The sequence below is a fragment of the Athene cunicularia genome (genome assembly GCF_003259725.1).
Source record: "Athene cunicularia isolate RWA chromosome 3 unlocalized genomic scaffold, athCun1 chr3_part1, whole genome shotgun sequence".
NCBI classification, from domain to species: Eukaryota; Metazoa; Chordata; class Aves; order Strigiformes; family Strigidae; genus Athene; species Athene cunicularia.
The window spans coordinates 15,395,773-15,497,416 of record NW_020799097.1 but is presented as its reverse complement, the minus strand read 5'-3'; the positions used below and the strand labels follow the sequence as shown (position 1 = coordinate 15,497,416).

The window sequence follows — 101,644 nt, the reverse complement described above, 5'->3', positions numbered from 1 at the left end:
GGGGGGGTGGGGTGGAAGGAAATGACACCTCAGACCCCACAGGAAGAACTATTATAAATGAAAAGCTACACAGATGTGGAGATCAGCTCAAAATGAGGTAGTTTCCCAGCCATGTGATGATAAATCATAATTACTTCCCTGCTAAGTCTTTTCAGGCTGGTTTATTCTATTCCCTTCCAGATTCTTCAATACTCGAGATTCATATTTATGTATGAAGCAACACATGAAATGTTGCCTTCATCAACAATAATGGTCTAAGGATGTCCCTATTTGCAATGGCAGGAAGCTGAAAAAAAAAAGCTTAAAATACAGGATGTTACTGAATTCTTGGTGTGTACTGAATTTAATTTGCTTAATTTTGAGCTAGAGCTCTCTAAGATACTTAAAGTTATCAGAATGATGGATCTTGATGTCAAATATGTGTCTGGGAGCCACGGTAAACATCACTGTAAGAACCTGCGAGCTCCATCACTTGTGCTGGATCCAGTTGCAAGACCCTGGCAGTCTGACCGACCTGAGTCCTCATGGACCTCGGGTGTTCCTGCCTGATGGCAAGACAGACATATAGACCTCTTCAAGTTAAAGATGTTAATTATTCCATTCTACCTTGGAAGTGGCTTGGGGCAAGTACCAGCTCTGTCTTGGAAAATAATCCAGTTTTTGGACCAGGGGTAAAATAAAGAGGTTTTTTACACTACATGATACTCTTGATGAAATTTAATTGGGGATACATAAAGCACAATTGAAATAATTTTGTTCATGCCCTGTTTTGTTTCATTATTTCAGCTTATAACTGTCTTAAATTGTCAGTGGCCTAAACAAGTACTTCTGTACAGTATGTGGTATTCTTGACTTATAGGAAGGGAGCTTTAAGAGGTCAAAACAAGACATCTTGTTTTATCTGTCGAAATACTCTGGAAACTAATTTAAATGACAGAACCTGCACCAGCCTAAAACGTGACAAGAAAAGTTAGCTAATAATGATTATAATTCAAACTGAATAGTAACATGATTCCATGCTGAAAATAAATCCTATTTGCCACCTTATTGTAATTGTGAATCAACTGTGTACATGCCTACTCTGGGATATAGAGTTTCTGCTTCTCAACTTGGAGGCTTTGGCCAGCAGCAGCAAGATGCTGACCTGTCTCATACAATATGAAAAGCATAAATGGAAGAACAGGCTTCCTGTGCCTTGGTGTCCCCTGTCACGTAAATCAGGAGTCTAAAGATGTACAAATTGAACTTGTGTAAAATGTAAAGTTACCCAATTAAAGAAATTCTTTCACCTTTGAGCAACTGATTTCATACATATTGCACTGAGCTGACTTCCAAGACAGTGACTTATCTTGAGTGATTTTGTGTTCCTTGAAATGCAGTCAGCATGACTTACAGTCCTCATGGTCTCTCTGAGCTGAAAGACATTTTCCTCTCAGTGCTGATGGTTATTTTATGCTTGCACATACGCCTTCCCAGTAATAAAACTACCATTGCTGTAGCTCTGAGCGGTGTATGAAGCATGTAGGGGAGATTCCTTACTGTATTTATCAAACCCTTCCATCGCTCCAGAGAAGACAAGTGGCTACACAGACCCCTACTGAATCTCAGTTGGCCCCCAGTATATGGGGATTGTAATATGCTGGACAACATCACGCAGGCATGTGAGGTCACGGGATCCAGCAAGCAGATGCAAGCCCTGAAGCTGCAGCCAGACCTGCCCATAGCTACAAGATCAGCTTAGAGAGCCTATTCAAAAAATGGAACACAGTTGAGGCAAGAGATGACACTAAGGCCAGGGAATGTGAAAAATGGTTCACAGTGGTGTTCCTGGCTCCTTCAGCCTTAAACCAGTTAAGGTATTAAATATTTTAGATGCCTCCAAAAAATTTTTCCACCAACTCACTCGTTAATAAGAAGTAGCACACATCCTAGATACATTGCTAACATGTCAATTCAGTGCTTAAAAGTCTGAAGAGTTGGCAAGTCAAAGGAAAAGAGGACAAGTGGAAGTCATCCCACAAGCCTAATGTACTTCTTGTTGAGTTGCCATGCTTACCAAGGGGTGCAACAGCACCCTGGGAAAAAGAAAAAAAAATCCCAAAGACCTAGCAAGGGCACTGACAAAAGACAAGAACTGGAGGACCCAAAAGGCACACTGGGACCTGGTAACAGAAGACTACACATACAAGTAGGCTCACATCTCTGAACAAATATTGAAGGCCTAGACCTCAGAATGGGGTGGCATCACTGAAGCATCACATGCAGTTGCCTTGGCTGTGAAAGCATTTCTACATAGCTCCTCCAAGCAACCTGAAAAGGGCTGCAGGGACATGCAATTGCTGCACACACTGCCCTTTCTTTTCAGGGTGAATGTGTCTTTCCAGATTTCTTTGAGGTATGCAGGACTATTACATACACTTATAACTTTGTAATTTTGACACCTTTCACTGTGACTTCCCTTTTTGATTTTAATCCTGATGCTTCTCCAAGATTACTGGAGCAAAAGCAGCTGTGGTCAAATCTAGCTTCACACTTACAATAGCAAGTATCAGGTAGTAACTTGACTTTCTTACCCTTGAAAACACTGCTTCCTGCCTACCGAGCCCCAATCTTCACAATGAGGCCTGGTAATTAGTATCTCAGTGCTAATAAATCACAGTTCCTCCGAGTCCCCACTTACTGGAGCTATGGTTTTACAATGAGCTCTTCCATTCACTGCAGTAGGTTTTGGGGAGAGTGTTCTTTTCTGCCACATACTTCTCAGTAGACTTGTGTAATTTCTCAGCTGAGCATGTCTGAGTACATCATTGTCCACTTCATAGGCAAGTTCAGCAAAGAACACCAATTAGTTTCAGAACCACTCCATCAACATCTTTTATGGAAATCCAAAATAATACTCCTTCCCACTCTCATGACAGATACTTCAAAGCAGTAGCAAAAACCCATAATCCCCTAAATGCTGTATTTTTTATTTTTTAAGATGATCCTATAATGTTTTCAATTTAAAGTGTAGTATATGCAGAGATGATAGTCCCTAAACTATTCTGAAGACCACTGACAAGGCACAAGCCTGTCAGAATTCAAGGAGCATCTGGATGATGATCTTAGTTGTATGGTTTACTTTTAGGCATTCCTTCAACAAGCAAGGTCTTGGACTTAATGATCCTTATGGGTCTCTTCCAACTCCAGATATTCTATGAAAAAATAAATGAATCATCATTTTAAACACAAATGCCAAGGAAAACTATCCAGGAATGTGGAGAAGACTGAAATACTCCAGTTCCCTGAACTGGGCCATGGACTGCTGTTTCTCCTGCCTTATAAATGGAATAAGGAGGTGGTAAATGTTTGTAAGAACAATGGAGGTAAGAAAGTTTTTTTCATACAAGTTTCCCCTTTTCACAGCAGCATCCCAAATACAACCTCACAAGCACAGGATGGGTGAGACCAAGATATATAAATCCTCTTCCGTGGATGATTCTCACAAAGCTAGGTGGGAAGCTAATACATGTAAGACTATACACATGAATGCTCAAATTGGTAGTGATCATCCGGCACTGCCTGAAAAACTAAAGAGAGAAAGCACTTAATTTCTAGCAGCAGCTTTCCTGGCCGTGGTGACTTCAGAGAGTCACTGAATGCCTGTCAAAAATACAGGGGGTTCAGTGTATTCAACAGAGGTAGTACGAGATTTAGACACTTGCAGTGAAAACTTCAGTGATGTTTTGGCCACTGTCACTGACTGCCAAGACACCTGTGCCTTTCGCACATTTCCAAGTCCTATGTGGTACTACTGTCCACATCACGTTTTGGTTACAGCATCAACCATGAAGCACAAGAACCACTATGACTCCTTCAGTTGGCAGACTTGGTGTTGGGTTGCTGGCAGCGCTGTGAGGAGTTGAGCTTTGGCAGGAACCCCTAGAAGCAGGAAACTGCATTACACAACTAGGACAGAAATGGAAATCTCCTTGCAGAAAGGCCTTTGTGACAACTGACAGGTTAACTCTGATGGGGTCTTCCTGTCCAGCCTCTGTGCTAGTGAGCTCTTGGATGGGAACCAAAGAGCAACTTCCCTACAAGTGTCTTGAGCTTCTGGCTCTAAGTTTGACCCTTGATTTTTTCCAGAAGGTTAATCTGCAGCTTGGTTATGCTATATGTTTACTCTTGTGATAAAAATGACTTGCAAAGTAAAAATTTCTATAGATAAAGTCATCCAGGCCATAAATATGTCCTGTTTGCTGGGACAGTCCCGTGACAAAAATAGTGTTTAAACATCATTGACTTTAAGACCAATATTCCTCAGTTCTTCTCTCAAAAATTTTAAAAGGTTACCATTGGACAATAAGGAAACAACACAATGTCCAGGAACTAATGTTTAAAAGTTCTTTGCATTCCACAGATCAGCAGTTGGAAGCTCTCTCAAGCAGGACAAGTGAGAAGAACAGAAGAGCAGCTTTGCCTTTTGTGTCCTGGGTACCAAACAAGCTTTGTGCACATCATTGTATTGGCCAAATGATCATCACAATGCAGCTCAACACAGCCCACAATGCTCCTTCGTTCTGCAACAAACTGCATGAAGGAGAACTGATGAGTGCTACGATACTTCCATCCCGAGGGGCACTGACACCTCAAAAGCCTTGAGGAACCTGTGCTGAGCCAGCCCTGCTGTGAGGACCTCCAGTGCTCCCTTATCAGCCCGTTTCATCCTACGATACCATCTCAATACAGCCTGCTGCATGTATGGCTAATAACTATTTGTACAAGTATAGAATGTATAAACTGTGGCTAGTAAATACTCTAATACAGTACATTTCCTAAAATGTCAGGCTTAACGGGGCCCCAGGGATTCACAGTAACTGAGGGCAAGCCAAGGAGAATAAGTGCAACAGATCCAGGCCCAGCACCTGATGGCCTGCCAAAAGAGGACTCTCGAAGCCCGTGCTTCCTCCACACACAGCCTTTGCTTGGCTTCCTTTCGAGTAACCCTTGCCTTTCCCATATCTGCCGCAGTAGTTGGCTATATATTTAAATATTTCAATTAATTATCAGCTTCTCAAGTTCAGGAACTACTTTACCTTACTCAAATAGTTTATTTAAAAATATATATATATAATATTCTCCAATTCAGAAAAGGATAGAACTTCCCACAATGTAACATTTTTTTTTATATATATATAAAATATTTATGCATTCAGTGAATGGAAACAGTTTTACTGTATACATTTTTAATGTTGTACTCTATGCAAATTTGCATTACCTAAAAATATACCGTACTTCTGTAAATTAAAACAAGCAGGGAAAAAAACCTGTAGCTGTGTGCTGGGTTATAATACCTAACAGCAATGATATGAAAGTTTTAGTTTTTAATTTAAGAACTCACAAACCACATTTTACTTTGCGAGTGCATAAATAGAAGACGGAATACATTCTGGCTCTGTTAAGCTGAACTGTAGAAGAGGTTACAAAATGTAAATATATTTATTAATTTTCAGTATTTCAGTGTTTCCAAGTCCACCTTTCATGATAGTGTTAAATAAATCATGGTCCTATCCTTCCAAACATTTCAACACTCTTTAAAAAACAAAAACAAACAAACAAAATTTTAAAGTGAAATGTCCTCCTTCATTGAAGTGTTAGATCATATTTTAAATTACTGCACTCCCACACAATATTTTATATATATATATTTTAAATATATATATATATTTATATATATAAAGAGACCAAATAGGAGACTACATTTTTTACTGTCAATATGTTTAACATCGCATACTGTAGTTGTATAAAACATGCATTTTCTGGGATAATTATGAACACATCATGAATGAGCCCACATAAATTATATTTTTTGTACAAGTCCAAGTTAAAAAAAAAAAGTCAGATTAAGTGCCTCTGAGGCGCTTTCTTCCCAGCTATCAGTTCTCAAAACACACTACTGAAATATTTATCTATGCCTACAGCTATGTGCTAGAGAACCAGATTTAAAATTTTAAAATACATCTACAGTATGGTTTACTTTTCTTAGATTGTGACAGTCCTTGGATATTGTTTTGTGAAATGTAAAAATTTTCACAGATTATTTTTTTTTTCCCCAGAAATAAAAAACACATCTAGGAGAGTATGCAAAATCAAGGCAAAATGAAGTTTCATAGCACTTAACAGAGGGTTAATATAAGTCAATAACTAATATTGAGGTTTGTAAAAAGGGCTGAATGAGCAGTTACATGTACAAGCAAATGGTCTAGTAATTCCAATGGTATCAGACATTGTTTCTGTAACCAACACTTCTCCACCCTTAAAACCAGTTGATATACATTCAAAATAGGCTGACATTGATATACTTACTAGGTGTAAAAATAGTGCACTATTTTTTCTGCCACAAAGCAAAATTGCATCTTAAGAGCTGGTAAACCTTCTTTTTTCCTTAAATAGAGAGAACGGGCAAAAAACTTGAAAAAAATTAAATTAAGGCAATTAGACAGATAAACCAGGACTGCCCATGATGACGTAGCTGAAACTAGCATATACTTCAAACTTATACTAGCTGCTGAACACTGACATGCAGCTTTTGATAGACGTGTATGAATGGTATAAACTTCAACATTATGGCTTTATACAAGTGCATAGTTGCAACTGCAATAAGTAACGGTATCTGATTAATAAGCATAAAAAAATAAAGTGGAAAGATTTTTAAAACCCTCTTGCAGTATTACAGTACAATATATATACACAGTATAATGGTCACTTCTTACAGATGCAGTCTATATCACTATGGTGGATCTTCCTCCTGTTTTTGCGGGCATGCTGGTGGCATCTTTATGAAAGCTGAAAAGTCAGTATCTTCCATTTTAATATTCATTCTTCTCGATCCTTTTATGAAATGTAGTGTATGTGTCTTGCCAAGAAAGCTTTTGTGGAACAGAGTTTAAAAGATTACCTAACATCCTTTTACTATTTACCAACCATTCCTCATTTGATCAGTCACTCAGGGGAATACAGGAAAACCCTCAGAGATTAGTAATTTATATTGCAGCAAAAATGTAAACCTCTGATATATATAGCACAATCTCTCAGGAAAATATATATTTTTAATATATTTTGGGATATGTTTCAGTCTTGCCGTAACGGGAAGAAAATTATCACCTTGAATTGTGTCTGCATTCACGGAAAGCAGTTAGCTGAAAAAGAAGCAGGAAGTTTGGTCAGTAAATGCAGCAAATGTAAATCCGACAATAATATACTTCCTCAAAGTCTTCATTTAAGATGGGCTCATCAGCATACTTAGAAGAAATGTCATTCCTTTGCATTCAACAGCATCATTACTTAAGTATAGTACATCCTTACACATGATGATCCCAAATCAAATAAACCCCCTTGTAATATATGAGGGTAAAAATCACACAACGTTAACAGTCACTTCTAAAAGATTAGTAAACTGTAAGCTTTTAATACATAAAGATGCAGTATATTTAATTAACATAATGCTTGTTACTGTAAACACTAAGCCAGTTAAATTCTACAAGAGGTGGCATCTCAGTTAATTGAGTACACAGCTGAGGGACAGCCCTAGTGCTGCTGTCATCGCCTGTTCCTTTCTAAGGCTGAGGCACACCTTACATACCATTTAAAGGAATTCTTAAGAGCTTAACATTTATGTGTTTTTTTCTGTGTAAAAATAACATTTCATCAACATGTATAATGATTAAACGTTGAGAACTATAAAAGTGTTATCACTATTTCCAGTACATTTGCACTGCATATTTAAGTGAGCCACAGGACAAATTAGATCAATATAATGGCCGTATTTTTTGTAAAGCAGTCAAGAAAACTGTGTCACAGAAGCTGCAAAGCCCATTTGTTTACGTGGTTTTCAAATGCATGGTTAGAAAAGCACAACACTGCAAAGGAAAGCCAAGTCAAATTCACTTCATAACACATGTAGAAAAGGCAAAATGCAGAACTCCGGTGATTTCATGTCTGCTAGCCATAGAACAGTCAGTTTATATTAAAAGCTCAAAAATGAAAAGTATTTGTAAATACCAATTCTATTTCAGCTAAACATCCAAGTACAACAATCTCCCTTTTAGCATTCAAAAATTATATGCAAAGGTTAGCAATATTAGCACTGTAGATGACCAACTACTCTGACAACAGCAGTATTTTTTTTTTTCAGGCAGGCAGACATGAATTTGAAAAAAGATCTAAAACTAGAATAACAAAAACACTGACAAAAGCAACAACTTCATTTTAATGAAAATGACTCCTCTAAAAATTCATCAACATCATGAACAGAATCTCATTTTTACTGTTTAAAATATTAAAATGAGATCTTGTATTTTCTTGGCTTTGAGAAACAAAATCCAACATAGCATGCTGTATTCAAAGGCAAACAAATCCATTCCTCTCTATTTAGATTTACCCCTTATACTTCTTCAGAAATCAAAAACATCGTCATCATCATCACCATCAATATCATCAACATCATCAAATGACCAATCCCAGTCCTTAAATGCCAGATCAAGTAATCTGCAACAGGAGGGTTTGATGTTTAATGTGTGTCACGCTTCTATAAAAGACTTCAATATTCCATTTGTTATCACTAAACCTTTCAAGTAAAGACTGTATTAAGGTGGGTTCATTCCTTTGCCTATCATGGAATATGAAGATTCAGTTAAGTGTTCATGCAAGCCAGGAATATTCAAAATTTATCTCACCAATCATTCAGTTGTATGAACACTTACCATATTGAGTTTTTCCCAAAAATATTTCAGTAGAAAAGACCAACATGTACATTTCATAAAATTAGCTGCTTTCTGTTTTGCTGCTGTTCTGGTTGACTGAGGTGCAGTTTTATGCTCTCCCGCTACCCCTTTCCAGACAGTAACACAAGGCTAACAATTTTTCCCATAAAGTAACTTTGCTGAACAGAACATCAAATAAAATAGCATCAACTGAATTTACAAACAAATACACAGTGGGATTTCACTATCCAGCTATCCTGTAGCTCACTATTTAAAGCTAAGCAATGCCAAAAAAGAGGACATATTAACTTGTTCTCTATGCATTGCTGTCTGCATTCCTTCTATGGTCGCTATAGAACAAAGAAAGCAGGCAAGGCAAATCTTGTCAGTAAATGAGTCATTTTGCCTCTTTTAGGTATTTATTTTGGGATGGGATGAATCATTGTCTAGAAGCATTCATCTCTTTCTGTTGTTATCAAAGGATCTTAGACAAATATCTTAAGTACTAACTCCTCAACTGTCATAGCTACAAGAAATGAAACCCAGTCTAGTCACCTCTCCAGTAAGCAAAATGGATTTTAAATCAGGATTACATGCCAACCATAGAGGCAGAGATAGAAATCTTATCCTAAAAAAGTTCAGTGTGTTTTAACTAAAGCATGCTACTGTGTTTAATGCAGTTCATCGCATGCTTTAAACAAAATAGGTTTCAGGGTTTTTAGTTTTTAAAAGTTTTTACACTTTTAAATCTGATATATCCTGAAAAGGCTCAATATTCACTTACTATATGAGCTATGGCTATTGAAATATGTTAAAGTTGATTTCTGAATGGATAAGCATAAATTGTATGCTCTGTATCAAAAACAGGTTTGCCCTGTCAAACCATCACAAAGAACAACAGCCATGAAAACCTTGGAGAAACAATCACTGTGTGAAATTCCTAGTAGGGACAGCATTTGCTGCCAGGGTTCCACTGCTGGCTTATCTCCAACTTGTCCCCAGCCACCCAGTTCCCAGATTTAACTGGCAACTGCATTTTCATTCTTAATCAAGTTCATAACAAAAAAATTAATTATTCCAAATGGTAAGACCTTGCACAAAAGCCTCATAGAAGCACAAGTCAGATATAAATTGGCCATAGCAATTACAGTAATTTATAAGTATGTGGTTTCTAATTAGAAGTATTTAAATCCATACAAACTTCCACTGGTTTGACAGAGCTGCATTAGTAAGGTGACAGGTGACATGACCTCACAGAACTACACTTTTCCATCTCTTAGGTGTATATGCAAAACTAACTTGGAAAGTTTAACTGCAAAAAATAAAACGGTTTACACACAAAAATATTCATCCTTCTCCTTTTCCCACCATTATAAAACATACAGATAGAAAAATACATACATAGAAAAAAAAATTCAAGACTGATTCACGGTGGAGGAGAACCACAACTTAAAAGAATGGTAAGAATAAATACTGCGTTATGAAAGCATTTTATAAAAAAGGTCATGAAGATTGAAAGAAAGGCATTAGAAGGAGAAAAATTATTTTCAGAACACCTAAGGATTGCTGTGGAATAAGAATCATAATTTATAATAGACCTGTTCTTTGTCAACAGTAAGAAAGAGAGTAACACTACTGAAGTAGACTGTAAACATTACACAGAAGAAAAGCATTCTAATTGTCCCCCATGAATGTTTCCTTAATTCCTGCTTCAATCCAATCATTAATATATTGGCTACTTTTGCAAAGAAACTCTTCAATAATCAGTCCCTAAAAAGCAGTGACTAAAAAACTTTTTACTTGCATGATTATGATTAAAAAAAAAATAATCTAGTAATTTAAAATTCAAATTTTAAATTCTGACTTTCTTTTAAATATGTAAAATAAATCACCAAAAATCAGACTGTATGGAGTTAGGAGCAAAGTGAAATTAAGTTACTTTGAGTCGTTTCACTATGCATTTCCACACATTAAAATACTAGCATTTTTTTAAGCTCTAACTCTTTGTAGCATGAGGCTGTTTTGTGGTAACTGCAGCATCACAGTAAGAGCACACTACGCTGCATTCCCCCCACTGTGGTGGCTCACCCAATACAGTTTTCAACCAGCCAGCTTAGATAGTGGTAGCAGTCTGGTCACAGAAACAAGGAGCTAAATACTGTCCAACCACTGCCAAATTATCTCTCCAGGGGAAAATGTTAAGCTTTTGCTGAACTGTCCATTGCTGCTGGAATACTGCAACAAACAAAACAACTCAGACCAAACTTTTCACAGGCTGTCAGCAACCCGGGACTGATATAACCAAGTATTAGCTAGTATTCTAGGTGATGAAAAAGGCAAAGTGAAAAACACCTAGAAATCCCATACTGTGCAATCACATAAGCACTACTTGCAGAATGTTTTCACTTACACAATGCAGTACACGATTTTGCTCCTTAAAACTGATCCAGTAATACATTACTGGTTTTCGTACGCTTTTTTTTTTTCCCAGATCAAAACAACTTATTAAAATTATTCTTTTAGGAATCGTGAGACATGTGCATGAGTCCTTCTAGGCTGAATAAGTAACTGAAGCAAATTCTCCCACCCTTTGGTAAGTGCTCAGCTACTTGACCAAATGGTGACACCACCCACCCCCCCCTCCCACCTTCCTGCTCTCTTTCAAAAAGCATGAGTGATGCTCAGACAGCTGCCTACCACTGCAGCAATGGGCTCCACGCTGTGGAACCCACATGGGCAGAGGTGCAAAAGTGAGAGTCATCTGAAGTAGCTCTTCACTGTAGATGTACAAGAACATGCTGTTCATACACTGGGAGGACTGAATACTGAAACTAACTCTTCCTAAACATCAACTGTAAATGGAGTCAGACAGAGATACATACATTTGGTCAGATGAAACACACGTTAACATACAAATCCACAATCAGGTGTCTAACCTTAGAGCAGGTCAGGAATTCAAACACATGCTTCAAAATCAAGCAAGAAGAAACAAAAAGACATGTAGTCTTTTACTACATATAAGGCCTTCTAGACTGCCTTTTGAAGGCACCTAATTCTCTCCAAGGTTCATTAGAACCACAAGCACTTCACTGCTCAATTTCAAATCAGGTACAGTAGTGGCCATCTTGAAAAATGTTAAACCTTTTTCTCTTTTCTTTTTTTAAATTTTCACACCCTTCTCACTGACTCTTTGCCTAATTAAACCCCATTTTCCCTACCAGCTGCCATTTTACAGGAACTATTAGGCTCAGATGATGCTATAGGTTCTACCTATTACACGTAAGAGCAATAGGATAGACTATCAGTATGGTAGGCTTAACTAACAGGTAACACAAGGTCCTTTAAACAAGGGAACAAATATAAGTGCTCTTCTTATAACTTAACTGAGGTTTATAAAAGACATGCTAGATCACATGTCAGTAGTTGACATTTGTGGTCAATTATCCTTATTAACATATACAACATTAATTGTAGTAAATTGTTTAAAGCAATAAATTAAATAGCAGCTCTTCTGTCACACCTTGGTTTGTTTGGAGGAAGCTGTCGACTTGGTCGTCTGATGGACTGGTTTGGCTGTACCTTCATGGAAGTTCTGGGAGAAGATCGAGCAAAGGGGTCTGGTGCTGGAGGCTTCTTGGGTATTTTTTTCACCAGTCGGCTCACCCATTTTTGCTGTTCTTCTGTAGAATTAGCTAACAGTAGTAGATTCTTTGCCGTTGAAATATCGTAGTAGACTGCAATAAGAATTTTTTAAATAAGAATATTGTATTATGCTAAACGTGTCCCCACATCAAAAATTAGTTGTCAGATTACCACACCCTCACAGTCAACACACAGAGAAATCAACAGAGAAATCAAAGGCAAAGTGAATGAGATTTTTCCAAACCAGGTTTCCAGGCTGCTGACAGTCCCTCCTCCTTAGATCTAGAGGGTAACAACTTAGTACTATGGAAGACACACACTCACATGGTGAAAATCAGGGAACGGTAACACAAAGAAGGGTGCCTGATCCCAAGAAACTATGTAATGTGAGTCACAACAAACAAAATTCACTATGTCATCTATTTCATAACATGCACTCACACTATCATTTTGCACAGCAATGCAGCACAACACACAGTGTGAGCAGCCTTACAACTACGATGCTTTACAACACAACATGTGTATGTACCTATACTGGCCATGTGCCATTAACTCACAGCAGGGAGCTGATCCTCATGTAGACACCCTTAGAAAGGTTCTGATGGCTACATACTAATTTAAGAAAAACCTACCTGTTTATGTTTAGCAGGTGTAAGACCATTACTAGAATCCTCTGAATCTATGAGACCACCTTGTGACTACGTGCATATTCAAATACTTGCTGTTTACCTTTGCAAGGTGCTATAATCTCTTCTTTTTTATCCATGTGATCTTTGTGACATTTGATATGGCAACGGCGACATTCTAGAGCAGGAGGAGGTTTAAACATATGCCACAGTGGCTTCATACAAGCTTCACAATTGGTTGGAAAGTGATAAAGAGTAGGTATAAACTCATGTCCTTTGTGACAAATGTAATTTGATTTCTCTCCCATGGGCTCCACAAGAAATTCCTGTTCCTTTTTGCTCTCTCCTTCATTAGCATATAGAATCTAGAACCAAAGTAAAACAATCTCAGTACTCCTAGATGACAAATGTAAATCTCTTAGTCAAAAGACTGAATAATTACACTGGAATCAATTTTTTCCCCAATAATTTTTTAGTAAGTATTTCATTAGACAAAGTTATGAAAATATTTTTGACAATGTGTGAAATACTACGTTTGTTACACTAGAAATATTAATTTATTACTGAATACCTGGAATATCCTAGGAATTTCCTTGGAATCTGCTCTGTACACATCAGTCTGAGTGACTGGGCGGACATGGAAGAGTTTGCTATAGGAAATTATTTCAATAAGAAAATTAATGTTACCAAAATGATGAATTTAAATTAACAGAGTAAGTTAGGATAAAATATACAACATTAAGACCTAGAGCCATTAAAGATTTGTCAGTACAAATTTCTCATCACTTGATTAAAGTCCTATCTTTCAATCCTACATATGAACTTCCAAAAACCCTAAATAAAAAGCAGGCACAAGCATGCAGCTGTATTTGTGAAAAAAATCATGTGACTTGAAGGATTGCCAGTAGCTTTCTAGCAGAATCCATGCTCTAACCTCTGAACATCCACATTCTGAATTCATTAAGAAAATACATTAACTATACCACCCACCTATAAAAGCATGTTCCAAGTGACAATGTACAAACACGAAAATTACAGCCACTCTGCTATAGTTTTCTTAACATTCTTTGCTACAACATGTATATGAGGTAAGTCTAGCTGAGCTAGTGGAAGCAGTTTAGTTACATCAGAGCTCAACAGAGCTCCCTGCGTCAGACTGAGCAGCACACTACTGCTGCACCCACTGCTTACAGTAAACACAATTCTTCATCACAACAGACACTGAAAGTCCCAGCTCTGTAGTTCAAATTAAAAAAGTACACCCCATTTGACACTGTGCTCCCAGACTGAACCTCAAAAGGCCTTTTATCAAAGTCTTTCCAAAGTTCACTGACAAATTGGAAGAAAGCATCTCACATGAGAATACTTACTCTATATCTAATACCATATAGGGATTAGATTGTTCTTTATCTTGCTCACTGTCATAGAACAGGATCTTCTTACTGCTTACAATTACATACTGTTAGGAGATAGAAAAGGATAAAAATATACATTTTAATCCAGCTCATTACAGATGTCAAAAATGTCACAGGAGTATTTTTCTACAATTTTATTAAGTGGTAGCTAAATGGACAACAGTAATACTGTACGCTAACTCCATGACTTGCCAATAAACAAAATTCTGATTACCTGAGAAATCAATTTATGTTATCAGATTAATTGGTATTTAAACAGATTTAAGTACCTAGCAAGAAATAAAAATGAAAGTCTAGAAAGTAAGATAAAAACTTTTCAATTCTATTTTACTGATTTAATTTTCCCTTGGACAGGTAGAGAGAGTAACTGTCATCTTATGATGTCTACTTTACACATGCAGTTCAGAACTAATAGGGATCATACTTACAAAGATCACTGTTATACTTACCAGCACTGCTAGCAATTTTCATAAAAAAACTTGTTACCTAGAAGACCTCCTACTTCCAGAATTTTGTCCAGAATGAACAGTTTGACTGAGCAGTAAGTGAACTGGTATGAAAACGTGTATGTTACTCTTTGGGCAAAGACCCATTGAAGAGGTTACTGAAAATCAGTAAATGAGTGAAGGCTGCACAAGGCAGAAGAGTATTAGTTTTATCTCTTAAATACAATAAAGAATCAGTAAGGGCAGCTGCTTCCAGGCTCTGCTGAATTCCAGCTACATAATACTGCTGGGAATGCTTATGGCTGAATATACAAACATTTGAAGATCCTGAAGACTGTTCTCACCTCTGGCTGGACAAAACGTCTTAACATATTACAACTGTCTTAACCTGATCCCCTCAGATGTAGCTATACCAGCTAACATATTTCATACATTTAAGTAATGAGAGAACACGTATCGAAAAAAAATTAAAGTATTGAAAACCTGCAGTAAGGTTAAAATCCAGACTACACATGAAACAAGATCATAAATCTGGTTTTCTTACCTTTTTAACCCATCCAAATTTTTTTGTGTTATTTCTAACAGGCAGTGATAGCCAGCCTTCCAATCTTGATTCTGAAAGAGATATATATTAAAGAACATATTCACAAAACTTTTTTATTCTTGAGATTAATGTGCACTTTTGAAGTTATCAAAGATCAATAATAAAACCACAGAGCAAACATGAGAACATGAACTATTTAAAACTACAAGGTCTTGCAAAACGTATCACAATAAATTATGTATTCCTGAATACATCCAATAACCAACAAGGCAATCATAAAAAAGTAGTAGACACGAGGAAGAAGGGGAAGAGTAAACTTGCAATTATAGCACACACATGCCCTTTAGTAATTTCTTCAAGACTTAAAATGCACAAGTCTATCAACCTTCACCTTGTCAAAGAGCATCTGAAGATATTAGTACAGACCATACAACATTCAGTTCAAGAGAAAAAAAGGTAAACTACCACCACAAATAACCTATATACTCTATATGCTGGGTAAAATTTCAGAAGTTTAGTAATCTTAACTCATATGTTTTCCTCCGTAAATGTTTCATTTTTTCTAATTTTGCCTATATCTCCTAGGCTTTCCCATCCAATAAAAGGTAATGTTTGGCTAATCCTCAATACTTGCTTAAATTCAACTGCTCTTTCACACACTTGTAATATTTTATATTACACTGGCACCTTAGTCAGATCAGATTTACCAACAGTATTAACAGCTCAGCTGTTGTTTGACACACATTTCAGTAGTAACCACAAGCTAAGCAGGATCACGCTTTTCCTAGTGCTTGGTAATATGTTTTATCACGTAGCCTTTGACCCTATTTTTAGGGCCTACACTTAATATAAGCACTTCTTTCCCCTATGTTTTACTAAGAATTACTACTCAATTGCAGTAATATTCTTCTAATGAGTTTCCCACCTTAGCAGATAACCTCTACTGCTGCTGAGAAACCTCCAAGTCACAAATACTGAAGCCTTACGTAGCGACAAACAAAACCATGAAAGAGCATAAGCATGCTCCAAAACTGCAAAAGATACTTCCCTTCTTACCAGAGAGTATCTGCAGGCTCCTGCCCGTGTTTAACACAGTGTAATAAATAGTTATTAGATGTTCATACAATTCTCATTTTGTCTAGAGAGACTTCTTGAAGCAAGGTATTTATTCAGATATGCACTGTCTTCAAAGCTTATTCTATGTAAGCACTGCTGTTGATGTCACATTTTTATGTACATACCAAGTACATGAAGCAGTTCTATAACATCTATTTTGCCTCACGCCCACCATTTTAAATTATTCCTTTCAACTACACCCAATACAATCATAATGCTGATGTAAAAAAAAAAAATATCCTTCCCAGATCCAGGAAGCATGTATTGCTAATGTTGTGGGGAAAAAAAAAAAAAGCATTAATATATTTCCTATTTTTCTCGGTGATCTCTAATACTATCACATGAAATTGGACAAAATTAGCGTCTTGGGTTACATTTCTTCATTTCTGGTGTCCATTCTATACTAACAGATCAGAGAAAGGGCAGAATATTCCAAAATATTCACAGTACATGCTTATAAGCAATAGGAGGGGAAAAGACAACACAACTCAATGACCATACCTCAAATCTGCTGTAATGTCAGCAAAAAGTCCTAGCTTAGATATGATTTCTATTTAGAAAAAAGCAAAACCATGCAGATACCACAACAGCAGCTAACAAGGAAAAAATTACATATGAATGATTCTTTTATTAGAAATCTCACAGCAAAACCCAGACGAAATGCATTATTCTTTACTCTAGTTTGATGAAGTAATGTCAATATCCCCAAACAAGTTTTGCCTTCAGTGAAAATGTATTCACACTTTAAAAGGAACCTCAAGTGAAATACAGAAATTTAAATGTAAGTAAAAAACCTGGCTCTGACGTTAACATTAAACGTAAAGTTTTGTTCAACACAGTGTATATGTAGTCATATAAAATGAATATAGAATTAGTAAAACAAAGCTCTGTTTTACCAGTCGTATCATTTCACGATATGCTTTATGTATCTGAAAAAATGAATTTTGCTTGTCTTACCATACAAAAATCAAATATAAGATTCAAATTAAGGCAAATGTAATACTTAGAAGACTGGATTTCTGGGAACAAATAATGTAAATTTAGATGGTGAGGAGTTATGATATCTCCACACTTCACTTAAACACAAGGATTTGACTTTTTGGTATCCAGTATCTTAGGGTCATATAAATAGCTGCAGATACTGGATAGAGGTTACCTTGAAAACAAGGCCACAAGGCTAATTTATTCAATGCTTAAATAAAAATGGTGGGTTTATAAGTGGCAGCAAGCATCTATAAACGTTTAGAGAAAACGGGCTAATTATTTGTTCATGTAAACTTTTTCATGTCTTTGATGGCAGTGCTTACTTCCACTGCAGTGTGTTTACTGCCAGATATGGTTGTGGTGGGTTTTTTGTTTGTTTGTTTGTTTGTTTTTTTAATAATATATTAATAGTGTTAGTTTTGAAACAGAGAAAAGGACACAGTAAGAACAAAACCAAACAGTTCTCAGGGATGTCACCTGTGCTATCAACTTCTGTAGGGCTGTGGGAACAAGACAAAGGTTCTTCCTCTGAGTCAGAATCAGAATCGAGAAGCATGCGAGAACTGGAAGGCTTAGTGGCAATACTGACAGAGGTAGAAGAGTGCTGGTAGGTAAAGGACATGGATTCCATAGTGTGGGATTGAGTGATATGGACTAAACATCAAGCATAAAGGAGGAAAAAGGTAGAAAATAAGTCAAAATAGAACCTCTAAGAAGAGAGTATTAGTTTTACATTTCATCACATAACAGTAATTGCAAAGTAACCACCACAATAAGGTGAAAAAACCCATTTAGTTTTAATGGGGTACAATAAAATTTTTTTAAGTAAGTTCTTAAAATAAATGTAAGGTGAAGTATGATTACAAACAGATTTAGTTAGTAGGTGGATAGTGATCATTACCAAAGTGCTGATAGTACTGTAGAAATACAGGAGGATGAAAAGCCACAGAATCATCAGAGTATTAATTTAGTACTTCAGCTTCTATGGTAAAACATGGATATAAACCCAATTAATACAGAAATATTAATAAAAATTAACATACCAGGGAATCCATCATCTGCCTCAGCATCTCCAGGTCCACTGCCTATGCTGCTGCTGTCCAGACCGATGTGCATTGACTGCAGCTGTGAACGAAGCTGTTCAATGTCACTGTCTTTGCTGTCCAGAGTCATCTGGAGTTCAATCCGTATCTGACTCTCTTCTGCTATTTGCTGTAAGGATAAATGACAAGATTTCCTATTATCCAAATACTCAGTTATTCAGAGAAAACATAAGTAGAAAATTACACAGACTTTGCAGTCAATCTGAATACATATACTGCATATTTCTTTTGGTCACGGGAAATTCAGGAATAGCAACTGTATATACTACCTTAAAGCTTGTATCAATTCAATGAGAATTACAGAAAATGCTATCAATGTTTCTATTTGCAAAAGGATCTTACTGCTTGCATTTCATTGATTTCCTTCTGATATTTGATCATCATTTGGGTTAATTTTTCTCGTTCAGACTTCAGTTCCATATGCAGTTTCCTATTTTCTTTTTCCTTCCGCCGCACGTCAGTGTCAGCTCCACGTTTGACTGGACCCTTTCGATTCATGATCTCAGCCAATTTATTCACAGCCTTCCCATGGAAAATTAAAAAAAAAAAGACAGACAAATCCACATCAAGAAATCCAGTTATATCATGAAGAAATAAAGTCTTCTCTCCTATCCATGACCAGACACTTTTAATCTAACTGTAAGTTAAGAGCTCTGCAATACAGTACTATAAAGTTGCTTTAATTCAATGTATTGCTCAAAATTGAAAAGAAGGTAATGATGTCATTTTCACTTTAAGTAAGCATTAGCTGTGAACACTTTACTCATTTAAATATTCCTTTCCATTTTCAGTATCTAGGCCCAAAATATATTTTTGGATTAAAATGCCACTTGGTGCTAAAAAAAAATCTAGAACAAAAGCAGAAATATACTGGTTTATGGAACTGACAGAGGAATATAAGCCAAGATGGAAACCAGTAAAACATTAATTCATTTGACTGAAGAGTTTTGCTGGACTGCATCTAGCTTAGGTTCCTCTATCTATCCTAATCATGAAGATGCAATTTTGCTAAACTGAAAGTCCACTCAGTAGAAATAAATAAATAAATAAATAAAATTAAAAAACACCCCAGTATGTTTTGTTTCAGAAGCAAAAAAGAATAAATCTTTAATGGTACATGTAAATAGATTACCATGGAAAGTCTTCTATGAAAAATTATTTGATTCATGAACACTATCTCTTCATTCCTTTAGACATTTGCTTACCTGGGTTTTCAATGTTCTTTCATTCAACAACTGTTTCTCAAATTGTGCTTTAATATTTCCTACATTTGCTTCTTCTTCTTTTAGTTTTGTAATTTCTGTAGCAAGATAATTAAAAAAATTTATGAAAGCTCATTACAGAAGAAAGCACTACTATTAAAGAACAAAACTGGTTTCATATTAAATTACATTTGGTTCAGAGAATACATACGCTCTTGTACTTCCTTCAGTTTATTGTTTAGTTCTTCTTTCTCATTAGCAAGATTAGCTACATCACTAGTTAGTGTCCTATTTGCTTCCTCCAACTACAAAACAAGAAGTACACATCACCATGTAACAAAACTCATTTGGCATATGAAAGCATTACAGGACAGAAGGAAATGATTCAGAGTGAAACCAGGATAAGGATAAGGGGACTAGTTGTAAGAGGGGCAGGAGCACAGAAGAAAGAATGATTAGAGAGATGTGTGAAAGAAACATAAGCTATTTAAAAAAAAAATAAAATCACAGGAAATAAATATTTTTAAACATCAGATATACTTGTATATCATTTACCTCTAATTATGCTAAATAACAATGGATAACTCAAACTGCAAATAAAACTCAAGCTCATGTAAACCTCCACCAAGATTACAATTCATATTACTCACAGAGGCTATGGTGGCATCTTTCTCAGTAAGTTCCTGTTTATGCCTAGCCATCATCTCTTTAATCTCCAGCTCTTTCATAATCTTCTCTTTTTCCAAATCAGAGTACTGTTCTTCAGCAATGGAACGTGCAAGTTGTTCTGAATCTGCTTTTGTCAAAGTAATCTCTAGCTGAGCAGCCAAGGAATCTCTGCAAATTGGCATATATTATTAACTTTAAAAATGGCAGGTTACAGGGGAAGGGGTGGGAAGAAGAACGGAACAAAATGACATCCTAATCTTTAATTTATTAGTAGTACAGCTAGTAAAACCTACCTCTCATCCTGTAACTCTTGTATCTTTTGCGGCATTTCTTTACAAAGTTTGGTCTTTTCCTCACATTCTTCTTTAAGTTCTCGAACTTGTGTCTTATACAGAGTCTAGAATTTAAAGTTGGAAAGAAAAGGATATGACTTGCATATTCTAGCTTGAAGCTACACAAAAAATTATACGATATGATACCGTATGCAATTCTTTAATCACACACTCCATTAGAGGAGTATAATTGTGCAATGCTTTCTATAAATTTAACTAGACATCATCATTTACAAGTATGTTTCAGTTATTTTACTTTGTTGGGGTTTTTTTAGCTTGTATATTTGTGAACAGATAGATACATGATATACATTTTAAATCTTTGTAAACATACTGTTAAAGAGACTCTAAATGTGAAAATCACTACTTGACAGAAAATCAAAAGTATCCAAAGCAAGGAAAATCATGAATTTATTTTTCTCTTCTATTTTAAACCTTTGTCTGATGTAGGTAAGTATGCAGAATTTAGACTTTAACCACACAAATCCATGAAACAAATGTGACAGTTAAAGAGCAAAAAGCATAGGAGGAAGGGAAAAACAGATTAGAAAAAGCACTTGAAATGCAATGTTTTGTGAAATCGATACAAATGTAGAGCTCTAAAGGAAATGAAAGAAAAATTATATTTCTCTATACACTCAAATGACTGAATACAGGTAACATGACAACTGCAAGTGGACTTACTGCAGGGATTTCAAAACAGACTGCCTCTGGATAATCCACAGCTGTCAACTGACTTCTACTCTCCCTTTCTCTCCTTTAATGTGTGCAGCTTCTTGATCTACTAAAACTTCAGATAGTCCTCACTGACCTAAAGACTACGGAAAAATCTTGTTTCCTTTAATTCTGAAATAAGCCTTTTAGCCTCTACCTGCAGTGCGACTCGACATGCACTGCTAATATAAATTAACCTCCATATACTAGTGATGATTTTTAACAACAGTAAATTTTTTTTTCTGTTGTACCTTATCACAATAAAGCAAAATTTCCAAACAGATCTCTATTAAGTTTAGCTGTAATGCAAGAATTTCCTTCCAAGCCTTATATGCCCATGTTTTGTCACACGGAACGATTCATGGAACACAGCTCTTCTCCATGAAGTGTGGGAGATGCTGAATGCAAAAGGCTTGAAACATGCAGAAAATTATTCACACTGTGGAAAAATGAACTGCTTGACTCCTCCCTCCCTCTGAACTGTGTTTGGGACTCCCTTCCAAAGCTGAGCCTTTTCTTAACATGAGCTCTTTCACACTGCTCTTTCACACTGATCAAGAACAAGAAGTGATGACAAGGTTGCAGACAACACTGCAGACAGACACAGGAAAAAGAATTAGCTTTAGGTTAGAGATGTGAAATGCCTGATGGCTGAGGAGGAAGAAGAAAAACTAACATTGTACTTAGTAAACAGATTAGTATAAAGGAGCATAAAACTCACCGAGAAATACTGTTCAGCTTCAAGTTGGTCTTGAAGCTCTTTCATTTGTCCATCTGCATCTTGACGTTCCCTAGAAAGGAATAAAATACTTTAAAAGATATTAAGATATTCCAAACCAGTAAATAGAAAAAATGCCATTCACACTCTTAATATCTTCAGTCATCTCCTGACCAAAATGCGGTTGGTGATTTCTCTGTGGCTTCCTCTGGGTACCAGGCTCTCTGTTTCACTCGTCAAGCTGAGAACACTGCACTAATAAGAAGTCAGTTTACACACTAACTACAACAGTGTCACATAGTTTAACCAGTCAGACACTGGTAAAGCAAACAGCCACTGACAGAATCTTATTTCCAAGTAAAATGTCATTGATCTGACAGACTGTTTTGGGTCTTTCATTTGTTACACTTCAGTCTGTGAAAATTCCTTGACATGTGTAATTCCTTGAATTTGTCTGATACTAAAACAACTCAGAAAATTAGTTATTCCCATAACAAAGAACAGTAATGAAGCAGAAAATACTTCTGCCAGTGAAACACATTACAGCAACCATGACATGTAGCCACCGTCTACATAACTGCATCTTGCTGACAGTAAAGATAAAGCACAAGGAGATAAACCATCAGAAGTCAGAAAGAACCTAAGAATGAGATTCATCCAATGTATGTGCTAACCTTGTGTTTTCATTCACAAGAATGTTGTTTATGTAAAAAAAAAAAAAAAAAAAAAAAATATTATCAGGTGCAAGTATTCTAAGACCTTAAAGAAATGCTAGGATTTAACACAATTCTGTTTGAAGGTCCAACAGATATGTTTTAACATCTTTAGTACTATACATTTCCAATGGTTATGCTTCACAGCTCCGTATTAGTATTCGTTTCCAACGCTAATAAGCTCTCCAGGACTAATAATGCCAGTAACTTTCCTCTTCAGTGAAGTCCCACATCATTTAAGTAAAAAAAAGTACCTGGACTTTTTGTTAAGGAAGGGTTTCTCTGAAGTCCTCACACTCTTGTGTTTAAGCTTGTTTTGTTAAGATTTTACGGATAACATCCACATTTTACTACAAATCTATACATTCCTGAATCACTAAGGCAAATCTCAATTAGAGTCACTGTAAAATATTGTAAACAACAATCAAGTTTTGCACTGTAGAATAGCATATTCTATGCAGCAAGTTTTAAAAATCAATAATGCTCTCAGCTTTTGCCCAAAACCAATTACAAATCAGTATCATTACTAAAAAATATAGAGCAACTCTGCATACTTGCGGAGCTCGTTGTTTTGTTTTTCCAGACTTAATTTGATTTCCTGAAGATGGTTATTCTCCTGCTTTAACTGCTTCTCTGACATTTTCAAGGTATTGACCTGCTGTGTTTGCATCTTGAGGTCATTTTGAGTGAGACAGCGCTTTTGTGTTTCTTGCTCTATTTTTAATGTCAGGTTTTTTACCTGAAAAATAAACAGAAAGCTGTGAATTTTACAGACCTACACAGGAAAGCAACATTTAAACAGTGTCTCTTATTGACTTCCTCTACATTTTTGTAGAGCATGCTCACATCTTTTGGTAAATCAAAGCTGTTTCCTGACTAAAGGCATTAGAACACGATAAATAAGCTGTTCTTTCCATGTCAGTCTCATGGAAAGCATTTTACATTCCAGAAGAAAAAATTTTGAGATCAGTAATACTGAAGTATTTCAGAAAAATGAAAATACACTCCGTAAATTGGACTTTTTAAAGCTCCAAATACGGAGAAGGAAAGAGTTGATGCCATTCTTATTCACAAACATTCCTAAATAAAGCTGTAACAGGGAAAATATTAGGACACTGAAAATCAGGTTTCACTCAAGACTCCTTTTGTCCGTGTTCCTTACATCTTCATTTAGTATATCCTTTTGCCTAAGGAGCTCATTGATTTTCTGTTGTGATTGTTTGAGATCACAGTCCAACATGGAGCGCTGCTTTTCAGCTTCTAACAACCGATTTTCTACTTTTTGCTTCAAAGCCCTCTCTTCCAAAAGTTTCTTCTCCATTTCTGTGAAGTAAGAGATTTAAGATGTCAATCAGTGTAAACCAGCAGATTTTGAAGGGCAAGGGGAGGAGGATGTCTATCTCATATTAACAGTAAGCAACATATTTATCCTTTTAACACTGAAGAAGAGGAAGACTGCTGAAAAGTGATTCATTAACATTTTCGGAGTAAACCCACACCCAGAGGATGCTTTTGCAAGCACTCCTGACTGATAGCAACTTCCTAGTTTTGAGTGTCAAGATAATTTCCAGTTTATCTGCAAAACACCTGAGATAGGATAAAAAGGGTGAATTTTTAAAAACAATCCATCTAAACCTACTGATGTTTTGCTTTGACTATGACTAATTTGAAAGAGTTGAAGCTGTTCAGGAACCTGATATGCCAAGTGATCCAGCTATTATTACATAATCTTTTTTGCTTCTTTTGAACATCTACATGCTCAAAATTTTTGTAAATGCTCTGCAGTTGGAATGAGTATCTGTAGGTAGCTTTTCACGTAGCTGCAATAAACATAAGCCATTTAATTCAACAGTGAGAAACCTCTTCTAGAATTGTTTGGTAATTACCCCTGTCTCCAAGAGATTTCAAATATCATGAGATGCACCAGAGTTTGCACAGTGACTATGGAAGTGTAGCAAAGGCTCTGGCATTTCTAAATCTGGTCTATGTATTTAAATCATTAAGTTGCTGCCCTATATTTTATTTAGGAAGGCACAAAGAGGTAGAACACAGATACGCTCTCAGCAAAAATGTTTCAAGCAGTTTCAGTAATATAAATTAAGAAAAATTAATTCAGAATACACTAGCACAGAAAGTGGTGTGTGCAATGGAGAACCTATTTTACTCTCAGACTAAACCAGTGTGTCTTTAACCTAACAAAGCAAGGACAAAGGGACTACAATTGATTTTTACAACACTGATTATATTTTAAAAGAACAAGGGAATCAAGGAAAAAAGCCTACACTTGGGCTTCCACTAGCACTGTAAGATTATATTATCTACTTTGAGTAATTTACACTTAAGTCCAACTGCCAAATAGATACCTTTCATGGCTTCAGATTTTGCTTCCTCTATAGATTCATAGATCTTATTTTTGTCTGCTAATCGTGCTTTTGTGGCTTTATGTTCAGCTTCTTCTTGTTCAAGATTTTGCTGCATAACTTTGAATTTATATGTCATATCTATTTCCATATTGCTCTTTTCCTGTTAAAGAAAAAATTACATTGAAATAAAACATTAAATACATCAGGGTAAAGACAAAATTTTAGACAACAGTAACATGCTAGTTGGAAGTATGCTAGGCACAGAAGGGAGAGCTCAGACTCTAAGGAGCTAACTGAGAACTCATTTCTACAAATGTTTTTTCTGTGCATGGCAAAGTAATGTCCCCAGTTCTAATTATAGAATTACTGCCTTAACAACCAACATTCTGTAACAAGAGCAGCTCAAATATTAAGTTTATTGAAAATTTTTTTAATTATTTTTGTTTTCAATGACAAATTTGTTGGAAAAAACGTTAGCAGAAGCTTTTTTATTTTTTACAATATTGACAGTTTAAAAAAACCCCAACAGATGAAATCTTACTACTGCATTGTTAAGCTACACACTGGAGTATATTATTATGTGCTTTAGAAGTGTAATGCATTATAATCATAAGGGAAATGATGTCTGTTCCCTCCCACTTCTCAAACTGCAAAAAAAATAAACACGAAAAGATTAAAGACTGAAAACAAGGCTTTTTTGGATAGCTTTTGTCTCCATGTCTCAATTAATAATAGCACAAATTTAAAAATTCCGTAAAATATAACACAAATGTACACTCAGAAGTGCTGTTACCTTTTCTAAATCTGTAAGTTTTTCCTGCAGTTGTCTCTTCTCTATTTCCAGTTTGGCTAATGCACTCTTTCCATTTTTTACTTCTTCTTCGAGGCTAGATATTCGACCTAAAATCAACCAAAACATCAATAAGGGTGGGCAGTGTGTGAAAAAAGAATGTACTCTATCTGCTTAGAGATTAAATTTTTCAAATCTAACAGCTTCTGACTATTAAGAACATCTCCCTTTGGAGTGATTTTAAGTTATCAATAACATCTGACAAATGTTATCATACATTTTCTCTTAAATGTATGTCCACACTTGCATAATATTGTATAGAACAGCACACTAATCTAGTCACAACCTGAAGCTCACGTAACGTCACCAAAATCTATTTTTATTTCTGAAATTATAAGCCAGTTTAACTTCAAAAGATACGCATGAATACCTTGTAAATCACTGATAATCTCAGATCCATGACTTCGATCTCTTCTTTCTGATTCTAGAGCTGACTGAAGATTAAGAAAGTCCTTCTCCAGTTTGAGTTTTGCATTCTCTAGCAGGCAGTTCTTATCTTGTAGCTCTCTATTATTAGCTTCCAGCTGCTGGATTTGCTTCGTGCTTTCTGTCTGGTTCTTCCTTAACCTGGCTGCAGTATCAGACTCTGACCGCAGCAAAGAATTGGCTTCATCCAACTGAAGATAGACAAAAACATACTTCAGAAACAACAATTAAAATATAACAACTACCATTTCTACTACAGAGTACTAGATTTTATGGATTAAAAAAATAAGTGTATTTTAAGATTACTTTTTAATACCAACACGACAACAAAGAACAGCTTTTTAAAACTCCATTACACATTTCAATCCCCTCCACTACTAACAAAATCTGTAATTCTTACTGCTATTATTTTAAAATACACATATATAAAGTTGGCATGCCTGTCTTTGTAGTTGATTGATTTTCTCATTGGATATTTGAGAGTTCTGATTCCTCTTTTTTAAATCTTCAAGCTGGTCTTTCAGACTGTTAACTATAATAAAAACAATTCAACATGGTTAATGACTCATGAAAAAGCTTCAATCTGAACTATAATTAATTTATCTTTTAAAAATCCGTATCAAAACGGAACCCTTCAAGCATGGTTCAACATACCCTCATTTTCCAAATTGCGTTTCTTATCTGCTTCATGTTCTGCTTTTCTCTGGTATTCTGTATTCTTATGCTGAAGAAGAGCCTTCTCTCTTTCTAACTGTCTGACTGCAGACTCTACATTCTTCCTTGAAGTTATCTGGATATATTTAAAAAAACCCACCACTAATTACATAAAGAAGAGTGGTATTATTTAAATGATAAAAAGACAGCGCACACACTCAGTTTAGTTTGTAATGGAGAAAGATACAATCTATTTGCCTGCTTCAAACACAGCATATCAAAACATGTTGTCAAATCCAGCCCAGGACTATTACAACCAGGAGCTTTTACAATTTCAAGACTGTTTGAACACTGGGATTTGATGAATGTGGTAAACCTGCATAGCAGCCACTCCAGAAGCACAGAAACATACATGTAATGTAAGATCTTGACATGCATCAAGATGAGCATGAAGTTGTACACATACACTAAAGATATGACAAATTAGTGGGAGCACTAAGATGCAAAGCTGTGCAACAAATAGGGTCCTTTTACTGACACTGTTTGAACAGTGCCAAGAATGGCCGCTTTCTTCTAGCAGCAGTACTCTCACATCTTAAATTTTTAGAATAATACATGGGATACTTATATCATGCTGTCCTCCAAATTAAAAACATGGTAAAAAACAAATTCTGGAAACAAATATGTAGTTGTAATATAGAATACATAATGAAAATATTTTAGCAGTGACAATTTCATGCTTGTGAACATCAAGAAATCAACTGGTATTGCTTGCTATAAATATGCAGCTACTCAAAAGTAATTTTGTGTTTCTTAAGGAAAAAAGCCACACACAAATGTTAAAGTTCTAATAGCAGTACAAAAAACTATGGACTTACCTCTTCATCTAGTTCTTTCACTATCTTCTCTAAACGAGTATTAGTAGACCTGAAGAAATTTTAAAACATATGTTTAAACCCTGCGGATTATACAGATACTAGAATGTTTGGATGTGTCTCTTTAATTTTATTTAAGATATTCTATCTTCAGCAATCACATGAAACTTTAAGGACTGGGGAAATCACTCAAACAATAGAGAGATTCTTATGAAGAGTTAAAGGAAGAAAAAAAGAAAAAGAAGAAATAAAACAGTAGTCACAGGAGTAACAGAATTAAGGCAGCAATTTATAGCAAATTCTGCTTGCAGGGTCAGGAACCCCCAGAGTGGATTAAAATGCCTTTAAGCATTCAAAACCCAAAGGTCTAATAAAACTTCTTTATAAACATAGTGAACATGTCAAAACAGTCTCACCTGTACTTCTGTTCTAGTTCATCTTTGGCTTGTAATTCATTACTGAGCTGTTCTTCCAGCTTGCTTAGTTTTTTCTGAAACTGTGTAAAATGTCAAAAAAGCAAGGCCCACATATAAAAATGGTATCACATGAACAAGTGCAATTCAATTAAATAATAAAAAAAGGGAAAGTGAGGAAAATTAATTCAATCTTCTACTACATTATTTTAAAAATCATCACTAGAAGGTTACGTCTTCACAAGGTATTAAATCCTGATGATTTTAAAGATACAGATCCATAGCAACAAAATCTGCTGCATGCTACGTTAAATCTAACCATCAGGGAATTATGTGACGCATATTGTGAGTCATAAAATTTCTACGAGCAAAGAATATTGTTACTGGCCCTTTGCTGTACTCTGTAGACAGATCTTCCGCTGCAGCAGGATTTTTGGGATAGTCTTTTCTAAATGAAGTTAAAAAATAAAAAGGGGGGCACATGACCAAATTGGACAATGTTCAGAGAATATTACTAAGCATGCTCAATGACCTCACATAAAGAATAATTTCTTAGTCTAACACACAGAAGTTAACAAACATTTTTCAGGTTTGGGAATGCTTTGTTCTGCTTACTAAAATATTAAAAAGAATTTGTAAGCCAAGTATCCAAATATTCATGCTATAAATTAAAGAACAGATTTTTGGATTTATCTCATGTCTTCAGGCTTTCAAATGCATTACTTTCCTCCCTTCCCTCTCCTCCTCTACCCACCAAACATGAAATGTTAAAATGTGGTTTTCTGAAACACTTTATAATTGTTACAATTAGAAGTTTCCCACACAGGGACACTGAAAAGGACATCAAAACTGGACATTCATTGCTTGAGAAAATATGAATAAAAAAGGTTGTCAGAAGTTAAATGCAAAATTTTACTAACTGCATCTACTATCACAACATAAAGCAAATATAATAAATGTGACACTGTATTTTAAACAGCAGCAGCATTTCTTTTTAAAAGAGAAACTCTAAAACTGTTAATCTATTCAGCAATGTCTAAAACTATTCTTTTATTCAGCAATCACAGGAAGGAATGAAGTGGAGTCTAATAAACATTTGCATTTAAAATTATGCAGGTCAATACATAATACATTTCCTTTACCCATTTCTTGAACTTTGAAAAGGACTTTGTTTTAAGAAATGTTAATAATATACTGTCTACACTTGAATAATACAAATGTTTCAGTAACATAATGAAGTACATGAAATTCTATAGCATTCCCCTGTCATCTGCAAACTTGAATTCAATTGTCAATCTTCAAAAGATGGATAAACATGTTCCATACACTCATTTCAACTGAGAACACAATTTAAACATTCCTTTATCACTGCAGGTGATAATTTACTTTTACAAACTCTGAATAAATCAGTTATGAATCACTCAGGCAACTGTGGAGCCAAAATTCACCACATTCCCAAGAGTGATACTGTTTGCTGATGCAAACAGAGCTTTACACATTTATTGTCCAAAAAAATTCTAGATACCAAAACAATTCAAGAAAAATCTGTATTAATTCATCTTTAAACTGCAATATCTGATGCTTGAGTACAACTGTTTCAAAACACAACTGGTTTACTGTTAGCAATTTGGTGAATAAACATTTAAGATATTTCACATTCATATAAATTATGTAGGAATTTTTCATTCCTTTCATAATTCAAACAATATACTCACCTCCTTGCTGTCCTGTAAACAGAAAATATTTCTATTGAGGATCATTAAAAGACAAAAAACCTCCTACAAAATTTCTTGAAAACTTATTTTAGACTTTGTCTTTTCTTAAGAGACTTAACAAAATTAGTTAATATTACCATTAATACTTAGGAAAAAAAGGCACTAACCTCATTTTTACTAGATTGCACAGACTCATTTTCTCTGCAAGACTGAGAGGAATCACTTAGCAACCTGTCAAAAACAAAAACAAATCCCTCCAGCTCCTATTCAAGTTTTCAACAACTCTGGCAACCTTGCCAATCAACTCATTTTAATCAATTCTCTCAAGTCTTAATTTGTCCTACACTATTCTGAAGCTTATTTTATTTCAGTGTGAGTGTATCTTTCTGATTTGAATCTTAAGTGAAATATATTTTCAAATCCATAGCATAGCATATATTTTAATTAATACAATTATTTCTTAACTATTCAAGTTGAGTCCTAGCAAGCTATTACCTTGTGTAAATTTTTTTCTAAAGCTACTCATAAAAATCCATTTTAGAACTAAATTACAAATCAGCATTTTAACCCTGAAAGTTTTAAGAGACTATGTAATTTTGTACCTATAAAAGTACTGTGTTTAATCAGAACTACCAAAATATCAAAAATAGTAGCAAATTATATATTCTACTTAAACTCTGCATTTTCTATATTCACAACTGGACTTTAATGAACATAATGAAATGAATAAATTCTGTATCCAGACTGAAAAAAATTGATAGGATATAAGAAAAATCTGCAGGTGTATTTCTAAAAATGCATATTGAAGTATCACATACAAATTGTCTCTATAGTAGGTAAATCCTATAAAAGGCAGCTGGTTTCCCACAAAGGCTTTGGGGATTGGAAAGGTTTCCACGTCTCCCTTGTCGTCCTCAATGTCATCAAAATTACTGCTGTCTATATCACTGCTAAGCTCAGGAACAACTGGAGCAGCAGCTGTAAGAAGGGGAGAAAATATCAACTTTACTCCAAGATTCAGCCACTTGCTATATAGTAGCATCTCTATAATGTTAAAAAGACTATAACGTAAGATGTCCTGCTAGTTAAATATGTATTAGTCATGCAGCAGATCTGTAAATATTACTGTGAACATTTTTTTCTAGAGAAAACCATTTTTACATTAGTTGCCTAATGCACAGAATATCTAAGGCACAATATGTATTTTCTAAGGTAATCACATTTGAAAACAGAACTCTAAGTACAATCATCATTTTAAGAGACTTCAGTACATACGTGACTTTAGAAGTTATGATCAAGCTCATTATCTGAACTGACATACTTTGGTTTTGGCTAAAGATATCAAGTTCAAAATGTCAGTTTTACCCCTTTTCATTTAAGACAAGACCACTGTCAAAGTGCTGTCTTAACTACAGAAGATAAAAAAGAAAAAGCACACCCCACAAAAACAACCACCCCAAAACAACAAAAACCTCAAAGAATCTAACATGCACTGTAGCTAGAATTCTGAAATATCTATTTCTGTTGTTCAAAACTGAAATCTATACATTAAAAGCATGATAAAGGTGAGAATTATACCAGTAGGAAAAAATGTGTATTTACTAACCCTTACTGATAGAATTTTTAGAATGCAAATGATAAAGATGGAATTTTGAGCAACATTCTTGATAGAAAATATTAATTTATACAGACTAGTTTTTAAATTTCTATTATTGCAAATACTGAATAAAAACAGAACTTTGAAGCTAATTTACTTACTCTCTCGAATGTTGTCCCAGTTCCACTGATCACTCTTGAAAAAAGGGTGATGCTTTATTTCTTCTACCCCATTTCTCCCAAGTCGCACATCCCTAAACACAGCAATTAAGCCAAATTCACACTTGTTTGCTATTTAACTTCTGACTTGCTCACAAGAAGCAAAGAAACTTTCAGTAAAGACTGTCTGTGTTAACCACATTAATGCTCAAATACATTAAAAAAAATTTAAAACCACCAACCACTGATCTGTAGTTTCTTTACATTTCTATAACATGTATTCTGTTTCTTAGCAGGGACTCTCCCTGGGACTGCTAAAATGTCCAGGATTTGGAGTCTGCCACATGGGGAGTAAATCAAGAAAGCAAGTACTGAGGCAAAAACTAAGAAAAAACTAAAAAAAGAAAAACAAACAAAACCCCAACACCCTCAGGGGGAAAAGAACTGCATAAGTTCCATGTCTGCCAAACCACATGACAAACCTTAAGACGCAAGCAAAGGAAGGTCTAACTTACTGCACAGAACAGTTATTCAAAACTGGATTGAAATAAATATTTTAAGAATTCCATCCTCTGCCCCATAACTAACCCTTACTCATCTTTTGCTGATATTTGCAGTGAAGTAAATCTTAAGAGCAACAAGAAACTTTGGGTTTGCCTGGAAGAGTCTCTCTTAAAACTATCGACAAAAACAGGACATAAAAATACTGTGTGTAGAAGAACTAATAAATCATAAGGTCATTGCTTATTCCGTAAGTGCTTCAGCAGTGATCACACATACAGAAAAAAAGGCATCTGTTTCAAATAAATTCCTCAAGCACTGTATTAAATATAAACAGGAAGACAGACACACATAGTGGAAGTACACCTCGCCACATTTACATTATTAAATTCTCCTCATATTTTCTCTCTACCCTTCAGCTACTAAGGGTAAAAAATGCTGTTAAAGCACATCCTTCCTGAGTAACCACGATCTTGCTCAACAGAGCAAACAATCTCTCTTGGAACGCAAAAACCTTTATAAGGCAGTGTTTTTTTCCCCTAATCCCTCATTCTGTAAAGGCTAAATGCTCTGCTGTAGCCAAGTTCAGGTGACCACAGGAAAGCAGAAGGCAACATCATCAATACAGAGTTAACTACGGACGTACAGTGTTCTTCTTTTAAATCAGAGAAATTAAAGATTATCTCTGCTTTCCTGAACTAAAGAAAATGTAAGTGTTCAGGTTAAAAACAAGTTTACACAGTTTAATAAACAGCTCCGTTCCACAAAGGGAGACTTCTAGAACCTACTTATAGCCAAAACAATATCCTTGCTGGTTTGTTAGCTGTACTTGTCAATTAATACAACGAAGGAAATGGGAAAAAAAGTACAAACATTCTAAGCAAGCTTAAACAAACTCAGTAAATACATGCTTATTTTCATAAAAGTATTTGCTTTCATTTTTTAAAGTAACACCCAATTAAGACGCTGAGCACAATCTGGTCCCTGCCTTAGAGCTTACAAATTACTTTCAACTTTACAGGTTTGTTACAGTATTATACACTGCAACTGGAAGGATTTGTTTGGCACAAATTGTGTTGTTAACAAGAGCTGACAGAACTGCTCATAGAAATAAAATACAATACCTGGAAAAAACACCCCAGAAGAAAAACTAGAGAGCAGGAGATTTTGCAGAAGATATTTGAACAGAGATTAGGAAAAGTAATGGAAGGAATTAATTTTATAATGTGCTAATACCATCCAAAATAAAAACAGTACTAGAATAATACATGCACTTACCTATCAGTTAAAAAGGCACAGATAAGGTTCTTTGCATGCTTAGAGATTTCCACATCATCCGGGAAATGTAATGAGTTCTTATGATCCATAATTTTACTGTATGTTCCTACTAATGAGTCTGCATAAAAAGGAGTATCGCCTGAAAATAAAATAGTAAAGTGACTGTGATTTTAAGTCATGTTCAAGTCATGTAAGTTAAAAAAGACAAAAGTTATAAAGAAAATTCTAGGAGCAGTTTTATGCAAAATGGTCTTTTATTTTAAAACACAGTAAAATTGGAATGCAGGGTACAAAATAACGTCTACTACTAAAAATATTCCTTCCCTAAAATGCCTGTGTTACTACCTAAACCATTTTCTATTCTGCATATCACTACCAAAATTTTGCCCAATGATTTACATCTTTTGTTCTACCTGAAGACAATCGCTGTGTTTTCTAATTTACATGATGGCCAACACCCACATAAATCCCCATCTTTAAGAGCTCTCATGGGTGTAATGGACCAAAACTCATTAAAGATTTGCTAATGCACGTTTGTTGGAAAGAATCCACCAAAGCCCTCCAAAGACTATTTCAAGGCACACAGGTTTACCCTACTTAACCCTGGAGCTGCCTAAGGCAAGTCAGCTCTGAGCAGGAGCCTTCACAGTGTGTTCCTGCACTGTTAAACTCACATGAATAAATCTTGTTGACTGATAAATTATATTAGCTTGGGTGCACATATTAACATGGACAGGTGGCTTTTAAAACCATAGACCTTTCTCACCCAAAGATTTGCAGCATAGGCTTCAGTTAAGTCTAGTTTCTTTGCAAATATCCTTAAGAAAGGTAAAACTGGGACAACTCAGAACAGTCAGCATCGGTAAAGATAACTGACATTCAAGTTAACTGACAACATTCTGAACATTTTGTATTGGTTTGCATCAGTAATCAAGAGGCTGCAATTTTTACATAAATCCTTTCTCACAACTAATCCATAGGTTTAATAGAGAAGGTGAACAATCACTGACAGGAGCTAGGCTCTTTCCTCTGTGCTGGTGTATTTTGTGCAGGTGGGGATCACCTGGCAGAGCAGTCAGCATGCTGACTGCATGCTTCCAACAAGGTACTGAAAATTGCAAAATCTAGGTACATGAAAAAGATTATCAACAGACCAATGGACAAAAACATTCAGCTTTCAAAAAGAACACAAATTCAACAAACCTACCTTTAGCTTCTGTCATTTTATGACAAAATAAGAAATTAGTACACACCAGCTTGAATTACACTTCTAGATTTTCAGTAAGTTGATTAAGGCTGCCATACCAGTATATTGGGGGGGGAAATCACTATTTGCTGCTGCATCCCTCTTTCCAAAATTTCCCCTTCTCAACTGCCTTCAGTCACAGAAACAGCTTTGATTTATGCCACACCTCAAAACCATCCCAAGTCACCAAATTAATGTTGGTCATGGGATGAATCCTAACATTTTAGCTTTCAGTTAAGCACACAATAAAAAGTAGTACTATTTTAGTTAGTACTGCATCTTTACTAAAACCAGAACAACACAACCCTTTCTGTGCTTTAAGGCATAAAGTTTTAGAAGACCATAGGCAGAACCTGATACACAAACAATGTATGGGATATGGAGAAACAAAGTAAGATTTTACTCCAAAAATATGTTTTCATTAGAAGGATAAAAAGGGGAGAATCCTCTCTCTCAGATACAAGAAAAAAAAAAAAAAAAAAAAAAAAAAAAAAAAAAAAAAAGAGGCTCTGAGAAAACATTCTGGACAGCCATGTCCAATTTTAGTAACTAAAGAACTTTATTGCTAAAATTGTTTATGAGTGTCTTAATTATAAAACACACTTTTTGAAAGTCAAAATGCCTCACTATTGAAAGACACAGAGATTGCAGTATCATCATATACTCTAATGTCTTTCCTGGCTCAGGATACCAGAAACATCCAATCTCCAATATTCCCAGAACATGCTGATTTGGATATTTAATAATTATATGCTCAATTCCATCCTTCTATAATCGGTATTTTGCTACCAGACTATAATACTGATCCTCACTGTATTTTAAGATGCAAATGACTCATCTCTTTAACAGATTATATTCTATATTCGTTGCCATAGCAGTCCAGTATATTTTACTGAAAAATCCTGACTTAAGCATAAAAGAAAGAATCAAGCCATACTTCCACAGATATTTTGACCTAACAGAAGCCATTTCTAGTATGGGGGTGGGGAAGGAAAAAAAAAGAAATTTAAAAAGGCAGTTCTGCCCTTCCGACTCCTTTCCCATCTGTGCATCCCTGAATACTCTATACTGCTCCTGATGTGGCACTAATGTTCATGAGATGGTGAGGTAGTTGATCTCCTTTAGAACTATTCTAAGGATTAGTTTTAAGCTGAATCGAGTCAGGGAACTAATCACTGAGCAAGCACGCAAACAGCTGTCACAGCATAAGAGCAACAGCAAAGAGAAGAGGAATGGCATAACAGCACCAGCCAAAAGTCAGAAGCTGTTAAGATAGTGAGGTACAACCAGCCCCTCACAGCAAAGTACAGCTAAAAGCACAGTAAAGACTGAACGATAATCTCATTAATAGAAGAAATCACCACTTACCAACTAGCATCTCAAAAAGGAAAACTCCTACAGACCACCAGTCACATTCCCGTCCATAATAACCATCACCCCCTTGTGATTTCAAAACTTCAGGCGATATGTAGTCAGGGGTACCCACAGCTGTATCGCAGCGCACCATACCTGTCTGTGCAAGAGCAATTCAAACAGCTTCATTAAAAATACTTTGAGTCTTTAAACGGTTTGTCTATTAGCAGACCAGAAAAACATAAAAAATATAGCCCAAAATATTTGGTTTGAGGAATGTATTTGAAAGACACTGGTTTTTATTCCAGAAGCAATATGGACTGAAATAGCAGTTCCTGGTAACGGGCTCTCCCCTGCCTACTCCCTAGCAGTTTTTCTTGATTACATCTTTCAAGAATTGACCGATTTTATTACTCTTACTATTGGTTTCAATATGAAGCTACACACTGTATCAGACTGCTTTTTATCTCACTAAATTCAAGGACAAACTTCAGAAAAGTTTTGATTGTACTTACTCCCTGTAAAACTCTTTACCTTCTGTCTCAGGAACAAATGTAAAAATGCATTCACAGAATCACTGAACAGCCCAGGTTGAAAGGGAACTTTAAAGATGATCTGGAACAATCTGCCATGGGAAAGGGAGCCCAGATGGTACTACCTAGCACCCTGTCTGATCACAGCTTGAAAAACCTCCAGCGATGGGGATACTAACACATCCTTGGGGAGGTTGGTCCATTATCATCTGAATATAATATTCCCAGATTTCTGTTCCTCTCATTTATATACTTGTTCTTTCAAAGAACTTAGGTGTTGCTCTGAATGCATTTTGAAGTACTGGATACTCTTAATACCACAGTCAGACTAGCTTCTATTAGGATCTCTGGGTCCTCTGTGCAGTACATGACATTTTGACAGTCCTTATGTTCTGCATGGTGGCTTCCGTCATCCGTACTTCAACATTTGAAGAGATAGATCTAAAGGGTGCTATTTTCTCTGGGCAAAGTGTTACTCCTGTGTTTCAAATACTAAAGCCTCTGTTTTATGCCTGAATAGTACACTTACTATAGTAGCTCTCATACAGAGCTTCTGTTCGAGAGTCTCAGGAAAGTGTTTTGCCTAAGACTTTTCTCACCACCTCAAATGATCAAGGTGGATCTTGGAATCCATCTCCTGCAGCTATGTGAGAAAGGTACAGTGTAGAATTTTTTAAAAGGCTGTCTAGGACAGACAGCATGTTCTCACAGCTTATGACAACTTGGCGGTGAGGCTGTAGTGTTTCCTATTATCGTTCAGAATTATATTACTGAATACAAAGCAGTTCAGTTTTCATCCTCAGGAGGATCTCCATCAGACCTGACTGACTTGCTGTCTTGAACCAAGGCTGAGAATCAGACTTGCACTGCTCCTCATGAAGTTCTTTTCAGTATACAAGAGCTGAAGAGCACTTGTATTGAAACATTATGATAGCTCAGATCAGGTGTTAACACTTCACCTGGGCTTGTGCAGCTTGCTGCAGACAGTGAACTGAAGAAAGAAGGATCCAGCAGAGTCTTGGATGAGCTTCAATGAGAAATAAATTGAGCTCTAAAAAGAGGAACATGTTCCTCTGAGATGATAATCCCAAATGGTAAACATCCCTTCTTTTGGTCACATCTTTTTTCAATAGATATCCTTTAAACCTGTGCTCTTCTAAAAGCTTAGCACAAGATAGCATTATGTACTGAACCTGGCCACAGCAGGAGTTCCTAGCTTTATGATAGCTAGCAAAGCCAACTACTGTCTATTTCCTTATAGAAAACCTGAAGATTACAGAGTCTGGTGAAATCCATATATACCCCAAAATGGAACCACAATTCCTACTAAGCCAATTCCATTCTTTATTCAAGTATAGAGGTACTCACCTTGTTGCAGGTTTTTAAAAAAAAAAAAAAATTACAAAAACCACCCCAAACCCCCAAACCATCGCAACTGAGTTACATGAACAGGCCAATTCCTTTTATGTTGGAAAAGATCACCAAAACACTTAGCAATTCTTTTCACATACTGGTAAGGAGGAATTCTGCTGCAAGTGTATGGACTGGCCTGGAAGACTTAGGAGGACACTGAATTCAATTCCACAGCAAAGGTCAAAAAAGGTCTCTCACCAAATTGCAGCAGAAATTTCCTGGGCTCTCAACAGCATAAGGAAGATGCTAATATGCACAACTGCTAAGAGAACTCCAAATCAGAAAAAATAAATAAGTATTGGGTAAGCATGTATTTTCTAGAAATCATCCTGCCAACACCAATATTGTATTTACACAGCTGGGATGTGTTCATGTTTTGTAAGAAGTAGCATGAGATTTGGAGACAATCCAGAACCTCTCAACTTCTAAAGCTTCCTGTATAAAAAAATTTTTGCCATTCCACTGAGTCTGAGAAACATGCAGAATTTAAAATGTAATCTGTTAAAAAGTTAACTTCTTTAGGACATCACTGGTTCACTGATGATGCCCAGTCCAAAATGAAGCTCACTATAACTCTTTACAAGAAATGTGCATATACTTCTCACGTTTATAATATGATCATCACATTTTAGTATTTCTTTAACAACCAACAACAAAAAAGGAAGAAAATCTTGGGCTCACCATTTCTGAGATCCCTAAAACAGCATAAAGGATCATCCCTTTTCTGTAAATTTGTATTATGAACTTTTTGATGCTTTCTTATTGTCTGTTCTGACGAACATCAGATTCTCTTAAGACCTACAGTCCACTGGCTCAAAACCAAGATTAATTTTTTTAAGGACTAAATTAAGAGATCACGAACTGCTTTTGATTTTTTCAACTAAAGTAAATCCTGTCCCCTAAAATATAGGTAAGTAAATAATCAAAGTGGAGGTAAACAATCTATCTGCCTTCAGAGTAACAACTGCAGCAGAACTAAACAGACTATTGAACCTCAGTAAACAGCTGTAGTTATTCACAGAAGTGAATATAGTCACAGTAAAGAAAACCTAACCAGACAGTACTTGTAGATACAGCTGAAGAGTCATTAACTTAATGATGCAAATGTAAATTAAGGAGATTGCAGAGATTATACCGAGCACTACCCAAACTATACAGGGGAAAAAAAAAAAAAAATCTAACACATTAAAGCAAATAAGCTTAAAAGGACCATCCTTGCCAACATTAATACAGAAACCTTCCAAAGGCCAGGCAAACCATAACACACGTTCATGTGGAGTTTTTTTAGCATCCATTATAATTTTTCACAGGAAGAATATATTGCGTAAATTGCAGCATAACACTGTTTGTCAGGGAAGACTTTAAAAGTGTGAAAACTACAAAGGGTACCTTTACTTTTAAGTCTCCTTTAATAATAAAGTATGACATCCTCTTAGAAATATTCTTATACAATCTCATTAGAAAACTGTATTTGGCTGCACATGGTAAAATCTCCGAAATTAAAATGTATGACATCTTGACAAACAGCTAAGAAATTTCAATCAATATATCACATACCACTGCTGCCTTACTGTGACCTCATTTTAATGACCACTAGAGGATGCTATGAGAACAGTTAGACACAGTAAAAAAAAAAAACAACAAAACACCAAAAAACAAGACTGTATCTTGCCTATAAAATAATTTAATTTACAGAAAAATGTCAGTTTATTAACTGTTCCAGGGTTAGTAACGTTGAAACTAGGAGTTGTCTCTTAAGCTTTTCCGACATTTGGGGAAAAAAAAAAAAGAAAAAAAGAACTTCTGAAATTCATAAACACACATGCTTTCAAAAACAACAAAAAGTAAGTTTACATCCTTCTTCCATGTTCCAGAACAGTTTATTATAGACAAGGTTACACTATTTAAAGTACATTTGTATTTAAAACTAGGAGACAAGGAACAGCTTCCCAACCACGTGGACCATTTGATGAATACTCCTTTGGGTATTATAATGCATAAGCAAATAACCTCAGAATAACAGTTTTAGAGATGACAAATTATTCAGTTGCATACTTACTTCATCCATTTTCATGCAAGTGCCAAAATCTGCCAGCTTCAGATGCCCATATTTATCAAGAAGCATATTGTCAGGCTTCACATCTCTGTGTATCAAGCCCATGGAGTGAATTGCATCAAGAGCAAGAACAACTTCAGCTGTATAGAACTTGGCCCATTTCTCAGGCACATCATAATTGCTCATAAGGTTTACAAGATCTCCACCTGGCATGTATTCCATTACCATGTACAAGTATTTGTCATCTTGAAAGGCACAAAATAGCTGCAACATTGAAAAAAAAAAGGAAAAGTGCAATTACTTTTCAGAGACAGCTAGGAAAAAGAATAAAGCACTCTGTCTTGAAGTTTCATTAAACCTGAGCATATGCTTCCAAGATTGATGTAAAGTAACTACATTTTTTATATTCAAACAATCTATATTTTCTATTAGTTATGACAGTACCTTGAAATTTTCTGAACTTCAAAACTTCCTCCAGCAAAAAAGATTTCTTGGTTATTTTAGTAGTATGAGCTTCTATATACCTGTGTTTCTTGACATTAAAAAGTATCACTGAGTCAAAATGCAAAACATCAAATCCAAGAAAGGGAGCATCGTATATTGATTTGAAGGTAGCTCAACAGTGAACTGCACCTGAGACTGTTTCTAAATTTTATTATAAATCTTGTTATCTCTGTACATATTTACAAAAATACTTGTCACTACTGATTTTGTCCTAAATCAACACATACACTGAAATAAGAAAGACTAAGATTAGTTTCTTTAGACTATTCGGACTCCCAAGTGCTGAAGTTTCAGAGATTTCACCCAGAGGTCACCAGGTCTGAAAATGGCCCAAACCAGCAAAAATCACTACTATCAATCGTTCAATGACTGGTGTGAAAAAGTCTCTGAAAGCCTCTTGCTTTATTTCTCAGGGAACACTGCTCCTTTACATTAAAACCTAAAATCATTCACATCTTTAAGTTACCCACACAAAATTCAAAGACAATTGGAAAAGAGGATGTGTGGAAAGGAGGAAGGCAAAAACATGGTTTGTGAAGATGAAGAACCATGAAAGCCAGGAATGTTAAGATTTGACCTTTATATTAAAACTTATTGTATATTAGCAACAGAAGACCTATATTATAAATACATATTTTATTACGTATATATTGCCCTGTATTTGTTTTCATAAATTGATAGCACAAACAATATATAATATGATAATGCATTTGGCAATTAAATCTAAAAATCAAAAATAGTGTCTGTATTCACATGTGAAGACATTAATATAACACAATTACAAGTAACAATGCTATGCCTTTATACAGCACTTTTGTTATTGCCCTCAAGAGATTTCCTTAAAAAAAAATATAAAATTATCTAGAGCTCTGGTTTCACTTTTCACTTAAAAGAAAGCACAGAGAAGCAGTGTGATCTGTCCCAGTTTCTAGCTCAGAACAGGACCTACATTTTCTTAAAACCAGCTCAATGTCCTATCCCACTGGACCACATCACCTAACTATAGCATACTAATACACTTCATCATAGAAGGCACAACTGCAACTTTAATTCATTTGCAATTTACAAATACACACACTTATATCTCACTTGCTATGCCTTCTTTTGAAAATCGAGTGTCATACAATTCTCATTACTTTCAACTGCATGTGAATAATGAAAATAATTCCACACAACTACTATCAAAAACAAAGGACTCAATAAAAATTCATCTATTTGCCTAAGTATTGCTACTGAATATAGGCAAGAACACAGAATATGCTCAGAAGGGCAAAACATCTAAATAAAAAAAAAACCTTGTAAAGCATTTCTTGCATACAGGAAGTGCTATGGACTTCATGGTCTATATGGAAAGCTTAAAGCCAGTCTTTACTTATTAAATACACAGAAGCACGGCAATATATGTGAGATCATTTGAATGTATTAATTATTTAACAAAATTAAATACTAACAATTTCTCTAAGCATATGCTTTCAGTACTTTTTTTATTAATTAGTGTAATTTCCCAGTTACAACAAATTGCAATATTCAGTATAAATTCTTCCCAAAGGCATAATTCATATTACAAACATGATGATGATACATGTCATGAGACAGATAGCTGCAAGAAACAGTGTTCAATACCAGCTGAAGTTGTCAGCTCTCTACTACCGGGATATCACCTCTGAGCTGAAATGCACTAACTGACCACTAAAGAGAGGATGGTTTAAGCAAACCATGCTACAACCTTCTGCCTTGCAGGAGACCAGGAGTATACACTTACCCATCTACCAAACTGCAGATGAAAAGACAGTAACTACTTCAAGCACTCTTAATACCAATCGCCTGTAATCAAACTGACTGTACCATGAGGAAAGACTGGAAATAATGCTGACATTTGTTTCTATAGATAATTTTTCTTAGTTGGAAAGGTAACCTCTCTATTCCAAACAATTATGTTGATATGTCACAAATCTGTTTAATGCTGTTTTATGGTGGATTTGTAGTGACTAAAATGTAAATTAATCTACTTTCTAACTCAGCCAAATACACAAAACTCAGTGAAACTGCTAAGTAAAATCTGAACCTAAACCATGATTTGAATTCAGATGTAAAATCAAAACCAGCTCAAGACTGGGAAAAATTTATGGCTTTATTATAATTATTATTGTTTTACTCTTACATTTCTTCCTTACCTGAACCACCCATGGACTGTTCGCAAAGGCCATAATATCTCTTTCTTCCCAGAAAAAGGCCGAATCTGATCTCTTGATCATTTCAAATTTACTAAGTAGCTTCATTGCATAAACCTTCTGTGTCATTTTATGGCGAACCTGTTGGTTGAGAAAGAAGAGAAACAACTTTTTTAAAATGCCTTGTAAAAAAAAACCTGAATACCAGTAGAGTATATTTCTCCAGTGTGTGAACTGCTTTCTGGGATGCAATGCCTCCAGGTCTTCATACACCCTATTTTCTATACAGTAAGGATTAGAGAACTTCCAAACCTGGAAAGAAAATCCTAACAGCTGCTCCAAAAAAACATAGCAGGGGTGGAACAAGAAGGATGCCAAACAAAGGAAAACACACCAGAGCCTGTCCAACTGCTGCAGCCGCTGCTGCAACCTCAGAAGAGGAACTGCAGGGCCTCGAGAAGAACATGCCGCAGGGCTGCAGGAGCTCTTAGGAGGTAGCTGTTTTAACTGAAGAAGCAGTGGTATGAGCATGTGTTATTCCTCCCTATGGCTATGAGCATAAAAATGAGAGCTAACTCCAAAAGTCTGCTTACTCAAATTAAAACTGGGGGGGAAAAACCCCCAACAAAATAAACCAAACCCAAAAAGAAACCCAACCCAAAACTCAGAATGAGAAAAGTACTATCTTTAAAGGACTGGATTGCTGCTCTTAATGTTTCTGAGTGAACATGCCTACTTCAAATCACCCAGAAATAAATTCCATTTACAGAAAAAGGAAATGCTTGTCTATTCCCCCTTGAAAAGTTCCATCATCTAAGAAGTAAAACGCAACTCTGCTTATATTTTTGTATTCTGAACACCATCTATATCCATTGCATTCATTCCTGTCCACTTCAGCCTCTTCCAATTTTTATTTTTCAAAAAAAGATTGCTCCTATTTATGTAGTTCTTAAATTCACTTTAAATGGTGTAAAATTAATAACATAAACTGAAATTAAAACCTTTTTTAAAACTTCATCTGAATATGGACATGAAAAAATATCTTTAAAAGTACAGACTGTAAAGTCATTACTCTGCTAATGAAACAATATTAGATTTATGTTAGTTTACAAAACAACTACTAAAGGACTAGCTTTATTTAACATTCTTGAGTGTTCCTTGCAGAAATCAAGGTGAGAAGCATTCAGCTGCAAGATGTCAGAGTCAGCAGAAAAAAAGAAATTAACTGCATCTTAAGTTTCTGCATATTTTATTCACATTAAAATAAAAAATTCAGTGGACTAATCTGTGAAATCAGAGCCAAACTGTTACAGTTTTCTGGTGCATTTAAAACCCTCACATTTAGTAAAATAAACCATATCCCTCAACCTCTCGGTTTTACACAATGTTCAAATTTAATTACGCTAAACGAAAGAGTGTCTAATAGGCTCTTCCTGAACAACTGTAAATGTTTCAGGTCCATTATGTCTGCAGTGCAAAGCTACAGAGAGGCATCTACGTGGTCTACAGATCTGGAAGCATCAGTCTCCTCCTGAGGAGCTGTAAACACTAGTGTTTCTGAAGCCAACAAGTACGATCTCTAGAAACAGGAGAAGCATTAGGGGTGGGGGGGAAATCCTGAAAAGAGTGAGAACATGAAGAGAAACATGATTATTTATGAACTTACCATTCTTGAAATAGGGGCTTTTTGCTCTCAAGATATAGGTACAAAAGTTTTAGGATTAGTATCTTGCATATTCTAACACTAACCAATAACCTTCTGTACAGCTAGATAGATCCAAAAGAACTCCAACCATACACGAATACAGAAACACTTTATCTACATGCATTAACAACTCTATAAGCATGTATATTTTAAGACATTAACAATTAACTGGCTAGCAAAGGTGTCCTAAAACAGGATTTTGAAAACTACCTCCTTCCCATTTACTAATCCTACATGGGATTGTTTACAAAGACTTGGTGGTATACCACATACTATACATAAAGTAGAGCTTTTGTAATCCTGCTCAAAAACAGAAGAAACACAAAGACCAGCGACCTCAAGAAGAGGTTTAATTGAAGATGCATTTTCTGTGAAAGTTCATGAAGCTCTGCAAGGTATTTAGTAGGTTACAATTCCTAAAAGCAGTGTATACTCTTGCCTGGATGTAGTTAGTATAGCTGTATGCATTTGTCTCCCATCACTTGGGAAAAAAGAATCTCAAAAAGTCAGCACAGCCTGAAGCAAGCTCGTGCAGAGGAGAAGTGAAGTAAACAGGGGTGGGGGGACCAGAAATCACAGTCTGTGCACCTATCTAAGGTAGTGCCAATAGGTTATTAGTTGGCTAAGTTATTTCTTGAGAAAGTGTCAAGATAGGTTCACTCTCTGTACAACAATCAAGGAACCGAAGCAACAACCAGCAGACCGGCACACCCAAAGAGTGAGTGTGTCTTGGCATGCCATACACGTGAACAGACCTATTACTGATATTACTCCTTATATCGCCACCATGACCTCTGGAGACAGCCTTTTTAGCTGTTAGCCACTGTTCTTTACCCAGAGCTATATTTGTACATACATATATTGGCTCATATAGCAGATTATTCATGTATTAAACTGTCATGATGTTTCAATTTCTTCCAACTGTTTAAATGAACTGCCAAATTTAAACTGCAGCTCACCACAGTAACTCTCAAAATAGGTAGGAAAATCCCTTCGTGCCATCAGCACTGAGTAACATGGCCTCATTTAACTTATGAAAATGCATTAAGAAGTAAGAATTTCCCCCTACTCTGCTTCATCAACGTAAGACTTTCAAGAAACAAGTACATACAAAACACATCCATAATTTCTACAGCATTCATGTCAGAAGACAATCCGTAGGTGAAGAAAATAACATATCCATTTGAAGTTCTCAGGTCAAGTACGTAGTATTGATAACAGTACTATCTCTTCCGTGATTAAAGAAAATTAAGATCCTAGAATGGAGTTGTGAAATTAACTCTAAGGTTTGAAATAATCACAGATATCCTCATACTTAAGACAGCCATAAGAAATTATTACCGATAGGCTACCAAAGTTCACGTCCTGACAGATTTTCAGGTACTAGACCATGACTGCTTTATTTGCATTACTAGAGAAGGTACATTAGCAGTGACTGGGGAACTAAACCTAATAAACAAAGCACTTAATGGAAAAAACTAAACCAGCACCTGTCTACATACGCCATGACAACCACTTGTTTGCAAAACTAAGAAATCACACAGTAAGGACTATCATAAAGACCATCCTTTACTAACCAAATACACAAAAGAGTTGGCTTTGCTTTGGTTTTCTATTCCAGTACATGATCAAGTCAGTCTGCTGTGTCACTGCAATGTTACAGCAGTTTGTGATTAGATCTGGGAGAAGGAACTAAGGCTACGTTTCAATTTCAAATCAAGAGGATTTTTCAAGTGAAAACAAACAAGAGGTACTCAGGATGAGCTTTCATAAATTACTATTTCTGCATAAACCACAAGTAACATATTAAGCACCATAATTCAATTTTTCTGTCTGCCCTAGACACCAGTCACGTTTATCCACAGCACTGTATAAGAGAAGAAGTGATCTGGCAGCTGACAATTATTTTCTTAGCTTTCCCCATCACTACAGACCCAGCAAAGCCAGAGGCCAGAGCTCAGGAAGAGAGTTTAATACTTTTGGAGCTATAAGAAAATTGTTTTTCGAAAGACAGATGCTCAGACCAGAGTCATCTGATCTGTCTTTACTGGATTGAATTTTTAAATTTTTCTGGGAGAGGAAGGGGGGAAAAGTGAGGCCTTTACCAAAAGGAAAAAAAAATTAAAAAATCTCACTGTAAGATAACAACAGTAGAGAATGTGTTTTGCTTTCGTGCTTGAATCTGGAAAACTGACATCTTCACACCACTTCTTTCACAAGAAAATGCTGTACTGGAACAGAAAGCTTGGGGGAAACAAAATTAAATGAAGGAGGTCATAGCTGGCTATTTTATGCTGTATATTAACAGCATTTTTTGACTTGTATTTAACTATTACAAACATTTAACAAATATTTCAGCTGCAAATATTTATGCACTACAGCACACAATAAATTCATGAATGTCATGTTATCAATTTATGTATTTAATCATGTTTTATTTATGGTTCTTTCTGTGTTTAGCCCCCACTGAAGCAAATTTCTATTTTGATCACAGAACATGTTGCAAAATACTTTGATTACTGCAAATCCATCACTGCAACCGTGGTGTTAACAATTTGAATGGAGTAGAAATAAATATAGCTTAGCTCAATAGTTTAAACTTGTATCATACCTTGTGAGGCAAAAAATTTAGGTATGTACGCCCTCATCACCAGCTAATATTAGTTCAGATCTACAGTTGCATTTATTAACCCACTGCTTTTTAGCTGTAAGACTGCACAGTATTATGATTTCTACTTATATTTTCACATTCCAGAAAAAACATGTTCTTTTAAGTTAGCATGAAGTACAGAAGAGCTCTGTATGAACACACAGAAGTTCCCTTCTAGTACCAAGCATTCTTAGCTTTTTTTATTTTGGGACTTGAAGGGCTTATTTAAAGAATTTTAAAAACCAGTAACAACAAAAAAACCCAAACCCCATCATTATATGACCAAGTTACTATGCATTCTACCATTACATTATAATGATGAGGCAAATGAGAGGTAGTTTTTTAGACCCCTCAAACTACCTATCTGCGGTACATACACTGTGAAAAAATCATTTCTACTTCAGAATTTAAATTGTTCATGACACAGCAAATCAAGAAAAAAAGTTTCCATTCTAAGCGAGAACAAATTAATGTTGGACTGTAAATGAAATATTAAAGAGAAAATGAAAAATCATTTAGAAAAACTCTTAAGTTCTTCAAAATATACATATGAAAATAATGTACTCTGGGTTTTGAAGCACATTAAAAATACAATTCTCTTGGATGCTTCCAACAAATAGATCAGTGTGACATTGAAAAAATGCCTATGACTTCTTTTATTAGGATCTTCTCTTTTTCAGAGGAACTCTGCTCCTTACAACTTGATTGTTCACTGACTTCCCATGCAAGTGCATGAAAAAGGAGCATCTCTATTAGATACTCTAAGTGGATATATATATATATAATGAAAAAAAAAAAAAAAAGCATTATGAAAGACTTTAAACCAAACCATTTGACATGACTGTCAGTGAAAAGACAAAGAGTAGACCACCTTCTTACAAAGCTCCCTGCAGCAGCCCCTTCTCAAATGAGTAAGGTTCTGCAGAAGGTTTTGGTATTGTTTTTAATCTCTTACCAGCGAGGATATAAAAGCATATAAAGACACACATTAATTCTTTGAAGTCTTGTTAAAAATGGGAATCTTTGGAAATACTCCTCTCCATACTTCATAAATTCTTCTGGATAAAAACAAAATGCAAATGACGCAGAAAGAAACAGGGGAGAGGGAGCTACACTCTCACATTGCCACACTTGGATGAAGTTGTCTTAAAAATACTACATAAATGAATAAAAATTGCTGATTAAATGTTAACTACCACCTAAATTACATCTAAATTTGCAAATTACCAATGAGTTGGGCAAATAGCGTTAGGCTAGTCGCAGGGGTTTTTTTTCCTCCAAGTTCCAACCAATTTCACCAGTACTAATAAGGAAAACACATATAATTTTATAAATTGATAATAAATGTATTGCTATTACATTCTGTGTACCTTCTATAAGCACTTCAGAGACAAGATCTTGACACATTCCTTAAAAAAAAAAAATCCATCTTTTGTATTTTGCAAAATTGCTTTACAAGACAGTATGATTTTCCCAGCTTCCTAGAGCAGAATTAGCACAGAACAGTAAAAGATCAGTTCTGTGTCAAAAGGAACAAGCAAAATGGTAATTTTTGTTACCTTATGGTAACAAGATAACTAGCCTCAATTACTGCAAATTAGTTGATCCCCTTTCCATTGACTTGCTTCACATCTCGCCCTCTAAAAATGCTTACACAGAAAATTATCATGGATCAGCTGATGGACAGTTATCTGTTAGCTCATAACCTGTCCCTGGTGTTTGTATTCTCAATTCTACTTGGTGCTTACACCCATAGCTTTTTTCAAAACGGACATACTAACCTATTTTACACATATGCTCACATTTTTGTGCTATTTATGACACAGTATGACTTGGAAGTCACACAATACAAATACAAAATTAAATTAAAAGCAGACTATGCATGATATACTAAGGGGTTTTTTTGTACTTTGATTGCTCTTTTTTAAAACAGAATTTTCTTGCAATATAAGTTTAAAAACTAATCCCATTCTTACATTAGATACTATATAGGACACAATGCTGAATGGACAATGCTAAGAAAAAGAGTCTTTAAAATTCTTACATCAGTCATATCAGTTAAATACAATGCAAGCACCTCAACTATAAGAGCAGCTTGCTCTTTCATAGGAAGGTTTCAGATTTTATTATACAGTGATGCTTGCAGGCAAAGAAATTGAGAATTGTCATGAAGTTGCTTCTTCCATTTTGATCAAAGGATAGCAAACTGTTTCCCAAGTCCTTCCCTTCCAATCCAATGTTTTAAACTCTAGCGTACTGTTTACTATGCACAGAAATGACCTCATGATACAATGAAAATAACGCTTACTCTTTATAAGAATGCACTTATAAAGCATGCGAAACTGGGAAGGTTTTGGTTAGAGCCGTAAATATGTCTAATCATCAAATCATTACACTCTTACCAGCTGCACTTCTCCAAAGGCCCCTCTTCCAATCACCTTAACAACATCATAGTCTTCAGCTTTCATTTGTAAAGCTCGGATTTTTTCCACAATCTTCTCATCTAAAACAAATCAAATAGAAGTTGTGATAAAGTGTGTATTAACAGAATACAAGAATTTTCACTAACATTTTTCATTTAGAGTCAAAACAAGCTATTTTTATTTAAATGTTTAGAGCCTTCTTGGCAATTCTTGAAATCTGCAGTCACTATTAATATCACCTTTCATTTTTGTTTTGAAACCATTAACCACCTACCTTTAGCTGTAACAACTGAAATATCTTTTGGATTTTGCTGACTCTCATTTCACACTTCTAATTATCATTCACAAGCTTACATGAAGACTCCAGTAATGGACAGAACTTGAGATGCCTATCTTGAATTTTCAGATAATTATTCGTTGCCACCCACTGTGCTGCCAGGATCCGCGACACTCCACTGATAATGCAGGAGTGTGAAAGTACCCAGTACACATAAAAGCACTTCAGGTGCAACCTGCTCCACACACTTGGGAGGGTTCAACAGCAGTCAAACAGCAACTAATAGAACTACGTAACCTTTGTGTACAACTTCAGATCATGCAAAGATATGACTTCAGATCCACTCCTTGCATACGAAATACTAATTCAGGTTTATGATGTCTGTGTAACTGCTAACCGTCTTCACTGCATGTGTAGTTATACACTTTTTAAAACTAGGTCTACAATGCTCTGATTCAAGTATCCACTGGTGCAATATTCTGCAGATAAGGTCTGCCTTTCAGTATTTTATATTGGCAGTTGTAAGAATCTGTAAGGGAAACTGGTGAAATTCAACCTCTGAAAAATTCTAAAAACACTGCAAGATCCTAGACTCTTTAATTTTGTAAATGTAGCATGCTAATGAATGCATTCCTGGCTAAATACATTTTTAAAATCTATTCTTTTTACAAGGACAAAAGATAATCAGAGCAATGAATGGAATCCATGACACTGGAGGTAATCTGTCTTAAGTGTGACAACCTTTGACACTGCCCCCTGCGCATGCTTAGAGAAAGAATAACACAAAACAAAACAGGTTGGTTCTAGCAAGACCTATACCCAGGAAAAAGCATGAAATTGTATGAAAAGCTGTCAATGCTTATATTCAGAGAGGAGTAGAGGTATATATTGCGAGACCCCTGTTTAGGGTCAAAGACCATGGAATTTGATCCCAGGAAAGGCATTAAAGGGATCTCTGCTGAGAATACAGGAAAAAAAGGATCAGAGATATAGTTAATTCTGTACAACATTAAAGATGACATTGTCAGCAGAGTTAATGATAACAAACAAATTGTAAATAGTTTAACCATTCCTACATATTCATGAAGAGCAATCTGGCAGGCTACAAGCAATACAGGAGATGCCTGACCATCAAGAACATTTCTTTTGACCCAAGTGAGCAACAGGTCCAGTCAGGAAGGCACTCCATTACCCACAAACAAAAAAGAACTGACCAGGGATAACAAAGTCTGTGGCAGTCTTGGCTGAAGCAACCATGAGATGGTGGAATTTAAGACCCTGAGAGAACTGAGGAAAGAAAATAGCAGACCTTGGACTTCAGGAAAACAGACTACGGCTTGTGCAGGGAACTTACAGGCAGGATCCTGTAGAAAGCTGCTGTGGATGGTAGAAGAGTGGGTTGATCTTCAAAGATGACATGTTCAACAGCACAAGAACAGTCTGTTCTAGTTAGTTAGAAATCAAGCAGGCATGGCAGAGAGCCACTTTGGCTGAATGGGCAACCACTGCCTCAACACAAGCACAAAAAGCAAAGGTTTGGAACATGGAAGCAGGGATGGGCTACCCAGCAGGAATCTCCCAAGCATCCAAGGATGGAATTGGGAAAGCCAAGCACAGCTGGAATTGAAACTAGCCAGGGTTATGAAAGGAAGCAAGAGCCTTTAGAAATACACTGGCAATGAAAGAAAGAATGAGGCAAATGTGGGCCCCCTGCTCTCAGTGGGGTTGGGGATCTAGCACCAAAGGACATGGAGAAGATCAAGATACTCATTGCCTTTTTTGCCTCAGACTTCGCTGGCAAGCTTGGCTCACAGCCCTCCCAGCTCCCTGAAGCTAAGAGCAGTATGGGGCAGTGAAGTATTGCAGTAGAGGAAGTCTGCATTAAGGACCTGTAACGTAAACTTGACATACACCAGACATTGAGATGACACAGGATGCATGTATGCTGAAGGAGCCAGTCAACAGTGTTACTATTCTCTATCACCTATGAAAAGTCCTGGCAATTTCAGGAGGCTCCTGATGACTGGTAAAGGGCAAATGTCATGTCCGTGTTCTAGAAGGTCAACAAGAAGGATCCAGAAATCTGGGACAGCAGCCTAACCTCACTGCTCATGATGATCATGGAGCAAATCCTTCTGGAATCCACTTCCAAGCACTTGATGGATGAGAAAGCATGGGAATAGCCAGAAAGGATCTAAAAAGGACAAACTATGTTTGATTAACCTGATTGCCTTCCATGATGATATGTCTATCTTGGTACACAAGGGGAAAGCAGTGCACATTTCCATTCCTTGACAGTAGCATGTCTTTCAACACAGCATCTCAAAGTATCATTGCAGCCAAACCAGGCTGTCACGGATTGCACAGAGAAATTACAAGGTGGGTGGAAAACTTGCTGGAGTCACAGTCAGTGATTCAAAGTTGATACACAGGAGGGCAGGGCTGCTCCTAAGAGGGACCCAGACAGCATGGGTAAATGAGCTGACAGGAACCTCACAAAGTTCAACAAAGGCAAATGCAGAGTCCTATAGCTGGGATGGAATGACACCACACAACAGTACAGGACAGCACTCACCAGCTAGAAGGCACCTTGAGAAAGAGGACTTCGAGAGCCCTGGTGGACAAGATGAACAAAACTGGAACAAGCAGCAAGCCTTTGGACTGACAGCATACAAGGCTGCATTGGTAAATACATAACCAGTAGGTTGAGGGAAGTGAATTTTCCCCTCCATTTGTCACTTAAGACCACATCTGGAATGGAATGGGTTCCTCAGTGCAAGAAAAATATCAAAACAATCCCTAGCTTAATAGAAGGTCACCGAGATGCTTAGAGGGTGGGGCCACATTATCCTCATAGAGAAGTTGAAAGAACTGGAATTGTTCAGCTTAGGGAAGTCTAAATTGTTGGCCTCAATAGAAGTTGAAAGGAGTTTTCACTTCTAAGGTGCAAAGTAAAGGACAAGAGGCAACACAAAAGTTGGAACATCAGAAATCCTACTCTATAGGAAAAAAATCTCTAAAATTGGGGAATGGAGCAGACTGTCCAGTGGAGCTGCAAAACCTCTGTCTCTGGAAATTTTCAGAAGTCAACTGCACAAGGACCTGAACAACCTGATCTAACATCAAAACTGGTTTGGTTTTGAGCAGAGAGTTGGACTAGTTGACATCCAGAGGTCTTTCCTAACCTGTGGAACACAAAAATGCAACTAAAAATTTCTTCTGAGGAAATGATTAGGGGGGAAGGGGAAGGGGAGAGATTAAAAAAAAAGTTAATACTGAGGGAAAAGACTCCGCTAGTAAGGTTGTAAGGACAGGGGCAACTAAAATCTCAAAAGGAGAAAGATGTACATTCAGTGTACCAATACGACTATGAAGTAATCTGGAGTGCGAACAGGAAAAGGAGTTGAGATAATTCTGAAGCTGTTTTTTACAGTGAATCATGAAAGCTTAGACAGGAAGCATAGGACAGCACAGTGCTTCACCCACACCAAGTTTATTATTTTGTTCATGATGTGAACTAATTTTGCAGTTTGAGAAGGGAAGAGTATGCTTGGAAGCTTACTTAATTGCAGATCGTAAACTCTGGCATAAGACAAGGAGGACAAATGCAAATTCACAGGACACAGCAGCAGAGAAGGAGTATCAGCAAATTTCACATCAGAGTGAATGTACAGTTACATGTTTGAACACAATGTTACATCTCATGAGGGAGGGGAATCATGAATTTATTTTCAAATGTTTCTGAGATGTTTCATATGTTTTCATATGTGAAATGAGACGGCAGGGATTTGAACATGTTTAAAGAGTAGGGTGTAGGTTTACATAGCTCCATTATTATTGGTCAGAAATTCACAGCAATACTGCTGTGTTCAAAATATAATACAGACGTTACAAACAATTACTAATACAGCTCCAGTGAAACTGTTTAAGCATTAAATACTGCAGCTAAGCAATGGAAAACCCAACAATACATGAAGTAAGGAAATGAGATACCAACTGCAGAGTTACCAGTTTTATCATCCCTGTAAAATGCTGAGGATGGAGAAATCCCACCTGCTCTACTAAAAGATGAATAGAATATAGTTCAGTTGGAAGGGACCAACAATGATCATCTAGTCCAAGTGTGGACCAGTTCATGTCCAAAAGTGAAAGCAATGTCCAAATGCTTCAAACTTAGGTCCAAAAGTTAAAGCATTGTCCAAATGCCTCAAATACAGACCAGCTTGGGGCATCAACCACCTCTCTAGGAAGCCTGTTCCAGTGTTTGACCACCCTCTTGGTAAAGAAATGCTTCCTAATGTCCAGTCTAAATGTCCCCAGCACAGCTCTGAACCATTCCCACATGTCCTGTCACTGGATATCAGAGAGAAGAGATCAGCACCTCCCTCTCAATGTCCTCTCTTGAGGAAGCTGTAGAAAGCAATGAAGTTGACCCTCCTAATTCCTTTAACAAAGATTTAATAATCTTAGTTAAAAATAATATCACCTAGGGATGCAGGTGTTGCAGAGGTATCAGTTATACAGATGGATTGTCTATTTTGTCCAGATATGGAACAGAAAATCCAAGCATGGAACTAACCTGCAGCAAAAAAACGGGCTGCAAGAAGGGAAGCTCAGAGAAACTCTAAAGCAATGTCGTAATTGCAACATGCTAGATCATATGAATTAATTCATGTATCACATAACAAGATCTAATTTAAGGTGCAGGAGACCCTTCCAACACTATCCTTTTAGTAGAGCACTGAATTTTCAAAAGATTTCACGCAGATGAGCTTGTACGTTTGTGGTACCTGTATCCACAGATACCACAGACTGTATCTTACAGCCTCAACTGCAACAGCACAAAACCCAGCAGAAGAAAAATGTTAAGTTTAAAAGAAGACATGAGATGGACTCCCCAGCCCTAGCATATAACAGAATCAAAAATATTGTGACATTTGGGTAAAAGTCCTAAAATGTGAGAATGTCATCACCTATGACTCAGGTTTCTTCTTTAACACAGGAAGGACCAGGAATGCTGGATAGCAGGAGTGTTTAAAGACAGCTTTTGATTTACTACTTGGAAATGGCACTATAACCTTTAAACAAATGAAGCTTCACTTTCCGAATGGGCAGAGTGTTTGGATCAGTCACTGACAGCTGGCAGCAAGAATGTGGCTGAAGGTTACAAGTGCTTGTGAAAATGGAATAAATACGTGACTAGAAGAGTAAAGGGGGGTGGGGAGGAAGAGAAAACCACGTTTTTCTGCTGTTTAAGGAAAAAAAAAAGTTCATATTCAAGTTATTTTCTTAAAAGTTAAAAAGAATGTGTATCAGGCAGTTCTGGGGTGTGTATATATGAGGAATAAAAATGCAAGGGAGTGCAATTTTATCCCCACAGACCAGACACAGTCAGTCAATGAGTGCTGCTATGGAGTACATTAAGTCAAAAGTTGCTGCCCTAGGCAAAAGTCTAGCCAGAAGTTAAACTGAAGTACAGCCAGGAAGTGCTGCAATCCCACACCCGCCCAAAACCAAACAAAAAAGCACAACAGGAAGACTGAAGTAATTAGGAGTGCATACATAATATCTGTTCAAAGGTGTGTGAGGAACAATAAGCTGTTGGAGACCCTGCAGAAGGAGCAGAAGCTAGAAGGCGTAGCTTCAGACAAGCTACTGTTTCCCCCTCCAGAAAAAATACAGGGGACACAAGAAGTATTTTGCGGAAAGGAGTGGAAGAACAGGGAAACGGAAAGCAGCAGTCCTCTGACTTGCAGAGGACACATCCCTGACTTAATGAAATAAGCCTCATGGCAAAACTGAATTGCTTTGTATCTACGAAGTACCCAAATGGAAAAGTGGTTAATAACACTGACATGTAACTTGTTTATACATCTAAGACATTATGTCTTAAACACTGTGGCTCTAATTCATGCTCTGCTTGGGACAAGTTGCTTATTTGATACCTCTTCCTACCTATCACTACTCTTACCAGAGCAGTATCATTAAGAATGGAACCAGAGCCCAGTCTGCTGAGGTGACTGCAAAGACCTGGCAAGGAGTAGTCTTAAAGAAGCCAAGAGAAAACCAGAGGGGCAATTAGCTCCTTAACATAAATTCTACAGTGCAATAAATTTCTAATATTTTTTTGGCATCTGACATTTTATCTGTGTCACAGGCAGGAAGTATGGAGCACAGAGAATTATATTAATGATAGGCATTAACACTACACCAGATAACACATTTCTGTTGGTAAACACATGGCTGGAATATGATTCAGCAACTTCAAGAGACATAACAAAATGTAAGGGAAGGAAGCAGAACTGTTACTCTTGCAAGAAATTAACCATAGCAGATATAACTTTAAAGTAAGCAGTGTCTGCATGGAGGGGAAAATGGTAAAAGTCACTTTCCAGAAAGTTTATTCAGGGGGGTCGCAAAGCTGCTGCATGAGTGACACACCTGTACTAAAAATTCCTCCTACACTAAATACATCTATTGCCATTACATTCTAGAAGTTCGCCAACCTCCCAAACATCAGCAAATCATTTTAAAAATAGAGGTTTCCAATTTTTCAGTGATGCTGGATAATGCATAGGAAGTCACGGATCCATTTTGAAAGTCAAGTATTTGGGATTGTACCAGGCCAGTTGATGGTAGCACTCCCTCTGCTGCTATTTGAACTTCCTCACAATCCGTTCTTCATGACCTTCTATTCTTGATGTAAGATTATACACGATTAAATATTTTTAACTGTTGTTTAAAACTGTTGCTTAATTATTTAACTTTCTGCTCCCCAAAGTTGAAGCAGCTAACAGGATAAGTAGTACATGCGTGGGAGACCACCGAAACAGGCACAAGTCACTAAGACATGATTCAACACTTGGCAAATCTCAGATGGCTGAAGAAGAAGTGACTTGGAAGAATTTATTCAACCTGTTGCCATAGCCTAGATGACTTAAGAGGAAAAGAAAAGATCAAGAAAGATTTGTTACACAAAGCCCATGCTGAAAAGCTTAAGCTTCTTTTCAGCCCCATGAAAACTCCAAAAAAGCAGCAATTTAACCAGACTCCTAACAGTTGATTAAAGCAATACAGAAGACTGAAAAGAAATGGTTGTATTATATGAGATACTTATGTGCCTCTGCTTTGAGTCAATGCCTTAGAGAAAGTGGTAAGAAATCAGAATAGTAAGGGAAAGCAGGAAATGAAAAAATTTCTTGCATATTAAACACATGAAGAGGCTGCTTCTGCAAAGTGGTCACAGAAACAGGATATAGAAAACTCCCATCTTACAGGCAATTAATAAATAATAGCTTTATGAAATTAGTTGAAACATTTGAATTTCAGCTTGAAACTATGAGTTGAGCTGAAAATCATTTAATGTCTCTTCTGAGATGTAAACTATTTCATTTTTAAATTAAAATAGGCTATTAATAAAACATTAACCTGATTAATAATGCCTTGCAGTAGGTCTGAAGCAGTACATATTCAAACCCCTGGGAATATGGTAGAATAAATATTTTCCTTCTCAAGGTGTTATTGTGGAAGAATTAAGTGACTAAATTGACTGAAAGTGTGATGATTATTGCAGTGTTCTCCACAAATTTTTTGTGTGGAAAAAACAAAATTTGTGTAATACGGATTAAAACAATCATAAGCAACAACTCCACCCCAGCTGCCTCCCTTTGCTCTACAGAGCACTAACTCACAATACGGCCCTGCCACCTCGCCAGGGTTGCCTCAGGAAGCCTTGAGAAGGGATGCAGTCTCCAGGATCCCAGCACAGACAGTCCATCAGTTTGTCACAACCTTTTGACATTCTCATCTAGTCATCTGCTACAGCTACTGCTGAGAAAAAACAGGAGACAAGAACTTGCTGTTCCCTAACCAAAGAGAGCAACAACTTACTGTTGCATAAATTCTTAATACAATTCTCACTCTTCCTCCAAGTCCAAGGTAGCAAGAGGCTTCAGCAGGCCTGTGTACACTCTTCCTTTCCACTGATACTTGCTACCCTCAGAGCAATTTCCGAAAAGACATGAGCTATGAGTTCAGCAACTTGAAACTGCATGAAATGGTGATGCCGTTAAGAACTCAACTGTCCTGTTTTTTTCCTGCACTGGAGGAGCTCCCTTTGTGCTGGCACAAATACCAGTGAAGTGAAATGAAAATCAGAAACTGGTCTTTGCTTTTCTTTTGCCTGACTAGTTTTAACAAAAAGAAATAAACAAACCAACCACTCCACTCTGCATTAATTCTGCTCCGTTCCTCAATTTGGTTCACAACAAACCACACAAACACCTGTGTCAGACAGGACTTTGTAACAAACTGCTGTGACAGGACTGATGCTTTCAGTTGCAATGCCAAAATATTAGCTTCAAATGTTTACAAAATTCTCATTTCAGTAATACTTTTTTTTAAAAAGCATAAATCACAGAAAATATGCAGCACTACTTTTCATTTTCTCCCAAGCAGTACAGAAACAGGAGAGAAGTTATATAGGTGATTTTTAAGAGATGCATGGCCTTACAACATGTGAGCCAAAACAGCCAGCTCTTAGATGCCTGGTTTTGTTTTGTTTTGTTTTTTTAAGTTTATCAGGTAAGGATGAAGTGCACCCCACATCACCCAACTACTGTGGATTTTTTGAAACTCATCTTAGAATTTTAACTAACACCTTGCTATTTAAATTATAAACTGTCAGCATATTTTTTTAAAAAGGCAGCAATAAAATTGTGACAAAAGGATATTTTGGGGTTTCTGCCATTGCTGGTAGCCCACAGGCCACATTAGACACTTAATATTTACTATAACAATGGAAAGAACCTAGAGTAGGAGAACAAGCAACAGCCTTCAGAAGAGAGAATACAGCAAGAATGTTCAGGGGCTGCAGAAACAAACCAAAAAACCTATTCCCAAGATTAAACTATTTTCCCATAGTTGCTATTTTTTAATAGCCAGAAGATATTGCTCTTCTGATTAGAAAAATATTTCTGATTTTATCTTACTGCAAAAACAGTATTGTAATGTAAAGGGGAATCTTAACAGCTCATAAAAGTTACTGATACTGTCATTTATGTCACTTTCATATTTGCTGTAGACTTTTCCCCTCCCATCACACATACAAGGCACAGATTAATTCCTTTGAACTCAAACTACAAAAACATCCCAAAATATGCTTCTTATTCCTAATCTGCTGTTTCTTATTCTGTTTTCAGTGACTTCTCCAAATGAGACTTTACTGGCAACTCTAAGGGTATATGTGCAGCTATGGGGCTCTGCTAAACCTCACGGAGAGGCTCTGAATTCCAAACCTAAGAACTCACCACAGATGACTACATCAGCCAACATTTAACTGAGGAGCATGAGTAGATATTCAAGAGTCCCAGAGCAACGAAGGACAGACACATGTAGCTCTTACCAGTAAAGAATCAAAAGAGGAGTTGCTAATAAGACCGTATCTGCAGTAAGCTCAACATATGCAACAGAAAAGGTTGTTTTTAAAAAAAATAATCTCAAAATAAGCTCACTACAAAGCACAGTTATTCCAAGAAGGCTTATTCACTGCAACTTACATTTTAAAGCATATAATCCACTATTTTTACAAGAAAAAAAAATTGTTTCTATACAGCCACTCTGATGTGTCTTCCATTTTCATACATTCCATAAGCCCCATGAACCCGTCTAAAATTAATGTGGGGAGAATCACAAACATTTACACAAAGATTGAAAAACACACTAACAGATATTCAGGTACAATAATTCAGTTTTAAAAATCAACAGGAGGCTTCTCTGTTAAGTTAAATAAGACTGTGTATACAATGTTGACATTTTGAGTAATTAATTCCTAAAGAATAGTAACTGGTATATGCTTTACAAATTATGTCGTTGCACATACTTAAGATAAAAAATAACATATAAGGATTTTTCCAGCTACAGTTGGAAAAGTTACAATCTACATCTGGTATTTTCCAGCATATTTTCAGCAATACAATGACTCCCCAAAATGAAACTTCTCCGTAATAAGTGGTCCTCTAAAGCCTTCTGAATACAGAAGTTCAGAGTTACAAAAATCAGTGAAATGAAAATGAGCAATGCATTTCTAACCACTCAGCTTCCTGTGACTGACATTACAACAATGTCGTTGTTTAAGGGCAACTTGCAACTTACATCTATTTAAGAAATTATCAATGTTCTTGTTCTTCCTCAGCGCTGGATAATCCAGATCAAGGACCAAAGAATTCAAGCCATCCTGAAAGGAAAAAAAAAAAAAAAAAAGAAAAAGTGAGTTCTAAAATATTAACAGCTTTCTTAAAACTACTACACTGAGAGTAATTATATAGTATTCAAGCATGCATTACATTCCTAGTTGGCAGATCACACAAGCTCTCAAGTATGTTTACAAACCAGCAAAGGAGCTAACACACACTGACTGTCTCTAAATTGGTCTATAAACAGTACAGATACATTACCCCTGATTAGTGGCACTGGGACTTAAACTGGAATAGTAGTTTTTCTCTTAACCAGTAAGCAATCTTAACCATTAAGCATCAATTTAAGATACTCAGTTTGGTCAATCTGTTTTTCTTACTTCCATTACACTTTTCCTCCATATTAAAAAACTATGTATTATCCATATTATTTATTGCTTTGATCACAGTCTCTACTTCACCTTATTCTGGCTATTCAAAAACTAACTGCACATTTTTCTTCTTGGAAGCAAGACATGACCTAAACTTAGGAAGACAATTCACCACATAGTTCAAGCTCACAAGACTAGATTACTTTTTCTAAATGACTCAACAGAAGACAAGCCAGAACTTTACATGCCGTTCTGCTACCAATTATCACTGCCTCCACAGAAAACAATTGAGACCTCTTAAAATGGCAAGGGATGAGATCATCAAAATCTAAACTAAAAATAGTACTTTAAGCGCCTGTTAAAAGACTTTGCTCAATTCCACCTTTCAGCAACCTAGAAAAACATTAAAAATTACTCCTCAAAATCTGAAGTCCTTTCCAGTTACAGAGGGACAATTAAAAATAAAAATTAGTTTCAGATACTAAGAAGAGCCAGAGACTCCATTCATACTCAGCATCTCCCATGTTCTGTCTGAACTGGCAGCTTTGTTCATTTTTCTAAGACAAAATCTCAAGACCGATTCTTCAGGTTTTTGAGCCTTGACAGGGCATCACAGAGATTTAAGTCAGAGAGCACATCAAGTTTATTAACAGTCAAGCAACAGAACTAGATTTTATATATTTTTTTTTCTTAATATATCTGGGAAGTTATCTTATGTTGCAAATATAACTAAAATTATTATACTCGCTCTAAATTTATCTACCTGGATAGAGTTAAAGGAAAGGCCCAAGATTATTAAAAGCATTTTCAATGTCAGGCTGTCATAAGTACACACACACACACACACACACACACACACACACACAAATATACAACTACCTGATCTGTGGAGCTGTCACTTTTCACCACAAAAAAACATTAATGATTAAGCACATTTTCAAAACTAAGAAATTTGATTGCAACTTACTATTTCTTTTATCTCCTAACAAATGAAAGTGTCTTGGGAAGTGTTATAGATAAGCTGACAAAGTATGGGTTAAAAAATGAAGTGGATTAAAAACTGTTATGAAAGACTAGGCCCACAAGTTTGTGATCAGCGGCACAAAGTCCAGTTGGAGGCTATTCACTAGTAGTGTATCCCAGCACACACCTCTGGGGCCAGAACTGTTTAACACCACAAAGTTCAAAAAGAGGAAATGCCAAGTCCTGCATCTGGGGAAGAATAACCCCAGGCACCAGGTACAGGCTGGGGTGTGACAAGCTGGAAAGCAAATAAGGACCCAAGGGTCCTGGTGGACAAGCAGCTGACCATGACCCAGCAGTGCATCCTCGCAGGCAAAAATAAAGGTCACCACCATCCTGGTCTGCATTAGGGAAAGCATTGTCAGCAGGTCAACAGAGGCAATTCTTCCCTTCTACTCAGCACTGGTGAGGCCACACCTGGAGTCCACTCCTGGGCTCCCCAAAGCAAGAGAGGCAGGGACTTACTGAGAGGAGCGAGTCTAGCAAATGGCCACGAAGATTAAGGCACTGGAGTGTTTCTCGTAAGAGGAAAGGCTCAGAGAGCTGGGACTCTCCAGCCTGAAGAAGATTCAGGGCAGGGGATCTCATCAATATGTATGGGGGGGAATGAAGAGGGAATGAAGAAAAGGTAGGGCTCACTGACAGGATGAGACAACATGGTAAAACACATGGAATTGGATCTGAACACATTTTTTTTTCCTGTGAAGGTGGTCAAGCACTCAAACAGATTGCCCAGAGTAGTTGTGGAGTCTCCATCAGTGGAGATATTAAAAACCTGACTGGACACGGTCCTGGGCAACCTACTCTAGGCTGACCCTGCCTTGAGCAGGGGAGCTGGACTAGATGATCTCAAGAGGTCCTTGACAACCTCAACCATTCAGTGATGGAATACCTAAAATATTTCCACTGCCACACAGAGAAAAGGTGGAATTTTATTACTGAATCTATGTAACATGAATTGTATTATGAAGGTCTTAAACATCACATCTTAGAACTTCCTTATAAAAAACAGTGTAAGGAAAAAGAGAAGTCAATGAGGAAGACACACTATCAGTCCTAGTTACTTTAAGAACAATATTTATAATCATTGTGTCAGCCTTGACCATAACTGTTCCTGCAAGACCCATTAATGATAAAGAAGTAACACACTAGGACACTGCACTCTTCTTTCAGATGGACAGAAGACTTAGTACCTATTCTTAAATTTGATGACATTTTTACAAAAAATACAGTAAAACAAAATCAAAGTAACAGAGTTGTTAAATATTTATGGATTAGTCACTGCATGAATTGCACAGGAACTGCCCAATAATCTGGGCAAATGTCAACATAAAGTACTGACTTGAGGTGACTTCCTCGAAAATAACAAAACAGAATCTGTAATAGCAAACTCTGTTTAACAAACACTGCCTTCAAACTAGATTATCTCATTCTGTAGCACAGTGCATCAGTAGAAATATAGGTCTTCACCTTGTAACATGTAGAAAAGGACCATACTGAATGCCCTGATGGAGAACAGCTGGGCCATCTTTTATGATTTTACCTAGCACAATAAAGTCTCAATTCCTCTTAGCTGGTAGTCTACTCACAAGACCTAACTCTATCATCAAATACGACTTGAAGCTATGCTTTCATTAATATATGCCTGTAGTTTACAGCATCAATTTACAGTATCAAAGTAACAGTCTTTCTTACCATTTAGAAACCCTTAATGCAATTACAATTTCACAATTGGTCCTGAACATATTTTTCTCATGAATTACAGTTTTCGTTTCTACCGCACATATTCAAAAATAAAACCTAGTTCTTTAGAGCTCTAAGCATGTTCTTACTTTATTTCTCTCTTCACAGCCTAATACCTTATTGCTCCTTTTACAGTCTTCTTTCATTGATATTGAAACAATAATTTAATGATCACTAACAACTGGGTGGACATTTTAAAGGAGATGTAGAAGCACTCTGTGCTAACACAAATCAATAAGGCGTATTTTTGTTCTTCATATTTTTGTGGGGGAGAAAGGTGAGGTCATCTGATACTTTAATGCTTTTCATGCAAAGATATTTTAGAGGTTGACCAAGTAAAACATTCATAGCGTGCTCTACTTATATCTCATGCACAAAGTCAGGGAAAAGAATAAATTTATCATCCCCAACAGACATTTTAATAAAGTTGGATCACAAGGTCCAAAACAACCGTAACTTCCAATTTAAATTGAGCTGTATACCATCACTTCAGATGCCATTGTTTCTTCCCGTGTCATTCTGATTCCACAGCTTTTTTGTGGGCTATAAAAACCGAGAACGATATTTGCAGCTAATTTTTATTAGTTCTTTTTTCTGCATTTGCATGGACTTCTGATAACAATTTTCACAAGTAGCCGTTCATCAGCAGCAATTTGAGAACAGGACTATTCTTAACTATTTGGAAGTGTCCTAACTCTTGAGGACAGTCAGCAACAGCTGCCATCAAAGACAGCTGATTAGTATCACCATCACGAGGTATAGAAAGTGTGTCAAATTTTTTTATCCCTGAGAACAAACCTTATTATCATACTCTTTTAAAGACAAGATTTTAAGCTCTTTAACATAATTCTAAGGTAAGGGATTTCAAGTTCATATCAACATATAGTTTATGAAAGACTTGCACGTTAGCACTTTGACAAAAGCTGTTTCCTTAAAGTTTTACATTTTCATTAAAACACCGGGTAACATTACTTAACACAAAAACTGCACTACAATTAAGAAGCTGGGTCAAGAGATTACACAGTAAAACAGACTGTTCAAACTGAAGAGAAGTAATCCAGGAAATGACATCTCCTCTGTCTAGGCCTCACAGATAAGTCACTTCAACCAGGAAATATGTTATTAAAGTGATTTCACTGTTCGCTTCCTCTTTCTGCTATTACAAAAGGCTCAGAAACTAACAGGCCAAAAATAGCTGTCACCAAACAAATGCACTGTTGGCAAAGAGCCTTCTGCTCACAGCAAACATGCTAAAATGTTCTCCACAGATTGTTTTCCAAGAGAAAAGTCCAAACTGGGTATTTTTGCAAACACCCTCCTACACCAGGGGAAGAGTTCCTGGCTGCTCTGACAGCAACGACCACCTCTGGTAACACCATGGAGTGTGGCTTTCCCAGCAAGCAGCCTGCACTGTTACAGACCTGAATGACCTGAAGAAAAAGCAGGTAAAAAAGATTCAGGAGATAGTGGAACTAAATGTTTATGTTCTTCTCTCTGATAAAAAGGGCGGTAATAGGGAAAAATAATGGTATCTTCTAAAGAAGCAGCTCAACATTATTTCTAGGCAATCCCACTGAAGCCTTCAGTGAACTAAAACATGCTGTGCCAATACCAATTTCTAAAATCAAAATAGCTACTTGAACCCGTCCAATGTTGATATGTACATGTAAACTCCACAGGATGCCACAACAGCTCTGGCTACTTCGATTTATTCCTCACTTTCATGATAAGAAAAAAGTAAAACTCAAGACCAAAAAGTGAAGACGACTGAACATAAGAGTAATCAGTTGCTTCCTTAGTATCCACAGGAAACAATTCATAATCCTGCAGTAACTGGAAAATATAAGAAGCCTTATCTAGTGAAAGATGTCTCTGACCATGGCAGAGGAGTTGGACTAGATGATCTTTCAAGGTCACTTGTGACTCAAAACCATGTGATTCTATGAGAAGTTCACTAAACCATTACATATAAGAAAACCAAAACACTATTGCTTTCCCCTTTGCCAGTCTTCCAAATCCTAAAATAAAATTTCATAAACTATGCTGCAGTGGAAAGCAAGGATAGAAAAGTCTAACTTCAGATTACGTTTTTCTAACTTGACCTACATGCTTGTTAAAGCAGAACTTCCTAAACCTATGCACACAGGAACTGACCATCTAATGACTTCACCATGATTAAACCTCCATTATATCCCTTCCATATGCCAAATGGACTGTTAAATAATTCTCGTCTTTCCTGAGCAATTACTTCTTTCCATGGAAGCTACCTTTAGATATAATGTTAACAGCTCAATAAGAGCATACAACACGAAAAACAACTGAAAGGTCATATGCAAGGCAAATATACCATTTTCCCAAGCTTATCCTACTCAGTGAGCATTAGAATATGTTGCAATTCGCTTTTCTCTTACTTATGCATAATTAGTATGTGAACAAATAATTCAAGGTATGATAATGCAGCCAACATTTACTGCTGGGAGGTCCTGCTATTCTAGAAGTTCTTTAGTAGTTCTACAATAACAGATTTAACAGTATGTTCAGTTTAGAAACCTAAAAACAGCTGCTGTCCACAAATAAGTATGTAAATACTTAACAACAGGTTTTACTTGCAATCTGATTTCTGTATATGAAGGTAAACAAATACTGAAATTATTTAAATGACTGAAACAATTTTAATGTCTCCTATTGAATAAATGCAAATTTTTCTTCATCATACAAGCAATTCTGTTCAAGGACTGTCATCTCATGTGCTACATCCTACATGCATATTTTAATGGTTTTATACAATTTACCTTGCTATTTGAAAGGCACACTGTCAAGCTGTTTCATTGTTAATGACAGGATGATAACAGACCAAAAATAGCTTCATCCTTAAATACTAACAAAAGAGAATAATCACAAAATTGTGTTCAAGATGCAACCAGAAGAACTTTAAGGAAAAATACTACAGAGCTCAAAAGCATGTAAATAAAGATCAGAAAGGCAAAAGTGTATAATGAGTTGTGGTTTACAACAAACAAGAGGAAAGAATGGAAGATACTTTATATAAGAATGATTAAAAGTCCATTAAGTGTTAAGAAGGGCAAAGAATGCACAGAAAGCTTAAGTTTTCCATGCTTTCTGTAATTATTTTTCTTTTTAATGTTGCATATGTGGACATATTTACAAGGAGTAAGAACAACAACAAAAAATCCTGAAAAAAATCACTATGCATGAAGAAAGGTGCTGAGGACAGCAAGATCAAATGAAATTCAGTCTAAAATGGTTAAAGAGACTGTCTTAATTTTCTTTGTGAACTCAGGAGAATAAGGTGGCCCATCAGGACTGAAAATGTCAAATCAAAGTACTACCATTAAAAGGGGAAGGGCTTTCCAAACTATAGATCAGAACACTCAGGGAGAGGGAGATAGAAGATGATGTTAATCTTCTAAGTGTTTACAAATTGATTAACATGTAAGATCCAGGGTTTGAGGTTTTTTGTATTCTTCTCAAAATAAAATGGTGTCATGTAATATATATGATGTAGTCAATAAAGCAAAGCATCTTAACACAGAATAAAACACAAGACTCACCATTCTCACTATAAAAGTACAAAAATACTGTATAGAAAATCATGGAAGAAAACGTTCTTTTAAAAGGTAATTATGAGGGCTCGGAGAAGTGCATCAAAAAGAAACTTCCCTGGGTTTGCTCTGTTCCAGTTCTACAGAATATTTTCATTACCACAAAGAAAGTAACTTATCTGTTAAGAACAAATAAAAATCAGGAAATGATACCAAGCTCATAGTTCTAGGTACATGCTTTTATTGCATTTAAAAGAATCTCAAAATGAAGGAGAAAAGTCTGAAAAAAATACAATCAGATGCAATTCAAAGGGTAAGCACAAAAAGAGGAGGGAAATCCCCACCAACATATATAAGATTTTCAAGTAAATTAAATGGGAATGAGTAAACAAGAAGTTAACAGAAAAACACACAGGGTTATAGCAGACTAGGATGCATAAACAGGAGGCGCATTGTATAAGACCTCACAGAGAACTAATTAACGTTCTTTTGTAAATAAAGATCAGAAATAATTTGCTGATATTGTTACAGTCTGAGCCAGAATATTGTTTCCAGCTCTGTGAATTCCTATACAGAGGACTGCAGAAGACAAGCTGGAAAACAACTACAGAGGTTAACAAAAGCAGGGAAGTCATAAGCAATTTGTGCTAGGGAAGCCTGTCAGGAATCACAGAATGGGACCTTAAAGATCATCTAGTTCCAACCCCCCTGCCACGGGCAGGGACACCTTCCACTAGACCAGGCTGCTCCAAGGCCAGGTTGGACGGGGCTTTAACACTTCCAGGGAGGGGGCATCCACAACCTCTCTGTTGCAGTGTCTCACCACTCTCATGGTAAAGAATTTCTTCCTTACATCTAATGTTAATCTACCCTCTTTCAGTTTAAAACTGTTACCCCTCGTCCTGTCACTACACTTCCTGATAAAGAGCCCCTCCTCATCTTTCCTGTAGCCCCCTTTAAGTACTGGAAGGCCACTATAAGGTCTCTCCGGAGCCTTCTCTTATCCAGGTTGATCTCTCAGCCTGTCCTCATAAGGGAGGTGCTCCAGCCCCTGACCATCTTCATGGCCTCCTCTGGACCTGCTCGAGCAGGTCCGTGTCCTTCTTATGTTGGGGACCCCAGAGGTGAACACAGCACTGCAGGTGGGGTCTCACAGAGCAGAGTAGAGGGGGAGAATCACCTCCCTCAACCTGCTGGCTGCATTTGTTTGGATGCAGTCCAGGATACAGTTGGCTTTCTGGGCTGCAAGTGCACATTGCTGGGTCATGTTGAGCTTCTTGTCAACCAACACCCCCAAGTCCTTTTCCACAGGGCTGCTCTCAATCCACTCATTGCCCAGCCTGTATTTGTGCTTGGGATTGCCCTCTACAATATCATTCACTTTAATAAAACAATGTATTAACACTTAACCATTACAAAAATGCACTTTTTCTCCTCCAAATTACTTGTTGCTATTTTCTTAATAATAGCCTTAATAAAATAAAACTGGTCTTGCATGTTTTGCTGGTTATCACTGTAGCCACGGAAAATACAGTTGTTCAGCATAATCTGCTTCCATCTGAAGTCACTGTACAATTCCAGGTTTTAGCTACCTTTGATTTTGGAATCTGTATTGCTTTCAAACAAAAGTCAATGTGCAGCAAAGCCCAGCCCAGCACTGCAATCCTGTTAAAATAACACTAGAGATAAATTCCTATTAATTGGAATTCTCCAAGGCCCTTATTTGCAATCTTAGTTCCTTAACAAGAGAGCAAAAGCAGTCTGGTAATTTTGACTTGTGCCTCTCCTGCAGCAAGCCATTTATGCATCAGTACAGGTGAAGATTTCCCAAGCAGCCAAACAGAACAGTAGTAGAACTGCAAAAAGACTATCTACAAATGCACAGAAAACAGACCCGTGTCTGGAATTGTTTTTCTGACACCCTAAAAAAGTAGAATTACCTGCTGTTTCATAAAAATCCAAATGCAAGACACAGCTTCTGATTCATTTCTCTCTTTTGAATCAGGGCTTTCAAAAGGCTACAGCTGCAGGAATCAGAAATTAATACCAGGAACACAGATAAAAGCTGTGGTTGAGGTAGAAGACAGATGAAATGTCTGTTCTTAAAATCACATTTTGACCAGAAGTCCATCCTTGTTCATCAAAATTATTCTACTTATCTTTCTGCACCTTCAAAACAGTTCAGTCTGTGAAATTCATTTCAGCAGCTAGCCACTGCACGTGATGCCATCAAAGTCATTTATCCCTTGATTCCACTGTGAGCTTATTTTTGGATAAATATGTTTTTTCTTATACACTCCTTCACTTAATGCAGTCGCATTATATTATATATTTTTACTAATCTATTTAAAAGTTGGATGAATAAGATGCAAGAACACAATCTAATAACTAAAAAAGGATACTTATTAAATATTTAAAAAATATTAACAATATGTTTTACAATAACTGCAACTGCAAACAACCAAGATTGAAAGGAAAATCAAGATACCACCTAGCATCCTACTCCCCTAAAAGTTTGATTGACTAGAAGTAAGAAAGGAACTTGTTCTTTTCTAATCACTGATTCAGAAGAAATTATTACAAAATTTCCCTGTACTAAAAATACCAGCAACTGCTTAAAACCACTCTTGAGAACGTTTCTCACCCAATAAATAATAGCCTAACACGTTATCTCCTACCTAACTTCAAATTTGATGTCAGCAGTGTATTCTAACCAGCTGCACCATGTATTTCTTAAAATGTAAGTGCTGTACTCCACCATAATTCCATGAACCCAGATTCACTGTTAAGTGATGAATAAAAATGAAACAATCAAAATCACATCTAACTTCAGAGTACAGAATTTGGATTCAGTATAGAGAAACTCAGAACACCTACTGCTGCAGATTTTTTTTTTTGTTTTTTTTTTTTTTCCTGTCTTAACATCAAGATATCAAGACCAATCCAGCAGGTATCAGGATGTGCTGATCCACATGCTAGCAAAAAGAGGCACTGTTTATACTCCAGAGAAGAAACATTTCACGTCAAATAGAAATAGTCAAAACAGAGTAAAGTCCTACCACTTAGATGCTATGCACATATGAACAGATGGACATGTTCAGTGGAGAACTTCCGGAAAAGTTAACAGTTGTAAAAACGATTGCTGGAAGAAAGGGAGCTTGCAGGCAAGAATCAGAGGAAAGGTTAAATAAACATGGAAAAAACCCAAAGGAGATAAAAACTGATTTTAAATGAGTCAAAAGACCTTGTTCAACTCAGAACTACTCTTGAGTCTATTGTCTAGTAATATGGACAAAATAATTATTTTAAGAATATCTTTCTATGAATAGTTAGCTAATGACATTGAAGGAAAATGAACAGAATTTTATCAAAATGAATATGTATATCCATTTATACCAATCACCAGTCTAATATAAATCCAAAAAAAGTAGAAATTTCTGAAAAACAAGTTATTATTTTTGCAATAATATATATGCATTACTGATTGGTAAGGAGATTACTTTTTAATTTAGAAAAATTATAAGCAGCCCTAAAAAAATGGCTCACAAATGAATTTGACAATAAAGGAAATTATTTATAATAATTTTATTTAATTAGTAAGTATACATTATTTTCTTGAAATATGAGCTCCTTATTTTTAAGTCTGACATTCTTGAAAGTAGTTCTATCCATTCACAATCTTAAGTTTATAAAGATCTTCTCCATTATTGATAAAAGAGAATAAATTTGAAAAAAATTTTATGGAATCCATTTGAAGAAATGCTTTTTAGGGTTGGGTGGTTTTTTTTTTAGTAGAACGGAGTGTTCACATAGCATAACCCCCATGGCATACATTAGATTCATCTGGAGTTTCAAATAAATACATTGTGATACGCTGTTCTAGTCCAACATGCATCGTAGAAGCAAACTTCACTGATGACCCTAGATTGAAGTCAAATTCACTATTAATTTTGTCTCTCAAACAGGTAACACATTTTCCTATAAAATAAGCCTACATGTAAATGTTAAAAAATATAAATATAATATTTAAATATGTAAAATAACAGAATTAACACTTCAATTTCAATTCCTGTGTCAGGACTACAAATACAACATTATTGGCCTAAAAGCCGAAGAGGAACTTTTCAGGATGATTTCTGCTGAAACTCAATACATATACTTCTAGGGACTGACTAGAGTAATAATTCCATCATATGGTAAATCCATGATGATAAGGTATTATCAAAGAATTGAAGTTCTTTCACCAACTTAAATAACAAAATGGTACCTAGAAGGTCATTAGCCTCAGCCTCTAGGACTGGAAAGGAACATGCTGGATTTCCTGACAAGTCCAACTAGAAATGTTTGATGTCCTGTTTTCCTCTGGAACAAAAAGTGTAAGATTGTCTTTGCCATCTGAAATAACTCAGAGAAACTTCCTATCCCTGAAATACCTGCCAAAAAAGAAAAACAGGAAAAAAAAAAAAAAAAGAGGGAAAAAACAACTCTTCCCCACCTATCAAACCCACATAACTGGCCGTCCTGTATAAAAGAGACTGGATTCACAGTTGGGACAGACGTTAAGCAGCTGCTCTGAGTAGGGGTTGAACCTAGATGACCTCCAGAGATCTTCAAAGCTGAACTACTCTGTAATGCTACAATTACTTTTGACCTGAGCATATGCAAGTCAGCATCACTAAAATAAATTTTTGTATCAATGAGTCCAAAAACTTCTGGTCTACTGGAAGATAGTAGTCCTTAAAGAAGGAACTTCTTTACTGTAAAAATGTATTAAGTAAAGCAGGAGCAAAGAAGCGTGGCTGATCGGAACTTCCTCTGCAGATTTTGAGACTCACTTCAGAAGCCTGAGGAAGTGAGTGTCTATTGCAACCTGTTGCTGTAATTACACATATTTCAATTCCCTAAGCAACAAGTTCATTCTGTGGACAAATCTATATTAATTAGCTATTTCACCTACAAGATCAGTCAGGACTTTCACATTCCAAACAGCTGCTTCCCAAAGTTGTGGGTAGGCTTTATTAAGACCTTTGGCCACCTCTCTTTGAAGAGGTGATGCAAAGGGCCATAGAACAGAGCTGAAGAATTTTTTCATCTACTTCATCAACAAACCAATTTAGTCATGGAAGAACTGTTACTTGTTTAGTCACTAAAATCCACTCAAGGTAAGTGCAAAACCTTGTTTGAGAAGATGCTAGCAGAACAACTCGTTACTAAATTTAAAATTTCTACCACAGTTGACCACAAACTGGGGAAGGTAACAGCTCTTGACTTCTGATCTGCTTTCTAGCCACACCTTCCAGTCAGTGGGTGTTATACCCTCTGCTTTATAAGTCCATTTGCAGAAGTTTTTAATGACAATTGCAAGTTATTTCAGAAGGAGCTATATTTAAAAATAAACTGTTACATAATACCATACACCCCAGAAGAAACGCCAAACTATTGCAGTTTGAACAGACAAACCATAATCAATAAATACTTTGTTACTACACAGCACCTTAGTTTTGTTCCAGTGAGGAAAAAACATCACCTTATCCGTGTCTGTGAGACACTCATGCAATACAAGACCATAATAAACTAAATGTCACTTCGGTTACTGTTAAAACATCCTGCGTCATGAATAAGAGAGCAGCTAAATATCTAAATGACTGAGTTTAAACCTATATCTCTTAATCTGGGAAGCATTTAGAATTACACTGCCCCTAGAAAACCAGAATATACACACAGACATGTACACCCCCGCACACAAAGACAGGTTCAGATCCTGGCAGTGAAAAGGTATGAAAGGAAAGAAGGAAGGCTTCTATGAATAAGTCAGTGGTGAAGACAGTAAATGTGGGCACACCTTCTTGGTGGGGTAGAAGACCTAGGGACACTCAATACCTTTTTTGCTGGTGTCCCCTGGGACATACACAGCTCCAGTCCAGGGACCCTGACAAGATCCATCTGAGGGGGGTGAAGGACCCAGTCAAATCATTACCAGTCTGCTCTCTACCACCTCTGAAAGATTACGGCAACTGGAGAAGGTTCCTATTAACTGGAAAAGGGCAAGTGTCATGCCCATCTTCAACAAAGGCAACAAGGAGGATCGTCAGAACAACAGGCCAGAATTCCAGTTAACTTCAGGTCCCTGGACATCATTTCCAAAGACATGAAGAAAAAGATAACTGAATTAGTTGGTCACAAGCAAACTGTGCCTGATTGTCTTCCATAATGAGATGACAGTTTCAGTGCCCAAGAAGCGAGCAGTTTATGTTGTTTATCTGGACTTCAGCAACGTATTCAATACTAATTCCTACAATAATCCCATAGGTCAGCTGGGTAAGTGAATGATCAGTTGGGTGGAAAGCTGGCTGGACTGTCAGGCTCATAGAATCATCATGAACAGTAATATCAAGTCACACTTGGCAGCTGGTGACTGCTAGCATTCCCCAGGGAACAATAAAGGGACCAATACTGTTTAATGTTTTTACTAATGACCCAAAAGTTAGGATACAGTGTACCTTCAGCAACTTCATGGATAACAACAACCAGGGGCAGAGGCTGATACACTGGAGGGCAGAGCTGCTATTCAGAAGGACCTGGAAAGACTGGGAAAATGGGCCAAGAGAGCCTCATGCAGTTCGAAGACACAGGCAGACTCCCACATGTGGGATGGAATACCACCACACACCAGGAGTGGCTAGCACTTGCTGACTAGACAGTGGGGTATATGACAAGAAGCAACAGATATAAGCTGCCACTTGGGAAACTGCAATTGGCTATATGGAAACATTTTTCCCACTGTGGTCAAACACTAAAGCAGGGCTGCCCAGAGAGGACATGGCATCTCTGTATTTAGATATTTTCAAAACCTAATTCTTAAACATCATCTAATTGAACCTGCTTAAGAGCATGTCAGCAACTTGGACCAGAAGACCTCCACAGGTCCTTTGCATCCTAAATTATCCTATGATGGGAATTTTTATTCAATTCTGAATATAGTTTCAATAAGAGCTCAATTACTGACAGGGTGCCATGTACATCTCCAGAAATACCACAAATTATTTGGCTAGACACTGCTGTTAGAAGAGCTGACAGGATATTATGTGAAACAATATTTCATCATGAATTGTATTATCATAGTGTCATTGATCACAGACCCGAGGCCTGTCTGTGGAAGATATTACTTTGTTTTGTTTTGTACTGCAGCCAAATCTAAGATATGAGATGCCTGATGGATAAGCACAAATTGAAATAAGCAGAGACAACATCAGACAGTATCACAGGCAATCTACTGGAACCTTGTCTCCTACATACGTGGTGACTCAGACTCATTGGCTAGCTGGATCATCATTAATAGGAAGATGGAAGGAAAATGAAGTTTGTATGCAAGAGACTCAAAACAGAAGGAAGGGGTTTTTTTTCACATCATAGAGTCAAGCTAGAACTTACTGCCATGGGATGTTTTTGCTGCCAAGAGTTTACACTGGGATAAAGGCTACTCGATTCGAGGGAGATAAAGCTGTCAAAAGCTACAAGACAGACAAGCACTACATCTGCCTCAGAGACCCTGAGCTGCCTTGTCTCCACAGGCTGAGAGAATGTAACAGAACAGTCCTGCTGCTGCACTGCATCCCAGCCACTTCTGAGCTACTGGCTGCTGCTGGAAAAAGGGTAGTTAGGCTAAACAAACTCCTGATTCAATCTAGTGATCCACTTTCATGTTATTACTTTGGGCAACTGTCTTCAGTCCCTACAAGTAATTACAAGGAAATAAGACAGACACTTTCTTTCAGCCTCAGTATTAAACGCTCTCTGGACAAAAGAGGACATCAGATGTCAAACTCAAAAATACACAAGGATAAAAGAGAAGAGTTTCAACAACAGATGCTAAGAAAAAGCATTCTGAAACCAGTAGTACAATGTATCTTGTCTCAAACTTGAGAAAATGGAGGCTCTGGCAACAGTCAACCCAAGTGCCACTGCTGTAAAGCAGTCTATGAGCTTGCAGAAAACATTTGACAGGACTTAGTATCAGCCCTATGTGGAATAAAAGAATTTTTCTAATCTTAGTAAAACACAGAACAAGAAAACTATTTACCATTTAGTGACGTTTTGAAGTCATACTGTATCCATTTAAAGCTAATTTACAAATCTTGGGAGTGGCATTATAACTACATACATCTACAGCTATATTATGAGGAAAATTTTTCAAAACTTAGGCTATAATAGAATAATCCACATCAAGATAATCCTTCCAGCATGGAACGCATAGCTGTGCAATATTTCTTTGTGTCCTCTTTCCCAGATGCAACTTCATCTCTCATTCAGTGAAAACCAACAGAACCAAGTGTATAAAATTTCTCTTTGGTAGTTTAAAAACAACAGTTCAGGTACACTCAACATTCTAGGAACTTGATTTTCATTACCGCACAGAAAATGCAAAAACCACTCACACTGCAGTTTCTGAAATACCATGACTGATTATCAATTTTACAGCTGGTTAAACTTCATTCTAATTAAAAAAGGCTATTTGTTGTGGTAATACTCTAGATGGTAACTGAAATTAAGTGGGACACTTGGTCTGGCATTTGCATAATGAGTTCCCAGAACATTCTTCTTCCCACTGTTCCAGCTGTAGGTGCAAATCAAACAGTTGGGTGTGCTTATGTATACAAGATCTTTTTGTTTGCATTTCTCAAAGGGAATCACATCAAATTAGCAAAGGAAACTGCAGTCTTTTCAGAAGAGACTCAAAATCATAATGCAGTTTCTTAGTCTTTTACTGCTAAGAATGAAAATAGTTGCAAGTTGTAGCAATATTTTAAATATAAGATTTATCTTTAAGAGAACTCAGTGTCTTATTTTTTTAAGACAGGACAACTACCTTAATTTTCAATTCAGCATTAGTTGAACAATTTTAGCAACCTAGGAAATTATTATTTTCAAAAGATCTATTTCTGCTAACACAAGCAGCATTATGAAATTTTTCTGAAGCTGGAAGTACTAAATATATTTTCTTCACAGTAAAGATGTTCCTGAGCCACTGCCACTCACTCTTCTGTTCACTACAGATGAAGTAAAATTCAAGTTTTTGCTGTACATAGGCACATTTATCATTTTAGCCATGAGACCTGTAATGGGATTTTCAGATGGACATAAAAGTTTTCAACCTCCCAAGAAAAAATCTGGTCCAAACCCACTATATTTTGAAGTCAACATGCATCTTTACCTTCATTTACTCTCTAAGAGAGTTCCTGGTCCCTAACTTCCTGTACACAAATCAGGAAGATAAGGTATGCAGGCGAGAGATAAAAAAAGATCACCTTTTTAATTTCAACTCACAAAAAACCCACTTCAATACTAATGCAGAAACCCAGCATTATAAAAATTTACGGCACTGATTTTAATCACTTAATGGAAAGGTGCAATAACTCACAATGCAGCTTACTTTCTAATACTTATTTCTAAATTTTTGTTTTCACCCTGTACTGCACACTATGCATTTCTATATATAAGCCATCTCTTCACTCAGAATGCCATCACTCTCAGTGGAAATACTTTAGATACCAAAATAGAACTCCTAGAAACAGTAATCCTTTATGCTGACTCATTTATCTGAAAATACAACTTCAGTTCTTCGAAAGCATATACCTAACTTCATCATGTGCTCAAATCACCCATGTTTAAATGTTTCAGAAACACTGAATTACAGTTACTGTTTTCACCTCAATAACAACTATTCATGAAACTTCACTAATGTGCATCAATCCCTGCCATTTTGTCTGATCCTACAGTGTCTTAACATCCGAATAATAAACTGACCATGGAGTGCTTGTTTGAAAAAGTACATATATTTGCCCAATAGGAGCAATGTAAAATCCCTTGTACAAAGGACAAGCAAATAAGTGTTAAAGAGGATAAGAAATACTGCAGTCACCAAATTAGGAGATATTTAAGACCCAAAACATTAATCATCACAATATTGATGAAAGTTTGGCTTGAAGAGTAGATCCCATTTGTTCATGCAAGGGATTTGGAAGAATGAAAACCCACAGTTTTTTTCACTAAATCATGGTACTTAAAATCCGCGGTTATAGTAAAATGACCAGAAAAACAAGCCAGAGTTTTAGCAGACATAATGTGGACAACAAAGTCCACAGTTAAACAGATGAAAGGATAGAAAAGGATTACACAGGGAAATGACAAAGATCATTCAAAAGACATTTTAAAAGGATTTCTAAATATTGTTATCACTGCAACTTGGGCAAAAGGAAGAAAGGACCAGATAAAAGTGTTATGGCCATTTCAATCTGGTTTAATTCAAATTATAAATCAATGTTTCTGCATTGACTTTAAATCCCATTAGTTACTAAATTATATGACGAACTAGACAGTAAATTTTTTTAAGAAGTCAGCAGATTAATTAAATGGAAACTTAACTCCCTAATTACCACTGAACCATACCATGGGAGAAACTCAAGCTGCTTATTTCAAAAGCGAGCTTTCCCATAAAATGTTAAAAAACTATTAAAACAAACCAGTGTTTATTTTAATAGTATTTTAACTATTCTAGTTAGTTAAACTAGAATACTAGTTTAACCACTAACTAGTTCTAGAATTATTTACAATTTTTGCTCATAAATGTCTTTAGTAAAAGAACCATGTAATTTTTTTGCAGGTACTCCCACACATATATAAAATATAGCACACCAATAAAGCATCAGAAATTGACAATCAGATTTTATGACCTCTTACCTGAATCCTTCCCAGTTTCAACTAGGGAAAAATACATGTGCCTTAAAGTTGCTTGTTGAGCCAGTAAGACAGATTTCTTACAGGTCATTCACTAGTACATGTATACTACACAGTATATAATTCATTATTTGTAAATGGTTTCCAGGATCCCCCACATTACATCCATGGGAATAACGTGGGGACAAATTATCTGGAAATGGAAGCTTGTTGTTTTGTAAAGTTAGCTTAATGGTCAGACTCGATGATCTTAAGGGTCTTTTCCAACCTAAATAATTCTGTGATAAGCAGTCCAGTAGGCTTACAAAGCAAGAGTGTGGATGACAACACCTCAGACATGAGGACACAAATGGGATGCCTTTCAGGTAGACAGCACAGGCTACCTAGGCTACAGATCAAATAAAAAACTCCAACTTTAAAATTCTTATCTTCTGCCAAGACAGCCCTGATTTCAGAATCACAAGTGCCCTAAGTTCCCAGCAAGATGTACTTTACAAGTCAATGAAGCCTTCCCCAGTGAAAACACCCAAAGCAGTGACTCAGCCCCCATGCAGATTGTCTAACTGTATTTTATGCCAATGACTGTTTCAGAGCAATACCAGCAGAGAAGATTACACCCAGAGTCCAGCACAGCCTTATCGCTGCACTGAAAATGAAAAAGTGGATTATCAACAGCTGTTACTCGAAATTCCCATTGTAACTTGAAATGCAGGCAGACTTCTAGATGGTGACTTCTGTCTGGAGTACATGCACAACCACACAAGATAACCGATGCTCTTCCCTTTCTCCTCCCTCTCACTAATTTTCACTCTACCGGTGTCGCAGCTCATACCTCATCCATGCTGCAAACTCAACTCTGGTAAGCAACTGATTGCTGGGAAACAGGATCAGTTTAACAAAAATGTTGCATTTCCACCCCTTTATTAGCCAAAACCAGCAGAAGAATGTACACTGTGAACGGAAGGCAAATGGCCTCAAGACCAAAAGTAAGCTTGTGAGGTGCCATAAATTAAAACAAGAAAATGTTTACCAGTATCATCCATTTGCAAGAAAACACCTAGCTATAAAATGAAAGCAACTAGAGCAGCTTAATAGTATAATTTTCTGTTACATCACCTGTTTATTCCCACTTTGCCAGGAGTTACTCAACACTTAGAAACCCTGCACTATCTCGAAGTGTCCCTTGTTGTAGTTGTATAAATACATTTGTTAAATGTGCCAAGTGATGTATATAGTAAGAGTACTTTAAATAAACCAAGAAAGTATAGCATCTTTGTATGAAGTATCTTTCAAAGTAATAAAACTTGTAACTTATTTTAAACTTGGGAAAAATCTTCATGGACCACCACCATTCAGAACCGTGCATGAAAGTTGACCCTCTTACTATATAAATCATCTGCTGATTGAAATTTTACAGATTATTTAGTTTGAAAAAATTCGATCCACTCGAAACATATATGCAAATATACTATATCCAAATATGTGCTTAAAAGGGATCTATCTATTGCTTTACCCTTATCAAGCACTCTCAGCAGAGCAGCAGCCGTGCCTGTGCTGGCCAGCCAAGGCGGTGCCCAGAACCGCATCCCACGGCAGCAGGAGCGGGGAAGCAGCACAACGGCCCCCAGTCGCACACACAGTGCCCTGCTGAGCACCGAGCAGGAACCGATGCGGTGTGGAGGGGACAGCCACTCCGGTCCCGTCCCCCCACACTTATGGTGCGGTCAGGTGTGTGGGCTTTACGCCCCTTTACATGTTCAGGGGTAAGAACCAGAATTCCCCACCCTATGCCAAGGAAGCCTTCAGAGCTGCTTCCTCTTCAGTATTTGCCAGCTCTTCCCCTCTACCTCATGGAAACATCTGCCAGTCTGAAAACTGCAAAGGGGAAGAAAAATAAATATCCCCAAGCCCACAGACAACTATTTTCAAAAGTAGGAGACTGTCCTTCAGCTACACATGAAGGCCAACACTGCCCTCAGAACAGAAGCCTTATCCTTATTTCTGATACAGAATTATATTTTAGTTGAATAAACATTATCTTTCTTTACCAAAATGCAGTTTACCAGAAATCAGAGTTGTTTGCTAGGACGTGCTGGTTTGCTTATCAATTTTACAATTACAGTTATGCTGTTCAATTAGTAAGAATGTTAATGAAGATATTAACGCACTCCCTTTGCCATGAAGAAGTATTTTAAAAATGAAAACTTACTACTACAATTTCAGATTTTATTGTGTTTAAAAAAGTACTAGATAAAAAAAAATATGCTATAGGAAAATTAGAAGTAAGTTGAAATCATACCTGGAAGACATTTCCACAATTCTCCCAAGTTCTGAAGCTACCTATAAATTTGAAATCCAATGTTACTTTATAATATACATGGAAACCTGCAACCATGCTTTGCTATATATTCATTTTACCCTCTCAGTTGCTGCAATAAAGATTTTATGTGTGAAGTTAACAGTATGACATTTTCATCTTTTAAAATGTTTAGGAAATTATAATCATACTTTACTTCATTTTAAAAATATGTTCCACTCACTACAGGAAGTAGTTGAACAAAGGCAGAATGGGGCACCTGCCCACCCCTGTGAACAGCTGTTCAAATGCTCTCCTCTAGTAAATACATGATTAGATGGGAAATTTATTTAATTTCCTGATCTGCCTCAAATTTAAGGTACTACATAACACACAGCCATCTGCATGAGCTACTGTGTGAATGTTTGTGTGAAAAGCAGGAATTTTTTAACAATATTGCAGTGCCTTGTAATTTATACAAACCATGCATATGTCAAACAAAACTCAAAGCATGATACCATACATTTGTTAAACTCTGACATGTGCAATAAAAAAAAGTGAAACTACACTCAGTGTAGCTGTGACAACGTAAATCAAAATGCTCTACACAAACTCACTTTGTGACTACATAATTATGGCACACTGTAATTAACTATATTCTTCCAGATAGCCCCAATCTTAGAAAACCAACTACCTCCTGTTAAATTTTCTCACAGAGTCAAAAAAGAGGAAGTGTTCGGAGACCTTCAACAACCCCTCCAGAAGCCCTATGACATAGCCACCTACCAGCTGCACCACCTTCCACTAGCACCTCATGTCCCACTAAAAGATCTAGGTCCTTCCTTGGACAGAAAAGGACTGAATGCACATTTTAAATATAGGAGCATGACGATCAATGTAAATTTATGTTGTGATTTTTTTTGGCAACTCAGAAGAACATGAAGTACTGTCCCCACAAATGCAGAGGTAAGCTATTCCTTGCAGCAGGCATGAAAATGAGGCAAGTGCTTTTTCAACTTCCACTTTCAAACCAAGTTGAAGAAGCTCTTTATGCTACAGAAGTAGTAAGTTCTTACTACTTCATGCTAATAAATAATAATAAATAAATAATAAAGCACTTCAGACAAGATTCACTTTATTTCTACTGAAGTCAGCAGAACTGTCTTACTTTAAGAATTTTTAAAAAGTGGTACTTTGTCAGTAATACAATGTCAGAAGTGGTTATTTAATAAAGTCATGCTCTTGTGTTCCTCTCTTCTCCTGCTTTGCTTGGGGTTCCTCTCCTTGCTCCATCTCAGCTTGATTCCCAGACAAGATTTCACACACTCAAAACTGATCTTACATTATTTTCATAATTTGTCATTAACTGATCTTAATATGAAATGTTTGACCACGGTTATACATCTTCTTCAGAGTTGCAATGTCTTACTCAGACAACACATTTACAGCTTTTTTAACTCATCTTATCTACACAGTACAGGTTGCCATGTAGTTTTTCCTACAACTATTTTTTGTTGTTGCATGTGAAGAGATCTGCTGTATTAACAATGCATGATGCTCTTCTCAATCAGATCACACAGTAGAAGACCTTTTCAAACCGTGCAACTGAAAAGACCACACACTTTCAAAGACTGGGACTTTTTAAGGAAAGTCAGCTTTTAAACAGTAATTTTCAGAATTCTTTTTTTTACAACAGTTCACCTGTTCTTTTTTCCCCTAGATGCACATACAGATCCGTGGAGGACACCAGGAATTTTTCCTTGAACTTAGTGCCTTCTTTAGATCGCTCTCTGAAGGATTTTCCCTTTTTAGTTTACTCAGTGGCAACAAACAATAGTCAAGCCTACTTCACAGCTGAATAACAGCACTCTACCAATTTCACAAAAGCAAAAAAATTTTAAGTAACTATTAATAACCATTTAGAAAGAGGTTCTGAAGGTCTGTTGCATGGAATGATACTATCTCGGCTTTTCTGTGGAAGTATTACATTCATCACACAGTTTTAGTTAAATTGTAGCTTTATTATAAGCATTTAACTTCCATGTGCTTTAATGGGAATTTTTGTGTGAGCAAGACTACACAATGAAATTCAACAGAAGCACCCAATGTAGCTGAAAAATGCTATCAGTAAATTAGCAAACGTGTGATAAAAACGTTATTTAAGAGCACCTCAAAAACTTGACTGGGGATCAGAAGAGGGTCTAGCCTGGCACCATCTCCTAAGGAGATGCACATCACTATATAAATTGCTGGGGCTTTAGAACACCAGCATCGACAGAGCGCCTGGGTGGCCAGAAGTTGCAGCTTTACATTTGTAGTGTTTATTTTCCATAATTTCTTTGGAATGAAGTTCATAGTTTAACACAGAAGTCTTTAAGCTGTGTGGTACTGTTCCACCTCTTTAACATGATACAGCTTTCAGCCAATTAAGCCTTTCATTGAAACGTTATGTAAATGAGAACATTAATACAAGCTCTCCCCTCTTACATATTCCCTCCCTAACACGGCATTAATAACAATGCACCTAAGAGTTTTATAAATAAAATCTATGCACTCTATCCCTCCTACACCACCTACCTCCAAGTCTCAATATCTCAAAATATCTGGCTTATATGAAACAAATTATAACAGATATTGCACACATTAACTATACAGAATGTATGAAAGTTGTTTTAAAAAATAAAGTTAATAAATTTGAAACCTATGTCTAGACATATTATAGTCTATTAAAATAATTTAAATAGGAGTGTGTTAAAGGTAAAAGGAGAAAAAGCCTAGAAGTTGTCATGACTCTTGGAATACATGAAGTAGTTATTTGCTACATCTTTTAACAAAGCCTGAAGGACTTCCACAAATAACAAATGCAAAAATGTTAAACTGTAAAATATGTTGGTAATTGCTTTGGTTTAATTCACTGAAGAAAAATGATCAAAAGTAGTTTTCTGGGAGGAGTTCTGAGATGGAACTTAGTGAACAGCTTGTACTTCTCATTAAGTGACCAATTGTGATAATTTTCAAATAAAGTTATTATATGGCATTCTAATATACATTCTGTATCAAAGACAAGCGTAAGACATCTTTTTGAAGGTTATTTCTTCCCATTTGTCCCAAACTGTATAAAACACCCATTACATTACATTGTTGACACTATCAAGAAGCATTTGAATAAAAACTGCAGAGAAATCAGAAGTTCATGCCTATGCTATAGTTCAGTGAAATGTGATATCCACAGCAGTTAAAATGGATGCCTCAAGAATTTACTCCACCTGACTCTTCCCAAAACAAACTTCGAAAGCAGGTTAACAATATTATTTGCTTCCAAAGATGTGTATGTTGCAGGCATCTAACAATGAGTAAATCAATTATAGCAACCCACAGTAATTTTCAGGGCTGCTGATTAACCAGTCAAGCAGCATATGTTTGCATATAGCAAAGTTCCAGGACAGTCTAAACCAGTCTCCCTGTCCCCCAAAACAAAAATCCCCACCCCTCCTTTGACTCAGCAGCAATACCTTTCTCATCCTGAGCAAGCCAGTTTAGTGAGCTAAACTGGACAAGTCTTTCGCAGCTTTCATTTTTGGCTATTTAGCCCCTTAAACATGTTCACTGCAGGGTCAGGTAAGTAAAATAATCAGTGAAAAGGCAGCAAAAAGAATACAGTAACCAAGACAGATCAGTTAGATGCATGGGCAATTATTCCTGAGAAATTGTAATTTCATTCAAACTTGAAAAATTGAGGTGGAGAAAAGAAAATCCACCACTACAAAAAAAACTGTACAGAACTTGTTTCTTTTATTCTACCAATACAGTTGCAATTGAATGGAAGATGTACTAAGCCTTGAGAACTGATTGTTTCTGGTCATACTAATCGATCTATTTTAAGGACAGAAAATATTTTTGTAACTCTAAGAAAAATATGCTAAGCATACTATCAATAGCTATCCATTTATGTATAGAAAATGGTTTGCATTTTGCTGGTTATGGTTCACATCCAAGTGGACAGATAGATGTCTCAAGATCAAAACACTCTCTACATATTTTAAAGAGTCATCCAGTAAATTCATCCATTACTTTCTTACAAACAAAAAAGAAGACAAAATGTCAAAATAGTGAATACTTATATAATATAAAACTGTTCAAGCATGAATACAGTACCTTCTTTTGCTTAGGAAATAAGAGCAGGAAATTTAGAGAGAGTGAAAAAGAGGTAATTTGTAAGAAAGTCTATTTACATATTGCACAATGGTCACATTCAGCTGTAAATTAACACACAGAGCTATATCAATATGCCTATATTTTGGGAAAAGATTAATCACAAACTATTGTCATTTAAATAATTCTACTTTAAATTGATCCATCCTCTGCAGAGAAGTGGTAACATCACTTCATCTCTCCAAATAGTTTCAGTTTTTCATTCTATTTAAGACAATAGTTGTGACCCCTCTCATAAAAGCATTGTTTGGATTTATATTAAGTAGTTTGAAAGAGTGTTTATCCTGAGTATCTGCACTGTCAAGTTGAAAATCTCTTCCCTCCCTCCCCTTCAAAAAAACCTACCCCGCAAAAATCCAAACAAGACTTTTCCTTCTCAACTTCCTACCCCATTCTGCACATAAATCTTAGTTATTCACTTATCTTAAATCTTGGCTGGAGTACTGCCATACAATTTTATGGACATGAAGACTTCTGGAGCCTAGTCCTGCTGTACAAAACACTGCAGTACTCCTCCACAGCCAGACTAGTCATCTCAATACATTTGCCTTTGGTTTCTGTGGTTGATGTAGACTTTCAAGACTGATCTTGGCACTCCTCGAGAACACTGTGTTCATGAACTGCACCTTACAGTATCAAGACATCGGAAAATCTCCCACCTGAAGATCTTAATCTATAATTATGTTCCTCTTGAGTAGAGGCTTTCTACAGAGATAAGTTTTATCATCTCTGTCTAGGAGTCTAAGCTTTTGAGAGCGTGGTCCAAAACTTGGCAATGAAATTCCACACAACTTAAGGATCACTGAAAAGCTCACTAACTTCTCCAGTACAAGTTGCATTTCCTAGTCAGATGGTTCTTATTTGCTGCAAGATGTCTCCAAATACAATAGTTGAAGAAGCCAACATAACAGCTTACAGAAAAGCAAGTCTCATTCCCCAAACTCTAAAGACAAGGAGAGATTGCAGGAGCTCTGAGGACAGCCAGCCCGACAAGTCTGAGACAGACTAGTTTTCTTTACTTATGTCAAGCTCATTTTTAAAATGCATTTCATAACACTGAAGTGTGTTCTTTCAACTACATTTGAAGCTTGTTACAGAAAGTTTCTCTTACGTACAATAAAGAGGTTAGAAGTTACTTATAAAATAAGAGGTAAGCAAATACTTATCATTTAGCTCAAAATTGTAAAATATATTTATTCTTTAAAGATGGCCTGTGTGCATATGGAGAGAAAAGGGAGAAGAAAATATAATAGCTGGTTATTATTTGACAGTTTGGGTTGAAGTTGCTTTTCAAAGACTAGCTTAATTATGGTTGTGCTGCTCACACTAAGATGAGCAAACTGTATATACAGCTCAAGTGATTTTCACTAAATGATTTGCAAAATTAGATGAACAGGACAGAACTACTGTCAGTATCACCTGATTAAACCTACTGAAAAGCTCAGCGGAAAGTAATATATTTCCTCACTAAAAACATTGAAAGATACTTTTTATGATTGTTTCCAGTGTTACATATTTATCGAAGTGGATGAATATCTCAGAAAATAATTACTTAAATTATCATGAGGGATATGAAGGGTAACACGTTTTTTGTAACTACTCGAGTCATGCACATGAAACAGATCTCTGGCCAAAATTCACTTTCATTAATACCAAGAAATACTAACTTCCAAATACACATACATATATGCATAACAGAACACACTATAGCTCCTACCAGTGATCTCAAAGAAAAGCCTACAGTAGCATGGAAAACGTTCAATGTCTTGAAGAAAAATAATAAAAAATGTTTTATCAACCTGTTTGTATTCAAAGATGTGATAAGTCAGTAACTTTTAATCCTGTGATTTTTCATCACAGTGGCACAGCTGCAATCATTGCAGTTACACTCCAAGTTCCACCCAGATATTCCAGTATCAGAACAAAACATCTGGAGTCGGGGGGGGGGAAATCATCACTGGGCCCAGGTCATCTGCCCTTTCCTCTTCCTCCAATTATTTCTCTGTAAGGCATACAAAAATCACTTCAAAATCACAATGAAATACCTGAGAAAGAAGGGGTGGAATTCCACAGAAATAAGTTGAACGTATTACTAAGTTTCACATAAGGTAACCCGTTTGGCTTCAGAGCAGTAATGACTAAGCTCACAGATCTACATGCTAACAAAACACACATTCAAACATCAGTCTAAGATGTCAGGAATCCACTTAAAGCATATTTTTATTAGGAAACAGACTTCATTTTTCTCAACTGAAATGGCTCCATGTTGCTTTAAGATGAGAACATTAAAATGAAGTGGATACAACAAGTATCTTACATATCAAAGAGATGACCAAAAAAATTTACACAGTCACTAGAAACAACCACCAGATCCGCAACCCTCTAGACTAAAACAAGCTCACGTCTAACACTGGGCCTGTTTATTTGATTTACTAAAATGTTTTAAGCTAAAAATGCCTGTAATTGCTTGTAAAACTGCACCCTAATAATAGTTCTGAATAACACTCCCCCCACCACAAAGTGTCTTTCAAAAGACTCTCAGGAATCCACCTCTCTAGGATCCATTTCACTTTCATGATTTGTTAAATAATAATAAAAAAATCCTAGTCTAGCTATCTAATCTGTTTATCTTGGGAAAGGAATTTATAATAAAAGAGAGATATGAGACAACATCCCCACTGTGACAGAGAATCAGCACAGTATAACAATACAGATTTTGGATTTGCTGTATTTGATTTTGCACATTAGTGTTGCCAAAAAAAGAACTTCTATGAAAATAACTGACTACTACCATCCCCTGGGATACATACTTCTCTGAAAGAAAACTTCCTTTATCATGCCTGACCAGGAGATCCAGTATCTACAAAAAGTGTTCCTGTCTTCATGGTTCCTGCACTCTAATGGTGAAAAAAATAGTTTTTGTACCACACTCAATATGTTTTGTTACCAAAACAGGGTTCTGAATTGCTTAATATCAGACTAAAAATATGAAAAAAACCAAACATAAAATTGTTATGACACTGCAAGCGTCTATTGCTTCCATAAATCATGTTTGACATAGTTTCATAACATTTTCAGACAAAGAATCAAGAATACCAATTCCAGTTGTAACTCCAGTAAACTTATCAGCCTGTTCCTTCACATGAACCTCATGAGGTTCAACAAGGACATGTACAATGTCCTACACCTGCACTGGGGCGATCCCCAACAGCAATACAGACGGAAGGATGGCAGGATTGAGCGCAGCCATGACAAGAACAACTTGAGGGTACTGGTGGATGAAAAGCTGGGTATGACCCAGAAATATGCTCCTGAAGCCCAGAAAGCCAACCACATCGTGGGCTGCATCAAGAGATGTGTGACCAGCAGGTCAGTGTAGGCGATTCTCCCCCTCTGCTCTGGTGAGACCCCACCTGCAGTGTTGTGTCCAGCTCTGGGGCCCTCAACATAAGAAGGACATGGACCTGCTCAAGCAGGTCCACAGGAGGCCATGAAGATGACGACTGGGGAGCTAGAGCATCTCCCTTATGCAGACAGGCTGAGAAAGCTGGGGTTTTTCAGCCTGGAGAAGGCTCCAGGGAGACCTAATTGAAGCCATTTAGTACTTAAAGGGGGCTTATAAGAAAGATTGAGAGAGATTTTTTACCAGCACCTGTAGTGACAGGAGAAGGGGTAACATTTTTAAACTGAGAGTAGATTTAGACTGGACATAAGGAGAAATTTTTTAGTGAGGGTAGTGAGACACTGCAGGTTGCTCAGATTGTGGAAGCTCCCTCCTTGGAAAAGTTCAAAATCAGGCTGGATGGGGCTTTGAGCAACATGATCTAGTGGACAATGGCCCTGCCCATGGCGGGAGGGTTGGACTACACGTTTTTAAAGGTCCCTTCCAAGCCAAACCCTTCTGCAGTTCTGAAAGACTTCTGGTATCAGTACTGAAAAAGTCTACATAAATGATCAGCTATTTTCTTAATAATTTGTAAATGGTATCCATCATTAGAAATATTGTTTTTCTTTTACCAACTGTAAATGTTTATTTTCTGTGGAACCTTCAGTATCGTTTTATCTGTGATTAAAATACCTGCCTCTCCATTAACAACCCTTTTATTCTTTAAACTTAAAATAAACTTGATTCAATATAACACTACTGATATAGTTGATGTTGTTGCCCTGATGTGAGGATATGAAATCAGAAAACACTGCATAAGTATAAAGTCAAATTAGTATCTGTATAATTTAATCCAGTCAGGTATCAAAGCAGACTGCACTGATATCACTCTGCTTTGTGCCAGTGTAGCATAATGTACATACTGGATATGGAGCAATAGTAATATACACTAAGAACAACTTCCAAATAAAGCCCTGGCAGCTAAGACCTCAAATCATTTTGGCATTTCATATGTTGATGGATTCCATTATTTTCAGAAGAAAATTTGAGCCAGTATTCAAAACGAACTTGTTTACACATACATAATCCTGTTTTTTTCCTAAAAACAACAGATTAAAGCAACAGACAGGCTACAGTACAAAAAACAGGTTTAAGTTACCTGAATTCAAACATAAACAAGTACTAATAGGAACTGGCCTGTTTCAAGTTTCTTTACAAAAAACAAACCTTTCCAGTTTCTACAACTTTCTCTGTATGTAGGCTAGTAACATGGTGTGCTATTACCCCATTACTTTCTTACATAGGTCTGAATGTAACAGCAGAACTTATTTCACCCTTTTACTCCAATTCTCTTTTAAGTTTATATTAGCAGATCCTAGCTGAAGTGAAGTTCTCTGCAGTTTTTAAAATAGCTACAGAATTTGAACAGCAGTACATGGAACTTCATTCTTGTCTCTTTCCTCAAGGTTTCATTACCAACACTGTGGTAGGACACAGATAATGGCCTGCATTTGAAAAAAGTAGGCTGCGTATTTTAATTAATAAACAAACCATCCATCTGAAACCTAGTTCTTTGAGGAAAGGAGATACATTGGATATTTTAGTTTGTTTTGAATGGGTTTAGGATTGTGGGTTGTTTTTTTTAAAATGTCACAGCAGTAGTTACCATTGTGTTCTGCAAATCTGACGGGATTAACTGGGAAAATGATTCAGGTTAGTTTTAATCCAGATTAGTTACTCAAATCAATTCACAATACACCAGCACAAACATTTGCGTCACCATCAAGGTGGTGCCCCATGCAAGCAGGTGGAGCTGCTTCTTTAACTGATAGTGAAACTATTTGTGGAACTCTGTTAGCCATTTGTTTTTAAATGGATCCATACAGCTAAGGGAGAATGACACAGGTTAAAAAGTTTCTGAGATCACTCAGGTTCAGTTTCCTATACTGAAAATCTTCTGCCTTCTTCAGATTTCTGAACATTTATTGCTCTAAAATTAAAAGCCGCTGTGTATCTCCCTTCAACAGTGTAGTTTTACTGGTTCACTTACACACTCTTGGAAGATAAATATATTTTTCTTAAATATACAAATACTTGTTTGTAACTATCTTTAATGACTGAAGCCCTTAAATACAAAACTATACACACCTTTTTTTTTTCTTAAAAAAAAAAAATCTATACTATTAAGGAATAATCCAGAAAACCTTGTTTCAGTTATCAAGACCATGTCTATTCCTCTTCTAAACACACTACTCCTGAGGCAAAAATCCAAATTGGCTTCATTAGTATTTGCACATACATACCACTGAGAATGCATGTCTGTCCTCTGTTGTGCCCACCTCTTTAGAAAGAAAAGGTTCACCTTCGTTGTATCTTCCTTCAGAGCATTATAGGCTACCTGAAAATAGCGAGGCTAGTCTTAATTACTGCTGTATTTACCTCCACACTGCAGACTGGAGTTGTCTGACCCAAGACCATACTCGCCAATTTAGTAAACTTGCATCTGCAAAATCTCATCTCTTTTCTGTTTCTAGACGTCATTCAGAAACAGATACTGCATCCTACAGAATTTTAAGGTTTCCCTAATCCCCTAACTACTCATCGCTCTTAAATGGATGATGACAGAGCTTATCTGAAAAGACAGAAAGACATTCTAAAGGTCTTTGTCTATGGCTGATAGAGATCTTCACAAAGGAACTCACATCCTCAGGAACTTTGGTCTCAATCCGACAATTAAGTACCTTGTATCTTTAGAATTACAAGACTATTTCTCAGATTTTTCAAGATAAAGCTATTACTAGGAAAGACTCCTAGGCACCGTAAAACTTAAACCAGTATAAAAATTTTCTTCCAGTACCTCTGCAAGGCAAGGTGGTATTACCTTCATGCATTTGGGCAATTAAATGTTGCCTTAATCACCACATCACTTAACAGAAGACATGCATGTCTGCCTTTAAAACAGTTAAACTCCAATTCTATCAGAATTTGTTTACATACTGATATTAAAAATATCAGCTGAGATTATGGTAGCTAAAAGGAATTTTAACATGAAGTGTATTTTTCAGTTTATTTAGCTTGTGTTTATTCCAACATGATCAGTTTCCCCTTTCTGTGCAAATTTGTCTTCGGAATACAAAGAATTAAAAAACATGACTGTGAAACAAAAATATGGCAAGAAATTCAGGGCTAAGTGAATATCCCAAGTTACTTGGGAAAACAGGCACTACCCTACAGAAAGCAGAGCCTATTACCATCTGTCTACTAAAGCAGCATTTAAATCTGGGGGGAAAAAAAAAAAAAAAAAGTCCTTACATAAACAAAAAGCAGTTTATCTGTTTCACCTACAACATTTAAGTAAGAGCATGACCCTAATGTTACAGGCTCTTCCATACAAAGTTGTGTCTCTGACTCCGGTTTCTTGCTATTCCTTACTACCCTTCGTGGAAAACCTGCTATACACACCTCACTGTCCAAGGGAGTTCAAACATACAAAAAAGTTAATTATGGAATAGAGCTACATCCATTTACTCAAAGACCAGCATTTTCAGAAAGCAAACATGGGAATAAGACCAGATAATTGGAGTTGCATTATTTCAGATTAAAAGTTCTCCTGCTTGTACTTTACTACCTCTTGCTCTGCTGCAAGAATGGCAATCAGTATTTCACCATGGTATTTCTTAGCCTGTTCTGTCACACTCTGTCTAATCTAGCAATTAAGTCAAAAGCAGCAGAATAATCAGCAATTTATGCTTAAAATGAACCTTGACAATGCTCAGGATGAATGACTGTTTCCAAGACCACATCTGTAGCAGCAAGTGAAAACAACAGCAGCACCTGAGTCCCTGTGTGAGACCTCCATTCCCCATGCCGTAACCACAGCAACGCTTTTGGAAGACTGCAGGCTAGGAACTTAACACTGAGGACAGGACAATGGCATGGCAGGACCCTGACACTGGTTTACTGTTATAGATACAGACTTATAGAATACAGTGATATTTTACTTTCATGACTATTTTGCACAGAATCAAACACAAAAAAAAAATGTTATGAATGTCTCATGATCTGCGTGTACTTTCAGCATCAGTAATCCTACAATATTACAGTGTCAAGCATGTTTGTGTCTTCCCCTGCCTCACTCCCCTTACATTTTAGGAGACAGTCGAATAGTGGTAAGATTTAATACATTAGAAAATAAATCAAGACACGATGGCAGTAAAAACAATACCAATTCCACAATTCAGAAAATTACTTGGGGTATAAACCAAAAATAATTCCCGCGTGCCAAGAAAGGAGTCCAATCACATGGTAGCCTCCTCTGATATTTATGATCTAGAAATTAAGCTTGAAATAAAAATGTAACAAAAAAGTTTTACCTTGGAATAAGATGTGTATAAGACTTTTCTTCAATCCTGCTTTCTACATACTACAAGAAGTGAAAACAGCTTACACAAAATGCTATTCCTCTTACTCCCTCACATGCAGCATCCATTTGATGTAACATGTTGACAAACAGAAATGTCATTGTACATTACTTGGCTTTGAATTAATAAAAAAGTACTTGGATGGCAAGCATACTGAAATTTCAGCAATTTACATCCAAGTTGGAAAGATACACTGTGAATCTTCCCTCATAAATTTAGGTGGTGGGATTTCAAAATGTGAATGTCGTATGACTAAACACATTTTCAACAATACAATCTAACCAAAATGTACCATACTGCATAGAAAACGTAAAATAAACTCTACAGTTAGGCTCAGCATTGTCTCTGGTTTTTTAATTCAGTGAAGCAAGTCCTACAGTAGAGTCACATAAAATCAATCTACAACTTTCCTCAATAATGAACAATGCCAGACTTTACAGAATTGGTTTTAAAGTTACATTTTCCATTTTTAATTTGCCAAATTTTGGCAATGGTGTTTTCACAGGTAGAGAGGGGACAGTTGGAACTTCTGAGGAAGAAATTTTTCACTTGAGAAACACTGCAGGGCACAGATGGGAAAAAAACACTTTTATTTCTTCTTTAAAAAAAAAAAGAAGAGCACTGGAAGTTTATTATGACACTTAAATTGCCTTTCTTCAGAAGCAACCAACCATTAAAATAGATGAAGTGATTCACACCTCTGTTTCAGGCGCTACTGTTTCAGGCTTCTACGCAAGAACCATTCTTCATAATACTGTCTATATTTAGAGGTTTTCTTCATCATCCTAACAGTTAGAAATTATTTTCAAAACAGAGTAGCTGGATGTCTACAATTAAAAGGACTTGCCAGCATAGTATTTTTCAGGACATTCAGCTTGTATTAGTATATTTATTATTTTGTATATATTTATCTTAATTTAAGCTTAAAATATTCCCAAAACAATAAACACTAGGCACACAGAAAACAGTGTTCCTGCTACCTTATTTTCTGCTACATTCAGGTTTTGCCACCAGAATTTTGACAACCAGAGTTCTGCTCATCCCAAGCCTCACTGGCATAAATGCCATCATTTCCAGAGTCAATACAAAATCTTCAGTTCTGGGGAGATGAACAGTGGGGAAAGCCATAGGGATGGGGATTAAGGAAAATAAATAAAAAATTAAAATGAAGCACATTTCATAAAACTGAAGCAATTTATTCATAGTAATACTGTACAGTGAATTTGACAGCAATTTAAAAAACCAGAGTCTTACAAAACTTTCCAATTTAGTAATAGCAATGTTTATCTTGAAAACGCACTTATTTTTAGTTTTCCCCATCAGTTCTATATATTAGTTCAGGCGCATATAATACCAGCATGGATGCAACTCTTCTTTAACAAAATTGCTAACTACTTCGTACTCACAGAGAAAAATATTAAACACAGAATAATGTTTAAATTACTGGCAGTAGCTGCAATACAATAATAAACTGTCAGTACCTCCTTGTCACGTGAGTAAACAAAGTAGTTGTTTTCAGTCATTTTTCATATGAAAGAATAATTTTTTTTTAAAAAGAGGGGGGCAGAAGAGTACTTTACAATCCAGGCTTATACACCCTAAAGATGTCACTAAATTGAACAGGCCAAGAAATAAAAACTATAGCTTAATGCCTAAGTGGGTTGAATTTTACTGTTGGAGGAAGAGGTCCTGAGACGTTCACTAACGGAAACAGGTTGTGCATGCATACAGCTGGCATTAGAAAGGTTTTCATTATTCACTAAACCAACGGCTTTCAACACTGTATTATTTCCCGCTCTTCTCCATTTTCTTGCGCTAGAAGGAATTATTCTATTCCTAAGGTGAAAGACTTCATGCTTATTCTATCAAAAAGTTTAAAAATTCCACAAAAAAAAAGAATTCAGAAGTATGGTTATAAAATTGTGTAATATGGGTAGAAACAATTTTAGTAATCCTGTAACATCTTATATCTACTTACTGCACATATTAGAAGTCTACCACAGCATACACTTTCCTGCATACCAGATGGGGCTAAAAGTAATTTACAAATAAAAACCTGTGTCCTATACATGCAACAAATGACAAGGCTTGTCTCCATAATCTTGTACTCAACATAATCAGCACTAAACCGAAAATGGAGACCACACAAACCAGTTTCAGAAACCACAGGGAAAACCAGTTTAAAACTAGTTTCCGTATGAAATAGAACATTTTCATAGCACAGGCAAGCCAAATGACAGTATAACCCTTGACCAAAATCTGTGCTATTATAGCTTTTAGACTACAGTGGATTTATCAGTGCAGCACTCTTCATTTTGAAAAATCTCTCTGAAGGTATGTACATGTTTCTAGACATTCTTTCAATCATATTTCTGACCTCCCTATCAGATCCTTATGTCACAGTATAAAGTTTTATTTATGTAACATGATGCAATCTATCCACAGACCTGAACATCAAGGAGAAAAATGAAATGAAAAATACAGAGCGTCAATCAAGTTGTACAGTAGCAACAAACACAAGTAGATGAGGTTTTTCAAATTCACAGTTCATTCAATAAAAAGTAATTTCCAAGGAACATCCAAAGGTATTTCTCTGTATCTATGCCATACTAGAGTAAATCTAAGCTGCTGAGAGAGCAATGTTTGATACTTAATCAACAACTAAGCTACAGACTTTGGACAATTACCTATAACAGCAGAGACAGACATGAACAAAGAACAATGATGCATTACAGCCTTTGAATAGCAATCAAGATTTCAGTTAAACTTTAAACACCATTCTGAAGAAAGTGTGGAACTTCAGCATTTTTCCCTTCCAGTTATTTATTTACTTGGTAATAGTAACAGTCAATATTATTTGTTTTCAGATTTTAAAAAAAAATAAAGAGAATATTTGGTAGAGATCAGCTTTTCTTTTTTCATGGTTCAAGTATTCTTTCATGTTTGTATGTGACCTCCTCTTCATTTCCTCCTGAAGACAAGTATAAAACAAATTCTTCTGCTTGGATGAGTCACCCAAACTTTATCCTGCTTTATGCAGGATCCTGTTATTCTTTACTTTAAATACAGACTAATAAAATCAGTACCCATGATTTAGAACAGTCAAGAGGCAATAAAGCAACCACTCGGTTATCTGAATCCTCAATGCTCAGAATTAAACATGTTGACATAAAGTTTTCTTGTGATCACCATTTTTGTATCACGTAAGTTCATTGTAAATATTAAATTCTTCTCCAGTACAGGCTAAAAAAAAAAAAAAAAGCGCTTCATCATCTGTATATCATATACTTGGAAACGAAGAAAGATTTGTCTGATGACATGCAGTGCTAGTACTAAACTAGGACTCAGACCCTTCTGCATGCCAACCTTTTTATTTCCCTCTGCCTGTACCATCTGAACAGCACCGTCCTACTACTAAAAAAGAACAATGATATGACTATGGCATTAAATTAGCAATGCCACACACTAAGTTCAAAACTCAGCAGTCTTTATCTGGGCACATGGAAAACTCAAAATATATGTGCTTGATGACTGTTTGCAAAAGATTTAACTTAGGTAAATTGTTCTACATAAAATTACTGGAAGACAAACATAATGAAAAAACACTTGTATGTGGCACCCAGATTGTTTTTCTTCGCATGTCTATCACCTTCCAGATCCTACAACAACTGAAGCAGAGACTGAACAAGAGAGATATTTCACAAAGTGATGAAGAAATTTGGATCTATCCCTTCATGGAAAACAAAACAACTAAACTCCATGTTATTTCACATGAGAAAAAAAGCCCCCTCCCTCAACAGCTGTAATCATAGGAGATGAACACAGAGAAATAAAAGCTAAGTCCACACCACGTAAACAACTGTTACTAATTGAGACTATCCAACCTAGTGAGAGTTGGACAAAATTCACAATCTTCCAAATACAGAGCCTCTGCACATTAGGTGGTGACCAAATCACTGTTTTAAGCATACGGTCTTAAAGCTTTTATTAGCAGGTAATTAATATAATGTTCCAAAATAAGAATGCAAGTGACACTTCACCTGCACTAAAGAAGGTTACATGTCACTGGCTGTGAAGATGCACCAGGGTAGCAGTCAAGCACAGTAGGTATAGCTTCAGAACTGAGCACTACATTCAACTTTCTGTTTACATAGAGAAAGACTCATTAAATTAAGTTTATTACTAGCAAAAGCTGCCAATATAAACATAGTATTCTTGTTCTTAACCAATGGGACGTACCAAGAAAAAAGTATTTTAAATAAATTTGTTATCAGAAACTTTTCGTGCTTTTCACTTTAACAGTTAAAACAACCTTGGACACAATACAGTATCCCCCCTCCACCCAAAAAACACCCTTATGGGTTATAAAACCATATATATTTAAAAAAAATAATCTTCCATTATGTAAAACTTTACTAACAAGTTTCAGTGACTTTCATCCTTAAAATTCAAGGTCAGCTCCTCTGTAGCAGTGATATAATTCCAGTCATATTTTGTAGATCAAACACTGGCAAGAAATCATCAACTGATAGCTGCAGAGATTGGTTACTGTGGTATCTTTTTTTTTTTTTTTCAATTAGGCAGCTTTTGTTACGGATTGCTTCACTAGACAAATAGCCAAATGCTTTGGCATTACTCTGCCATTAGTTGAAAACTGAAAATGTACTTTTAATCAGCATCTGCACACACTCCCCAGCTGACACTGAGGCTACTAATATTTGGAAGAGTTCCTGTATTTTTACTCCATCATGTATAAAGCAGAAAAGAGCTGTGCTGATTTGATAGCATAGCTTTTTTTTTCCTTTTTCCCTGAAGCTGTTACAGAGACTGAACAACTAAAGGATAACAATGACCCGCTCTGCCATCTGATCAATACAGGTGAAATACTGGGAGTGAACATTCCTCTTGTGAATACACACACAAAATCCACACACATCTCAAATGGCAGTAAAAGTATTAAAGCTGAGTATACTGGCTTTTCTCCTTTCTTAAACTAAAAATGAAATGCTTTAATCCTAGCATAGAATAAAACAGAATATAAGAACACATAAAACTGTCAGAAAACAGAAATGTCCTTTTCCAGCTAACTATATTGCTATATATAAATCCATCACATTGGAACAATGAACAAAAGACAATTCTGTTTCTTTAAAGCTTATCTTTTTCAACTCTAAAGTAGATGTTCTGAAATTACAGATCAAAAATAGAAATATAGAGTCAGAAGCTAAGAGAAATAACAGCACAAGAACTATAATAAACAAGAAAAAATACTTTCTTCAAGAACAGAGAATCATTTGGCCTTTTGACTACTTACTGGGCAATTAATTTCAGATCAGATCCCACTAACTGCTTCATTTTCAGCTCTTCCCTGTGCTTGCTGGCTCAAATTAACACAACAGATTGTTCTTACTGATTCAGAACTATGTGGCAACAAATTTAGGAAAATGAGATCATTTTCATATTAAATATGCAACCTTCATATTAAATACGAAGCACTTTCAAAGCTCGTAAGACCAAAATCCTGCAAAGGGATACGTGAGTGTCAGCCACGATGACCTGGAGGCCCTGTATTAACAGAACTCTAGCTGGTGATCTGCTAAATTAACACTCTTTGTATAAAGTTGGTATCTATCCAGTTGATGAGATTGCTGTGGACAGATGGGTGCAACAGCTCAGAGTCACAGCTGTATCTGCAACCCACTTTTTGTTAGGAGTAAAATTCTAGGGCCTCAATGGCAAGGATCAACATCTATTCATGTTCAAACTAGTATAAATACAGTTTACCTGTCAACTGTATTTTAACAAAGAAAGAAATAGCAAATTACTGCAGTTCTGGTTTAATTTTTGGTTTTGTTTCTTTTTTTAAAGTTTTAAGGCATACATATTCCAAAACAGTTAAGCACCCTCCATTTCTTAGTCCACCATGAATGCATTACCAGTCTGCCTAATAAAAGTTTTAAGAACTCCTTCTTTCAAAGGCTGACACAACCATAGCAAAGCAGGCAGAAGATACTCAACACTCTACATCTCTAGCATAATGTCAAGGTTTAAACTTAACACTAAAATCCTAAGGCTTCCACTGAACAAGACCAAGGGCTGACATCAGTTTATTTCTCTAGGCAACTGCATTCGATTTGCAGCTCCAGCAAAACAGACCAGGCAGACAAATGCAGGGAGGAGGATGATAAAATTTATCAGAGCTGTTCGTCACTACCATAAAACTCGAAGTCGAGTTCAACATGTGCTGAAGTGATACAATTACACATGGCAAGGAAGTGGAGGTCTGGATTAGTTTTACACAGCCTACATTGACCTGTCCGCTCTAGTTTTAGAACACATTAAATCTTCAGCTAACACTTACCAGTGCACCCTTAAATAACATGTATTTAATACTACATGAAATAATTCAGTTAATACTTTAGATAGAGCATATATGCAAAAACATAAATACACAAATGACTTTGAGAACTGTTAAGCTCTTCTTAAATGTAGCAGTCAACTAGGAACTATTCATTAGGAATGTATTTATAGAAGTGTTTCTTATAGATCACCCAAGGTCAAATACCATTAAACGCTATCATCAATGTGTAAATGCAGTACACATAAAAATGTCACTTTGTTAAATTAGCAGATGACACAAAGTGGTAGAAGAGTAAATAATATGAATACAGTAGTTTTACAAAGTGATCTGCACAATCCAACAGTAATACACAAACCAGGTTTTCATAACCATCAATGCAATGTTACATGACCAAAAAGAGTAAGAGACTATATCATGGCTATGACAATAAAAAAGCTATTTATCTTAGCATCGGTAACCTAACACGGGCTTTCAACATGATACAATGAGAAAAAAGGACACTCAGTGGATGTCTAAAGGAGGTTGCAAAAACCACTTCCCTTTGTAAATGTCTTTGCTGAAACCTACCATGGAACAATGTATACAATTCTAGCATTGCCATTTTCATCTCTTTATCAGATCACAACCAGGAGAAATCCAGCAGGTGCAGGCTATGCATTTGAACCATGCTAATGAGTAGTTAGTCCACTGTAATTACTTTTTTTTTTTTTAATTTAGCAGAAAAAAGATGGTGATAACCATGCTGCACATTTCAATTTACATTTTTTTTAAATTTTGACTTCATAACTAACTACCAGGACAAACTAAATAGCGAGTGACACCTGTGAATTGAGACAGCATGTCTTCTTCAAAGATGTATTTTAATCAAGCACAAACGATTATGCTCAAACAGGCATAAATAGACAAATGTTAAGCGTATAGCAAAAGTCACAGTAGAAAATCTAACAATCTCTCCCGAGCACCAAAGGGGGATGGGAGGAAAATAATCAGTCAATGTATTTGGCCTCATAGAGTCTCCTGCTGAAGAAATCGATGGATGTGGTCAGCCATCCTGTGGTCAGGAAGGTACATAAAGAAAGTCTCTTCTAATTCAAAGCCACTGAATAAATTATCTCTTGATAGGCAGTGGAATTGGTATCTAGAGAAAGACAGCTTATTAACTCAGCTTTTCACATCTTTCAAATTTGCAGCATGTGTTGTAGATTAACGGTCACTTTTTTGCTTTTTACGGCTTCCCAAAAATAAAGTATGCACACAAAATGCAGAATAGCAGCTGTTTATGACTTTTTACAGTGTAAGGAAATGAATTCCATTTTGAATTCCATTCCACGTTTTTAGTTTTGGTTATGTTATTTTTGGAGGATGAAATAGTGGCATTCCAGCTAGTCTTTTTAAGACATTTTCCCCAACTCTTAGTTTCTGTTGCTGTATTCCTACTTTTAACTGAAAACGCATTTCCACTTATGATCATTTACACTGAAAGTGAGCTGTTTAGTAAACAAGAAAATTTTGCAATTTGAATACGATGTTTTCATACTCAAGACTGCGTAGCAGAATGCCAGATCAAAATTAACGTCAAATAGCATTTAAAAAAAATATACCAAAGCCCAAAAGAAAAAGCTTTTAGGGGAAATCTGTTGCAAATTTCCTAAATAAGAATAATAATAATAACATGAAGTAGTTCGTTATTTCATACACAGACATGTAGAATGCACAAAGTAGTATTGTCTGATTAGCATTATATTTTACTGTTAATTTTTTTAACAGTACTTACAGAGAGAGTGCAGAAAGCAAAGTGATGACCCTTACCATAAAAAAATATGCATTTACAATCCAGCTAACACTCTCCCATTGGTTTGCTAATTTGTCCAATGTATTACATTAAGTGGTCTATATTGTCAGCATACAAAACAACACAAAAAATCGAGCGCTAAGCAGCCCAGTCTCAATTTTGCAATTAGAATTTCTCTTCAGAAACAAAACGAGTTTTAGTGTACCTAATCTATGTCCAAGGCAGGGGAGGGGAGAGAATAAAAGAAACACACTGTTGAGTATGAAAGCAGAGAGTGTGAAAAAGTCTGCTGGGGTTAAGTATTAACCTGATGCATTTTTCAGAACGACTGTACTATTTTTAACTGCTCATTTTTGGCCACAGGTCAAAGTTTTCCTAGCAAAATACCAAAGTGAAAATGCCGGGAGCGAAGCCCAGAGGCAGCTCTCTTTGCTGTGGCCTAGGCAAAAACTTACCTGAATCCAGTTAGATGTGTAGCACTGTTTCCCACTCCCCTTCATTGACTACTATGGCTGTCATTATGCCTCTGAACATCTATGAGAGGAGTAATACAGTGCTAAAGCCTCGAGAACATTTTTCAGATGTTATAGGAAATTCCTATATTCTCCACACAGCACAGGCATACATACTGTTCAGTCAGTTCCTGTATTTTTGGCCAAACAGAACTGAGTCATTTGAAAGCAGAAAAAAAAAAAAAAAAAAGACTCGGTTTCCCCCCCCCCCCTTTCTGTTCCTTATAACTGGGACACACTGGAAATCTCGAGACAGACTGGAAATGGAAGGTTTGAAGACCTTTCAGTTCAGTTTTAAAAAAAGTAAAATAATAATAATAATAATGACTCCCTCTCACTGCCTTTCCAGGGTTTGGATGTTTTAAATGGGGAAATATAACTCCCATCCCACTCCTTCCTGAGGGCATGGATTTCTTACTAAAGGAAAATATATTTCATACGCTCACACAGAAAAATTCTATTTGAAATAGGAGACAGGCGAATCAATTTGCCCCAATGGAAAATAAACGTGACCCCACAGGACCCCCGTTATATTTCTCCCTTAGGCGTGTCCTTTTCCTGAATTATTTCCACATCGCACAGAAAACCTCAACTTTACCAGAGAACGGCTTTTCAGGGGGGTCCAAAGGACGGGCACTGGGGCCTAGCAGCACACACAAAAGCAGGTACTTGGGGAACCGACACGTTATGATTACGAGGCGCGAAAGTAAACGGTGTAAACGATGCTGAGAGGAAAAAGAAAAGAAAAAAAGGCGCTCTTCTCCCCAGGGTCAGATCTTTCCGGAGACACTTCTGTTTCCCCTAAATATGCTGTACTTAAACGGAGAGGGCTCGCTCTCGGCTCACGGCGCGGACCCCCACTGCCCGCATCCCCCCCGCCCCAAAACAGCCCCCGAGGGCCGAAGCCCG

General features: G+C 36.4%; 1 protein-coding gene across 2 annotated transcripts; it reads right to left on the bottom strand.

Moving 5' to 3' along the window:
- Nucleotides 1-6,082: 6,082 nt before the first annotated feature.
- ROCK2 (Rho associated coiled-coil containing protein kinase 2) lies at nt 6,083-60,358 on the bottom strand. 2 transcript variants are annotated; one of them, XM_026844084.1, is made up of 31 exons: nt 60,282-60,358; nt 49,832-49,932; nt 43,078-43,215; nt 40,403-40,663; nt 36,413-36,557; nt 33,799-33,937; nt 32,023-32,114; nt 31,083-31,242; nt 30,432-30,495; nt 28,553-28,632; nt 28,140-28,188; nt 27,262-27,397; nt 27,048-27,139; nt 26,552-26,798; nt 26,125-26,231; nt 25,332-25,491; nt 24,131-24,291; nt 23,523-23,707; nt 22,259-22,328; nt 20,785-20,888; nt 20,473-20,659; nt 20,034-20,127; nt 19,826-19,920; nt 18,963-19,142; nt 18,561-18,729; nt 15,418-15,488; nt 14,383-14,471; nt 13,584-13,662; nt 13,116-13,377; nt 12,265-12,478; nt 6,083-7,181 (listed from the first exon to the last, which is right to left on the bottom strand). In XM_026844084.1, exons 2-31 carry the CDS (start codon nt 49,895-49,897, stop codon nt 7,178-7,180), a joined length of 3,900 nt encoding a protein of 1,299 aa, XP_026699885.1. In that variant the 5' UTR covers nt 49,898-49,932; nt 60,282-60,358; the 3' UTR covers nt 6,083-7,177. The 2 variants fall into 2 exon arrangements, with proteins under 2 accessions (XP_026699885.1, XP_026699884.1); XM_026844083.1 differs by lacking the exon at nt 6,083-7,181 and adding an exon at nt 7,192-8,529.
- Between the last annotated feature and the right edge of the window lie 41,286 nt (nt 60,359-101,644).

Bases quoted from the DNA above. Each gene is read 5' to 3' on its own strand.
- ROCK2 (XM_026844083.1), bottom strand. From the start codon at position 49,897: ATGAAAGCTGAAGACTATGATGTTGTTAAGGTGATTGGAAGAGGGGCC. The intron at 28,189-28,552 runs GTGAGACTGTTT...AAATTTCTTCAG, and splicing joins GAACTAGAACAGAAGTACAG to GTCTACTAATACTCGTTTAG. The intron at 26,232-26,551 runs GTATTCATGCGT...GGTTGATTTTAG, and splicing joins GATTATCAGTGATTTACAAG to GTCGAATATCTAGCCTCGAA.